Source organism: Corythoichthys intestinalis, unplaced genomic scaffold, assembly GCF_030265065.1.
Source record: "Corythoichthys intestinalis isolate RoL2023-P3 unplaced genomic scaffold, ASM3026506v1 HiC_scaffold_24, whole genome shotgun sequence".
In the NCBI taxonomy this organism is placed as follows: Eukaryota; Metazoa; Chordata; class Actinopteri; order Syngnathiformes; family Syngnathidae; genus Corythoichthys; species Corythoichthys intestinalis.
In genome coordinates, this window is record NW_026651593.1 from 7,197,221 (window position 1) to 7,341,399 (window position 144,179).

The following is a 144,179-nucleotide window of genomic DNA, read 5'->3' on the forward strand; positions in this document are numbered from 1 at the left end:
GAAGTTTGGTTGACTTCTGCGCAGCGGTTTGGGAGTTAACATCAAAATTACATTTCTCGGCCATATCGCATAGATCTCACTGTGAAAAGGCTTAAATGGCTTTTTTGACCTAAGTTTGAGGATTTCGCTCAAATCAAATGTCCTAGAACCAAATTTCCACATGTAACTACTAGATTGTGATACAATACACTAATGGGTGAAGTTTAGTTTACTTCTGCGCAGCGGTTTGGGAGTTAACATCAAAATTACATTTCTCGGCCATATCGCATAGATCTCACTGTGAAAAGGCTTAAATGGCTTTTTTGACCTAAGTTTAATAATTGCGCTCAAACCAAATGTCCTAGAACGAAATTTTCAAATGTAACTACTAGAATGTGATACAATACACTATTGGGTGAAGTTTGGTTGACTTCTGCGCAGCGGTTTGGGAGTTAACATCAAAATTACATTTCTCGGCCATATCGCATAGATCTCACTGTGAAAAGGCTTAAATGACTTTTTTAATTAAGTTTGATGATTGCGCTCAAACAAAATTTCCTAGAACAAAATTTTCAAATGTAACTACTAGATTGTGATACAATACACTATTGGGTGAAGTTTGGTTGACTTCTGCGCAGCGGTTTGGGAGTTAACATCAAAATTACATTTCTCGGCCATATCGCATAGATCTCACTGTGAAAAGGCTTAAATGGCTTTTTTGACCTAAGTTTGAGGATTGCGCTCAAACCAAATGTCCTAGAACGAAATTTTCAAATGTAACTACTAGAATGTGATACAATACACTATTGGGTGAAGTTTGGTTGACTTCTGCGCAGCGGTTTGGGAGTTAACATCAAAATTACATTTCTCGGCCATATCGCATAGATCTCACTGTGAAAAGGCTTAAATGGCTTTTTTGACCTAAGTTTGAGGATTGCGCTCAAATCAAATGTCCTAGAACCAAATTTTCAAATGTAACTACTAGATTGTGATACAATACACTATTGGGTGAAGTTTGGTTGACTTCTGCGCAGCGGTTTGGGAGTTAACATCAAAATTACATTTCTCGGCCATATCGCATAGATCTCACTGTGAAAAGGCTTAAATGGCTTTTTTGACCTAAGTTTGAGGATTGCGCTCAAACAAAATGTCCTAGAACAAAATTTTCAAATGTAACTACTAGATTGTGATACAATACACTATTGGGTGAAGTTTGGTTGACTTCTGCGCAGCGGTTTGGGAGTTAACATCAAAATTACATTTCTCGGCCATATCGCATAGATCTCACTGTGAAAAGGCTTAAATGACTTTTTTAATTAAGTTTGATGATTGCGTTCAAACAAAATGTCCTAGAACAAAATTTTCAAATGTAACTACTAGATTGTGATACAATACACTATTGGGTGAAGTTTGGTTGACTTCTGCGCAGCGGTTTGGGAGTTAACATCAAAATTACATTTCTCGGCCATATCGCATAGATCTCACTGTGAAAAGGCTTAAATGGCTTTTTTGACCTAAGTTTGAGGATTGCGCTCAAACCAAATGTCCTAGAACGAAATTTTCAAATGTAACTACTAGAATGTGATACAATACACTATTGGGTGAAGTTTGGTTGACTTCTGCGCAGCGGTTTGGGAGTTAACATCAAAATTACATTTCTCGGCCATATCGCATAGATCTCACTGTGAAAAGGCTTAAATGGCTTTTTTGACCTAAGTTTGAGGATTGCGCTCAAATCAAATGTCCTAGAACCAAATTTCCACATGTAACTACTAGATTGTGATAAAATACACTAATGGGTGAAGTTTGGTTGACTTCTGCGCAGCGGTTTGGGAGTTAACATCAAAATTACATTTCTCGGCCATATCGCATAGATCTCACTGTGAAAAGGCTTAAATGACTTTTTTAATTAAGTTTGATGATTGCGCTCAAACAAAATTTCCTAGAACAAAATTTTCAAATGTAACTACTAGATTGTGATACAATACACTATTGGGTGAAGTTTGGTTGACTTCTGCGCAGCAGTTTGGGAGTTAACATCAAAATTACATTTCTCGGCCATATCGCATAGATCTCACTGTGAAAAGGCTTAAATGGCTTTTTTGACCTAAGTTTGAGGATTGCGCTCAAATCAAATGTCCTAGAACCAAATTTCCACATGTAACTACTAGATTGTGATAAAATACACTAATGGGTGAAGTTTGGTTGACTTCTGCGCAGCGGTTTGGGAGTTAACATCAAAATTACATTTCTCGGCCATATCGCATAGATCTCACTGTGAAAAGGCTTAAATGACTTTTTTAATTAAGTTTGATGATTGCGCTCAAACAAAATTTCCTAGAACAAAATTTTCAAATGTAACTACTAGATTGTGATACAATACACTATTGGGTGAAGTTTGGTTGACTTCTGCGCAGCGGTTTGGGAGTTAACATCAAAATTACATTTCTCGGCCATATCGCATAGATCTCACTGTGAAAAGGCTTAAATGGCTTTTTTGACCTAAGTTTGAGGATTGCGCTCAAATCAAATGTCCTATAACCAAATTTCTACATGTAACTACTAGATTGTGATACAATACACTAATGGGTGAAGTTTGGTTGACTTCTGCGCAGCGGTTTGGGAGTTAACATCAAAATTACATTTCTCGGCCATATCGCATAGATCTCACTGTGAAAAGGCTTAAATGACTTTTTTAATTAAGTTTGATGATTGCGCTCAAACAAAATTTCCTAGAACAAAATTTTCAAATGTAACTACTAGATTGTGATACAATACACTATTGGGTGAAGTTTGGTTGACTTCTGCGCAGCGGTTTGGGAGTTAACATCAAAATTACATTTCTCGGCCATATCGCATAGATCTCACTGTGAAAAGGCTTAAATGGCTTTTTTGACCTAAGTTTGAGGATTGCGCTCAAACAAAATGTCCTAGAACAAAATTTTCAAATGTAACTACTAGATTGTGATACAATACACTATTGGGTGAAGTTTGGTTGACTTCTGCGCAGCGGTTTGGGAGTTAACATCAAAATTACATTTCTCGGCCATATCGCATAGATCTCACTGTGAAAAGGCTTAAATGGCTTTTTTGACCTAAGTTTGAGGATTGCGCTCAAACAAAATGTCCTAGAACAAAATTTTCAAATGTAACTACTAGATTGTGATACAATACACTATTGGGTGAAGTTTGGTTGACTTCTGCGCAGCGGTTTGGGAGTTAACATCAAAATTACATTTCTCGGCCATATCGCATAGATCTCACTGTGAAAAGGCTTAAATGACTTTTTTAATTAAGTTTGATGATTGCGTTCAAACAAAATGTCCTAGAACAAAATTTTCAAATGTAACTACTAGATTGTGATACAATACACTATTGGGTGAAGTTTGGTTGACTTCTGCGCAGCGGTTTGGGAGTTAACATCAAAATTACATTTCTCGGCCATATCGCATAGATCTCACTGTGAAAAGGCTTAAATGGCTTTTTTGACCTAAGTTTGAGGATTGCGCTCAAACCAAATGTCCTAGAACGAAATTTTCAAATGTAACTACTAGAATGTGATACAATACACTATTGGGTGAAGTTTGGTTGACTTCTGCGCAGCGGTTTGGGAGTTAACATCAAAATTACATTTCTCGGCCATATCGCATAGATCTCACTGTGAAAAGGCTTAAATGGCTTTTTTGACCTAAGTTTGAGGATTGCGCTCAAATCAAATGTCCTAGAACCAAATTTCCACATGCAACTACTAGATTGTGATAAAATACACTAATGGGTGAAGTTTGGTTGACTTCTGCGCAGCGGTTTGGGAGTTAACATCAAAATTACATTTCTCGGCCATATCGCATAGATCTCACTGTGAAAAGGCTTAAATGACTTTTTTAATTAAGTTTGATGATTGCGCTCAAACAAAATTTCCTAGAACAAAATTTTCAAATGTAACTACTAGATTGTGATACAATACACTATTGGGTGAAGTTTGGTTGACTTCTGCGCAGCGGTTTGGGAGTTAACATCAAAATTACATTTCTCGGCCATATCGCATAGATCTCACTGTGAAAAGGCTTAAATGGCTTTTTTGACCTAAGTTTGAGGATTGCGCTCAAATCAAATGTCCTATAACCAAATTTCCACATGTAACTACTAGATTGTGATACAATACACTAATGGGTGAAGTTTGGTTGACTTCTGCGCAGCGGTTTGGGAGTTAACATCAAAATTACATTTCTCGGCCATATCGCATAGATCTCACTGTGAAAAGGCTTAAATGACTTTTTTAATTAAGTTTGATGATTGCGTTCAAACAAAATGTCCTAGAACAAAATTTTTAAATGTAACTACTAGATTGTGATACAATACACTATTGGGTGAAGTTTGGTTGACTTCTGCGCAGCGGTTTGGGAGTTAACATCAAAATTACATTTCTCGGCCATATCGCATAGATCTCACTGTGAAAAGGCTTAAATGGCTTTTTTGACCTAAGTTTGATGATTGCGCTCAAACAAAATTTCCTAGAACAAAATTTTCAAATGTAACTACTAGATTGTGATACAATACACTATTGGGTGAAGTTTGGTTGACTTCTGCGCAGCGGTTTGGGAGTTAACATCAAAATTACATTTCTCGGCCATATCGCATAGATCTCACTGTGAAAAGGCTTAAATGGCTTTTTTGACCTAAGTTTGAGGATTGCGCTCAAATCAAATGTCCTATAACCAAATTTCCACATGTAACTACTAGATTGTGATACAATACACTAATGGGTGAAGTTTGGTTGACTTCTGCGCAGCGGTTTGGGAGTTAACATCAAAATTACATTTCTCGGCCATATCGCATAGATCTCACTGTGAAAAGGCTTAAATGACTTTTTTAATTAAGTTTGATGATTGCGTTCAAACAAAATGTCCTAGAACAAAATTTTTAAATGTAACTACTAGATTGTGATACAATACACTATTGGGTGAAGTTTGGTTGACTTCTGCGCAGCGGTTTGGGAGTTAACATCAAAATTACATTTCTCGGCCATATCGCATAGATCTCACTGTGAAAAGGCTTAAATGGCTTTTTTGACCTAAGTTTGATGATTGCGCTCAAACAAAATTTCCTAGAACAAAATTTTCAAATGTAACTACTAGATTGTGATACAATACACTATTGGGTGAAGTTTGGTTGACTTCTGCGCAGCGGTTTGGGAGTTAACATCAAAATTACATTTCTCGGCCATATCGCATAGATCTCACTGTGAAAAGGCTTAAATGACTTTTTTAATTAAGTTTGATGATTGCGTTCAAACAAAATGTCCTAGAACAAAATTTTCAAATGTAACTACTAGATTGTGATACAATACACTATTGGGTGAAGTTTGGTTGACTTCTGCGCAGCGGTTTGGGAGTTAACATCAAAATTACATTTCTCGGCCATATCGCATAGATCTCACTGTGAAAAGGCTTAAATGGCTTTTTTGACCTAAGTTTGAGGATTTCGCTCAAATCAAATGTCCTAGAACCAAATTTCCACATGTAACTACTAGATTGTGATACAATACACTAATGGGTGAAGTTTAGTTTACTTCTGCGCAGCGGTTTGGGAGTTAACATCAAAATTACATTTCTCGGCCATATCGCATAGATCTCACTGTGAAAAGGCTTAAATGGCTTTTTTGACCTAAATTTAATAATTGCGCTCAAACCAAATGTCCTAGAACGAAATTTTCAAATGTAACTACTAGAATGTGATACAATACACTATTGGGTGAAGTTTGACTGACTTCTGCGCAGCGGTTTGGGAGTTAACATGAAAATTACATTTCCTGGCCATATCGCATAGATCTCACTGTGAAAAGGCTTAAATGGCTTTTTTGACCTAAGTTTAATGATTGCGCTCAAACCAAATGTCCTAGAACGAAATTTTCAAATGTAACTACTAGAATGTGATACAATACACTATTGGGTGAAGTTTGGTTGACTTCTGCGCAGCGGTTTGGGAGTTAACATCAAAATTACATTTCTCGGCCATATCGCATAGATCTCACTGTGAAAAGGCTTAAATGACTTTTTTAATTAAGTTTGATGATTTCGTTCAAACAAAATGTCCTAGAACAAAGTTTTCAAATGTAACTACTTGATTGTGATACAATACACTATTGGGTGAAGTTTGGTTGACTTCTGCGCAGCGGTTTGGGAGTTAACATCAAAATTACATTTCTCGGCCATATCGCATAGATCTCACTGTGAAAAGGCTTAAATGACTTTTTTAATTAAGTTTAATGATTGCGCTCAAACCAAATGTCCTAGAACGAAATTTTCAAATGTAACTACTAGAATGTGATACAATACACTATTGGGTGAAGTTTAGTTGACTTCTGCGCAGCGGTTTGGGAGTTAACATCAAAATTACATTTCTCGGCCATATCGCATAGATCTCACTGTGAAAAGACTTAAATGGCTTTTTTGACCTAAGTTTGAGGATTGCGCTCAAACAAAATGTCCTAGAACAAAATTTTCAAATGTAACTACTAGATTGTGATACAATACACTAATGGGTGAAGTTTGGTTGACTTCTGCGCAGCGGTTTGGGAGTTAACATCAAAATTACATTTCTCGGCCATATCGCATAGATCTCACTGTGAAAAGGCTTAAATGACTTTTTTAATTAAGTTTGATGATTGCGTTCAAACAAAATGTCCTAGAACAAAATTTTCAAATGTAACTACTAGATTGTGATACAATACACTATTGGGTGAAGTTTGGTTGACTTCTGCGCAGCGGTTTGGGAGTTAACATCAAAATTACATTTCTCGGTCATATCGCATAGATCTCACTGTGAAAAGGCTTAAATGACTTTTTTAATTAAGTTTGATGATTGCGTTCAAACAAAATGTCCTAGAACAAAATTTTCAAATGTAACTACTAGATTGTGATACAATACACTATTGGGTGAAGTTTGGTTGACTTCTGCGCAGCGGTTTGGGAGTTAACATCAAAATTACATTTCTCGGCCACATCGCATATATCTCACTGTGAAAAGGCTTAAATGACTTTTTTAATTAAGTTGTATGATTGCGTTCAAACAAAATGTCCTAGAACAAAATTTTCAAATGTAACTACTAGATTGTGATACAATACACTATTGGGTGAAGTTTGGTTGACTTCTGCGCAGCGGTTTGGGAGTTAACATCAAAATTACATTTCTCGGCCATATCGCATAGATCTCACTGTGAAAAGGCTTAAATGACTTTTTTAATTAAGTTTGATGATTGCGTTCAAACAAAATGTCCTAGAACAAAATTTTCAAATGTAACTACTAGATTGTGATACAATACACTATTGGGTGAAGTTTGGTTGACTTCTGCGCAGCGGTTTGGGAGTTAACATCAAAATTACATTTCTCGGCCATATCGCATAGATCTCACTGTGAAAAGGCTTAAATGGCTTTTTTGACCTAAGTTTGAGGATTTCGCTCAAATCAAATGTCCTAGAACCAAATTTCCACATGTAACTACTAGATTGTGATACAATACACTAATGGGTGAAGTTTAGTTTACTTCTGCGCAGCGGTTTGGGAGTTAACATCAAAATTACATTTCTCGGCCATATCGCATAGATCTCACTGTGAAAAGGCTTAAATGGCTTTTTTGACCTAAATTTAATAATTGCGCTCAAACCAAATGTCCTAGAACGAAATTTTCAAATGTATTTACTAGAATGTGATACAATACACTATTGGGTGAAGTTTGACTGACTTCTGCGCAGCGGTTTGGGAGTTAACATGAAAATTACATTTCCTGGCCATATCGCATAGATCTCACTGTGAAAAGGCTTAAATGGCTTTTTTGACCTAAGTTTAATGATTGCGCTCAAACCAAATGTCCTAGAACGAAATTTTCAAATGTAACTACTAGAATGTGATACAATACACTATTGGGTGAAGTTTGGTTGACTTCTGCGCAGCGGTTTGGGAGTTAACATCAAAATTACATTTCTCGGCCATATCGCATAGATCTCACTGTGAAAAGGCTTAAATGACTTTTTTAATTAAGTTTGATGATTTCGTTCAAACAAAATGTCCTAGAACAAAGTTTTCAAATGTAACTACTTGATTGTGATACAATACACTATTGGGTGAAGTTTGGTTGACTTCTGCGCAGCGGTTTGGGAGTTAACATCAAAATTACATTTCTCGGCCATATCGCATAGATCTCACTGTGAAAAGGCTTAAATGACTTTTTTAATTAAGTTTAATGATTGCGCTCAAACCAAATGTCCTAGAACGAAATTTTCAAATGTAACTACTAGAATGTGATACAATACACTATTGGGTGAAGTTTAGTTGACTTCTGCGCAGCGGTTTGGGAGTTAACATCAAAATTACATTTCTCGGCCATATCGCATAGATCTCACTGTGAAAAGACTTAAATGGCTTTTTTGACCTAAGTTTGAGGATTGCGCTCAAACAAAATGTCCTAGAACAAAATTTTCAAATGTAACTACTAGATTGTGATAAAATACACTAATGGGTGAAGTTTGGTTGACTTCTGCGCAGCGGTTTGGGAGTTAACATCAAAATTACATTTCTCGGCCATATCGCATAGATCTCACTGTGAAAAGGCTTAAATGACTTTTTTAATTAAGTTTGATGATTGCGCTCAAACAAAATTTTCTAGAACAAAATTTTCAAATGTAACTACTAGATTGTGATACAATACACTATTGGGTGAAGTTTGGTTGACTTCTGCGCAGCGGTTTGGGAGTTAACATCAAAATTACATTTCTCGGCCATATCGCATATATCTCACTGTGAAAAGGCTTAAATGACTTTTTTAATTAAGTTTGATGATTGCGTTCAAACAAAATGTCCTAGAACAAATTTTTCAAATGTAACTACTAGATTGTGATACAATACACTATTGGGTGAAGTTTGGTTGACTTCTGCGCAGCGGTTTGGGAGTTAACATCAAAATTACATTTCTCGGCCATATCGCATAGATCTCACTGTGAAAAGGCTTAAATGACTTTTTTAATTAAGTTTGATGATTGCGTTCAAACAAAATGTCCTAGAACAAAATTTTCAAATGTAACTACTAGATTGTGATACAATACACTATTGGGTGAAGTTTGGTTGACTTCTGCGCAGCGGTTTGGGAGTTAACATCAAAATTACATTTCTCGGCCATATCGCATAGATCTCACTGTGAAAAGGCTTAAATGGCTTTTTTGACCTAAGTTTGAGGATTTCGCTCAAATCAAATGTCCTAGAACCAAATTTCCACATGTAACTACTAGATTGTGATACAATACACTAATGGGTGAAGTTTAGTTTACTTCTGCGCAGCGGTTTGGGAGTTAACATCAAAATTACATTTCTCGGCCATATCGCATAGATCTCACTGTGAAAAGGCTTAAATGGCTTTTTTGACCTAAGTTTGAGGATTGCGCTCAAACAAAATGTCCTAGAACAAAATTTTCAAATGTAACTACTAGATTGTGATAAAATACACTAATGGGTGAAGTTTGGTTGACTTCTGCGCAGCGGTTTGGGAGTTAACATCAAAATTACATTTCTCGGCCATATCGCATAGATCTCACTGTGAAAAGGCTTAAATGACTTTTTTAATTAAGTTTGATGATTGCGCTCAAACAAAATTTTCTAGAACAAAATTTTCAAATGTAACTACTAGATTGTGATACAATACACTATTGGGTGAAGTTTGGTTGACTTCTGCGCAGCGGTTTGGGAGTTAACATCAAAATTACATTTCTCGGCCATATCGCATAGATCTCACTGTGAAAAGGCTTAAATGACTTTTTTAATTAAGTTTGATGATTGCGTTCAAACAAAATGTCCTAGAACAAATTTTTCAAATGTAACTACTAGATTGTGATACAATACACTATTGGGTGAAGTTTGGTTGACTTCTGCGCAGCGGTTTGGGAGTTAACATCAAAATTACATTTCTCGGCCATATCGCATAGATCTCACTGTGAAAAGGCTTAAATGGCTTTTTTGACCTAAGTTTGAGGATTGCGCTCAAACAAAATGTCCTAGAACAAAATTTTTAAATGTAACTACTAGATTGTGATACAATACACTATTGGGTGAAGTTTGGTTGACTTCTGCGCAGCGGTTTGGGAGTTAACATCAAAATTACATTTCTCGGCCATATCGCATAGATCTCACTGTGAAAAGGCTTAAATGACTTTTTTAATTAAGTTTGATGATTGCGTTCAAACAAAATGTCCTAGAACAAAATTTTCAAATGTAACTACTAGATTGTGATACAATACACTATTGGGTGAAGTTTGGTTGACTTCTGCGCAGCGGTTTGGGAGTTAACATCAAAATTACATTTCTCGGCCATATCGCATAGATCTCACTGTGAAAAGGCTTAAATGACTTTTTTAATTAAGTTTGATGATTGCGCTCAAACAAAATTTCCTAAAACAAAATTTTCAAATGTAACTACTAGATTGTGATACAATACACTATTGGGTGAAGTTTGGTTGACTTCTGCGCAGCGGTTTGGGAGTTAACATCAAAATTACATTTCTCGGCCATATCGCATAGATCTCACTGTGAAAAGGCTTAAATGGCTTTTTTGACCTAAGTTTGAGGATTGCGCTAAAATCAAATGTCCTAGAACCAAATTTCCACATGTAACTACTAGATTGTGATACAATACACTAATGGGTGAAGTTTGGTTTACTTCTGCGCAGCGGTTTGGGAGTTAACATCAAAATTACATTTCTCGGCCATATCGCATAGATCTCACTGTGAAAAGGCTTAAATGGCTTTTTTGACCTAAGTTTAATAATTGCGCTCAAACCAAATGTCCTAGAACGAAATTTTCAAATGTAACTACTAGAATGTGATACAATACACTATTGGGTGAAATTTGGTTGACTTCTGCGCAGCGGTTTGGGAGTTAACATCAAAATTACATTTCTCGGCCATATCGCATAGATCTCACTGTGAAAAGGCTTAAATGACTTTTTTAATTAAGTTTGATGATTGCATTCAAACAAAATGTCCTAGAACAAAATTTTCAAATGTAACTACTAGATTGTGATACAATACACTATTGGGTGAAGTTTGGTTGACTTCTGCGCAGCGGTTTGGGAGTTAACATCAAAATTACATTTCTCGGCCATATCGCATAGATCTCACTGTGAAAAGGCTTAAATGGCTTTTTTGACCTAAGTTTAATAATTGCGCTCAAACCAAATGTCCTAGAACGAAATTTTAAAATGTAACTACTAGAATGTGATACAATACACTATTGGGTGAAGTTTGGTTGACTTCTGCGCAGCGGTTTGGGAGTTAACATCAAAATTACATTTCTCGGCCATATCGCATAGATCTCACTGTGAAAAGGCTTAAATGGCTTTTTTGACCTAAGTTTGAGGATTGCGCTCAAATCAAATGTCCTAGAACCAAATTTCCACATGTAACTACTAGATTGTGATACAATACACTAATGGGTGAAGTTTGGTTGACTTTTGCGCAGCGGTTTGGGAGTTAACATCAAAATTACATTTCTCGGCCATATCGCATAGATCTCACTGTGAAAAGGCTTAAATGACTTTTTTAATTAAGTTTGATGATTGCGCTCAAACAAAATTTCCTAGAACAAAATTTTCAAATGTAACTACTAGATTGTGATACAATACACTATTGGGTGAAGTTTGGTTGACTTCTGCGCAGCGGTTTGGGAGTTAACATCAAAATTACATTTCTCGGCCATATCGCATAGATCTCACTGTGAAAAGGCTTAAATGGCTTTTTTGACCTAAGTTTAATAATTGCGCTCAAACCAAATGTCCTTGAACGAAATTTTAAAATGTAACTACTAGAATGTGATACAATACACTATTGGGTGAAGTTTGGTTGACTTCTGCGCAGCGGTTTGGGAGTTAACATCAAAATTACATTTCTCGGCCATATCGCATAGATCTCACTGTGAAAAGGCTTAAATGGCTTTTTTGACCTAAGTTTGAGGATTGCGCTCAAATCAAATGTCCTAGAACCAAATTTCCACATGTAACTACTAGATTGTGATACAATACACTAATGGGTGAAGTTTGGTTGACTTCTGCGCAGCGGTTTGGGAGTTAACATCAAAATTACATTTCTCGGCCATATCGCATAGATCTCACTGTGAAAAGGCTTAAATGGCTTTTTTGACCTAAGTTTGAGGATTGCGCTCAAACAAAATGTCCTAGAACAAAATTTTCAAATGTAACTACTAGATTGTGATACAATACACTATTGGGTGAAGTTTGGTTGACTTCTGCGCAGCGGTTTGGGAGTTAACATCAAAATTACATTTCTCGGCCATATCGCATAGATCTCACTGTGAAAAGGCTTAAATGACTTTTTTAATTAAGTTTGATGATTGCGTTCAAACAAAATGTCCTAGAACAAAATTTTCAAATGTAACTACTAGATTGTGATACAATACACTATTGGGTGAAGTTTGGTTGACTTCTGCGCAGCGGTTTGGGAGTTAACATCAAAATTACATTTCTCGGCCATATCGCATAGATCTCACTGTGAAAAGGCTTAAATGGCTTTTTTGACCTAAGTTTGAGGATTGCGCTCAAACCAAATGTCCTAGAACGAAATTTTCAAATGTAACTACTAGAATGTGATACAATACACTATTGGGTGAAGTTTGGTTGACTTTTGCGCAGCGGTTTGGGAGTTAACATCAAAATTACATTTCTCGGCCATATCGCATAGATCTCACTGTGAAAAGGCTTAAATGGCTTTTTTGACCTAAGTTTGAGGATTGCGCTCAAATCAAATGTCCTAGAACCAAATTTCCACATGTAACTACTAGATTGTGATACAATACACTAATGGGTGAAGTTTGGTTGACTTTTGCGCAGCGGTTTGGGAGTTAACATCAAAATTACATTTCTCGGCCATATCGCATAGATCTCACTGTGAAAAGGCTTAAATGACTTTTTTAATTAAGTTTGATGATTGCGCTCAAACAAAATTTCCTAGAACAAAATTTTCAAATGTAACTACTAGATTGTGATACAATACACTATTGGGTGAAGTTTGGTTGACTTCTGCGCAGCGGTTTGGGAGTTAACATCAAAATTACATTTCTCGGCCATATCGCATAGATCTCACTGTGAAAAGGCTTAAATGGCTTTTTTGACCTAAGTTTGAGGATTGCGCTCAAATCAAATGTCCTAGAACCAAATTTCCACATGTAACTACTAGATTGTGATACAATACACTAATGGGTGAAGTTTGGTTTACTTCTGCGCAGCGGTTTGGGAGTTAACATCAAAATTACATTTCTCGGCCATATCGCATAGATCTCACTGTGAAAAGGCTTAAATGGCTTTTTTGACCTAAGTTTAATAATTGCGCTCAAACCAAATGTCCTTGAACGAAATTTTAAAATGTAACTACTAGAATGTGATACAATACACTATTGGGTGAAGTTTGGTTGACTTCTGCGCAGCGGTTTGGGAGTTAACATCAAAATTACATTTCTCGGCCATATCGCATAGATCTCACTGTGAAAAGGCTTAAATGGCTTTTTTGACCTAAGTTTGAGGATTGCGCTCAAATCAAATGTCCTAGAACCAAATTTCCACATGTAACTACTAGATTGTGATACAATACACTAATGGGTGAAGTTTGGTTGACTTCTGCGCAGCGGTTTGGGAGTTAACATCAAAATTACATTTCTCGGCCATATCGCATAGATCTCACTGTGAAAAGGCTTAAATGGCTTTTTTGACCTAAGTTTGAGGATTGCGCTCAAACAAAATGTCCTAGAACAAAATTTTCAAATGTAACTACTAGATTGTGATACAATACACTATTGGGTGAAGTTTGGTTGACTTCTGCGCAGCGGTTTGGGAGTTAACATCAAAATTACATTTCTCGGCCATATCGCATAGATCTCACTGTGAAAAGGCTTAAATGACTTTTTTAATTAAGTTTGATGATTGCGTTCAAACAAAATGTCCTAGAACAAAATTTTCAAATGTAACTACTAGATTGTGATACAATACACTATTGGGTGAAGTTTGGTTGACTTCTGCGCAGCGGTTTGGGAGTTAACATCAAAATTACATTTCTCGGCCATATCGCATAGATCTCACTGTGAAAAGGCTTAAATGGCTTTTTTGACCTAAGTTTGAGGATTGCGCTCAAACCAAATGTCCTAGAACGAAATTTTCAAATGTAACTACTAGAATGTGATACAATACACTATTGGGTGAAGTTTGGTTGACTTTTGCGCAGCGGTTTGGGAGTTAACATCAAAATTACATTTCTCGGCCATATCGCATAGATCTCACTGTGAAAAGGCTTAAATGGCTTTTTTGACCTAAGTTTGAGGATTGCGCTCAAACAAAATGTCCTAGAACAAAATTTTTAAATGTAACTACTAGATTGTGATACAATACACTATTGGGTGAAGTTTGGTTGACTTCTGCGCAGCGGTTTGGGAGTTAACATCAAAATTACATTTCTCGGCCATATCGCATAGATCTCACTGTGAAAAGGCTTAAATGACTTTTTTAATTAAGTTTGATGATTGCGTTCAAACAAAATGTCCTAGAACAAAATTTTCAAATGTAACTACTAGATTGTGATACAATACACTATTGGGTGAAGTTTGGTTGACTTCTGCGCAGCGGTTTGGGAGTTAACATCAAAATTACATTTCTCGGCCATATCGCATAGATCTCACTGTGAAAAGGCTTAAATGACTTTTTTAATTAAGTTTGATGATTGCGCTCAAACAAAATTTCCTAAAACAAAATTTTCAAATGTAACTACTAGATTGTGATACAATACACTATTGGGTGAAGTTTGGTTGACTTCTGCGCAGCGGTTTGGGAGTTAACATCAAAATTACATTTCTCGGCCATATCGCATAGATCTCACTGTGAAAAGGCTTAAATGGCTTTTTTGACCTAAGTTTGAGGATTGCGCTAAAATCAAATGTCCTAGAACCAAATTTCCACATGTAACTACTAGATTGTGATACAATACACTAATGGGTGAAGTTTGGTTTACTTCTGCGCAGCGGTTTGGGAGTTAACATCAAAATTACATTTCTCGGCCATATCGCATAGATCTCACTGTGAAAAGGCTTAAATGGCTTTTTTGACCTAAGTTTAATAATTGCGCTCAAACCAAATGTCCTAGAACGAAATTTTCAAATGTAACTACTAGAATGTGATACAATACACTATTGGGTGAAATTTGGTTGACTTCTGCGCAGCGGTTTGGGAGTTAACATCAAAATTACATTTCTCGGCCATATCGCATAGATCTCACTGTGAAAAGGCTTAAATGACTTTTTTAATTAAGTTTGATGATTGCATTCAAACAAAATGTCCTAGAACAAAATTTTCAAATGTAACTACTAGATTGTGATACAATACACTATTGGGTGAAGTTTGGTTGACTTCTGCGCAGCGGTTTGGGAGTTAACATCAAAATTACATTTCTCGGCCATATCGCATAGATCTCACTGTGAAAAGGCTTAAATGGCTTTTTTGACCTAAGTTTAATAATTGCGCTCAAACCAAATGTCCTAGAACGAAATTTTAAAATGTAACTACTAGAATGTGATACAATACACTATTGGGTGAAGTTTGGTTGACTTCTGCGCAGCGGTTTGGGAGTTAACATCAAAATTACATTTCTCGGCCATATCGCATAGATCTCACTGTGAAAAGGCTTAAATGGCTTTTTTGACCTAAGTTTGAGGATTGCGCTCAAATCAAATGTCCTAGAACCAAATTTCCACATGTAACTACTAGATTGTGATACAATACACTAATGGGTGAAGTTTGGTTGACTTTTGCGCAGCGGTTTGGGAGTTAACATCAAAATTACATTTCTCGGCCATATCGCATAGATCTCACTGTGAAAAGGCTTAAATGACTTTTTTAATTAAGTTTGATGATTGCGCTCAAACAAAATTTCCTAGAACAAAATTTTCAAATGTAACTACTAGATTGTGATACAATACACTATTGGGTGAAGTTTGGTTGACTTCTGCGCAGCGGTTTGGGAGTTAACATCAAAATTACATTTCTCGGCCATATCGCATAGATCTCACTGTGAAAAGGCTTAAATGGCTTTTTTGACCTAAGTTTGAGGATTGCGCTCAAATCAAATGTCCTAGAACCAAATTTCCACATGTAACTACTAGATTGTGATACAATACACTAATGGGTGAAGTTTGGTTTACTTCTGCGCAGCGGTTTGGGAGTTAACATCAAAATTACATTTCTCGGCCATATCGCATAGATCTCACTGTGAAAAGGCTTAAATGGCTTTTTTGACCTAAGTTTAATAATTGCGCTCAAACCAAATGTCCTTGAACGAAATTTTAAAATGTAACTACTAGAATGTGATACAATACACTATTGGGTGAAGTTTGGTTGACTTCTGCGCAGCGGTTTGGGAGTTAACATCAAAATTACATTTCTCGGCCATATCGCATAGATCTCACTGTGAAAAGGCTTAAATGGCTTTTTTGACCTAAGTTTGAGGATTGCGCTCAAATCAAATGTCCTAGAACCAAATTTCCACATGTAACTACTAGATTGTGATACAATACACTAATGGGTGAAGTTTGGTTGACTTCTGCGCAGCGGTTTGGGAGTTAACATCAAAATTACATTTCTCGGCCATATCGCATAGATCTCACTGTGAAAAGGCTTAAATGGCTTTTTTGACCTAAGTTTGAGGATTGCGCTCAAACAAAATGTCCTAGAACAAAATTTTCAAATGTAACTACTAGATTGTGATACAATACACTATTGGGTGAAGTTTGGTTGACTTCTGCGCAGCGGTTTGGGAGTTAACATCAAAATTACATTTCTCGGCCATATCGCATAGATCTCACTGTGAAAAGGCTTAAATGACTTTTTTAATTAAGTTTGATGATTGCGTTCAAACAAAATGTCCTAGAACAAAATTTTCAAATGTAACTACTAGATTGTGATACAATACACTATTGGGTGAAGTTTGGTTGACTTCTGCGCAGCGGTTTGGGAGTTAACATCAAAATTACATTTCTCGGCCATATCGCATAGATCTCACTGTGAAAAGGCTTAAATGGCTTTTTTGACCTAAGTTTGAGGATTGCGCTCAAACCAAATGTCCTAGAACGAAATTTTCAAATGTAACTACTAGAATGTGATACAATACACTATTGGGTGAAGTTTGGTTGACTTTTGCGCAGCGGTTTGGGAGTTAACATCAAAATTACATTTCTCGGCCATATCGCATAGATCTCACTGTGAAAAGGCTTAAATGGCTTTTTTGACCTAAGTTTGAGGATTGCGCTCAAATCAAATGTCCTAGAACCAAATTTCCACATGTAACTACTAGATTGTGATAAAATACACTAATGGGTGAAGTTTGGTTGACTTCTGCGCAGCGGTTCAGGAGTTAACATCAAAATTACATTTCTCGGCCATATCGCATAGATCTCACTGTGAAAAGGCTTAAATGACTTTTTTAATTAAGTTTGATGATTGCGCTCAAACAAAATTTCCTAGAACAAAATTTTCAAATGTAACTACTAGATTGTGATACAATACACTATTGGGTGAAGTTTGGTTGACTTCTGCGCAGCGGTTTGGGAGTGAACATCAAAATTACATTTCTCGGCCATATCGCATAGATCTCACTGTGAAAAGGCTTAAATGGCTTTTTTGACCTAAGTTTGAGGATTGCGCTCAAATCAAATGTCCTAGAACCAAATTTCCACATGTAACTACTAGATTGTGATAAAATACACTAATGGGTGAAGTTTGGTTGACTTCTGCGCAGCGGTTTGGGAGTTAACATCAAAATTACATTTCTCGGCCATATCGCATAGATCTCACTGTTAAAAGGCTTAAATGACTTTTTTAATTAAGTTTGATGATTGCGCTCAAACAAAATTTCCTAGAACAAAATTTTCAAATGTAACTACTAGATTGTGATACAATACACTATTGGGTGAAGTTTGGTTGACTTCTGCGCAGCGGTTTGGGAGTTAACATCAATATTACATTTCTCGGCCATATCGCATAGATCTCACTGTGAAAAGGCTTAAATGGCTTTTTTGACCTAAGTTTGAGAATTGCGCTCAAATCAAATGTCCTATAACCAAATTTCCACATGTAACTACTAGATTGTGATACAATACACTAATGGGTGAAGTTTGGTTGACTTCTGCGCAGCGGTTTGGGAGTTAACATCAAAATTACATTTCTCGGCCATATCGCATAGATCTCACTGTGAAAAGGCTTAAATGACTTTTTTAATTAAGTTTGATGATTGCATTCAAACAAAATGTCCTAGAACAAAATTTTTAAATGTAACTACTAGATTGTGATACAATACACTATTGGGTGAAGTTTGGTTGACTTCTGCGCAGCGGTTTGGGAGTTAACATCAAAATTACATTTCTCGGCCATATCGCATAGATCTCACTGTGAAAAGGCTTAAATGGCTTTTTTGACCTAAGTTTGAGGATTGCGCTCAAATCAAATGTCCTAGAACCAAATTTCCACATGTAACTACTAGATTGTGATAAAATACACTAATGGGTGAAGTTTGGTTGACTTCTGCGCAGCGGTTTGGGAGTTAACATCAAAATTACATTTCTCGGCCATATCGCATAGATCTCACTGTGAAAAGGCTTAAATGACTTTTTTAATTAAGTTTGATGATTGCGTTCAAACAAAATGTCCTAGAACAAAATTTTCAAATGTAACTACTAGATTGTGATACAATACACTATTGGGTGAAGTTTGGTTGACTTCTGCGCAGCGGTTTGGGAGTTAACATCAAAATTACATTTCTCGGCCATATCGCATAGATCTCACTGTGAAAAGGCTTAAATGGCTTTTTTGACCTAAGTTTGAGGATTGCGCTCAAATCAAATGTCCTAGAACCAAATTTCCACATATAACTACTAGATTGTGATAAAATACACTAATGGGTGAAGTTTGGTTGACTTCTGCGCAGCGGTTTGGGAGTTAACATCAAAATTACATTTCTCGGCCATATCGCATAGATCTCACTGTGAAAAGGCTTAAATGACTTTTTTAATTAAGTTTGATGATTGCGTTCAAACAAAATGTCCTAGAACAAAATTTTCAAATGTAACTACTAGATTGTGATACAATACACTATTGGGTGAAGTTTGGTTGACTTCTGCGCAGCGGTTTGGGAGTTAACATCAAAATTACATTTCTCGGCCATATCGCATAGATCTCACTGTGAAAAGGCTTAAATGGCTTTTTTGACCTAAGTTTGAGGATTGCGCTCAAATCAAATGTCCTAGAACCAAATTTCCACATATAACTACTAGATTGTGATAAAATACACTAATGGGTGAAGTTTGGTTGACTTCTGCGCAGCGGTTTGGGAGTTAACATCAAAATTACATTTCTCGGCCATATCGCATAGATCTCACTGTGAAAAGGCTTAAATGGCTTTTTTGACCTAAGTTTGAGGATTGCGCTCAAACCAAATGTCCTAGAACGAAATTTTCAAATGTAACTACTAGAATGTGATACAATACACTATTGGGTGAAGTTTGGTTGACTTCTGCGCAGCGGTTTGGGAGTTAACATCAAAATTACATTTCTCGGCCATATCGCATAGATCTCACTGTGAAAAGGCTTAAATGGCTTTTTTGACCTAAGTTTGAGGATTGCGCTCAAATCAAATGTCCTAGAACCAAATTTCCACATGTAACTACTAGATTGTGATAAAATACACTAATGGGTGAAGTTTGGTTGACTTCTGCGCAGCGGTTTGGGAGTTAACATCAAAATTACATTTCTCGGCCATATCGCATAGATCTCACTGTGAAAAGGCTTAAATGACTTTTTTAATTAAGTTTGATGATTGCGCTCAAACAAAATTTCCTAGAACAAAATTTTCAAATGTAACTACTAGATTGTGATACAATACACTATTGGGTGAAGTTTGGTTGACTTCTGCGCAGCGGTTTGGGAGTTAACATCAAAATTACATTTCTCGGCCATATCGCATAGATCTCACTGTGAAAAGGCTTAAATGGCTTTTTTGACCTAAGTTTGAGGATTGCGCTCAAATCAAATGTCCTAGAACCAAATTTCCACATGTAACTACTAGATTGTGATAAAATACACTAATGGGTGAAGTTTGGTTGACTTCTGCGCAGCGGTTTGGGAGTTAACATCAAAATTACATTTCTCGGCCATATCGCATAGATCTCACTGTGAAAAGGCTTAAATGACTTTTTTAATTAAGTTTGATGATTGCGCTCAAACAAAATTTCCTAGAACAAAATTTTCAAATGTAACTACTAGATTGTGATACAATACACTATTGGGTGAAGTTTGGTTGACTTCTGCGCAGCGGTTTGGGAGTTAACATCAAAATTACATTTCTCGGCCATATCGCATAGATCTCACTGTGAAAAGGCTTAAATGACTTTTTTAATTAAGTTTGATGATTGCGTTCAAACAAAATGTCCTAGAACAAAATTTTCAAATGTAACTACTAGATTGTGATACAATACACTATTGGGTGAAGTTTGGTTGACTTCTGCGCAGCGGTTTGGGAGTTAACATCAAAATTACATTTCTCGGCCATATCGCATAGATCTCACTGTGAAAAGGCTTAAATGGCTTTTTTGACCTAAGTTTGAGGATTGCGCTCAAATCAAATGTCCTATAACCAAATTTCCACATGTAACTACTAGATTGTGATACAATACACTAATGGGTGAAGTTTGGTTGACTTCTGCGCAGCGGTTTGGGAGTGAACATCAAAATTACATTTCTCGGCCATATCGCATAGATCTCACTGTGAAAAGGCTTAAATGGCTTTTTTGACCTAAGTTTGAGGATTGCGCTCAAATCAAATGTCCTAGAACCAAATTTCCACATGTAACTACTAGATTGTGATAAAATACACTAATGGGTGAAGTTTGGTTGACTTCTGCGCAGCGGTTTGGGAGTTAACATCAAAATTACATTTCTCGGCCATATCGCATAGATCTCACTGTGAAAAGGCTTAAATGACTTTTTTAATTAAGTTTGATGATTGCGCTCAAACAAAATTTCCTAGAACAAAATTTTCAAATGTAACTACTAGATTGTGATACAATACACTATTGGGTGAAGTTTGGTTGACTTCTGCGCAGCGGTTTGGGAGTTAACATCAAAATTACATTTCTCGGCCATATCGCATAGATCTCACTGTGAAAAGGCTTAAATGGCTTTTTTGACCTAAGTTTGAGGATTGCGCTCAAATCAAATGTCCTAGAACCAAATTTCCACATGTAACTACTAGATTGTGATACAATACACTAATGGGTGAAGTTTGGTTGACTTTTGCGCAGCGGTTTGGGAGTTAACATCAAAATTACATTTCTCGGCCATATCGCATAGATCTCACTGTGAAAAGGCTTAAATGACTTTTTTAATTAAGTTTGATGATTGCGCTCAAACAAAATTTCCTAGAACAAAATTTTCAAATGTAACTACTAGATTGTGATACAATACACTATTGGGTGAAGTTTGGTTGACTTCTGCGCAGCGGTTTGGGAGTTAACATCAAAATTACATTTCTCGGCCATATCGCATAGATCTCACTGTGAAAAGGCTTAAATGGCTTTTTTGACCTAAGTTTGAGGATTGCGCTAAAATCAAATGTCCTAGAACCAAATTTCCACATGTAACTACTAGATTGTGATACAATACACTAATGGGTGAAGTTTGGTTTACTTCTGCGCAGCGGTTTGGGAGTTAACATCAAAATTACATTTCTCGGCCATATCGCATAGATCTCACTGTGAAAAGGCTTAAATGGCTTTTTTGACCTAAGTTTAATAATTGCGCTCAAACCAAATGTCCTAGAACGAAATTTTCAAATGTAACTACTAGAATGTGATACAATACACTATTGGGTGAAGTTTGGTTGACTTCTGCGCAGCGGTTTGGGAGTTAACATCAAAATTACATTTCTCGGCCATATCGCATAGATCTCACTGTGAAAAGGCTTAAATGGCTTTTTTGACCTAAGTTTGAGGATTGCGCTCAAATCAAATGTCCTATAACCAAATTTCCACATGTAACTACTAGATTGTGATACAATACACTAATGGGTGAAGTTTGGTTGACTTCTGCGCAGCGGTTTGGGAGTGAACATCAAAATTACATTTCTCGGCCATATCGCATAGATCTCACTGTGAAAAGGCTTAAATGGCTTTTTTGACCTAAGTTTGAGGATTGCGCTCAAATCAAATGTCCTAGAACCAAATTTCCACATGTAACTACTAGATTGTGATACAATACACTAATGGGTGAAGTTTGGTTGACTTCTGCGCAGCGGTTTGGGAGTTAACATCAAAATTACATTTTTCGGCCATATCGCATAGATCTCACTGTGAAAAGGCTTAAATGACTTTTTTAATTAAGTTTGATGATTGCGCTCAAACAAAATTTCCTAGAACAAAATTTTCAAATGTAACTACTAGATTGTGATACAATACACTATTGGGTGAAGTTTGGTTGACTTCTGCGCAGCGGTTTGGGAGTTAACATCAAAATTACATTTCTCGGCCATATCGCATAGATCTCACTGTGAAAAGGCTTAAATGGCTTTTTTGACCTAAGTTTGAGGATTGCGCTCAAATCAAATGTCCTAGAACCAAATTTCGACATGTAACTACTAGATTGTGATACAATACACTAATGGGTGAAGTTTGGTTGACTTTTGCGCAGCGGTTTGGGAGTTAACATCAAAATTACATTTCTCGGCCATATCGCATAAATCTCACTGTGAAAAGGCTTAAATGACTTTTTTAATTAAGTTTGATGATTGCGCTCAAACAAAATTTCCTAGAACAAAATTTTCAAATGTAACTACTAGATTGTGATACAATACACTATTGGGTGAAGTTTGGTTGACTTCTGCGCAGCGGTTTGGGAGTTAACATCAAAATTACATTTCTCGGCCATATCGCATAGATCTCACTGTGAAAAGGCTTAAATGGCTTTTTTGACCTAAGTTTGAGGATTGCGCTAAAATCAAATGTCCTAGAACCAAATTTCCACATGTAACTACTAGATTGTGATACAATACACTAATGGGTGAAGTTTAGTTTACTTCTGCGCAGCGGTTTGGGAGTTAACATCAAAATTACATTTCTCGGCCATATCGCATAGATCTCACTGTGAAAAGGCTTAAATGGCTTTTTTGACCTAAGTTTAATAATTGCGCTCAAACCAAATGTCCTAGAACGAAATTTTCAAATGTAACTACTAGAATGTGATACAATACACTATTGGGTGAAGTTTGGTTGACTTCTGCGCAGCGGTTTGGGAGTTAACATCAAAATTACATTTCTCGGCCATATCGCATAGATCTCACTGTGAAAAGGCTTAAATGACTTTTTTAATTAAGTTTGATGATTGCGCTCAAACCAAATGTCCTAGAACGAAATTTTCAAATGTAACTACTAGAATGTGATACAATACACTATTGGGTGAAGTTTGGTTGACTTCTGCGCAGCGGTTTGGGAGTTAACATCAAAATTACATTTCTCGGCCATATCGCATAGATCTCACTGTGAAAAGGCTTAAATGGCTTTTTTGACCTAAGTTTGAGGATTGCGCTCAAATCAAATTTCCTAGAACAAAATTTTCAAATGTAACTACTAGATTGTGATACAATACACTATTGGGTGAAGTTTGGTTGACTTCTGCGCAGCGGTTTGGGAGTTAACATCAAAATTACATTTCTCGGCCATATCGCATAGATCTCACTGTGAAAAGGCTTAAATGGCTTTTTTGACCTAAGTTTGAGGATTGCGCTAAAATCAAATGTCCTAGAACCAAATTTCCACATGTAACTACTAGATTGTGATACAATACACTAATGGGTGAAGTTTAGTTTACTTCTGCGCAGCGGTTTGGGAGTTAACATCAAAATTACATTTCTCGGCCATATCGCATAGATCTCACTGTGAAAAGGCTTAAATGGCTTTTTTGACCTAAGTTTAATAATTGCGCTCAAACCAAATGTCCTAGAACTAAATTTTCAAATGTAACTACTAGAATGTGATACAATACACTATTGGGTGAAGTTTGGTTGACTTCTGCGCAGCGGTTTGGGAGTTAACATCAAAATTACATTTCTCTGCCATATCGCATAGATCTCACTGTGAAAAGGCTTAAATGGCTTTTTTGACCTAAGTTTGAGGATTGCGCTCAAATCAAATGTCCTAGAACCAAATTTCCACATGTAACTACTAGATTGTGATACAATACACTAATGGGTGAAGTTTAGTTTACTTCTGCGCAGCGGTTTGGGAGTTAACATCAAAATTACATTTCTCGGCCATATCGCATAGATCTCACTGTGAAAAGGCTTAAATGGCTTTTTTGACCTAAGTTTAATAATTGCGCTCAAACCAAATGTCCTAGAACTAAATTTTCAAATGTAACTACTAGAATGTGATACAATACACTATTGGGTGAAGTTTGGTTGACTTCTGCGCAGCGGTTTGGGAGTTAACATCAAAATTACATTTCTCTGCCATATCGCATAGATCTCACTGTGAAAAGGCTTAAATGGCTTTTTTGACCTAAGTTTGAGGATTGCGCTCAAATCAAATGTCCTAGAACCAAATTTCCACATGTAACTACTAGATTGTGATACAATACACTAATGGGTGAAGTTTGGTTTACTTCTGCGCAGCGGTTTGGGAGTTAACATCAAAATTACATTTCTCGGCCATATCGCATAGATCTCACTGTGAAAAGGCTTAAATGGCTTTTTTGACCTAAGTTTAATAATTGCGCTCAAACCAAATGTCCTTGAACGAAATTTTAAAATGTAACTACTAGAATGTGATACAATACACTATTGGGTGAAGTTTGGTTGACTTCTGCGCAGCGGTTTGGGAGTTATCAAAATTACATTTCTCGGCCATATCGCATAGATCTCACTGTGAAAAGGCTTAAATGGCTTTTTTGACCTAAGTTTGAGGATTGCGCTCAAATCAAATGTCCTAGAACCAAATTTCCACATGTAACTACTAGATTGTGATACAATACACTAATGGGTGAAGTTTGGTTTACTTCTGCGCAGCGGTTTGGGAGTTAACATCAAAATTACATTTCTCGGCCATATCGCATAGATCTCACTGTGAAAAGGCTTAAATGGCTTTTTTGACCTAAGTTTAATAATTGCGCTCAAACCAAATGTCCTTGAACGAAATTTTAAAATGTAACTACTAGATTGTGATACAATACACTATTGGGTGAAGTTTGGTTGACTTCTGCGCAGCGGTTTGGGAGTTAACATTAAAATTACATTTCTCGGCCATATCGCATAGATCTCACTGTGAAAAGGCTTAAATGGCTTTTTTGACCTAAGTTTGAGGATTGCGCTCAAACAAAATGTCCTAGAACAAAATTTTCAAATGTAACTACTAGATTGTGATACAATACACTATTGGGTGAAGTTTGGTTGACTTCTGCGCAGCGGTTTGGGAGTTAACATCAAAATTACATTTCTCGGCCATATCGCATAGATCTCACTGTGAAAAGGCTTAAATGGCTTTTTTGACCTAAGTTTGAGGATTGCGCTCAAATCAAATGTCCTAGAACCAAATTTCCACATGTAACTACTAGATTGTGATACAATACACTATTGGGTGAAGTTTGGTTGACTTCTGCGCAGCGAATTGGGAGTTAACATCAAAATTAAATTTCTCGGCCATATCGCGTAGATCTCACTGTGAAAAGGCTTAAATGACTTTTTTAATTAAGTTTGATGATTGCGCTCAAATCAAATGTCCTAGAACCAAATTTCCACATGTAACTACTAGATTGTGATACAATACACTATTGGGTGAAGTTTGGTTGACTTCTGCGCAGCGGTTTGGGAGTTAACATCAAAATTACATTTCTCGGCCATATCGCATAAATCTCACTGTGAAAACGCTTAAATGACTTTTTTTAATTAAGTTTGAAGATTGCGCTCAAATCAAATGTCCTAAACCAAATTTCCACATGTAACTACTAGATTGTGATACAATACACTATTGGGTGAAGTTTGGTTGACTTCTGCGCAGCGGTTTGGGAGTTAACATCAAAATTACATTTCTCGGCCATATCGCATAGATCTCACTGTGAAAAGGCTTAAATGGCTTTTTTGACCTAAGTTTGAGGATTGCGCTCAAATCAAATGTCCTAGAACCAAATTTCCACATGTAACTACTAGATTGTGATAAAATACACTAATGGGTGAAGTTTGGTTGACTTCTGCGCAGCGGTTTGGGAGTTAACATCAAAATTACATTTCTCGGCCATATCGCATAGATCTCACTGTGAAAAGGCTTAAATGACTTTTTTAATTAAGTTTGATGATTGCGCTCAAACAAAATTTCCTAGAACAAAATTTTCAAATGTAACTACTAGATTGTGATACAATACACTATTGGGTGAAGTTTGGTTGACTTCTGCGCAGCGGTTTGGGAGTTAACATCAAAATTACATTTCTCGGCCATATCGCATAGATCTCACTGTGAAAAGGCTTAAATGACTTTTTTAATTAAGTTTGATGATTGCGTTCAAACAAAATGTCCTAGAACAAAATTTTCAAATGTAACTACTAGATTGTGATACAATACACTATTGGGTGAAGTTTGGTTGACTTCTGCGCAGCGGTTTGGGAGTTAACATCAAAATTACATTTCTCGGCCATATCGCATAGATCTCACTGTGAAAAGGCTTAAATGGCTTTTTTGACCTAAGTTTGAGGATTGCGCTCAAATCAAATGTCCTATAACCAAATTTCCACATGTAACTACTAGATTGTGATACAATACACTAATGGGTGAAGTTTGGTTGACTTCTGCGCAGCGGTTTGGGAGTGAACATCAAAATTACATTTCTCGGCCATATCGCATAGATCTCACTGTGAAAAGGCTTAAATGGCTTTTTTGACCTAAGTTTGAGGATTGCGCTCAAATCAAATGTCCTAGAACCAAATTTCCACATGTAACTACTAGATTGTGATAAAATACACTAATGGGTGAAGTTTGGTTGACTTCTGCGCAGCGGTTTGGGAGTTAACATCAAAATTACATTTCTCGGCCATATCGCATAGATCTCACTGTGAAAAGGCTTAAATGACTTTTTTAATTAAGTTTGATGATTGCGCTCAAACAAAATTTCCTAGAACAAAATTTTCAAATGTAACTACTAGATTGTGATACAATACACTATTGGGTGAAGTTTGGTTGACTTCTGCGCAGCGGTTTGGGAGTTAACATCAAAATTACATTTCTCGGCCATATCGCATAGATCTCACTGTGAAAAGGCTTAAATGGCTTTTTTGACCTAAGTTTGAGGATTGCGCTCAAATCAAATGTCCTAGAACCAAATTTCCACATGTAACTACTAGATTGTGATACAATACACTAATGGGTGAAGTTTGGTTGACTTTTGCGCAGCGGTTTGGGAGTTAACATCAAAATTACATTTCTCGGCCATATCGCATAGATCTCACTGTGAAAAGGCTTAAATGACTTTTTTAATTAAGTTTGATGATTGCGCTCAAACAAAATTTCCTAGAACAAAATTTTCAAATGTAACTACTAGATTGTGATACAATACACTATTGGGTGAAGTTTGGTTGACTTCTGCGCAGCGGTTTGGGAGTTAACATCAAAATTACATTTCTCGGCCATATCGCATAGATCTCACTGTGAAAAGGCTTAAATGGCTTTTTTGACCTAAGTTTGAGGATTGCGCTAAAATCAAATGTCCTAGAACCAAATTTCCACATGTAACTACTAGATTGTGATACAATACACTAATGGGTGAAGTTTGGTTTACTTCTGCGCAGCGGTTTGGGAGTTAACATCAAAATTACATTTCTCGGCCATATCGCATAGATCTCACTGTGAAAAGGCTTAAATGGCTTTTTTGACCTAAGTTTAATAATTGCGCTCAAACCAAATGTCCTAGAACGAAATTTTCAAATGTAACTACTAGAATGTGATACAATACACTATTGGGTGAAGTTTGGTTGACTTCTGCGCAGCGGTTTGGGAGTTAACATCAAAATTACATTTCTCGGCCATATCGCATAGATCTCACTGTGAAAAGGCTTAAATGGCTTTTTTGACCTAAGTTTGAGGATTGCGCTCAAATCAAATGTCCTATAACCAAATTTCCACATGTAACTACTAGATTGTGATACAATACACTAATGGGTGAAGTTTGGTTGACTTCTGCGCAGCGGTTTGGGAGTGAACATCAAAATTACATTTCTCGGCCATATCGCATAGATCTCACTGTGAAAAGGCTTAAATGGCTTTTTTGACCTAAGTTTGAGGATTGCGCTCAAATCAAATGTCCTAGAACCAAATTTCCACATGTAACTACTAGATTGTGATACAATACACTAATGGGTGAAGTTTGGTTGACTTCTGCGCAGCGGTTTGGGAGTTAACATCAAAATTACATTTTTCGGCCATATCGCATAGATCTCACTGTGAAAAGGCTTAAATGACTTTTTTAATTAAGTTTGATGATTGCGCTCAAACAAAATTTCCTAGAACAAAATTTTCAAATGTAACTACTAGATTGTGATACAATACACTATTGGGTGAAGTTTGGTTGACTTCTGCGCAGCGGTTTGGGAGTTAACATCAAAATTACATTTCTCGGCCATATCGCATAGATCTCACTGTGAAAAGGCTTAAATGGCTTTTTTGACCTAAGTTTGAGGATTGCGCTCAAATCAAATGTCCTAGAACCAAATTTCGACATGTAACTACTAGATTGTGATACAATACACTAATGGGTGAAGTTTGGTTGACTTTTGCGCAGCGGTTTGGGAGTTAACATCAAAATTACATTTCTCGGCCATATCGCATAGATCTCACTGTGAAAAGGCTTAAATGGCTTTTTTGACCTAAGTTTGAGGATTGCGCTCAAATCAAATGTCCTAGAACCAAATTTCCACATGTAACTACTAGATTGTGATACAATACACTAATGGGTGAAGTTTGGTTGACTTCTGCGCAGCGGTTTGGGAGTTAACATCAAAATTACATTTTTCGGCCATATCGCATAGATCTCACTGTGAAAAGGCTTAAATGACTTTTTTAATTAAGTTTGAGGATTGCGCTCAAATCAAATGTCCTAGAACCAAATTTCCACATGTAACTACTAGATTGTGATACAATACACTAATGGGTGAAGTTTGGTTGACTTCTGCGCAGCGGTTTGGGAGTTAACATCAAAATTACATTTCTCGGCCATATCGCATAGATCTCACTGTGAAAAGGCTTAAATGGCTTTTTTGACCTAAGTTTAATAATTGCGCTCAAACCAAATGTCCTTGAACGAAATTTTAAAATGTAACTACTAGATTGTGATACAATACACTATTGGGTGAAGTTTGGTTGACTTCTGCGCAGCGGTTTGGGAGTTAACATTAAAATTACATTTCTCGGCCATATCGCATAGATCTCACTGTGAAAAGGCTTAAATGGCTTTTTTGACCTAAGTTTGAGGATTGCGCTCAAACAAAATGTCCTAGAACAAAATTTTCAAATGTAATTACTAGATTGTGATACAATACACTATTGGGTGAAGTTTGGTTGACTTCTGCGCAGCGGTTTGGGAGTTAACATCAAAATTACATTTCTCGGCCATATCGCATAGATCTCACTGTGAAAAGGCTTAAATGGCTTTTTTGACCTAAGTTTGAGGATTGCGCTCAAATCAAATGTCCTAGAACCAAATTTCGACATGTAACTACTAGATTGTGATACAATACACTAATGGGTGAAGTTTGGTTGACTTTTGCGCAGCGGTTTGGGAGTTAACATCAAAATTACATTTCTCGGCCATATCGCATAGATCTCACTGTGAAAAGGCGTAAATGGCTTTTTTGACCTAAGTTTGAGGATTGCGCTCAAATCAAATGTCCTAGAACCAAATTTCCACATGTAACTACTAGATTGTGATACAATACACTAATGGGTGAAGTTTGGTTGACTTCTGCGCAGCGGTTTGGGAGTTAACATCAAAATTACATTTTTCGGCCATATCGCATAGATCTCACTGTGAAAAGGCTTAAATGACTTTTTTAATTAAGTTTGAGGATTGCGCTCAAATCAAATGTCCTAGAACCAAATTTCCACATGTAACTACTAGATTGTGATACAATACACTAATGGGTGAAGTTTGGTTGACTTCTGCGCAGCGGTTTGGGAGTTAACATCAAAATTACATTTCTCGGCCATATCGCATAGATCTCACTGTGAAAAGGCTTAAATGGCTTTTTTGACCTAAGTTTAATAATTGCGCTCAAACCAAATGTCCTTGAACGAAATTTTAAAATGTAACTACTAGATTGTGATACAATACACTATTGGGTGAAGTTTGGTTGACTTCTGCGCAGCGGTTTGGGAGTTAACATTAAAATTACATTTCTCGGCCATATCGCATAGATCTCACTGTGAAAAGGCTTAAATGGCTTTTTTGACCTAAGTTTGAGGATTGCGCTCAAACAAAATGTCCTAGAACAAAATTTTCAAATGTAACTACTAGATTGTGATACAATACACTATTGGGTGAAGTTTGGTTGACTTCTGCGCAGCGGTTTGGGAGTTAACATCAAAATTACATTTCTCGGCCATATCGCATAGATCTCACTGTGAAAAGGCTTAAATGGCTTTTTTGACCTAAGTTTGAGGATTGCGCTCAAATCAAATGTCCTAGAACCAAATTTCCACATGTAACTACTAGATTGTGATACAATACACTATTGGGTGAAGTTTGGTTGACTTCTGCGCAGCGAATTGGGAGTTAACATCAAAATTAAATTTCTCGGCCATATCGCGTAGATCTCACTGTGAAAAGGCTTAAATGACTTTTTTAATTAAGTTTGATGATTGCGCTCAAATCAAATGTCCTAGAACCAAATTTCCACATGTAACTACTAGATTGTGATACAATACACTATTGGGTGAAGTTTGGTTGACTTCTGCGCAGCGGTTTGGGAGTTAACATCAAAATTACATTTCTCGGCCATATCGCATAGATCTCACTGTGAAAAGGCTTAAATGGCTTTTTTGACCTAAGTTTGAGGATTGCGCTCAAATCAAATGTCCTAGAACCAAATTTCCACATGTAACTACTAGATTGTGATACAATACACTAATGGGTGAAGTTTGGTTGACTTTTGCGCAGCGGTTTGGGAGTTAACATCAAAATTACATTTCTCGGCCATATCGCATAGATCTCACTGTGAAAAGGCTTAAATGACTTTTTTAATTAAGTTTGATGATTGCGCTCAAACAAAATTTCCTAGAACAAAATTTTCAAATGTAACTACTAGATTGTGATACAATACACTATTGGGTGAAGTTTGGTTGACTTCTGCGCAGCGGTTTGGGAGTTAACATCAAAATTACATTTCTCGGCCATATCGCATAGATCTCACTGTGAAAAGGCTTAAATGGCTTTTTTGACCTAAGTTTGAGGATTGCGCTCAAATCAAATGTCCTAGAACCAAATTTCCACATGTAACTACTAGATTGTGATACAATACACTATTGGGTGAAGTTTGGTTGACTTCTGCGCAGCGAATTGGGAGTTAACATCAAAATTAAATTTCTCGGCCATATCGCGTAGATCTCACTGTGAAAAGGCTTAAATGACTTTTTTAATTAAGTTTGATGATTGCGCTCAAACAAAATTTCCTAGAACAAAATTTTCAAATGTAACTACTAGATTGTGATACAATACACTATTGGGTGAAGTTTGGTTGACTTCTGCGCAGCGGTTTGGGAGTTAACATCAAAATTACATTTCTCGGCCATATCGCATAGATCTCACTGTGAAAAGGCTTAAATGGCTTTTTTGACCTAAGTTTGAGGATTGCGCTCAAATCAAATGTCCTATAACCAAATTTCCACATGTAACTACTAGATTGTGATACAATACACTAATGGGTGAAGTTTGGTTGACTTCTGCGCAGCGGTTTGGGAGTGAACATCAAAATTACATTTCTCGGCCATATCGCATAGATCTCACTGTGAAAAGGCTTAAATGGCTTTTTTGACCTAAGTTTGAGGATTGCGCTCAAATCAAATGTCCTAGAACCAAATTTCCACATGTAACTACTAGATTGTGATACAATACACTAATGGGTGAAGTTTGGTTGACTTCTGCGCAGCGGTTTGGGAGTTAACATCAAAATTACATTTTTTGGCCATATCGCATAGATCTCACTGTGAAAAGGCTTAAATGACTTTTTTAATTAAGTTTGATGATTGCGCTCAAACAAAATTTCCTAGAACAAAATTTTCAAATGTAACTACTAGATTGTGATACAATACACTATTGGGTGAAGTTTGGTTGACTTCTGCGCAGCGGTTTGGGAGTTAACATCAAAATTACATTTCTCGGCCATATCGCATAGATCTCACTGTGAAAAGGCTTAAATGGCTTTTTTGACCTAAGTTTGAGGATTGCGCTCAAATCAAATGTCCTAGAACCAAATTTCGACATGTAACTACTAGATTGTGATACAATACACTAATGGGTGAAGTTTGGTTGACTTTTGCGCAGCGGTTTGGGAGTTAACATCAAAATTACATTTCTCGGCCATATCGCATAGATCTCACTGTGAAAAGGCTTAAATGACTTTTTTAATTAAGTTTGATGATTGCGCTCAAACAAAATTTCCTAGAACAAAATTTTCAAATGTAACTACTAGATTGTGATACAATACACTATTGGGTGAAGTTTGGTTGACTTCTGCGCAGCGGTTTGGGAGTTAACATCAAAATTACATTTCTCGGCCATATCGCATAGATCTCACTGTGAAAAGGCTTAAATGGCTTTTTTGACCTAAGTTTGAGGATTGCGCTAAAATCAAATGTCCTAGAACCAAATTTCCACATGTAACTACTAGATTGTGATACAATACACTAATGGGTGAAGTTTAGTTTACTTCTGCGCAGCGGTTTGGGAGTTAACATCAAAATTACATTTCTCGGCCATATCGCATAGATCTCACTGTGAAAAGGCTTAAATGGCTTTTTTGACCTAAGTTTAATAATTGCGCTCAAACCAAATGTCCTAGAACGAAATTTTCAAATGTAACTACTAGAATGTGATACAATACACTATTGGGTGAAGTTTGGTTGACTTCTGCGCAGCGGTTTGGGAGTTAACATCAAAATTACATTTCTCGGCCATATCGCATAGATCTCACTGTGAAAAGGCTTAAATGGCTTTTTTGACCTAAGTTTGAGGATTGCGCTCAAATCAAATGTCCTAGAACCAAATTTCCACATGTAACTACTAGATTGTGATACAATACACTAATGGGTGAAGTTTGGTTTACTTCTGCGCAGCGGTTTGGGAGTTAACATCAAAATTACATTCTCGGCCATATCGCATAGATCTCACTGTGAAAAGGCTTAAATGGCTTTTTTGACCTAAGTTTAATAATTGCGCTCAAACCAAATGTCCTTGAACGAAATTTTAAAATGTAACTACTAGAATGTGATACAATACACTATTGGGTGAAGTTTGGTTGACTTCTGCGCAGCGGTTTGGGAGTTAACATCAAAATTACATTTCTCGGCCATATCGCATAGATCTCACTGTGAAAAGGCTTAAATGGCTTTTTTGACCTAAGTTTGAGGATTGCGCTCAAATCAAATGTCCTAGAACCAAATTTCCACATGTAACTACTAGATTGTGATACAATACACTAATGGGTGAAGTTTGGTTTACTTCTGCGCAGCGGTTTGGGAGTTAACATCAAAATTACATTTCTCGGCCATATCGCATAGATCTCACTGTGAAAAGGCTTAAATGGCTTTTTTGACCTAAGTTTAATAATTGCGCTCAAACCAAATGTCCTTGAACGAAATTTTAAAATGTAACTACTAGATTGTGATACAATACACTATTGGGTGAAGTTTGGTTGACTTCTGCGCAGCGGTTTGGGAGTTAACATTAAAATTACATTTCTCGGCCATATCGCATAGATCTCACTGTGAAAAGGCTTAAATGGCTTTTTTGACCTAAGTTTGAGGATTGCGCTCAAACAAAATGTCCTAGAACAAAATTTTCAAATGTAACTACTAGATTGTGATACAATACACTATTGGGTGAAGTTTGGTTGACTTCTGCGCAGCGGTTTGGGAGTTAACATCAAAATTACATTTCTCGGCCATATCGCATAGATCTCACTGTGAAAAGGCTTAAATGGCTTTTTTGACCTAAGTTTGAGGATTGCGCTCAAATCAAATGTCCTAGAACCAAATTTCCACATGTAACTACTAGATTGTGATACAATACACTATTGGGTGAAGTTTGGTTGACTTCTGCGCAGCGAATTGGGAGTTAACATCAAAATTAAATTTCTCGGCCATATCGCGTAGATCTCACTGTGAAAAGGCTTAAATGACTTTTTTAATTAAGTTTGATGATTGCGCTCAAATCAAATGTCCTAGAACCAAATTTCCACATGTAACTACTAGATTGTGATACAATACACTATTGGGTGAAGTTTGGTTGACTTCTGCGCAGCGGTTTGGGAGTTAACATCAAAATTACATTTCTCGGCCATATCGCATAGATCTCACTGTGAAAAGGCTTAAATGGCTTTTTTGACCTAAGTTTGAGGATTGCGCTCAAATCAAATGTCCTAGAACCAAATTTCCACATGTAACTACTAGATTGTGATACAATACACTAATGGGTGAAGTTTGGTTGACTTTTGCGCAGCGGTTTGGGAGTTAACATCAAAATTACATTTCTCGGCCATATCGCATAGATCTCACTGTGAAAAGGCTTAAATGACTTTTTTAATTAAGTTTGATGATTGCGCTCAAACAAAATTTCCTAGAACAAAATTTTCAAATGTAACTACTAGATTGTGATACAATACACTATTGGGTGAAGTTTGGTTGACTTCTGCGCAGCGGTTTGGGAGTTAACATCAAAATTACATTTCTCGGCCATATCGCATAGATCTCACTGTGAAAAGGCTTAAATGGCTTTTTTGACCTAAGTTTGAGGATTGCGCTAAAATCAAATGTCCTAGAACCAAATTTCCACATGTAACTACTAGATTGTGATACAATACACTAATGGGTGAAGTTTAGTTTACTTCTGCGCAGCGGTTTGGGAGTTAACATCAAAATTACATTTCTCGGCCATATCGCATAGATCTCACTGTGAAAAGGCTTAAATGGCTTTTTTGACCTAAGTTTAATAATTGCGCTCAAACCAAATGTCCTAGAACGAAATTTTCAAATGTAACTACTAGAATGTGATACAATACACTATTGGGTGAAGTTTGGTTGACTTCTGCGCAGCGGTTTGGGAGTTAACATCAAAATTACATTTCTCGGCCATATCGCATAGATCTCACTGTGAAAAGGCTTAAATGGCTTTTTTGACCTAAGTTTGAGGATTGCGCTCAAATCAAATGTCCTAGAACCAAATTTCCACATGTAACTACTAGATTGTGATACAATACACTAATGGGTGAAGTTTGGTTTACTTCTGCGCAGCGGTTTGGGAGTTAACATCAAAATTACATTTCTCGGCCATATCGCATAGATCTCACTGTGAAAAGGCTTAAATGGCTTTTTTGACCTAAGTTTAATAATTGCGCTCAAACCAAATGTCCTTGAACGAAATTTTAAAATGTAACTACTAGAATGTGATACAATACACTATTGGGTGAAGTTTGGTTGACTTCTGCGCAGCGGTTTGGGAGTTAACATCAAAATTACATTTCTCGGCCATATCGCATAGATCTCACTGTGAAAAGGCTTAAATGGCTTTTTTGACCTAAGTTTGAGGATTGCGCTCAAATCAAATGTCCTAGAACCAAATTTCCACATGTAACTACTAGATTGTGATACAATACACTAATGGGTGAAGTTTGGTTTACTTCTGCGCAGCGGTTTGGGAGTTAACATCAAAATTACATTTCTCGGCCATATCGCATAGATCTCACTGTGAAAAGGCTTAAATGGCTTTTTTGACCTAAGTTTAATAATTGCGCTCAAACCAAATGTCCTTGAACGAAATTTTAAAATGTAACTACTAGATTGTGATACAATACACTATTGGGTGAAGTTTGGTTGACTTCTGCGCAGCGGTTTGGGAGTTAACATTAAAATTACATTTCTCGGCCATATCGCATAGATCTCACTGTGAAAAGGCTTAAATGGCTTTTTTGACCTAAGTTTGAGGATTGCGCTCAAACAAAATGTCCGAGAACAAAATTTTCAAATGTAACTACTAGATTGTGATACAATACACTATTGGGTGAAGTTTGGTTGACTTCTGCGCAGCGGTTTGGGAGTTAACATCAAAATTACATTTCTCGGCCATATCGCATAGATCTCACTGTGAAAAGGCTTAAATGGCTTTTTTGACCTAAGTTTGAGGATTGCGCTCAAATCAAATGTCCTAGAACCAAATTTCCACATGTAACTACTAGATTGTGATACAATACACTATTGGGTGAAGTTTGGTTGACTTCTGCGCAGCGAATTGGGAGTTAACATCAAAATTAAATTTCTCGGCCATATCGCGTAGATCTCACTGTGAAAAGGCTTAAATGACTTTTTTAATTAAGTTTGATGATTGCGCTCAAATCAAATGTCCTAGAACCAAATTTCCACATGTAACTACTAGATTGTGATACAATACACTATTGGGTGAAGTTTGGTTGACTTCTGCGCAGCGGTTTGGGAGTTAACATCAAAATTACATTTCTCGGCCATATCGCATAGATCTCACTGTGAAAAGGCTTAAATGGCTTTTTTGACCTAAGTTTGAGGATTGCGCTCAAATCAAATGTCCTAGAACCAAATTTCCACATGTAACTACTAGATTGTGATACAATACACTAATGGGTGAAGTTTGGTTGACTTTTGCGCAGCGGTTTGGGAGTTAACATCAAAATTACATTTCTCGGCCATATCGCATAGATCTCACTGTGAAAAGGCTTAAATGACTTTTTTAATTAAGTTTGATGATTGCGCTCAAACAAAATTTCCTAGAACAAAATTTTCAAATGTAACTACTAGATTGTGATACAATACACTATTGGGTGAAGTTTGGTTGACTTCTGCGCAGCGGTTTGGGAGTTAACATCAAAATTACATTTCTCGGCCATATCGCATAGATCTCACTGTGAAAAGGCTTAAATGGCTTTTTTGACCTAAGTTTGAGGATTGCGCTCAAATCAAATGTCCTAGAACCAAATTTCCACATGTAACTACTAGATTGTGATACAATACACTATTGGGTGAAGTTTGGTTGACTTCTGCGCAGCGAATTGGGAGTTAACATCAAAATTAAATTTCTCGGCCATATCGCGTAGATCTCACTGTGAAAAGGCTTAAATGACTTTTTTAATTAAGTTTGATGATTGCGCTCAAACAAAATTTCCTAGAACAAAATTTTCAAATGTAACTACTAGATTGTGATACAATACACTATTGGGTGAAGTTTGGTTGACTTCTGCGCAGCGGTTTGGGAGTTAACATCAAAATTACATTTCTCGGCCATATCGCATAGATCTCACTGTGAAAAGGCTTAAATGGCTTTTTTGACCTAAGTTTGAGGATTGCGCTCAAATCAAATGTCCTAGAACCAAATTTCCACATGTAACTACTAGATTGTGATACAATACACTAATGGGTGAAGTTTGGTTGACTTTTGCGCAGCGGTTTGGGAGTTAACATCAAAATTACATTTCTCGGCCATATCGCATAGATCTCACTGTGAAAAGGCTTAAATGACTTTTTTAATTAAGTTTGATGATTGCGCTCAAACAAAATTTCCTAGAACAAAATTTTCAAATGTAACTACTAGATTGTGATACAATACACTATTGGGTGAAGTTTGGTTGACTTCTGCGCAGCGGTTTGGGAGTTAACATCAAAATTACATTTCTCGGCCATATCGCATAGATCTCACTGTGAAAAGGCTTAAATGGCTTTTTTGACCTAAGTTTGAGGATTGCGCTAAAATCAAATGTCCTAGAACCAAATTTCCACATGTAACTACTAGATTGTGATACAATACACTAATGGGTGAAGTTTGGTTTACTTCTGCGCAGCGGTTTGGGAGTTAACATCAAAATTACATTTCTCGGCCATATCGCATAGATCTCACTGTGAAAAGGCTTAAATGGCTTTTTTGACCTAAGTTTAATAATTGCGCTCAAACCAAATGTCCTAGAACGAAATTTTCAAATGTAACTACTAGAATGTGATACAATACACTATTGGGTGAAGTTTGGTTGACTTCTGCGCAGCGGTTTGGGAGTTAACATCAAAATTACATTTCTCGGCCATATCGCATAGATCTCACTGTGAAAAGGCTTAAATGGCTTTTTTGACCTAAGTTTGAGGATTGCGCTCAAATCAAATGTCCTAGAACCAAATTTCCACATGTAACTACTAGATTGTGATACAATACACTATTGGGTGAAGTTTGGTTGACTTCTGCGCAGCGGTTTGGGAGTTAACATCAAAATTACATTTCTCGGCCATATCGCATAGATCTCACTGTGAAAAGGCTTAAATGACTTTTTTAATTAAGTTTGATGATTGCGTTCAAACCAAATGTCCTAGAACAAAATTTTTAAATGTAACTACTAGATTGTGATACAATACACTATTGGGTGAAGTTTGGTTGACTTCTGCGCAGCGGTTTGGGAGTTAACATCAAAATTACATTTCTCGGCCATATCGCATAGATCTCACTGTGAAAAGGCTTAAATGGCTTTTTTGACCTAAGTTTAATAATTGCGCTCAAACCAAATTTCCTTGAACGAAATTTTAAAATGTAACTACTAGATTGTGATACAATACACTATTGGGTGAAGTTTGGTTGACTTCTGCGCAGCGGTTTGGGAGTTAACATCAAAATTACATTTCTCGGCCATATCGCATAGATCTCACTGTGAAAAGGCTTAAATGGCTTTTTTGACCTAAGTTTGAGGATTGCGCTCAAACAAAATGTCCTAGAACAAAATTTTGAAATGTAACTACTAGATTGTGATACAATACACTATTGGGTGAAGTTTGGTTGACTTCTGCGCAGCGGTTTGGGAGTTAACATCAAAATTACATTTCTCGGCCATATCGCATAGATCTCACTGTGAAAAGGCTTAAATGACTTTTTTAATTAAGTTTGATGATTGCGTTCAAACAAAATGTCCTAGAACAAAATTTTCAAATGTAACTACTAGATTGTGATACAATACACTATTGGGTGAAGTTTGGTTGACTTCTGCGCAGCGGTTTGGGAGTTAACATCAAAATTACATTTCTCGGCCATATCGCATAGATCTCACTGTGAAAAGGCTTAAATGGCTTTTTTGACCTAAGTTTGAGGATTGCGCTCAAACCAAATGTCCTAGAACGAAATTTTCAAATGTAACTACTAGAATGTGATACAATACACTATTGGGTGAAGTTTGGTTGACTTCTGCGCAGCGGTTTGGGAGTTAACATCAAAATTACATTTCTCGGCCATATCGCATAGATCTCACTGTGAAAAGGCTTAAATGGCTTTTTTGACCTAAGTTTGAGGACTGCGCTCAAATCAAATGTCCTAGAACCAAATTTCCACATGTAACTACTAGATTGTGATAAAATACACTAATGGGTGAAGTTTGGTTGACTTCTGCGCAGCGGTTTGGGAGTTAACATCAAAATTACATTTCTCGGCCATATCGCATAGATCTCACTGTGAAAAGGCTTAAATGACTTTTTTAATTAAGTTTGATGATTGCGCTCAAAAAAAATTTCCTAGAACAAAATTTTCAAATGTAACTACTAGATTGTGATACAATACACTATTGGGTGAAGTTTGGTTGACTTCTGCGCAGCGGTTTGGGAGTGAACATCAAAATTACATTTCTCGGCCATATCGCATAGATCTCACTGTGAAAAGGCTTAAATGACTTTTTTAATTATGTTTGATGATTGCGTTCAAACAAAATGTCCTAGAACAAAATTTTCAAATGTAACTACTAGATTGTGATACAATACACTATTGGGTGAAGTTTGGTTGACTTCTGCGCAGCGGTTTGGGAGTTAACATCAAAATTACATTTCTCGGCCATATCGCATAGATCTCACTGTGAAAAGGCTTAAATGGCTTTTTTGACCTAAGTTTGAGGATTGCGCTCAAACAAAATGTCCTAGAACAAAATTTTCAAATGTAACTACTAGATTGTGATACAATACACTATTGGGTGAAGTTTGGTTGACTTCTGCGCAGCGGTTTGGGAGTTAACATCAAATTTACATTTCTCGGCCATATCGCATAGATCTCACTGTGAAAAGGCTTAAATGACTTTTTTAATTAAGTTTGATGCTTGCGTTCAAACAAAATGTCCTAGAACAAAATTTTCAAATGTAACTACTAGATTGTGATACAATACACTATTGGGTGAAGTTTGGTTGACTTCTGCGCAGCGGTTTGGGAGTTAACATCAAAATTACATTTCTCGGCCATATCGCATAGATCTCACTGTGAAAAGGCTTAAATGGCTTTTTTGACCTAAGTTTGAGGATTGCGCTCAAACCAAATGTCCTAGAACGAAATTTTAAAATGTAACTACTAGAATGTGATACAATACACTATTGGGTGAAGTTTGGTTGACTTCTGCGCAGCGGTTTGGGAGTTAACATCAAAATTACATTTCTCGGCCATATCGCATAGATCTCACTGTGAAAAGGCTTAAATGGCTTTTTTGACCTAAATTTGAGGATTGCGCTCAAATCAAATGTCCTAGAACCAAATTTCCACATGTAACTACTAGATTGTGATAAAATACACTAATGGGTGAAGTTTGGTTGACTTCTGCGCAGCGGTTTGGGAGTTAACATCAAAATTACATTTCTCGGCCATATCGCATGGATCTCACTGTGAAAAGGCTTAAATGACTTTTTTAATTAAGTTTGATGATTGCGCTCAAACAAAATTTCCTAGAACAAAATTTTCAAATGTAACTACTAGATTGTGATACAATACACTATTGGGTGAAGTTTGGTTGACTTCTGCGCAGCGGTTTGGGAGTTAACATCAAAATTACATTTCTCGGCCATATCGCATAGATCTCACTGTGAAAAGGCTTAAATGACTTTTTTAATTAAGTTTGATGATTGCGTTCAAACCAAATGTCCTAGAACAAAATTTTTAAATGTAACTACTAGATTGTGATACAATACACTATTGGGTGAAGTTTGGTTGACTTCTGCGCAGCGGTTTGGGAGTTAACATCAAAATTACATTTCTCGGCCATATCGCATAGATCTCACTGTGAAAAGGCTTAAATGGCTTTTTTGACCTAAGTTTGAGGATTGCGCTCAAATCAAATGTCCTAGAACCAAATTTCCACATGTAACTACTAGATTGTGATAAAATACACTAATGGGTGAAGTTTGGTTGACTTCTGCGCAGCGGTTTGGGAGTTAACATCAAAATTACATTTCTCGGCCATATCGCATAGATCTCACTGTGAAAAGGCTTAAATGACTTTTTTAATTAAGTTTGATGATTGCGCTCAAACAAAATTTCCTAGAACAAAATTTTCAAATGTAACTACTAGATTGTGATACAATACACTATTGGGTGAAGTTTGGTTGACTTCTGCGCAGCGGTTTGGGAGTTAACATCAAAATTACATTTCTCGGCCATATCGCATAGATCTCACTGTGAAAAGGCTTAAATGACTTTTTTGATTAAGTTTGAGGATTGCGTTCAAACAAAATGTCCTAGAACAAAATTTTCAAATGTAACTACTAGATTGTGATACAATACACTATTGGGTGAAGTTTGGTTGACTTCTGCGCAGCGGTTTGGGAGTTAACATCAAAATTACATTTCTCGGCCATATCGCATAGATCTCACTGTGAAAAGGCTTAAATGGCTTTTTTGACCTAAGTTTGAGGATTGCGCTCAAACCAAATGTCCTAGAACGAAATTTTCAAATGTAACTACTAGAATGTGATACAATACACTATTGGGTGAAGTTTGGTTGACTTCTGCGCAGCGGTTTGGGAGTTAACATCAAAATTACATTTCTCGGCCATATCGCATAGATCTCACTGTGAAAAGGCTTAAATGGCTTTTTTGACCTAAGTTTGAGGACTGCGCTCAAATCAAATGTCCTAGAACCAAATTTCCACATGTAACTACTAGATTGTGATAAAATACACTAATGGGTGAAGTTTGGTTGACTTCTGCGCAGCGGTTTGGGAGTTAACATCAAAATTACATTTCTCGGCCATATCGCATAGATCTCACTGTGAAAAGGCTTAAATGACTTTTTTAATTAAGTTTGATGATTGCGCTCAAAAAAAATTTCCTAGAACAAAATTTTCAAATGTAACTACTAGATTGTGATACAATACACTATTGGGTGAAGTTTGGTTGACTTCTGCGCAGCGGTTTGGGAGTGAACATCAAAATTACATTTCTCGGCCATATCGCATAGATCTCACTGTGAAAAGGCTTAAATGGCTTTTTTGACCTAAGTTTGAGGATTGCGCTCAAATCAAATGTCCTAGAACCAAATTTCCACATGTAACTACTAGATTGTGATAAAATACACTAATGGGTGAAGTTTGGTTGACTTCTGCGCAGCGGTTTGGGAGTTAACATCAAAATTACATTTCTCGGCCATATCGCATAGATCTCACTGTGAAAAGGCTTAAATGACTTTTTTAATTAAGTTTGATGATTGCGCTCAAACAAAATTTCCTAGAACAAAATTTTCAAATGTAACTACTAGATTGTGATACAATACACTATTGGGTGAAGTTTGGTTGACTTCTGCGCAGCGGTTTGGGAGTTAACATCAAAATTACATTTCTCGGCCATATCGCATAGATCTCACTGTGAAAAGGCTTAAATGACTTTTTTAATTAAGTTTGATGATTGCGTTCAAACAAAATGTCCTAGAACAAAATTTTTAAATGTAACTACTAGATTGTGATACAATACACTATTGGGTGAAGTTTGGTTGACTTCTGCGCAGCGGTTTGGGAGTTAACATCAAAATTACATTTCTCGGCCATATCGCATAGATCTCACTGTGAAAAGGCTTAAATGGCTTTTTTGACCTAAGTTTGAGGATTGCGCTCAAATCAAATGTCCTAGAACCAAATTTCCACATGTAACTACTAGATTGTGATAAAATACACTAATGGGTGAAGTTTGGTTGACTTCTGCGCAGCGGTTTGGGAGTTAACATCAAAATTACATTTCTCGGCCATATCGCATAGATCTCACTGTGAAAAGGCTTAAATGACTTTTTTAATTAAGTTTGATGATTGCGCTCAAACAAAATTTCCTAGAACAAAATTTTCAAATGTAACTACTAGATTGTGATACAATACACTATTGGGTGAAGTTTGGTTGACTTCTGCGCAGCGGTTTGGGAGTTAACATCAAAATTACATTTCTCGGCCATATCGCATAGATCTCACTGTGAAAAGGCTTAAATGACTTTTTTGATTAAGTTTGAGGATTGCGTTCAAACAAAATGTCCTAGAACAAAATTTTCAAATGTAACTACTAGATTGTGATACAATACACTATTGGGTGAAGTTTGGTTGACTTCTGCGCAGCGGTTTGGGAGTTAACATCAAAATTACATTTCTCGGCCATATCGCATAGATCTCACTGTGAAAAGGCTTAAATGGCTTTTTTGACCTAAGTTTGAGGATTGCGCTCAAACCAAATGTCCTAGAACGAAATTTTCAAATGTAACTACTAGAATGTGATACAATACACTATTGGGTGAAGTTTGGTTGACTTCTGCGCAGCGGTTTGGGAGTTAACATCAAAATTACATTTCTCGGCCATATCGCATAGATCTCACTGTGAAAAGGCTTAAATGGCTTTTTTGACCTAAGTTTGAGGACTGCGCTCAAATCAAATGTCCTAGAACCAAATTTCCACATGTAACTACTAGATTGTGATAAAATACACTAATGGGTGAAGTTTGGTTGACTTCTGCGCAGCGGTTTGGGAGTTAACATCAAAATTACATTTCTCGGCCATATCGCATAGATCTCACTGTGAAAAGGCTTAAATGACTTTTTTAATTAAGTTTGATGATTGCGCTCAAAAAAAATTTCCTAGAACAAAATTTTCAAATGTAACTACTAGATTGTGATACAATACACTATTGGGTGAAGTTTGGTTGACTTCTGCGCAGCGGTTTGGGAGTGAACATCAAAATTACATTTCTCGGCCATATCGCATAGATCTCACTGTGAAAAGGCTTAAATGGCTTTTTTGACCTAAGTTTGAGGATTGCGCTCAAATCAAATGTCCTAGAACCAAATTTCCACATGTAACTACTAGATTGTGATAAAATACACTAATGGGTGAAGTTTGGTTGACTTCTGCGCAGCGGTTTGGGAGTTAACATCAAAATTACATTTCTCGGCCATATCGCATAGATCTCACTGTGAAAAGGCTTAAATGACTTTTTTAATTAAGTTTGATGATTGCGCTCAAACAAAATTTCCTAGAACAAAATTTTCAAATGTAACTACTAGATTGTGATACAATACACTATTGGGTGAAGTTTGGTTGACTTCTGCGCAGCGGTTTGGGAGTTAACATCAAAATTACATTTCTCGGCCATATCGCATAGATCTCACTGTGAAAAGGCTTAAATGACTTTTTTAATTAAGTTTGATGATTGCGTTCAAACAAAATGTCCTAGAACAAAATTTTTAAATGTAACTACTAGATTGTGATACAATACACTATTGGGTGAAGTTTGGTTGACTTCTGCGCAGCGGTTTGGGAGTTAACATCAAAATTACATTTCTCGGCCATATCGCATAGATCTCACTGTGAAAAGGCTTAAATGGCTTTTTTGACCTAAGTTTGAGGATTGCGCTCAAATCAAATGTCCTAGAACCAAATTTCCACATGTAACTACTAGATTGTGATAAAATACACTAATGGGTGAAGTTTGGTTGACTTCTGCGCAGCGGTTTGGGAGTTAACATCAAAATTACATTTCTCGGCCATATCGCATAGATCTCACTGTGAAAAGGCTTAAATGACTTTTTTAATTAAGTTTGATGATTGCGCTCAAACAAAATTTCCTAGAACAAAATTTTCAAATGTAACTACTAGATTGTGATACAATACACTATTGGGTGAAGTTTGGTTGACTTCTGCGCAGCGGTTTGGGAGTTAACATCAAAATTACATTTCTCGGCCATATCGCATAGATCTCACTGTGAAAAGGCTTAAATGACTTTTTTAATTATGTTTGATGATTGCGTTCAAACAAAATGTCCTAGAACAAAATTTTCAAATGTAACTACTAGATTGTGATACAATACACTATTGGGTGAAGTTTGGTTGACTTCTGCGCAGCGGTTTGGGAGTTAACATCAAAATTACATTTCTCGGCCATATCGCATAGATCTCACTGTGAAAAGGCTTAAATGGCTTTTTTGACCTAAGTTTGAGGATTGCGCTCAAACAAAATGTCCTAGAACAAAATTTTCAAATGTAACTACTAGATTGTGATACAATACACTATTGGGTGAAGTTTGGTTGACTTCTGCGCAGCGGTTTGGGAGTTAACATCAAATTTACATTTCTCGGCCATATCGCATAGATCTCACTGTGAAAAGGCTTAAATGACTTTTTTAATTAAGTTTGATGCTTGCGTTCAAACAAAATGTCCTAGAACAAAATTTTCAAATGTAACTACTAGATTGTGATACAATACACTATTGGGTGAAGTTTGGTTGACTTCTGCGCAGCGGTTTGGGAGTTAACATCAAAATTACATTTCTCGGCCATATCGCATAGATCTCACTGTGAAAAGGCTTAAATGGCTTTTTTGACCTAAGTTTGAGGATTGCGCTCAAACCAAATGTCCTAGAACGAAATTTTAAAACGTAACTACTAGAATGTGATACAATACACTATTGGGTGAAGTTTGGTTGACTTCTGCGCAGCGGTTTGGGAGTTAACATCAAAATTACATTTCTCGGCCATATCGCATAGATCTCACTGTGAAAAGGCTTAAATGGCTTTTTTGACCTAAATTTGAGGATTGCGCTCAAATCAAATGTCCTAGAACCAAATTTCCACATGTAACTACTAGATTGTGATAAAATACACTAATGGGTGAAGTTTGGTTGACTTCTGCGCAGCGGTTTGGGAGTTAACATCAAAATTACATTTCTCGGCCATATCGCATGGATCTCACTGTGAAAAGGCTTAAATGACTTTTTTAATTAAGTTTGATGATTGCGCTCAAACAAAATTTCCTAGAACAAAATTTTCAAATGTAACTACTAGATTGTGATACAATACACTATTGGGTGAAGTTTGGTTGACTTCTGCGCAGCGGTTTGGGAGTTAACATCAAAATTACATTTCTCGGCCATATCGCATAGATCTCACTGTGAAAAGGCTTAAATGGCTTTTTTGACCTAAGTTTGAGGATTGCGCTCAAACCAAATGTCCTAGAACGAAATTTTCAAATGTAACTACTAGAATGTGATACAATACACTATTGGGTGAAGTTTGGTTGACTTCTGCGCAGCGGTTTGGGAGTGAACATCAAAATTACATTTCTCGGCCATATCGCATAGATCTCACTGTGAAAAGGCTTAAATGGCTTTTTTGACCTAAGTTTGAGGATTGCGCTCAAATCAAATGTCCTAGAACCAAATTTCCACATGTAACTACTAGATTTAGATAAAATACACTAATAGGTGAAGTTTGGTTGACTTCTGCGCAGCGGTTTGGGAGTTAACATCAAAATTACATTTCTCGGCCATATCGCATAGATCTCACTGTGAAAAGGCTTAAATGACTTTTTTAATTAAGTTTGATGATTGCGCTCAAACAAAATTTCCTAGAACAAAATTTTCAAATGTAACTACTAGATTGTGATACAATACACTATTGGGTGAAGTTTGGTTGACTTCTGCGCAGCGGTTTGGGAGTTAACATCAAAATTACATTTCTCGGCCATATCGCATAGATCTCACTGTGAAAAGGCTTAAATGGCTTTTTTGACCTAAGTTTGAGGATTGCGCTCAAATCAAATGTCCTATAACCAAATTTCCACATGTAACTACTAGATTGTGATACAATACACTAATGGGTGAAGTTTGGTTGACTTCTGCGCAGCGGTTTGGGAGTTAACATCAAAATTACATTTCTCGGCCATATCGCATAGATCTCACTGTGAAAAGGCTTAAATGACTTTTTTAATTAAGTTTGATGATTGCGCTCAAACAAAATTTCCTAGAACAAAATTTTCAAATGTAACTACTAGATTGTGATACAATACACTATTGGGTGAAGTTTGGTTGACTTCTGCGCAGCGGTTTGGGAGTTAACATCAAAATTACATTTCTCGGCCATATCGCATAGATCTCACTGTGAAAAGGCTTAAATGGCTTTTTTGACCTAAGTTTGAGGATTGCGCTCAAACAAAATGTCCTAGAACAAAATTTTCAAATGTAACTACTAGATTGTGATACAATACACTATTGGGTGAAGTTTGGTTGACTTCTGCGCAGCGGTTTGGGAGTTAACATCAAAATTACATTTCTCGGCCATATCGCATAGATCTCACTGTGAAAAGGCTTAAATGACTTTTTTAATTAAGTTTGATGATTGCGTTCAAACCAAATGTCCTAGAACAAAATTTTTAAATGTAACTACTAGATTGTGATACAATACACTATTGGGTGAAGTTTGGTTGACTTCTGCGCAGCGGTTTGGGAGTTAACATCAAAATTACATTTCTCGGCCATATCGCATAGATCTCACTGTGAAAAGGCTTAAATGGCTTTTTTGACCTAAGTTTGAGGATTGCGCTCAAATCAAATGTCCTAGAACCAAATTTCCACATGTAACTACTAGATTGTGATAAAATACACTAATGGGTGAAGTTTGGTTGACTTCTGCGCAGCGGTTTGGGAGTTAACATCAAAATTACATTTCTCGGCCATATCGCATAGATCTCACTGTGGAAAGGCTTAAATGACTTTTTTAATTAAGTTTGATGATTGCGCTCAAACAAAATTTCCTAGAACAAAATTTTCAAATGTAACTACTAGATTGTGATACAATACACTATTGGGTGAAGTTTGGTTGACTTCTGCGCAGCGGTTTGGGAGTTAACATCAAAATTACATTTCTCGGCCATATCGCATAGATCTCACTGTGAAAAGGCTTAAATGACTTTTTTGATTAAGTTTGATGATTGCGTTCAAACAAAATGTCCTAGAACAAAATTTTCAAATGTAACTACTAGATTGTGATACAATACACTATTGGGTGAAGTTTGGTTGACTTCTGCGCAGCGGTTTGGGAGTTAACATCAAAATTACATTTCTCGGCCATATCGCATAGATCTCACTGTGAAAAGGCTTAAATGGCTTTTTTGACCTAAGTTTGAGGATTGCGCTCAAACAAAATGTCCTAGAACAAAATTTTCAAATGTAACTACTAGATTGTGATACAATACACTATTGGGTGAAGTTTGGTTGACTTCTGCGCAGCGGTTTGGGAGTTAACATCAAATTTACATTTCTCGGCCATATCGCATAGATCTCACTGTGAAAAGGCTTAAATGACTTTTTTAATTAAGTTTGATGATTGCGTTCAAACAAAATGTCCTAGAACAAAATTTTCAAATGTAACTACTAGAATGTGATACAATACACTATTGGGTGAAGTTTGGTTGACTTCTGCGCAGCGGTTTGGGAGTGAACATCAAAATTACATTTCTCGGCCATATCGCATAGATCTCACTGTGAAAAGGCTTAAATGGCTTTTTTGACCTAAGTTTGAGGATTGCGCTCAAATCAAATGTCCTAGAACCAAATTTCCACATGTAACTACTAGATTGTGATAAAATACACTAATGGGTGAAGTTTGGTTGACTTCTGCGCAGCGGTTTGGGAGTTAACATCAAAATTACATTTCTCGGCCATATCGCATAGATCTCACTGTGAAAAGGCTTAAATGACTTTTTTAATTAAGTTTGATGATTGCGCTCAAACAAAATTTCCTAGAACAAAATTTTCAAATGTAACTACTAGATTGTGATACAATACACTATTGGGTGAAGTTTGGTTGACTTCTGCGCAGCGGTTTGGGAGTTAACATCAAAATTACATTTCTCGGCCATATCGCATAGATCTCACTGTGAAAAGGCTTAAATGGCTTTTTTGACCTAAGTTTGAGGATTGCGCTCAAATCAAATGTCCTATAACCAAATTTCCACATGTAACTACTAGATTGTGATACAATACACTAATGGGTGAAGTTTGGTTGACTTCTGCGCAGCGGTTTGGGAGTTAACATCAAAATTACATTTCTCGGCCATATCGCATAGATCTCACTGTGAAAAGGCTTAAATGACTTTTTTAATTAAGTTTGATGATTGCGTTCAAACAAAATGTCCTAGAACAAAATTTTTAAATGTAACTACTAGATTGTGATACAATACACTATTGGGTGAAGTTTGGTTGACTTCTGCGCAGCGGTTTGGGAGTTAACATCAAAATTACATTTCTCGGCCATATCGCATAGATCTCACTGTGAAAAGGCTTAAATGGCTTTTTTGACCTAAGTTTGAGGATTGCGCTCAAATCAAATGTCCTAGAACCAAATTTCCACATGTAATTACTAGATTATGATACAATACACTAATGGGTGAAGTTTGGTTGACTTCTGCGCAGCGGTTTGGGAGTTAACATCAAAATTACATTTCTCGGCCATATCGCATAGATCTCACTGTGAAAAGGCTTAAATGACTTTTTTAATTAAGTTTGATGATTGCGCTCAAACAAAATTTCCTAGAACAAAATTTTCAAATGTAACTACTAGATTGTGATACAATACACTATTGGGTGAAGTTTGGTTGACTTCTGCGCAGCGGTTTGGGAGTTAACATCAAAATTACATTTCTCGGCCATATCGCATAGATCTCACTGTGAAAAGGCTTAAATGGCTTTTTTGACCTAAGTTTGAGGATTGCGCTCAAACAAAATGTCCTAGAACAAAATTTTCAAATGTAACTACTAGATTGTGATACAATACACTATTGGGTGAAGTTTGGTTGACTTCTGCGCAGCGGTTTGGGAGTTAACATCAAAATTACATTTCTCGGCCATATCGCATAGATCTCACTGTGAAAAGGCTTAAATGGCTTTTTTGACCTAAGTTTGAGGATTGCGCTCAAACCAAATGTCCTAGAACGAAATTTTCAAATGTAACTACTAGAATGTGATACAATACACTATTGGGTGAAGTTTGGTTGACTTCTGCGCAGCGGTTTGGGAGTGAACATCAAAATTACATTTCTCGGCCATATCGCATAGATCTCACTGTGAAAAGGCTTAAATGGCTTTTTTGACCTAAGTTTGAGGATTGCGCTCAAATCAAATGTCCTAGAACCAAATTTCCACATGTAACTACTAGATTGTGATAAAATACACTAATGGGTGAAGTTTGGTTGACTTCTGCGCAGCGGTTTGGGAGTTAACATCAAAATTACATTTCTCGGCCATATCGCATAGATCTCACTGTGAAAAGGCTTAAATGACTTTTTTAATTAAGTTTGATGATTGCGCTCAAACAAAATTTCCTAGAACAAAATTTTCAAATGTAACTACTAGATTGTGATACAATACACTATTGGGTGAAGTTTGGTTGACTTCTGCGCAGCGGTTTGGGAGTGAACATCAAAATTACATTTCTCGGCCATATCGCATAGATCTCACTGTGAAAAGGCTTAAATGGCTTTTTTGACCTAAGTTTGAGGATTGCGCTCAAATCAAATGTCCTATAACCAAATTTCCACATGTAACTACTAGATTGTGATACAATACACTAATGGGTGAAGTTTGGTTGACTTCTGCGCAGCGGTTTGGGAGTTAACATCAAAATTACATTTCTCGGCCATATCGCATAGATCTCACTGTGAAAAGGCTTAAATGACTTTTTTAATTAAGTTTGATGATTGCGTTCAAACAAAATGTCCTAGAACAAAATTTTTAAATGTAACTACTAGATTGTGATACAATACACTATTGGGTGAAGTTTGGTTGACTTCTGCGCAGCGGTTTGGGAGTTAACATCAAAATTACATTTCTCGGCCATATCGCATAGATCTCACTGTGAAAAGGCTTAAATGGCTTTTTTGACCTAAGTTTGAGGATTGCGCTCAAATCAAATGTCCTAGAACCAAATTTCCACATGTAATTACTAGATTATGATACAATACACTAATGGGTGAAGTTTGGTTGACTTCTGCGCAGCGGTTTGGGAGTTAACATCAAAATTACATTTCTCGGCCATATCGCATAGATCTCACTGTGAAAAGGCTTAAATGACTTTTTTAATTAAGTTTGATGATTGCGCTCAAACAAAATTTCCTAGAACAAAATTTTCAAATGTAACTACTAGATTGTGATACAATACACTATTGGGTGAAGTTTGGTTGACTTCTGCGCAGCGGTTTGGGAGTTAACATCAAAATTACATTTCTCGGCCATATCGCATAGATCTCACTGTGAAAAGGCTTAAATGGCTTTTTTGACCTAAGTTTGAGGATTGCGCTCAAACAAAATGTCCTAGAACAAAATTTTCAAATGTAACTACTAGATTGTGATACAATACACTATTGGGTGAAGTTTGGTTGACTTCTGCGCAGCGGTTTGGGAGTTAACATCAAAATTACATTTCTCGGCCATATCGCATAGATCTCACTGTGAAAAGGCTTAAATGACTTTTTTAATTAAGTTTGATGATTGCGTTCAAACAAAATGTCCTAGAACAAAATTTTCAAATGTAACTACTAGATTGTGATACAATACACTATTGGGTGAAGTTTGGTTGACTTCTGCGCAGCGGTTTGGGAGTTAACATCAAAATTACATTTCTCGGCCATATCGCATAGATCTCACTGTGAAAAGGCTTAAATGACTTTTTTAATTAAGTTTGATGATTGCGTTCAAACAAAATGTCCTAGAACAAAATTTTCAAATGTAACTACTAGATTGTGATACAATACACTATTGGGTGAAGTTTGGTTGACTTCTGCGCAGCGGTTTGGGAGTTAACATCAAAATTACATTTCTCGGCCATATCGCATAGATCTCACTGTGAAAAGGCTTAAATGGCTTTTTTGACCTAAGTTTGAGGATTGCGCTCAAACCAAATGTCCTAGAACGAAATTTTCAAATGTAACTACTAGAATGTGATACAATACACTATTGGGTGAAGTTTGGTTGACTTCTGCGCAGCGGTTTGGGAGTTAACATCAAAATTACATTTCTCGGCCATATCGCATAGATCTCACTGTGAAAAGGCTTAAATGGCTTTTTTGACCTAAGTTTGAGGATTGCGCTCAAATCAAATGTCCTAGAACCAAATTTCCACATGTAACTACTAGATTGTGATAAAATACACTAATGGGTGAAGTTTGGTTGACTTCTGCGCAGCGGTTTGGGAGTTAACATCAAAATTACATTTCTCGGCCATATCGCATAGATCTCACTGTGAAAAGGCTTAAATGACTTTTTTAATTAAGTTTGATGATTGCGCTCAAACAAAATTTCCTAGAACAAAATTTTCAAATGTAACTACTAGATTGTGATACAATACACTATTGGGTGAAGGTTGGTTGACTTCTGCGCAGCGGTTTGGGAGTTAACATCAAAATTACATTTCTCGGCCATATCGCATAGATCTCACTGTGAAAAGGCTTAAATGGCTTTTTTGACCTAAGTTTGAGGATTGCGCTCAAATCAAATGTCCTATAACCAAATTTCCACATGTAACTACTAGATTGTGATACAATACACTAATGGGTGAAGTTTGGTTGACTTCTGCGCAGCGGTTTGGGAGTTAACATCAAAATTACATTTCTCGGCCATATCGCATAGATCTCACTGTGAAAAGGCTTAAATGACTTTTTTAATTAAGTTTGATGATTGCGTTCAAACAAAATGTCCTAGAACAAAATTTTTAAATGTAACTACTAGATTGTGATACAATACACTATTGGGTGAAGTTTGGTTGACTTCTGCGCAGCGGTTTGGGAGTTAACATCAAAATTACATTTCTCGGCCATATCGCATAGATCTCACTGTGAAAAGGCTTAAATGGCTTTTTTGACCTAAGTTTGAGGATTGCGCTCAAATCAAATGTCCTAGAACCAAATTTCCACATGTAACTACTAGATTGTGATAAAATACACTATTGGGTGAAGTTTGGTTGACTTCTGCGCAGCGGTTTGAGAGTTAACATCAAAATTACATTTCTCGGCCATATCGCATAGATCTCACTGTGAAAAGGCTTAAATGGCTTTTTTGACCTAAGTTTGAGGATTGCGCTCAAACCAAATGTCCTAGAACGAAATTTTCAAATGTAACTACTAGAATGTGATACAATACACTATTGGGTGAAGTTTGGTTGACTTCTGCGCAGCGGTTTGGGAGTTAACATCAAAATTACATTTCTCGGCCATATCGCATAGATCTCACTGTGAAAAGGCTTAAATGACTTTTTTAATTAAGTTTGATGATTGCGCTCAAACAAAATTTCCTAGAACCAAATTTCCAAATGTAACTACTAGATTGTGATACAATACACTAATGGGTGAAGTTTGGTTGACTTCTGCGCAGCGGTTTGGGAGTTAACATCAAAATTACATTTCTCGGCCATATCGCATAGATCTCACTGTGAAAAGGCTTAAATGACTTTTTTAATTAAGTTTGATGATTGCGCTCAAACAAAATTTCCTAGAACAAAATTTTCAAATGTAACTACTAGATTGTGATACAATACACTATTGGGTGAAGTTTGGTTGACTTCTGCGCAGCGGTTTGGGAGTTAACATCAAAATTACATTTCTCGGCCATATCGCATAGATCTCACTGTGAAAAGGCTTAAATGGCTTTTTTGACCTAAGTTTGAGGATTGCGCTCAAACCAAATGTCCTAGAACGAAATTTTCTAATGTAACTACTAGAATGTGATACAATACACTATTGGGTGAAGTTTGGTTGACTTCTGCGCAGCGGTTTGGGAGTTAACATCAAAATTACATTTCTCGGCCATATCGCATAGATCTCACTGTGAAAAGGCTTAAATGGCTTTTTTGACCTAAGTTTGAGGATTGCGCTCAAATCAAATGTCCTAGAACCAAATATCCACATGTAACTACTAGATTGTGATAAAATACACTAATGGGTGAAGTTTGGTTGACTTCTGCGCAGCGGTTTGGGAGTTAACATCAAAATTACATTTCTCGGCCATATCGCATAGATCTCACTGTGAAAAGGCTTAAATGACTTTTTTAATTAAGTTTGATGATTGCGTTCAAACAAAATGTCCTAGAACAAAATTTTCAAATGTAACTACTAGATTGTGATACAATACACTATTGGGTGAAGTTTGGTTGACTTCTGCGCAGCGGTTTGGGAGTTAACATCAAAATTACATTTCTCGGCCATATCGCATAGATCTCACTGTGAAAAGGCTTAAATGACTTTTTTAATTAAGTTTGATGATTGCGTTCAAACAAAATGTCCTAGAACAAAATTTTCAAATGTAACTACTAGATTGTGATACAATACACTATTGGGTGAAGTTTGGTTGACTTCTGCGCAGCGGTTTGGGAGTTAACATCAAAATTACATTTCTCGGCCATATCGCATAGATCTCACTGTGAAAAGGCTTAAATGGCTTTTTTGACCTAAGTTTGAGGATTGCGCTCAAACCAAATGTCCTAGAACGAAATTTTCAAATGTAACTACTAGAATGTGATACAATACACTATTGGGTGAAGTTTGGTTGACTTCTGCGCAGCGGTTTGGGAGTTAACATCAAAATTACATTTCTCGGCCATATCGCATAGATCTCACTGTGAAAAGGCTTAAATGGCTTTTTTGACCTAAGTTTGAGGATTGCGCTCAAATCAAATGTCCTAGAACCAAATTTCCACATGTAACTACTAGATTGTGATAAAATACACTAATGGGTGAAGTTTGGTTGACTTCTGCGCAGCGGTTTGGGAGTTAACATCAAAATTACATTTCTCGGCCATATCGCATAGATCTCACTGTGAAAAGGCTTAAATGACTTTTTTAATTAAGTTTGATGATTGCGCTCAAACAAAATTTCCTAGAACAAAATTTTCAAATGTAACTACTAGATTGTGATACAATACACTATTGGGTGAAGGTTGGTTGACTTCTGCGCAGCGGTTTGGGAGTTAACATCAAAATTACATTTCTCGGCCATATCGCATAGATCTCACTGTGAAAAGGCTTAAATGGCTTTTTTGACCTAAGTTTGAGGATTGCGCTCAAATCAAATGTCCTATAACCAAATTTCCACATGTAACTACTAGATTGTGATACAATACACTAATGGGTGAAGTTTGGTTGACTTCTGCGCAGCGGTTTGGGAGTTAACATCAAAATTACATTTCTCGGCCATATCGCATAGATCTCACTGTGAAAAGGCTTAAATGACTTTTTTAATTAAGTTTGATGATTGCGTTCAAACAAAATGTCCTAGAACAAAATTTTTAAATGTAACTACTAGATTGTGATACAATACACTATTGGGTGAAGTTTGGTTGACTTCTGCGCAGCGGTTTGGGAGTTAACATCAAAATTACATTTCTCGGCCATATCGCATAGATCTCACTGTGAAAAGGCTTAAATGGCTTTTTTGACCTAAGTTTGAGGATTGCGCTCAAATCAAATGTCCTAGAACCAAATTTCCACATGTAACTACTAGATTGTGATAAAATACACTATTGGGTGAAGTTTGGTTGACTTCTGCGCAGCGGTTTGAGAGTTAACATCAAAATTACATTTCTCGGCCATATCGCATAGATCTCACTGTGAAAAGGCTTAAATGGCTTTTTTGACCTAAGTTTGAGGATTGCGCTCAAACCAAATGTCCTAGAACGAAATTTTCAAATGTAACTACTAGAATGTGATACAATACACTATTGGGTGAAGTTTGGTTGACTTCTGCGCAGCGGTTTGGGAGTTAACATCAAAATTACATTTCTCGGCCATATCGCATAGATCTCACTGTGAAAAGGCTTAAATGACTTTTTTAATTAAGTTTGATGATTGCGCTCAAACAAAATTTCCTAGAACCAAATTTCCAAATGTAACTACTAGATTGTGATACAATACACTAATGGGTGAAGTTTGGTTGACTTCTGCGCAGCGGTTTGGGAGTTAACATCAAAATTACATTTCTCGGCCATATCGCATAGATCTCACTGTGAAAAGGCTTAAATGACTTTTTTAATTAAGTTTGATGATTGCGCTCAAACAAAATTTCCTAGAACAAAATTTTCAAATGTAACTACTAGATTGTGATACAATACACTATTGGGTGAAGTTTGGTTGACTTCTGCGCAGCGGTTTGGGAGTTAACATCAAAATTACATTTCTCGGCCATATCGCATAGATCTCACTGTGAAAAGGCTTAAATGGCTTTTTTGACCTAAGTTTGAGGATTGCGCTCAAACCAAATGTCCTAGAACGAAATTTTCTAATGTAACTACTAGAATGTGATACAATACACTATTGGGTGAAGTTTGGTTGACTTCTGCGCAGCGGTTTGGGAGTTAACATCAAAATTACATTTCTCGGCCATATCGCATAGATCTCACTGTGAAAAGGCTTAAATGGCTTTTTTGACCTAAGTTTGAGGATTGCGCTCAAATCAAATGTCCTAGAACCAAATATCCACATGTAACTACTAGATTGTGATAAAATACACTAATGGGTGAAGTTTGGTTGACTTCTGCGCAGCGGTTTGGGAGTTAACATCAAAATTACATTTCTCGGCCATATCGCATAGATCTCACTGTGAAAAGGCTTAAATGACTTTTTTAATTAAGTTTGATGATTGCGCTCAAACAAAATTTCCTAGAACAAAATTTTCAAATGTAACTACTAGATTGTGATACAATACACTATTGGGTGAAGTTTGGTTGACTTCTGCGCAGCGGTTTGGGAGTTAACATCAAAATTACATTTCTCGGCCATATCGCATAGATCTCACTGTGAAAAGGCTTAAATGACTTTTTTAATTAAGTTTGATGATTGCGTTCAAACAAAATGTCCTAGAACAAAATTTTTAAATGTAACTACTAGATTGTGATACAATACACTATTGGGTGAAGTTTGGTTGACTTCTGCGCAGCGGTTTGGGAGTTAACATCAAAATTACATTTCTCGGCCATATCGCATAGATCTCACTGTGAAAAGGCTTAAATGGCTTTTTTGACCTAAGTTTGAGGATTGCGCTCAAATCAAATGTCCTAGAACCAAATTTCCACATGTAACTACTAGATTGTGATACAATACACTAATGGGTGAAGTTTGGTTGACTTCTGCGCAGCGGTTTGGGAGTTAACATCAAAATTACATTTCTCGGCCATATCGCATAGATCTCACTGTGAAAAGGCTTAAATGACTTTTTTAATTAAGTTTGATGATTGCGTTCAAACAAAATGTCCTAGAACAAAATTTTCAAATGTAACTACTAGATTGTGATACAATACACTATTGGGTGAAGTTTGGTTGACTTCTGCGCAGCGGTTTGGGAGTTAACATCAAAATTACATTTCTCGGCCATATCGCATAGATCTCACTGTGAAAAGGCTTAAATGGCTTTTTTGACCTAAGTTTGAGGATTGCGCTCAAACAAAATGTCCTAGAACAAAATTTTCAAATGTAACTACTAGATTGTGATACAATACACTATTGGGTGAAGTTTGGTTGACTTCTGCGCAGCGGTTTGGGAGTTAACATCAAATTTACATTTCTCGGCCATATCGCATAGATCTCACTGTGAAAAGGCTTAAATGACTTTTTTAATTAAGTTTGATGATTGCGTTCAAACAAAATGTCCTAGAACAAAATTTTCAAATGTAACTACTAGATTGTGATACAATACACTATTGGGTGAAGTTTGGTTGACTTCTGCGCAGCGGTTTGGGAGTTAACATCAAAATTACATTTCTCGGCCATATCGCATAGATCTCACTGTGAAAAGGCTTAAATGGCTTTTTTGACCTAAGTTTGAGGATTGCGCTCAAATCAAATGTCCTATAACCAAATTTCCACATGTAACTACTAGATTGTGATACAATACACTAATGGGTGAAGTTTGGTTGACTTCTGCGCAGCGGTTTGGGAGTTAACATCAAAATTACATTTCTCGGCCATATCGCATAGATCTCACTGTGAAAAGGCTTAAATGACTTTTTTAATTAAGTTTGATGATTGCGTTCAAACAAAATGTCCTAGAACAAAATTTTTAAATGTAACTACTAGATTGTGATACAATACACTATTGGGTGAAGTTTGGTTGACTTCTGCGCAGCGGTTTGGGAGTTAACATCAAAATTACATTTCTCGGCCATATCGCATAGATCTCACTGTGAAAAGGCTTAAATGGCTTTTTTGACCTAAGTTTGAGGATTGCGCTCAAATCAAATGTCCTAGAACCAAATTTCCACATGTAACTACTAGATTGTGATAAAATACACTATTGGGTGAAGTTTGGTTGACTTCTGCGCAGCGGTTTGAGAGTTAACATCAAAATTACATTTCTCGGCCATATCGCATAGATCTCACTGTGAAAAGGCTTAAATGGCTTTTTTGACCTAAGTTTGAGGATTGCGCTCAAACCAAATGTCCTAGAACGAAATTTTCAAATGTAACTACTAGAATGTGATACAATACACTATTGGGTGAAGTTTGGTTGACTTCTGCGCAGCGGTTTGGGAGTTAACATCAAAATTACATTTCTCGGCCATATCGCATAGATCTCACTGTGAAAAGGCTTAAATGACTTTTTTAATTAAGTTTGATGATTGCGCTCAAACAAAATTTCCTAGAACCAAATTTCCAAATGTAACTACTAGATTGTGATACAATACACTAATGGGTGAAGTTTGGTTGACTTCTGCGCAGCGGTTTGGGAGTTAACATCAAAATTACATTTCTCGGCCATATCGCATAGATCTCACTGTGAAAAGGCTTAAATGACTTTTTTAATTAAGTTTGATGATTGCGCTCAAACAAAATTTCCTAGAACAAAATTTTCAAATGTAACTACTAGATTGTGATACAATACACTATTGGGTGAAGTTTGGTTGACTTCTGCGCAGCGGTTTGGGAGTTAACATCAAAATTACATTTCTCGGCCATATCGCATAGATCTCACTGTGAAAAGGCTTAAATGGCTTTTTTGACCTAAGTTTGAGGATTGCGCTCAAACCAAATGTCCTAGAACGAAATTTTCTAATGTAACTACTAGAATGTGATACAATACACTATTGGGTGAAGTTTGGTTGACTTCTGCGCAGCGGTTTGGGAGTTAACATCAAAATTACATTTCTCGGCCATATCGCATAGATCTCACTGTGAAAAGGCTTAAATGGCTTTTTTGACCTAAGTTTGAGGATTGCGCTCAAATCAAATGTCCTAGAACCAAATATCCACATGTAACTACTAGATTGTGATAAAATACACTAATGGGTGAAGTTTGGTTGACTTCTGCGCAGCGGTTTGGGAGTTAACATCAAAATTACATTTCTCGGCCATATCGCATAGATCTCACTGTGAAAAGGCTTAAATGACTTTTTTAATTAAGTTTGATGATTGCGCTCAAACAAAATTTCCTAGAACAAAATTTTCAAATGTAACTACTAGATTGTGATACAATACACTATTGGGTGAAGTTTGGTTGACTTCTGCGCAGCGGTTTGGGAGTTAACATCAAAATTACATTTCTCGGCCATATCGCATAGATCTCACTGTGAAAAGGCTTAAATGACTTTTTTAATTAAGTTTGATGATTGCGTTCAAACAAAATGTCCTAGAACAAAATTTTTAAATGTAACTACTAGATTGTGATACAATACACTATTGGGTGAAGTTTGGTTGACTTCTGCGCAGCGGTTTGGGAGTTAACATCAAAATTACATTTCTCGGCCATATCGCATAGATCTCACTGTGAAAAGGCTTAAATGGCTTTTTTGACCTAAGTTTGAGGATTGCGCTCAAATCAAATGTCCTAGAACCAAATTTCCACATGTAACTACTAGATTGTGATACAATACACTAATGGGTGAAGTTTGGTTGACTTCTGCGCAGCGGTTTGGGAGTTAACATCAAAATTACATTTCTCGGCCATATCGCATAGATCTCACTGTGAAAAGGCTTAAATGACTTTTTTAATTAAGTTTGATGATTGCGTTCAAACAAAATGTCCTAGAACAAAATTTTCAAATGTAACTACTAGATTGTGATACAATACACTATTGGGTGAAGTTTGGTTGACTTCTGCGCAGCGGTTTGGGAGTTAACATCAAAATTACATTTCTCGGCCATATCGCATAGATCTCACTGTGAAAAGGCTTAAATGGCTTTTTTGACCTAAGTTTGAGGATTGCGCTCAAACAAAATGTCCTAGAACAAAATTTTCAAATGTAACTACTAGATTGTGATACAATACACTATTGGGTGAAGTTTGGTTGACTTCTGCGCAGCGGTTTGGGAGTTAACATCAAATTTACATTTCTCGGCCATATCGCATAGATCTCACTGTGAAAAGGCTTAAATGACTTTTTTAATTAAGTTTGATGATTGCGTTCAAACAAAATGTCCTAGAACAAAATTTTCAAATGTAACTACTAGATTGTGATACAATACACTATTGGGTGAAGTTTGGTTGACTTCTGCGCAGCGGTTTGGGAGTTAACATCAAAATTACATTTCTCGGCCATATCGCATAGATCTCACTGTGAAAAGGCTTAAATGGCTTTTTTGACCTAAGTTTGAGGATTGCGCTCAAATCAAATGTCCTAGAACCAAATTTCCACATGTAACTACTAGATTGTGATAAAATACACTAATGGGTGAAGTTTGGTTGACTTCTGCGCAGCGGTTTGGGAGTTAACATCAAAATTACATTTCTCGGCCATATCGCATGGATCTCACTGTGAAAAGGCTTAAATGACTTTTTTAATTAAGTTTGATGATTGCGCTCAAACAAAATTTCCTAGAACAAAATTTTCAAATGTAACTACTAGATTGTGATACAATACACTATTGGGTGAAGTTTGGTTGACTTCTGCGCAGCGGTTTGGGAGTTAACATCAAAATTACATTTCTCGGCCATATCGCATAGATCTCACTGTGAAAAGGCTTAAATGGCTTTTTTGACCTAAGTTTGAGGATTGCGCTCAAACCAAATGTCCTAGAACGAAATTTTCAAATGTAACTACTAGAATGTGATACAATACACTATTGGGTGAAGTTTGGTTGACTTCTGCGCAGCGGTTTGGGAGTGAACATCAAAATTACATTTCTCGGCCATATCGCATAGATCTCACTGTGAAAAGGCTTAAATGGCTTTTTTGACCTAAGTTTGAGGATTGCGCTCAAACAAAATGTCCTAGAACAAAATTTTCAAATGTAACTACTAGATTGTGATACAATACACTATTGGGTGAAGTTTGGTTGACTTCTGCGCAGCGGTTTGGGAGTTAACATCAAATTTACATTTCTCGGCCATATCGCATAGATCTCACTGTGAAAAGGCTTAAATGACTTTTTTAATTAAGTTTGATGATTGCGTTCAAACAAAATGTCCTAGAACAAAATTTTCAAATCTAACTACTAGATTGTGATACAATACACTATTGGGTGAAGTTTGGTTGACTTCTGCGCAGCGGTTTGGGAGTTAACATCAAAATTACATTTCTCGGCCATATCGCATAGATCTCACTGTGAAAAGGCTTAAATGGCTTTTTTGACCTAAGTTTGAGGATTGCGCTCAAATCAAATGTCCTAGAACCAAATTTCCACATGTAACTACTAGATTGTGATAAAATACACTAATGGGTGAAGTTTGGTTGACTACTGCGCAGCGGTTTGGGAGTTAACATCAAAATTACATTTCTCGGCCATATCGCATGGATCTCACTGTGAAAAGGCTTAAATGACTTTTTTAATTAAGTTTGATGATTGCGCTCAAACAAAATTTCCTAGAACAAAATTTTCAAATGTAACTACTAGATTGTGATACAATACACTATTGGGTGAAGTTTGGTTGACTTCTGCGCAGCGGTTTGGGAGTTAACATCAAAATTACATTTCTCGGCCATATCGCATAGATCTCACTGTGAAAAGGCTTAAATGGCTTTTTTGACCTAAGTTTGAGGATTGCGCTCAAACCAAATGTCCTAGAACGAAATTTTCAAATGTAACTACTAGAATGTGATACAATACACTATTGGGTGAAGTTTGGTTGACTTCTGCGCAGCGGTTTGGGAGTGAACATCAAAATTACATTTCTCGGCCATATCGCATAGATCTCACTGTGAAAAGGCTTAAATGGCTTTTTTGACCTAAGTTTGAGGATTGCGCTCAAATCAAATGTCCTAGAACCAAATTTCCACATGTAACTACTAGATTGTGATAAAATACACTAATGGGTGAAGTTTGGTTGACTTCTGCGCAGCGGTTTGGGAGTTAACATCAAAATTACATTTCTCGGCCATATCGCATAGATCTCACTGTGAAAAGGCTTAAATGACTTTTTTAATTAAGTTTGATGATTGCGCTCAAACAAAATTTCCTAGAACAAAATTTTCAAATGTAACTACTAGATTGTGATACAATACACTATTGGGTGAAGTTTGGTTGACTTCTGCGCAGCGGTTTGGGAGTTAACATCAAAATTACATTTCTCGGCCATATCGCATAGATCTCACTGTGAAAAGGCTTAAATGGCTTTTTTGACCTAAGTTTGAGGATTGCGCTCAAATCAAATGTCCTATAACCAAATTTCCACATGTAACTACTAGATTGTGATACAATACACTAATGGGTGAAGTTTGGTTGACTTCTGCGCAGCGGTTTGGGAGTTAACATCAAAATTACATTTCTCGGCCATATCGCATAGATCTCACTGTGAAAAGGCTTAAATGACTTTTTTAATTAAGTTTGATGATTGCGTTCAAACAAAATGTCCTAGAACAAAATTTTTAAATGTAACTACTAGATTGTGATACAATACACTATTGGGTGAAGTTTGGTTGACTTCTGCGCAGCGGTTTGGGAGTTAACATCAAAATTACATTTCTCGGCCATATCGCATAGATCTCACTGTGAAAAGGCTTAAATGGCTTTTTTGACCTAAGTTTGAGGATTGCGCTCAAATCAAATGTCCTAGAACCAAATTTCCACATGTAATTACTAGATTATGATACAATACACTAATGGGTGAAGTTTGGTTGACTTCTGCGCAGCGGTTTGGGAGTTAACATCAAAATTACATTTCTCGGCCATATCGCATAGATCTCACTGTGAAAAGGCTTAAATGACTTTTTTAATTAAGTTTGATGATTGCGCTCAAACAAAATTTCCTAGAACAAAATTTTCAAATGTAACTACTAGATTGTGATACAATACACTATTGGGTGAAGTTTGGTTGACTTCTGCGCAGCGGTTTGGGAGTTAACATCAAAATTACATTTCTCGGCCATATCGCATAGATCTCACTGTGAAAAGGCTTAAATGGCTTTTTTGACCTAAGTTTGAGGATTGCGCTCAAACAAAATGTCCTAGAACAAAATTTTCAAATGTAACTACTAGATTGTGATACAATACACTATTGGGTGAAGTTTGGTTGACTTCTGCGCAGCGGTTTGGGAGTTAACATCAAAATTACATTTCTCGGCCATATCGCATAGATCTCACTGTGAAAAGGCTTAAATGGCTTTTTTGACCTAAGTTTGAGGATTGCGCTCAAACCAAATGTCCTAGAACGAAATTTTCAAATGTAACTACTAGAATGTGATACAATACACTATTGGGTGAAGTTTGGTTGACTTCTGCGCAGCGGTTTGGGAGTGAACATCAAAATTACATTTCTCGGCCATATCGCATAGATCTCACTGTGAAAAGGCTTAAATGGCTTTTTTGACCTAAGTTTGAGGATTGCGCTCAAATCAAATGTCCTAGAACCAAATTTCCACATGTAACTACTAGATTGTGATAAAATACACTAATGGGTGAAGTTTGGTTGACTTCTGCGCAGCGGTTTGGGAGTTAACATCAAAATTACATTTCTCGGCCATATCGCATAGATCTCACTGTGAAAAGGCTTAAATGACTTTTTTAATTAAGTTTGATGATTGCGCTCAAACAAAATTTCCTAGAACAAAATTTTCAAATGTAACTACTAGATTGTGATACAATACACTATTGGGTGAAGTTTGGTTGACTTCTGCGCAGCGGTTTGGGAGTTAACATCAAAATTACATTTCTCGGCCATATCGCATAGATCTCACTGTGAAAAGGCTTAAATGGCTTTTTTGACCTAAGTTTGAGGATTGCGCTCAAATCAAATGTCCTATAACCAAATTTCCACATGTAACTACTAGATTTTGATACAATACACTAATGGGTGAAGTTTGGTTGACTTCTGCGCAGCGGTTTGGGAGTTAACATCAAAATTACATTTCTCGGCCATATCGCATAGATCTCACTGTGAAAAGGCTTAAATGACTTTTTTAATTAAGTTTGATGATTGCGTTCAAACAAAATGTCCTAGAACAAAATTTTTAAATGTAACTACTAGATTGTGATACAATACACTATTGGGTGAAGTTTGGTTGACTTCTGCGCAGCGGTTTGGGAGTTAACATCAAAATTACATTTCTCGGCCATATCGCATAGATCTCACTGTGAAAAGGCTTAAATGGCTTTTTTGACCTAAGTTTGAGGATTGCGCTCAAATCAAATGTCCTAGAACCAAATTTCCACATGTAATTACTAGATTATGATACAATACACTAATGGGTGAAGTTTGGTTGAGTTCTGCGCAGCGGTTTGGGAGTTAACATCAAAATTACATTTCTCGGCCATATCGCATAGATCTCACTGTGAAAAGGCTTAAATGACTTTTTTAATTAAGTTTGATGATTGCGCTCAAACAAAATTTCCTAGAACAAAATTTTCAAATGTAACTACTAGATTGTGATACAATACACTATTGGGTGAAGTTTGGTTGACTTCTGCGCAGCGGTTTGGGAGTTAACATCAAAATTACATTTCTCGGCCATATCGCATAGATCTCACTGTGAAAAGGCTTAAATGGCTTTTTTGACCTAAGTTTGAGGATTGCGCTCAAACAAAATTTCCTAGAACAAAATTTTCAAATGTAACTACTAGATTGTGATACAATACACTATTGGGTGAAGTTTGGTTGACTTCTGCGCAGCGGTTTGGGAGTTAACATCAAAATTACATTTCTCGGCCATATCGCATAGATCTCACTGTGAAAAGGCTTAAATGACTTTTTTAATTAAGTTTGATGATTGCGTTCAAACAAAATGTCCTAGAACAAAATTTTTAAATGTAACTACTAGATTGTGATACAATACACTATTGGGTGAAGTTTGGTTGACTTCTGCGCAGCGGTTTGGGAGTTAACATCAAAATTACATTTCTCGGCCATATCGCATAGATCTCACTGTGAAAAGGCTTAAATGGCTTTTTTGACCTAAGTTTGAGGATTGCGCTCAAATCAAATGTCCTAGAACCAAATTTCCACATGTAACTACTAGATTGTGATACAATACACTATTGGGTGAAGTTTGGTTGACTTCTGCGCAGCGGTTTGGGAGTTAACATCAAAATTACATTTCTCGGCCATATCGCATAGATCTCACTGTGAAAAGGCTTAAATGACTTTTTTAATTAAGTTTGATGATTGCGTTCAAACAAAATGTCCTAGAACAAAATTTTCAAATGTAACTACTAGATTGTGATACAATACACTATTGGGTGAAGTTTGGTTGACTTCTGCGCAGCGGTTTGGGAGTTAACATCAAAATTACATTTCTCGGCCATATCGCATAGATCTCACTGTGAAAAGGCTTAAATGGCTTTTTTGACCTAAGTTTGAGGATTGCGCTCAAACAAAATGTCCTAGAACAAAATTTTCAAATGTAACTACTAGATTGTGATACAATACACTATTGGGTGAAGTTTGGTTGACTTCTGCGCAGCGGTTTGGGAGTTAACATCAAATTTACATTTCTCGGCCATATCGCATAGATCTCACTGTGAAAAGGCTTAAATGACTTTTTTAATTAAGTTTGATGATTGCGTTCAAACAAAATGTCCTAGAACAAAATTTTCAAATGTAACTACTAGATTGTGATACAATACACTATTGGGTGAAGTTTGGTTGACTTCTGCGCAGCGGTTTGGGAGTTAACATCAAAATTACATTTCTCGGCCATATCGCATAGATCTCACTGTGAAAAGGCTTAAATGGCTTTTTTGACCTAAGTTTGAGGATTGCGCTCAAATCAAATGTCCTAGAACCAAATTTCCACATGTAACTACTAGATTGTGATAAAATACACTAATGGGTGAAGTTTGGTTGACTTCTGCGCAGCGGTTTGGGAGTTAACATCAAAATTACATTTCTCGGCCATATCGCATGGATCTCACTGTGAAAAGGCTTAAATGACTTTTTTAATTAAGTTTGATGATTGCGCTCAAACCAAATTTCCTAGAACAAAATTTTCAAATGTAACTACTAGATTGTGATACAATACACTATTGGGTGAAGTTTGGTTGACTTCTGCGCAGCGGTTTGGGAGTTAACATCAAAATTACATTTCTCGGCCATATCGCATAGATCTCACTGTGAAAAGGCTTAAATGGCTTTTTTGACCTAAGTTTGAGGATTGCGCTCAAATCAAATGTCCTAGAACCAAATTTCCACATGTAACTACTAGATTGTGATAAAATACACTAATGGGTGAAGTTTGGTTGACTTCTGCGCAGCGGTTTGGGAGTTAACATCAAAATTACATTTCTCGGCCATATCGCATAGATCTCACTGTGAAAAGGCTTAAATGACTTTTTTAATTAAGTTTGATGATTGCGCTCAAACAAAATTTCCTAGAACAAAATTTTCAAATGTAACTACTAGATTGTGATACAATACACTATTGGGTGAAGTTTGGTTGACTTCTGCGCAGCGGTTTGGGAGTTAACATCAAAATTACATTTCTCGGCCATATCGCATAGATCTCACTGTGAAAAGGCTTAAATGGCTTTTTTGACCTAAGTTTGAGGATTGCGCTCAAATCAAATGTCCTATAACCAAATTTCCACATGTAACTACTAGATTGTGATACAATACACTAATGGGTGAAGTTTGGTTGACTTCTGCGCAGCGGTTTGGGAGTTAACATCAAAATTACATTTCTCGGCCATATCGCATAGATCTCACTGTGAAAAGGCTTAAATGACTTTTTTAATTAAGTTTGATGATTGCGTTCAAACAAAATGTCCTAGAACAAAATTTTTAAATGTAACTACTAGATTGTGATACAATACACTATTGGGTGAAGTTTGGTTGACTTCTGCGCAGCGGTTTGGGAGTTAACATCAAAATTACATTTCTCGGCCATATCGCATAGATCTCACTGTGAAAAGGCTTAAATGGCTTTTTTGACCTAAGTTTGAGGATTGCGCTCAAATCAAATGTCCTAGAACCAAATTTCCACATGTAATTACTAGATTATGATACAATACACTAATGGGTGAAGTTTGGTTGACTTCTGCGCAGCGGTTTGGGAGTTAACATCAAAATTACATTTCTCGGCCATATCGCATAGATCTCACTGTGAAAAGGCTTAAATGACTTTTTTAATTAAGTTTGATGATTGCGCTCAAACAAAATTTCCTAGAACAAAATTTTCAAATGTAACTACTAGATTGTGATACAATACACTATTGGGTGAAGTTTGGTTGACTTCTGCGCAGCGGTTTGGGAGTTAACATCAAAATTACATTTCTCGGCCATATCGCATAGATCTCACTGTGAAAAGGCTTAAATGGCTTTTTGACCTAAGTTTGAGGATTGCGCTCAAACAAAATGTCCTAGAACAAAATTTTCAAATGTAACTACTAGATTGTGATACAATACACTATTGGGTGAAGTTTGGTTGACTTCTGCGCAGCGGTTTGGGAGTTAACATCAAAATTACATTTCTCGGCCATATCGCATAGATCTCACTGTGAAAAGGCTTAAATGGCTTTTTTGACCTAAGTTTGAGGATTGCGCTCAAACCAAACGTCCTAGAACGAAATTTTCAAATGTAACTACTAGAATGTGATACAATACACTATTGGGTGAAGTTTGGTTGACTTCTGCGCAGCGGTTTGGGAGTGAACATCAAAATTACATTTCTCGGCCATATCGCATAGATCTCACTGTGAAAAGGCTTAAATGGCTTTTTTGACCTAAGTTTGAGGATTGCGCTCAAATCAAATGTCCTAGAACCAAATTTCCACATGTAACTACTAGATTGTGATAAAATACACTAATGGGTGAAGTTTGGTTGACTTCTGCGCAGCGGTTTCGGAGTTAACATCAAAATTACATTTCTCGGCCATATCGCATAGATCTCACTGTGAAAAGGCTTAAATGACTTTTTTAATTAAGTTTGATGATTGCGCTCAAACAAAATTTCCTAGAACAAAATTTTCAAATGTAACTACTAGATTGTGATACAATACACTATTGGGTGAAGTTTGGTTGACTTCTGCGCAGCGGTTTGGGAGTTAACATCAAAATTACATTTCTCGGCCATATCGCATAGATCTCACTGTGAAAAGGCTTAAATGGCTTTTTTGACCTAAGTTTGAGGATTGCGCTCAAATCAAATGTCCTATAACCAAATTTCCACATGTAACTACTAGATTGTGATACAATACACTAATGGGTGAAGTTTGGTTGACTTCTGCGCAGCGGTTTGGGAGTTAACATCAAAATTACATTTCTCGGCCATATCGCATAGATCTCACTGTGAAAAGGCTTAAATGACTTTTTTAATTAAGTTTGATGATTGCGTTCAAACAAAATGTCCTAGAACAAAATTTTTAAATGTAACTACTAGATTGTGATACAATACACTATTGGGTGAAGTTTGGTTGACTTCTGCGCAGCGGTGTGGGAGTTAACATCAAAATTACATTTCTCGGCCATATCGCATAGATCTCACTGTGAAAAGGCTTAAATGGCTTTTTTGACCTAAGTTTGAGGATTGCGCTCAAATCAAATGTCCTAGAACCAAATTTCCACATGTAATTACTAGATTATGATACAATACACTAATGGGTGAAGTTTGGTTGACTTCTGCGCAGCGGTTTGGGAGTTAACATCAAAATTACATTTCTCGGCCATATCGCATAGATCTCACTGTGAAAAGGCTTAAATGACTTTTTTAATTAAGTTTGATGATTGCGCTCAAACAAAATTTCCTAGAACAAAATTTTCAAATGTAACTACTAGATTGTGATACAATACACTATTGGGTGAAGTTTGGTTGACTTCTGCGCAGCGGTTTGGGAGTTAACATCAAAATTACATTTCTCGGCCATATCGCATAGATCTCACTGTGAAAAGGCTTAAATGGCTTTTTTGACCTAAGTTTGAGGATTGCGCTCAAACAAAATGTCCTAGAACAAAATTTTCAAATGTAACTACTAGATTGTGATACAATACACTATTGGGTGAAGTTTGGTTGACTTCTGCGCAGCGGTTTGGGAGTTAACATCAAAATTACATTTCTCGGCCATATCGCATAGATCTCACTGTGAAAAGGCTTAAATGACTTTTTTAATTAAGTTTGATGATTGCGTTCAAACAAAATGTCCTAGAACAAAATTTTCAAATGTAACTACTAGATTGTGATACAATACACTATTGGGTGAAGTTTGGTTGACTTCTGCGCAGCGGTTTGGGAGTTAACATCAAAATTACATTTCTCGGCCATATCGCATAGATCTCACTGTGAAAAGGCTTAAATGACTTTTTTAATTAAGTTTGATGATTGCGTTCAAACAAAATGTCCTAGAACAAAATTTTCAAATGTAACTACTAGATTGTGATACAATACACTATTGGGTGAAGTTTGGTTGACTTCTGCGCAGCGGTTTGGGAGTTAACATCAAAATTACATTTCTCGGCCATATCGCATAGATCTCACTGTGAAAAGGCTTAAATGGCTTTTTTGACCTAAGTTTGAGGATTGCGCTCAAACCAAATGTCCTAGAACGAAATTTTCAAATGTAACTACTAGAATGTGATACAATACACTATTGGGTGAAGTTTGGTTGACTTCTGCGCAGCGGTTTGGGAGTTAACATCAAAATTACATTTCTCGGCCATATCGCATAGATCTCACTGTGAAAAGGCTTAAATGGCTTTTTTGACCTAAGTTTGAGGATTGCGCTCAAATCAAATGTCCTAGAACCAAATTTCCACATCTAACTACTAGATTGTGATAAAATACACTAATGGGTGAAGTTTGGTTGACTTCTGCGCAGCGGTTTGGGAGTTAACATCAAAATTACATTTCTCGGCCATATCGCATAGATCTCACTGTGAAAAGGCTTAAATGACTTTTTTAATTAAGTTTGATGATTGCGCTCAAACAAAATTTCCTAGAACAAAATTTTCAAATGTAACTACTAGATTGTGATACAATACACTATTGGGTGAAGTTTGGTTGACTTCTGCGCAGCGGTTTGGGAGTTAACATCAAAATTACATTTCTCGGCCATATCGCATAGATCTCACTGTGAAAAGGCTTAAATGGCTTTTTTGACCTAAGTTTGAGGATTGCGCTCAAATCAAATGTCCTATAACCAAATTTCCACATGTAACTACTAGATTGTGATACAATACACTAATGGGTGAAGTTTGGTTGACTTCTGCGCAGCGGTTTGGGAGTTAACATCAAAATTACATTTCTCGGCCATATCGCATAGATCTCACTGTGAAAAGGCTTAAATGACTTTTTTAATTAAGTTTGATGATTGCGTTCAAACAAAATGTCCTAGAACAAAATTTTTAAATGTAACTACTAGATTGTGATACAATACACTATTGGGTGAAGTTTGGTTGACTTCTGCGCAGCGGTTTGGGAGTTAACATCAAAATTACATTTCTCGGCCATATCGCATAGATCTCACTGTGAAAAGGCTTAAATGGCTTTTTTGACCTAAGTTTGAGGATTGCGCTCAAATCAAATGTCCTAGAACCAAATTTCCACATGTAACTACTAGATTGTGATAAAATACACTAATGGGTGAAGTTTGGTTGACTTCTGCGCAGCGGTTTGGGAGTTAACATCAAAATTACATTTCTCGGCCATATCGCATAGATCTCACTGTGAAAAGGCTTAAATGACTTTTTTAATTAAGTTTGATGATTGCGCTCAAACAAAATTTTCTAGAACAAAATTTTCAAATGTAACTACTAGATTGTGATACAATACACTATTGGGTGAAGTTTGGTTGACTTCTGCGCAGCGGTTTGGGAGTTAACATCAAAATTACATTTCTCGGCCATATCGCATAGATCTCACTGTGAAAAGGCTTAAATGACTTTTTAATTAAGTTTGATGATTGCGTTCAAACAAAATGTCCTAGAACAAAATTTTCAAATGTAACTACTAGATTGTGATACAATACACTATTGGGTGAAGTTTGGTTGACTTCTGCGCAGCGGTTTGAGAGTTAACATCAAAATTACATTTCTCGGCCATATCGCATAGATCTCACTGTGAAAAGGCTTAAATGGCTTTTTTGACCTAAGTTTGAGGATTGCGCTCAAACCAAATGTCCTAGAACGAAATTTTCAAATGTAACTACTAGAATGTGATACAATACACTATTGGGTGAAGTTTGGTTGACTTCTGCGCAGCGGTTTGGGAGTTAACATCAAAATTACATTTCTCGGCCATATCGCATAGATCTCACTGTGAAAAGGCTTAAATGACTTTTTTAATTAAGTTTGATGATTGCGCTCAAACAAAATTTCCTAGAACCAAATTTCCAAATGTAACTACTAGATTGTGATACAATACACTAATGGGTGAAGTTTGGTTGACTTCTGCGCAGCGGTTTGGGAGTTAACATCAAAATTACATTTCTCGGCCATATCGCATAGATCTCACTGTGAAAAGGCTTAAATGACTTTTTTAATTAAGTTTGATGATTGCGCTCAAACAAAATTTCCTAGAACAAAATGTTCAAATGTAACTACTAGATTGTGATACAATACACTATTGGGTGAAGTTTGGTTGACTTCTGCGCAGCGGTTTGGGAGTTAACATCAAAATTACATTTCTCGGCCATATCGCATAGATCTCACTGTGAAAAGGCTTAAATGGCTTTTTTGACCTAAGTTTGAGGATTGCGCTCAAACCAAATGTCCTAGAACGAAATTTTCAAATGTAACTACTAGAATGTGATACAATACACTATTGGGTGAAGTTTGGTTGACTTCTGCGCAGCGGTTTGGGAGTTAACATCAAAATTACATTTCTCGGCCATATCGCATAGATCTCACTGTGAAAAGGCTTAAATGGCTTTTTTGACCTAAGTTTGAGGATTGCGCTCAAATCAAATGTCCTAGAACCAAATATCCACATGTAACTACTAGATTGTGATAAAATACACTAATGGGTGAAGTTTGGTTGACTTCTGCGCAGCGGTTTGGGAGTTAACATCAAAATTACATTTCTCGGCCATATCGCATAGATCTCACTGTGAAAAGGCTTAAATGACTTTTTTAATTAAGTTTGATGATTGCGCTCAAACAAAATTTCCTGGAACAAAATTTTCAAATGTAACTACTAGATTGTGATACAATACACTATTGGGTGAAGTTTGGTTGACTTCTGCGCAGCGGTTTGGGAGTGAACATCAAAATTACATTTCTCGGCCATATCGCATAGATCTCACTGTGAAAAGGCTTAAATGGCTTTTTTGACCTAAGTTTGAGGATTGCGCTCAAATCAAATGTCCTAGAACCAAATTTCCACATGTAACTACTAGACTGTGATAAAATACACTAATGGGTGAAGTTTGGTTGACTTCTGCGCAGCGGTTTGGGAGTTAACATCAAAATTACATTTCTCGGCCATATCGCATAGATCTCACTGTGAAAAGGCTTAAATGACTTTTTTAATTAAGTTTGATGATTGCGCTCAAACAAAATTTCCTAGAACAAAATTTTCAAATGTAACTACTAGATTGTGATACAATACACTATTGGGTGAAGTTTGGTTGACTTCTGCGCAGCGGTTTGGGAGTTAACATCAAAATTACATTTCTCGGCCATATCGCATAGATCTCACTGTGAAAAGGCTTAAATGACTTTTTTAATTAAGTTTGATGATTGCGTTCAAACAAAATGTCCTAGAACAAAATTTTTAAATGTAACTACTAGATTGTGATACAATACACTATTGGGTGAAGTTTGGTTGACTTCTGCGCAGCGGTTTGGGAGTTAACATCAAAATTACATTTCTCGGCCATATCGCATAGATCTCACTGTGAAAAGGCTTAAATGGCTTTTTTGACCTAAGTTTGAGGATTGCGCTCAAATCAAATGTCCTAGAACCAAATTTCCACATGTAACTACTAGATTGTGATACAATACACTAATGGGTGAAGTTTGGTTGACTTCTGCGCAGCGGTTTGGGAGTTAACATCAAAATTACATTTCTCGGCCATATCGCATAGATCTCACTGTGAAAAGGCTTAAATGACTTTTTTAATTAAGTTTGATGATTGCGTTCAAACAAAATGTCCTAGAACAAAATTTTTAAATGTAACTACTAGATTGTGATACAATACACTATTGGGTGAAGTTTGGTTGACTTCTGCGCAGCGGTTTGGGAGTTAACATCAAAATTACATTTCTCGGCCATATCGCATAGATCTCACTGTGAAAAGGCTTAAATGGCTTTTTTGACCTAAGTTTGAGGATTGCGCTCAAATCAAATGTCCTAGAACCAAATTTCCACATGTAACTACTAGATTGTGATACAATACACTATTGGGTGAAGTTTGGTTGACTTCTGCGCAGCGGTTTGGGAGTTAACATCAAAATTACATTTCTCGGCCATATCGCATAGATCTCACTGTGAAAAGGCTTAAATGACTTTTTTAATTAAGTTTGATGATTGCGTTCAAACAAAATGTCCTAGAACAAAATTTTCAAATGTAACTACTAGATTGTGATACAATACACTATTGGGTGAAGTTTGGTTGACTTCTGCGCAGCGGTTTGAGAGTTAACATCAAAATTACATTTCTCGGCCATATCGCATAGATCTCACTGTGAAAAGGCTTAAATGGCTTTTTTGACCTAAGTTTGAGGATTGCGCTCAAACCAAATGTCCTAGAACGAAATTTTCAAATGTAACTACTAGAATGTGATACAATACACTATTGGGTGAAGTTTGGTTGACTTCTGCGCAGCGGTTTGGGAGTTAACATCAAAATTACATTTCTCGGCCATATCGCATAGATCTCACTGTGAAAAGGCTTAAATGACTTTTTTAATTAAGTTTGATGATTGCGCTCAAACAAAATTTCCTAGAACCAAATTTCCAAATGTAACTACTAGATTGTGATACAATACACTAATGGGTGAAGTTTGGTTGACTTCTGCGCAGCGGTTTGGGAGTTAACATCAAAATTACATTTCTCGGCCATATCGCATAGATCTCACTGTGAAAAGGCTTAAATGACTTTTTTAATTAAGTTTGATGATTGCGCTCAAACAAAATTTCCTAGAACAAAATTTTCAAATGTAACTACTAGATTGTGATACAATACACTATTGGGTGAAGTTTGGTTGACTTCTGCGCAGCGGTTTGGGAGTTAACATCAAAATTACATTTCTCGGCCATATCGCATAGATCTCACTGTGAAAAGGCTTAAATGGCTTTTTTGACCTAAGTTTGAGGATTGCGCTAAAACCAAATGTCCTAGAACGAAATTTTCAAATGTAACTACTAGAATGTGATACAATACACTATTGGGTGAAGTTTGGTTGACTTCTGCGCAGCGGTTTGGGAGTTAACATCAAAATTACATTTCTCGGCCATATCGCATAGATCTCACTGTGAAAAGGCTTAAATGGCTTTTTTGACCTAAGTTTGAGGATTGCGCTCAAATCAAATGTCCTAGAACCAAATTTCCACATGTAACTACTAGATTGTGATAAAATACACTAATGGGTGAAGTTTGGTTGACTTCTGCGCAGCGGTTTGGGAGTTAACATCAAAATTACATTTCTCGGCCATATCGCATAGATCTCACTGTGAAAAGGCTTAAATGACTTTTTTAATTAAGTTTGATGATTGCGCTCAAACAAAATTTCCTGGAACAAAATTTTCAAATGTAACTACTAGATTGTGATACAATACACTATTGGGTGAAGTTTGGTTGACTTCTGCGCAGCGGTTTGGGAGTGAACATCAAAATTACATTTCTCGGCCATATCGCATAGATCTCACTGTGAAAAGGCTTAAATGGCTTTTTTGACCTAAGTTTGAGGATTGCGCTCAAATCAAATGTCCTAGAACCAAATTTCCACATGTAACTACTAGACTGTGATAAAATACACTAATGGGTGAAGTTTGGTTGACTTCTGCGCAGCGGTTTGGGAGTTAACATCAAAATTACATTTCTCGGCCATATCGCATAGATCTCACTGTGAAAAGGCTTAAATGACTTTTTTAATTAAGTTTGATGATTGCGCTCAAACAAAATTTCCTAGAACAAAATTTTCAAATGTAACTACTAGATTGTGATACAATACACTATTGGGTGAAGTTTGGTTGACTTCTGCGCAGCGGTTTGGGAGTTAACATCAAAATTACATTTCTCGGCCATATCGCATAGATCTCACTGTGAAAAGGCTTAAATGACTTTTTTAATTAAGTTTGATGATTGCGTTCAAACAAAATGTCCTAGAACAAAATTTTTAAATGTAACTACTAGATTGTGATACAATACACTATTGGGTGAAGTTTGGTTGACTTCTGCGCAGCGGTTTGGGAGTTAACATCAAAATTACATTTCTCGGCCATATCGCATAGATCTCACTGTGAAAAGGCTTAAATGGCTTTTTTGACCTAAGTTTGAGGATTGCGCTCAAATCAAATGTCCTAGAACCAAATTTCCACATGTAACTACTAGATTGTGATAAAATACACTAATGGGTGAAGTTTGGTTGACTTCTGCGCAGCGGTTTGGGAGTTAACATCAAAATTACATTTCTCGGCCATATCGCATAGATCTCACTGTGAAAAGGCTTAAATGACTTTTTTAATTAAGTTTGATGATTGCGCTCAAACAAAATTTTCTAGAACAAAATTTTCAAATGTAACTACTAGATTGTGATACAATACACTATTGGGTGAAGTTTGGTTGACTTCTGCGCAGCGGTTTGGGAGTTAACATCAAAATTACATTTCTCGGCCATATCGCATAGATCTCACTGTGAAAAGGCTTAAATGACTTTTTTAATTAAGTTTGATGATTGCGTTCAAACAAAATGTCCTAGAACAAAATTTTCAAATGTAACTACTAGATTGTGATACAATACACTATTGGGTGAAGTTTGGTTGACTTCTGCGCAGCGGTTTGAGAGTTAACATCAAAATTACATTTCTCGGCCATATCGCATAGATCTCACTGTGAAAAGGCTTAAATGGCTTTTTTGACCTAAGTTTGAGGATTGCGCTCAAACCAAATGTCCTAGAACGAAATTTTCAAATGTAACTACTAGAATGTGATACAATACACTATTGGGTGAAGTTTGGTTGACTTCTGCGCAGCGGTTTGGGAGTTAACATCAAAATTACATTTCTCGGCCATATCGCATAGATCTCACTGTGAAAAGGCTTAAATGACCTTTTTAATTAAGTTTGATGATTGCGCTCAAACAAAATTTCCTAGAACCAAATTTCCAAATGTAACTACTAGATTGTGATACAATACACTAATGGGTGAAGTTTGGTTGACTTCTGCGCAGCGGTTTGGGAGTTAACATCAAAATTACATTTCTCGGCCATATCGCATAGATCTCACTGTGAAAAGGCTTAAATGACTTTTTTAATTAAGTTTGATGATTGCGCTCAAACAAAATTTCCTAGAACAAAATTTTCAAATGTAACTACTAGATTGTGATACAATACACTATTGGGTGAAGTTTGGTTGACTTCTGCGCAGCGGTTTGGGAGTTAACATCAAAATTACATTTCTCGGCCATATCGCATAGATCTCACTGTGAAAAGGCTTAAATGGCTTTTTTGACCTAAGTTTGAGGATTGCGCTCAAACCAAATGTCCTAGAACGAAATTTTCAAATGTAACTACTAGAATGTGATACAATACACTATTGGGTGAAGTTTGGTTGACTTCTGCGCAGCGGTTTGGGAGTTAACATCAAAATTACATTTCTCGGCCATATCGCATAGATCTCACTGTGAAAAGGCTTAAATGGCTTTTTTGACCTAAGTTTGAGGATTGCGCTCAAATCAAATGTCCTAGAACCAAATTTCCACATGTAACTACTAGATTGTGATAAAATACACTAATGGGTGAAGTTTGGTTGACTTCTGCGCAGCGGTTTGGGAGTTAACATCAAAATTACATTTCTCGGCCATATCGCATAGATCTCACTGTGAAAAGGCTTAAATGACTTTTTTAATTAAGTTTGATGATTGCGCTCAAACAAAATTTCCTAGAACAAAATTTTCAAATGTAACTACTAGATTGTGATACAATACACTATTGGGTGAAGTTTGGTTGACTTCTGCGCAGCGGTTTGGGAGTGAACATCAAAATTACATTTCTCGGCCATATCGCATAGATCTCACTGTGAAAAGGCTTAAATGGCTTTTTTGACCTAAGTTTGAGGATTGCGCTCAAATCAAATGTCCTAGAACCAAATTTCCACATGTAACTACTAGATTGTGATAAAATACACTAATGGGTGAAGTTTGGTTGACTTCTGCGCAGCGGTTTGGGAGTTAACATCAAAATTACATTTCTCGGCCATATCGCATAGATCTCACTGTGAAAAGGCTTAAATGACTTTTTTAATTAAGTTTGATGATTGCGCTCAAACAAAATTTCCTAGAACAAAATTTTCAAATGTAACTACTAGATTGTGATACACTACACTATTGGGTGAAGTTTGGTTGACTTCTGCGCAGCGGTTTGGGAGTTAACATCAAAATTACATTTCTCGGCCATATCGCATAGATCTCACTGTGAAAAGGCTTAAATGGCTTTTTTGACCTAAGTTTGAGGATTGCGCTCAAATCAAATGTCCTATAACCAAATTTCCACATGTAACTACTAGATTGTGATACAATACACTAATGGGTGAAGTTTGGTTGACTTCTGCGCAGCGGTTTGGGAGTTAACATCAAAATTACATTTCTCGGCCATATCGCATAGATCTCACTGTGAAAAGGCTTAAATGACTTTTTTAATTAAGTTTGATGATTGCGTTCAAACAAAATGTCCTAGAACAAAATTTTTAAATGTAACTACTAGATTGTGATACAATACACTATTGGGTGAAGTTTGGTTGACTTCTGCGCAGCGGTTTGGGAGTTAACATCAAAATTACATTTCTCGGCCATATCGCATAGATCTCACTGTGAAAAGGCTTAAATGGCTTTTTTGACCTAAGTTTGAGGATTGCGCTCAAATCAAATGTCCTAGAACCAAATTTCCACATGTAATTACTAGATTATGATACAATACACTAATGGGTGAAGTTTGGTTGACTTCTGCGCAGCGGTTTGGGAGTTAACATCAAAATTACATTTCTCGGCCATATCGCATAGATCTCACTGTGAAAAGGCTTAAATGACTTTTTTAATTAAGTTTGATGATTGCGCTCAAACAAAATTTCCTAGAACAAAATTTTCAAATGTAACTACTAGATTGTGATACAATACACTATTGGGTGAAGTTTGGTTGACTTCTGCGCAGCGGTTTGGGAGTTAACATCAAAATTACATTTCTCGGCCATATCGCATAGATCTCACTGTGAAAAGGCTTAAATGACTTTTTTAATTAAGTTTGATGATTGCGTTCAAACAAAATGTCCTAGAACAAAATTTTCAAATGTAACTACTAGATTGTGATACAATACACTATTGGGTGAAGTTTGGTTGACTTCTGCGCAGCGGTTTGGGAGTTAACATCAAAATTACATTTCTCGGCCATATCGCATAGATCTCACTGTGAAAAGGCTTAAATGGCTTTTTTGACCTAAGTTTGAGGATTGCGCTCAAACAAAATGTCCTAGAACAAAATTTTCAAATGTAACTACTAGATTGTGATACAATACACTATTGGGTGAAGTTTGGTTGACTTCTGCGCAGCGGTTTGGGAGTTAACAACAAAATTACATTTCTCGGCCATATCGCATAGATCTCACTGTGAAAAGGCTTAAATGACTTTTTTAATTAAGTTTGATGATTGCGTTCAAACAAAATGTCCTAGAACAAAATTTTCAAATGTAACTACTAGATTGTGATACAATACACTATTGGGTGAAGTTTGGTTGACTTCTGCGCAGCGGTTTGGGAGTTAACATCAAAATTACATTTCTCGGCCATATCGCATAGATCTCACTGTGAAAAGGCTTAAATGGCTTTTTTGACCTAAGTTTGAGGATTGCGCTCAAACCAAATGTCCTAGAACGAAATTTTCAAATGTAACTACTAAAATGTGATACAATACACTATTGGGTGAAGTTTGGTTGACTTCTGCGCAGCGGTTTGGGAGTTAACATTTAAATTACATTTCTCGGCCATATCGCATAGATCTCACTGTGAAAAGGCTTAAATGGCTTTTTTGACCTAAGTTTGAGGATTGCGCTCAAATCAAATGTCCTAGAACCAAATTTCCACATGTAACTACTAGATTGTGATAAAATACACTATTGGGTGAAGTTTGGTTGACTTCTGCGCAGCGGTTTGAGAGTTAACATCAAAATTACATTTCTCGGCCATATCGCATAGATCTCACTGTGAAAAGGCTTAAATGGCTTTTTTTACCTAAGTTTGAGGATTGCGCTCAAACCAAATGTCCTAGAACGAAATTTTCAAATGTAACTACTAGAATGTGATACAATACACTATTGGGTGAAGTTTGGTTGACTTCTGCGCAGCGGTTTGGGAGTTAACATCAAAATTACATTTCTCGGCCATATCGCATAGATCTCACTGTGAAAAGGCTTAAATGGCTTTTTTGACCTAAGTTTGAGGATTGCGCTCAAACCAAATGTCCTAGAACGAAATTTTCAAATGTAACTACTAGAATGTGATACAATACACTATTGGGTGAAGTTTGGTTGACTTCTGCGCAGCGGTTTGGGAGTTAACATCAAAATTACATTTCTCGGCCATATCGCATAGATCTCACTGTGAAAAGGCTTAAATGGCTTTTTTGACCTAAGTTTGAGGATTGCGCTCAAACCAAATGTCCTAGAACGAAATTTTCAAATGTAACTACTAGAATGTGATACAATACACTATTGGGTGAAGTTTGGTTGACTTCTGCGCAGCGGTTTGGGAGTTAACATCAAAATTACATTTCTCGGCCATATCGCATAGATCTCACTGTGAAAAGGCTTAAATGGCTTTTTTGACCTAAGTTTGAGGATTGCGCTCAAATCAAATGTCCTAGAACCAAATTTCCACATGTAACTACTAGATTGTGATAAAATACACTAATGGGTGAAGTTTGGTTGACTTCTGCGCAGCGGTTTGGGAGTTAACATCAAAATTACATTTCTCGGCCATATCGCATAGATCTCACTGTGAAAAGGCTTAAATGACTTTTTTAATTAAGTTTGATGATTGCGCTCAAAAAAAATTTCCTAGAACAAAATTTTCAAATGTAACTACTAGATTGTGATACAATACACTATTGGGTGAAGTTTGGTTGACTTCTGCGCAGCGGTTTGGGAGTGAACATCAAAATTACATTTCTCGGCCATATCGCATAGATCTCACTGTGAAAAGGCTTAAATGGCTTTTTTGACCTAAGTTTGAGGATTGCGCTCAAATCAAATGTCCTAGAACCAAATTTCCACATGTAACTACTAGATTGTGATAAAATACACTAATGGGTGAAGTTTGGTTGACTTCTGCGCAGCGGTTTGGTAGTTAACATCAAAATTACATTTCTCGGCCATATCGCATAGATCTCACTGTGAAAAGGCTTAAATGACTTTTTTAATTAAGTTTGATGATTGCGCTCAAACAAAATTTCCTAGAACAAAATTTTCAAATGTAACTACTAGATTGTGATACAATACACTATTGGGTGAAGTTTGGTTGACTTCTGCGCAGCGGTTTGGGAGTTAACATCAAAATTACATTTCTCGGCCATATCGCATAGATCTCACTGTGAAAAGGCTTAAATGACTTTTTTAATTAAGTTTGATGATTGCGTTCAAACAAAATGTCCTAGAACAAAATTTTTAAATGTAACTACTAGATTGTGATACAATACACTATTCGGTGAAGTTTGGTTGACTTCTGCGCAGCGGTTTGGGAGTTAACATCAAAATTACATTTCTCGGCCATATCGCATAGATCTCACTGTGAAAAGGCTTAAATGGCTTTTTTGACCTAAGTTTGAGGATTGCGCTCAAATCAAATGTCCTAGAACCAAATTTCCACATGTAACTACTAGATTGTGATAAAATACACTAATGGGTGAAGTTTGGTTGACTTCTGCGCAACGGTTTGGGAGTTAACATCAAAATTACATTTCTCGGCCATATCGCATAGATCTCACTGTGAAAAGGCTTAAATGACTTTTTTAATTAAGTTTGATGATTGCGCTCAAACAAAATTTCCTAGAACAAAATTTTCAAATGTAACTACTAGATTGTGATACAATACACTATTGGGTGAAGTTTGGTTGACTTCTGCGCAGCGGTTTGGGAGTTAACATCAAAATTACATTTCTCGGCCATATCGCATAGATCTCACTGTGAAAAGGCTTAAATGACTTTTTTAATTAAGTTTGATGATTGCGTTCAAACAAAATGTCCTAGAACAAAATTTTCAAATGTAACTACTAGATTGTGATACAATACACTATTGGGTGAAGTTTGGTTGACTTCTGCGCAGCGGTTTGGGAGTTAACATCAAAATTACATTTCTCGGCCATATCGCATAGATCTCACTGTGAAAAGGCTTAAATGGCTTTTTTGACCTAAGTTTGAGGATTGCGCTCAAACCAAATGTCCTAGAACGAAATTTTCAAATGTAACTACTAGAATGTGATACAATACACTATTGGGTGAAGTTTGGTTGACTTCTGCGCAGCGGTTTGGGAGTTAACATCAAAATTTACATTTCTCGGCCATATCGCATAGATCTCACTGTGAAAAGGCTTAAATGGCTTTTTTGACCTAAGTTTGAGGATTGCGCTCAAATCAAATGTCCTAGAACCAAATTTCCACATGTAACTACTAGATTGTGATAAAATACACTAATGGGTGAAGTTTGGTTGACTTCTGCGCAGCGGTTTGGGAGTTAACATCAAAATTACATTTCTCGGCCATATCGCATAGATCTCACTGTGAAAAGGCTTAAATGACTTTTTTAATTAAGTTTGATGATTGCGCTCAAACAAAATTTCCTAGAACAAAATTTTCAAATGTAACTACTAGATTGTGATACAATACACTATTGGGTGAAGTTTGGTTGACTTCTGCGCAGCGGTTTGGGAGTTAACATCAAAATTACATTTCTCGGCCATATCGCATAGATCTCACTGTGAAAAGGCTTAAATGGCTTTTTTGACCTAAGTTTGAGGATTGCGCTCAAACCAAATGTCCTAGAACGAAATTTTCAAATGTAACTACTAGAATCTGATACAATACACTATTGGGTGAAGTTTGGTTGACTTCTGCGCAGCGGTTTGGGAGTTAACATCAAAATTACATTTCTCGGCCATATCGCATAGATCTCACTGTGAAAAGGCTTAAATGACTTTTTTAATTAAGTTTGATGATTGCGCTCAAACAAAATTTCCTAGAACCAAATTTCCAAATGTAACTACTAGATTGTGATACAATACACTAATGGGTGAAGTTTGGTTGACTTCTGCGCAGCGGTTTGGGAGTTAACATCAAAATTACATTTCTCGGCCATATCGCATAGATCTCACTGTGAAAAGGCTTAAATGGCTTTTTTTACCTAAGTTTGAGGATTGCGCTCAAACCAAATGTCCTAGAACGAAATTTTCAAATGTAACTACTAGAATGTGATACAATACACTATTGGGTGAAGTTTGGTTGACTTCTGCGCAGCGGTTTGGGAGTTAACATCAAAATTACATTTCTCGGCCATATCGCATAGATCTCACTGTGAAAAGGCTTAAATGGCTTTTTTGACCTAAGTTTGAGGATTGCGCTCAAACCAAATGTCCTAGAACGAAATTTTCAAATGTAACTACTAGAATGTGATACAATACACTATTGGGTGAAGTTTGGTTGACTTCTGCGCAGCGGTTTGGGAGTTAACATCAAAATTACATTTCTCGGCCATATCGCATAGATCTCACTGTGAAAAGGCTTAAATGGCTTTTTTGACCTAAGTTTGAGGATTGCGCTCAAATCAAATGTCCTAGAACCAAATTTCCACATGTAACTACTAGATTGTGATAAAATACACTAATGGGTGAAGTTTGGTTGACTTCTGCGCAGCGGTTTGGGAGTTAACATCAAAATTACATTTCTCGGCCATATCGCATAGATCTCACTGTGAAAAGGCTTAAATGACTTTTTTAATTAAGTTTGATGATTGCGCTCAAAAAAAATTTCCTAGAACAAAATTTTCAAATGTAACTACTAGATTGTGATACAATACACTATTGGGTGAAGTTTGGTTGACTTCTGCGCAGCGGTTTGGGAGTGAACATCAAAATTACATTTCTCGGCCATATCGCATAGATCTCACTGTGAAAAGGCTTAAATGGCTTTTTTGACCTAAGTTTGAGGATTGCGCTCAAATCAAATGTCCTAGAACCAAATTTCCACATGTAACTACTAGATTGTGATAAAATACACTAATGGGTGAAGTTTGGTTGACTTCTGCGCAGCGGTTTGGTAGTTAACATCAAAATTACATTTCTCGGCCATATCGCATAGATCTCACTGTGAAAAGGCTTAAATGACTTTTTTAATTAAGTTTGATGATTGCGCTCAAACAAAATTTCCTAGAACAAAATTTTCAAATGTAACTACTAGATTGTGATACAATACACTATTGGGTGAAGTTTGGTTGACTTCTGCGCAGCGGTTTGGGAGTTAACATCAAAATTACATTTCTCGGCCATATCGCATAGATCTCACTGTGAAAAGGCTTAAATGACTTTTTTAATTAAGTTTGATGATTGCGTTCAAACAAAATGTCCTAGAACAAAATTTTTAAATGTAACTACTAGATTGTGATACAATACACTATTCGGTGAAGTTTGGTTGACTTCTGCGCAGCGGTTTGGGAGTTAACATCAAAATTACATTTCTCGGCCATATCGCATAGATCTCACTGTGAAAAGGCTTAAATGACTTTTTTAATTAAGTTTGATGATTGCGTTCAAACAAAATGTCCTAGAACAAAATTTTCAAATGTAACTACTAGATTGTGATACAATACACTATTGGGTGAAGTTTGGTTGACTTCTGCGCAGCGGTTTGGGAGTTAACATCAAAATTACATTTCTCGGCCATATCGCATAGATCTCACTGTGAAAAGGCTTAAATGGCTTTTTTGACCTAAGTTTGAGGATTGCGCTCAAACCAAATGTCCTAGAACGAAATTTTCAAATGTAACTACTAGAATGTGATACAATACACTATTGGGTGAAGTTTGGTTGACTTCTGCGCAGCGGTTTGGGAGTTAACATCAAAATTTACATTTCTCGGCCATATCGCATAGATCTCACTGTGAAAAGGCTTAAATGGCTTTTTTGACCTAAGTTTGAGGATTGCGCTCAAATCAAATGTCCTAGAACCAAATTTCCACATGTAACTACTAGATTGTGATAAAATACACTAATGGGTGAAGTTTGGTTGACTTCTGCGCAGCGGTTTGGGAGTTAACATCAAAATTACATTTCTCGGCCATATCGCATAGATCTCACTGTGAAAAGGCTTAAATGACTTTTTTAATTAAGTTTGATGATTGCGCTCAAACAAAATTTCCTAGAACAAAATTTTCAAATGTAACTACTAGATTGTGATACAATACACTATTGGGTGAAGTTTGGTTGACTTCTGCGCAGCGGTTTGGGAGTTAACATCAAAATTACATTTCTCGGCCATATCGCATAGATCTCACTGTGAAAAGGCTTAAATGGCTTTTTTGACCTAAGTTTGAGGATTGCGCTCAAACCAAATGTCCTAGAACGAAATTTTCAAATGTAACTACTAGAATCTGATACAATACACTATTGGGTGAAGTTTGGTTGACTTCTGCGCAGCGGTTTGGGAGTTAACATCAAAATTACATTTCTCGGCCATATCGCATAGATCTCACTGTGAAAAGGCTTAAATGACTTTTTTAATTAAGTTTGATGATTGCGCTCAAACAAAATTTCCTAGAACCAAATTTCCAAATGTAACTACTAGATTGTGATACAATACACTAATGGGTGAAGTTTGGTTGACTTCTGCGCAGCGGTTTGGGAGTTAACATCAAAATTACATTTCTCGGCCATATCGCATAGATCTCACTGTGAAAAGGCTTAAATGGCTTTTTTTACCTAAGTTTGAGGATTGCGCTCAAACCAAATGTCCTAGAACGAAATTTTCAAATGTAACTACTAGAATGTGATACAATACACTATTGGGTGAAGTTTGGTTGACTTCTGCGCAGCGGTTTGGGAGTTAACATCAAAATTACATTTCTCGGCCATATCGCATAGAACTCACTGTGAAAAGGCTTAAATGGCTTTTTTGACCTAAGTTTGAGGATTGCGCTCAAACCAAATGTCCTAGAACGAAATTTTCAAATGTAACTACTAGAATGTGATACAATACACTATTGGGTGAAGTTTGGTTGACTTCTGCGCAGCGGTTTGGGAGTTAACATCAAAATTACATTTCTCGGCCATATCGCATAGATCTCACTGTGAAAAGGCTTAAATGGCTTTTTTGACCTAAGTTTGAGGATTGCGCTCAAATCAAATGTCCTAGAACCAAATTTCCACATGTAACTACTAGATTGTGATAAAATACACTAATGGGTGAAGTTTGGTTGACTTCTGCGCAGCGGTTTGGGAGTTAACATCAAAATTACATTTCTCGGCCATATCGCATAGATCTCACTGTGAAAAGGCTTAAATGACTTTTTTAATTAAGTTTGATGATTGCGCTCAAAAAAAATTTCCTAGAACAAAATTTTCAAATGTAACTACTAGATTGTGATACAATACACTATTGGGTGAAGTTTGGTTGACTTCTGCGCAGCGGTTTGGGAGTGAACATCAAAATTACATTTCTCGGCCATATCGCATAGATCTCACTGTGAAAAGGCTTAAATGGCTTTTTTGACCTAAGTTTGAGGATTGCGCTCAAATCAAATGTCCTAGAACCAAATTTCCACATGTAACTACTAGATTGTGATAAAATACACTAATGGGTGAAGTTTGGTTGACTTCTGCGCAGCGGTTTGGTAGTTAACATCAAAATTACATTTCTCGGCCATATCGCATAGATCTCACTGTGAAAAGGCTTAAATGACTTTTTTAATTAAGTTTGATGATTGCGCTCAAACAAAATTTCCTAGAACAAAATTTTCAAATGTAACTACTAGATTGTGATACAATACACTATTGGGTGAAGTTTGGTTGACTTCTGCGCAGCGGTTTGGGAGTTAACATCAAAATTACATTTCTCGGCCATATCGCATAGATCTCACTGTGAAAAGGCTTAAATGACTTTTTTAATTAAGTTTGATGATTGCGTTCAAACAAAATGTCCTAGAACAAAATTTTTAAATGTAACTACTAGATTGTGATACAATACACTATTCGGTGAAGTTTGGTTGACTTCTGCGCAGCGGTTTGGGAGTTAACATCAAAATTACATTTCTCGGCCATATCGCATAGATCTCACTGTGAAAAGGCTTAAATGGCTTTTTTGACCTAAGTTTGAGGATTGCGCTCAAATCAAATGTCCTAGAACCAAATTTCCACATGTAACTACTAGATTGTGATAAAATACACTAATGGGTGAAGTTTGGTTGACTTCTGCGCAGCGGTTTGGGAGTTAACATCAAAATTACATTTCTCGGCCATATCGCATAGATCTCACTGTGAAAAGGCTTAAATGACTTTTTTAATTAAGTTTGATGATTGCGCTCAAACAAAATTTCCTAGAACAAAATTTTCAAATGTAACTACTAGATTGTGATACAATACACTATTGGGTGAAGTTTGGTTGACTTCTGCGCAGCGGTTTGGGAGTTAACATCAAAATTACATTTCTCGGCCATATCGCATAGATCTCACTGTGAAAAGGCTTAAATGACTTTTTTAATTAAGTTTGATGACTGCGTTCAAACAAAATGTCCTAGAACAAAATTTTCAAATGTAACTACTAGATTGTGATACAATACACTATTGGGTGAAGTTTGGTTGACTTCTGCGCAGCGGTTTGGGAGTTAACATCAAAATTACATTTCTCGGCCATATCGCATAGATCTCACTGTGAAAAGGCTTAAATGGCTTTTTTGACCTAAGTTTGAGGACTGCGCTCAAACCAAATGTCCTAGAACGAAATTTTCAAATGTAACTACTAGAATGTGATACAATACACTATTGGGTGAAGTTTGGTTGACTTCTGCGCAGCGGTTTGGGAGTTAACATCAAAATTTACATTTCTCGGCCATATCGCATAGATCTCACTGTGAAAAGGCTTAAATGGCTTTTTTGACCTAAGTTTGAGGATTGCGCTCAAATCAAATGTCCTAGAACCAAATTTCCACATGTAACTACTAGATTGTGATAAAATACACTAATGGGTGAAGTTTGGTTGACTTCTGCGCAGCGGTTTGGGAGTTAACATCAAAATTACATTTCTCGGCCATATCGCATAGATCTCACTGTGAAAAGGCTTAAATGACTTTTTTAATTAAGTTTGATGATTGCGCTCAAACAAAATTTCCTAGAACAAAATTTTCAAATGTAACTACTAGATTGTGATACAATACACTATTGGGTGAAGTTTGGTTGACTTCTGCGCAGCGGTTTGGGAGTTAACATCAAAATTACATTTCTCGGCCATATCGCATAGATCTCACTGTGAAAAGGCTTAAATGGCTTTTTTGACCTAAGTTTGAGGATTGCGCTCAAACCAAATGTCCTAGAACGAAATTTTCAAATGTAACTACTAGAATCTGATACAATACACTATTGGGTGAAGTTTGGTTGACTTCTGCGCAGCGGTTTGGGAGTTAACATCAAAATTACATTTCTCGGCCATATCGCATAGATCTCACTGTGAAAAGGCTTAAATGACTTTTTTAATTAAGTTTGATGATTGCGCTCAAACAAAATTTCCTAGAACCAAATTTCCAAATGTAACTACTAGATTGTGATACAATACACTAATGGGTGAAGTTTGGTTGACTTCTGCGCAGCGGTTTGGGAGTTAACATCAAAATTACATTTCTCGGCCATATCGCATAGATCTCACTGTGAAAAGGCTTAAATGACTTTTTTAATTAAGTTTGATGATTGCGCTCAAACAAAATTTCCTAGAACAAAATTTTCAAATGTAACTACTAGATTGTGATACAATACACTATTGGGTGAAGTTTGGTTGACTTCTGCGCAGCGGTTTGGGAGTTAACATCAAAATTACATTTCTCGGCCATATCGCATAGATCTCACTGTGAAAAGGCTTAAATGGCTTTTTTGACCTAAGTTTGAGGATTGCGCTCAAACCAAATGTCCTAGAACGAAATTTTCAAATGTAACTACTAGAATGTGATACAATACACTATTGGGTGAAGTTTGGTTGACTTCTGCGCAGCGGTTTGGGAGTTAACATCAAAATTACATTTCTCGGCCATATCGCATAGATCTCACTGTGAAAAGGCTTAAATGACTTTTTTAATTAAGTTTGATGATTGCGCTCAAACAAAATTTCCTGGAACAAAATTTTCAAATGTAACTACTAGATTGTGATACAATACACTATTGGGTGAAGTTTGGTTGACTTCTGCGCAGCGGTTTGGGAGTGAACATCAAAATTACATTTCTCGGCCATATCGCATAGATCTCACTGTGAAAAGGCTTAAATGGCTTTTTTGACCTAAGTTTGAGGATTGCGCTCAAATCAAATGTCCTAGAACCAAATTTCCACATGTAACTACTAGACTGTGATAAAATACACTAATGGGTGAAGTTTGGTTGACTTCTGCGCAGCGGTTTGGGAGTTAACATCAAAATTACATTTCTCGGCCATATCGCATAGATCTCACTGTGAAAAGGCTTAAATGACTTTTTTAATTAAGTTTGATGATTGCGCTCAAACAAAATTTCCTAGAACAAAATTTTCAAATGTAACTACTAGATTGTGATACAATACACTATTGGGTGAAGTTTGGTTGACTTCTGCGCAGCGGTTTGGGAGTTAACATCAAAATTACATTTCTCGGCCATATCGCATAGATCTCACTGTGAAAAGGCTTAAATGACTTTTTTAATTAAGTTTGATGATTGCGTTCAAACAAAATGTCCTAGAACAAAATTTTCAAATGTAACTACTAGATTGTGATACAATACACTATTGGGTGAAGTTTGGTTGACTTCTGCGCAGCGGTTTGGGAGTTAACATCAAAATTACATTTCTCGGCCATATCGCATAGATCTCACTGTGAAAAGGCTTAAATGGCTTTTTTGACCTAAGTTTGAGGATTGCGCTCAAACAAAATGTCCTAGAACAAAATTTTCAAATGTAACTACTAGATTGTGATACAATACACTATTGGGTGAAGTTTGGTTGACTTCTGCGCAGCGGTTTGGGAGTTAACATCAAAATTACATTTCTCGGCCATATCGCATAGATCTCACTGTGAAAAGGCTTAAATGGCTTTTTTGACCTAAGTTTGAGGATTGCGCTCAAATCAAATGTCCTAGAACCAAATTTCCACATGTAACTACTAGATTGTGATAAAATACACTAATGGGTGAAGTTTGGTTGACTTCTGCGCAGCGGTTTGGGAGTTAACATTAAATTACATTTCTCGGCCATATCGCATAGATCTCACTGTGAAAAGGCTTAAATGACTTTTTTAATTAAGTTTGATGATTGCGCTCAAACAAAATTTCCTAGAACAAAATTTTCAAATGTAACTACTAGATTGTGATACAATACACTATTGGGTGAAGTTTGGTTGACTTCTGCGCAGCGGTTTGGGAGTTAACATCAAAATTACATTTCTCGGCCATATCGCATAGATCTCACTGTGAAAAGGCTTAAATGGCTTTTTTGACCTAAGTTTGAGGATTGCGCTCAAATCAAATGTCCTATAACCAAATTTCTACATGTAACTACTAGATTGTGATACAATTCACTAATGGGTGAAGTTTGGTTGACTTCTGCGCAGCGGTTTGGGAGTTAACATCAAAATTACATTTCTCGGCCATATCGCATAGATCTCACTGTGAAAAGGCTTAAATGACTTTTTTAATTAAGTTTGATGATTGCGTTCAAACAAAATGTCCTAGAACAAAATTTTTAAATGTAACTACTAGATTGTGATACAATACACTATTGGGTGAAGTTTGGTTGACTTCTGCGCAGCGGTTTGGGAGTTAACATCAAAATTACATTTCTCGGCCATATCGCATAGATCTCACTGTGAAAAGGCTTAAATGACTTTTTTAATTAAGTTTGATGATTGCGCTCAAACAAAATTTCCTAGAACAAAATTTTCAAATGTAACTACTAGATTGTGATACAATACACTATTGGGTGAAGTTTGGTTGACTTCTGCGCAGCGGTTTGGGAGTTAACATCAAAATTACATTTCTCGGCCATATCGCATAGATCTCACTGTGAAAAGGCTTAAATGACTTTTTTAATTAAGTTTGATGATTGCGTTCAAACAAAATGTCCTAGAACAAAATTTTCAAATGTAACTACTAGATTGTGATACAATACACTATTGGGTGAAGTTTGGTTGACTTCTGCGCAGCGGTTTGGGAGTTAACATCAAAATTACATTTCTCGGCCATATCGCATAGATCTCACTGTGAAAAGGCTTAAATGGCTTTTTTGACCTAAGTTTGAGGATTGCGCTCAAACAAAATGTCCTAGAACAAAATTTTCAAATGAAACTACTAGATTGTGATACAATACACTATTGGGTGAAGTTTGGTTGACTTCTGCGCAGCGGTTTGGGAGTTAACATCAAAATTACATTTCTCGGCCATATCGCATAGATCTCACTGTGAAAAGGCTTAAATGACTTTTTTAATTAAGTTTGATGATTGCGTTCAAACAAAATGTCCTAGAACAAAGTTTTCAAATGTAACTACTAGATTGTGATACAATACACTATTGGGTGAAGTTTGGTTGACTTCTGCGCAGCGGTTTGGGAGTTAACATCAAAATTACATTTCTCGGCCGTATCGCATAGATCTCACTGTGAAAAGGCTTAAATGGCTTTTTTGACCTAAGTTTGAGGATTGCGCTCAAACCAAATGTCCTAGAACGAAATTTTCAAATGTAACTACTAGAATGTGATACAATACACTATTGGGTGAAGTTTGGTTGACTTCTACGCAGCGGTTTGGGAGTTAACATCAAAATTACATTTCTCGGCCATATCGCATAGATCTCACTGTGAAAAGGCTTAAATGGCTTTTTTGACCTAAGTTTGAGGATTGCGCTCAAATCAAATGTCCTAGAACCAAATTTCCACATGTAACTACTAGATTGTGATAAAATACACTAATGGGTGAAGTTTGGTTGACTTCTGCGCAGCGGTTTGGGAGTTAACATCAAAATTACATTTCTCGGCCATATCGCATAGATCTCACTGTGAAAAGGCTTAAATGACTTTTTTAATTAAGTTTGATGATTGCGTTCAAACAAAATGTCCTAGAACAAAATTTTCAAATGTAACTACTAGATTGTGATACAATACACTATTGGGTGAAGTTTGGTTGACTTCTGCGCAGCGGTTTGGGAGTTAACATCAAAATTACATTTCTCGGCCATATCGCATAGATCTCACTGTGAAAAGGCTTAAATGGCTTTTTTGACCTAAGTTTGAGGATTGCGCTCAAACCAAATGTCCTAGAACGAAATTTTCAAATGTAACTACTAGAATGTGATACAATACACTATTGGGTGAAGTTTGGTTGACTTCTACGCAGCGGTTTGGGAGTTAACATCAAAATTACATTTCTCGGCCATATCGCATAGATCTCACTGTGAAAAGGCTTAAATGGCTTTTTTGACCTAAGTTTGAGGATTGCGCTCAAATCAAATGTCCTAGAACCAAATTTCCACATGTAACTACTAGATTGTGATAAAATACACTAATGGGTGAAGTTTGGTTGACTTCTGCGCAGCGGTTTGGGAGTTAACATCAAAATTACATTTCTCGGCCATATCGCATAGATCTCACTGTGAAAAGGCTTAAATGACTTTTTTAATTAAGTTTGATGATTGCGCTCAAACAAAATTTCCTAGAACAAAATTTTCAAATGTAACTACTAGATTGTGATACAATACACTATTGGGTGAAGTTTGGTTGACTTCTGCGCAGCGGTTTGGGAGTTAACATCAAAATTACATTTCTCGGCCATATCGCATAGATCTCACTGTGAAAAGGCTTAAATGGCTTTTTTGACCTAAGTTTGAGGATTGCGCTCAAATCAAATGTCCTAGAACCAAATTTCCACATGTAACTACTAGATTGTGATAAAATACACTAATGGGTGAAGTTTGGTTGACTTCTGCGCAGCGGTTTGGGAGTTAACATCAAAATTACATTTCTCGGCCATATCGCATAGATCTCACTGTGAAAAGGCTTAAATGACTTTTTTAATTAAGTTTGATGATTGCGCTCAAACAAAATTTTCTAGAACAAAATTTTCAAATGTAACTACTAGATTGTGATACAATACACTATTGGGTGAAGTTTGGTTGACTTCTGCGCAGCGGTTTGGGAGTTAACATCAAAATTACATTTCTCGGCCATATCGCATAGATCTCACTGTGAAAAGGCTTAAATGACTTTTTTAATTAAGTTTGATGATTGCGTTCAAACAAAATGTCCTAGAACAAAATTTTCAAATGTAACTACTAGATTGTGATACAATACACTATTGGGTGAAGTTTGGTTGACTTCTGCGCAGCGGTTTGAGAGTTAACATCAAAATTACATTTCTCGGCCATATCGCATAGATCTCACTGTGAAAAGGCTTAAATGGCTTTTTTGACCTAAGTTTGAGGATTGCGCTCAAACCAAATGTCCTAGAACGAAATTTTCAAATGTAACTACTAGAATGTGATACAATACACTATTGGGTGAAGTTTGGTTGACTTCTGCGCAGCGGTTTGGGAGTTAACATCAAAATTACATTTCTCGGCCATATCGCATAGATCTCACTGTGAAAAGGCTTAAATGACTTTTTTAATTAAGTTTGATGATTGCGCTCAAACAAAATTTCCTAGAACCAAATTTCCAAATGTAACTACTAGATTGTGATACAATACACTAATGGGTGAAGTTTGGTTGACTTCTGCGCAGCGGTTTGGGAGTTAACATCAAAATTACATTTCTCGGCCATATCGCATAGATCTCACTGTGAAAAGGCTTAAATGACTTTTTTAATTAAGTTTGATGATTGCGCTCAAACAAAATTTCCTAGAACAAAATTTTCAAATGTAACTACTAGATTGTGATACAATACACTATTGGGTGAAGTTTGGTTGACTTCTGCGCAGCGGTTTGGGAGTTAACATCAAAATTACATTTCTCGGCCATATCGCATAGATCTCACTGTGAAAAGGCTTAAATGGCTTTTTTGACCTAAGTTTGAGGATTGCGCTCAAATCAAATGTCCTAGAACCAAATTTCCACATGTAACTACTAGATTGTGATAAAATACACTAATGGGTGAAGTTTGGTTGACTTCTGCGCAGCGGTTTGGGAGTTAACATCAAAATTACATTTCTCGGCCATATCGCATAGATCTCACTGTGAAAAGGCTTAAATGACTTTTTTAATTAAGTTTGATGATTGCGCTCAAACAAAATTTTCTAGAACAAAATTTTCAAATGTAACTACTAGATTGTGATACAATACACTATTGGGTGAAGTTTGGTTGACTTCTGCGCAGCGGTTTGGGAGTTAACATCAAAATTACATTTCTCGGCCATATCGCATAGATCTCACTGTGAAAAGGCTTAAATGACTTTTTTAATTAAGTTTGATGATTGCGTTCAAACAAAATGTCCTAGAACAAAATTTTCAAATGTAACTACTAGATTGTGATACAATACACTATTGGGTGAAGTTTGGTTGACTTCTGCGCAGCGGTTTGAGAGTTAACATCAAAATTACATTTCTCGGCCATATCGCATAGATCTCACTGTGAAAAGGCTTAAATGGCTTTTTTGACCTAAGTTTGAGGATTGCGCTCAAACCAAATGTCCTAGAACGAAATTTTCAAATGTAACTACTAGAATGTGATACAATACACTATTGGGTGAAGTTTGGTTGACTTCTGCGCAGCGGTTTGGGAGTTAACATCAAAATTACATTTCTCGGCCATATCGCATAGATCTCACTGTGAAAAGGCTTAAATGACTTTTTTAATTAAGTTTGATGATTGCGCTCAAACAAAATTTCCTAGAACCAAATTTCCAAATGTAACTACTAGATTGTGATACAATACACTAATGGGTGAAGTTTGGTTGACTTCTGCGCAGCGGTTTGGGAGTTAACATCAAAATTACATTTCTCGGCCATATCGCATAGATCTCACTGTGAAAAGGCTTAAATGACTTTTTTAATTAAGTTTGATGATTGCGCTCAAACAAAATTTCCTAGAACAAAATTTTCAAATGTAACTACTAGATTGTGATACAATACACTATTGGGTGAAGTTTGGTTGACTTCTGCGCAGCGGTTTGGGAGTTAACATCAAAATTACATTTCTCGGCCATATCGCATAGATCTCACTGTGAAAAGGCTTAAATGGCTTTTTTGACCTAAGTTTGAGGATTGCGCTAAAACCAAATGTCCTAGAACGAAATTTTCAAATGTAACTACTAGAATGTGATACAATACACTATTGGGTGAAGTTTGGTTGACTTCTGCGCAGCGGTTTGGGAGTTAACATCAAAATTACATTTCTCGGCCATATCGCATAGATCTCACTGTGAAAAGGCTTAAATGGCTTTTTTGACCTAAGTTTGAGGATTGCGCTCAAATCAAATGTCCTAGAACCAAATTTCCACATGTAACTACTAGATTGTGATAAAATACACTAATGGGTGAAGTTTGGTTGACTTCTGCGCAGCGGTTTGGGAGTTAACATCAAAATTACATTTCTCGGCCATATCGCATAGATCTCACTGTGAAAAGGCTTAAATGACTTTTTTAATTAAGTTTGATGATTGCGCTCAAACAAAATTTCCTGGAACAAAATTTTCAAATGTAACTACTAGATTGTGATACAATACACTATTGGGTGAAGTTTGGTTGACTTCTGCGCAGCGGTTTGGGAGTGAACATCAAAATTACATTTCTCGGCCATATCGCATAGATCTCACTGTGAAAAGGCTTAAATGGCTTTTTTGACCTAAGTTTGAGGATTGCGCTCAAATCAAATGTCCTAGAACCAAATTTCCACATGTAACTACTAGACTGTGATAAAATACACTAATGGGTGAAGTTTGGTTGACTTCTGCGCAGCGGTTTGGGAGTTAACATCAAAATTACATTTCTCGGCCATATCGCATAGATCTCACTGTGAAAAGGCTTAAATGACTTTTTTAATTAAGTTTGATGATTGCGCTCAAACAAAATTTCCTAGAACAAAATTTTCAAATGTAACTACTAGATTGTGATACAATACACTATTGGGTGAAGTTTGGTTGACTTCTGCGCAGCGGTTTGGGAGTTAACATCAAAATTACATTTCTCGGCCATATCGCATAGATCTCACTGTGAAAAGGCTTAAATGACTTTTTTAATTAAGTTTGATGATTGCGTTCAAACAAAATGTCCTAGAACAAAATTTTTAAATGTAACTACTAGATTGTGATACAATACACTATTGGGTGAAGTTTGGTTGACTTCTGCGCAGCGGTTTGGGAGTTAACATCAAAATTACATTTCTCGGCCATATCGCATAGATCTCACTGTGAAAAGGCTTAAATGGCTTTTTTGACCTAAGTTTGAGGATTGCGCTCAAATCAAATGTCCTAGAACCAAATTTCCACATGTAACTACTAGATTGTGATAAAATACACTAATGGGTGAAGTTTGGTTGACTTCTGCGCAGCGGTTTGGGAGTTAACATCAAAATTACATTTCTCGGCCATATCGCATAGATCTCACTGTGAAAAGGCTTAAATGACTTTTTTAATTAAGTTTGATGATTGCGCTCAAACAAAATTTTCTAGAACAAAATTTTCAAATGTAACTACTAGATTGTGATACAATACACTATTGGGTGAAGTTTGGTTGACTTCTGCGCAGCGGTTTGGGAGTTAACATCAAAATTACATTTCTCGGCCATATCGCATAGATCTCACTGTGAAAAGGCTTAAATGACTTTTTTAATTAAGTTTGATGATTGCGTTCAAACAAAATGTCCTAGAACAAAATTTTCAAATGTAACTACTAGATTGTGATACAATACACTATTGGGTGAAGTTTGGTTGACTTCTGCGCAGCGGTTTGAGAGTTAACATCAAAATTACATTTCTCGGCCATATCGCATAGATCTCACTGTGAAAAGGCTTAAATGGCTTTTTTGACCTAAGTTTGAGGATTGCGCTCAAACCAAATGTCCTAGAACGAAATTTTCAAATGTAACTACTAGAATGTGATACAATACACTATTGGGTGAAGTTTGGTTGACTTCTGCGCAGCGGTTTGGGAGTTAACATCAAAATTACATTTCTCGGCCATATCGCATAGATCTCACTGTGAAAAGGCTTAAATGACTTTTTTAATTAAGTTTGATGATTGCGCTCAAACAAAATTTCCTAGAACCAAATTTCCAAATGTAACTACTAGATTGTGATACAATACACTAATGGGTGAAGTTTGGTTGACTTCTGCGCAGCGGTTTGGGAGTTAACATCAAAATTACATTTCTCGGCCATATCGCATAGATCTCACTGTGAAAAGGCTTAAATGACTTTTTTAATTAAGTTTGATGATTGCGCTCAAACAAAATTTCCTAGAACAAAATTTTCAAATGTAACTACTAGATTGTGATACAATACACTATTGGGTGAAGTTTGGTTGACTTCTGCGCAGCGGTTTGGGAGTTAACATCAAAATTACATTTCTCGGCCATATCGCATAGATCTCACTGTGAAAAGGCTTAAATGGCTTTTTTGACCTAAGTTTGAGGATTGCGCTCAAACCAAATGTCCTAGAACGAAATTTTCAAATGTAACTACTAGATTGTGATACAATACACTATTGGGTGAAGTTTGGTTGACTTCTGCGCAGCGGTTTGGGAGTTAACATCAAAATTACATTTCTCGGCCATATCGCATAGATCTCACTGTGAAAAGGCTTAAATGGCTTTTTTGACCTAAGTTTGAGGATTGCGCTCAAACCAAATGTCCTAGAACGAAATTTTCAAATGTAACTACTAGAATGTGATACAATACACTATTGGGTGAAGTTTGGTTGACTTCTGCGCAGCGGTTTGGGAGTTAACATCAAAATTACATTTCTCGGCCATATCGCATAGATCTCACTGTGAAAAGGCTTAAATGGCTTTTTTGACCTAAGTTTGAGGATTGCGCTCAAATCAAATGTCCTAGAACCAAATTTCCACATGTAACTACTAGATTGTGATAAAATACACTAATGGGTGAAGTTTGGTTGACTTCTGCGCAGCGGTTTGGGAGTTAACATCAAAATTACATTTCTCGGCCATATCGCATAGATCTCACTGTGAAAAGGCTTAAATGACTTTTTTAATTAAGTTTGATGATTGCGCTCAAACAAAATTTCCTGGAACAAAATTTTCAAATGTAACTACTAGATTGTGATACAATACACTATTGGGTGAAGTTTGGTTGACTTCTGCGCAGCGGTTTGGGAGTGAACATCAAAATTACATTTCTCGGCCATATCGCATAGATCTCACTGTGAAAAGGCTTAAATGGCTTTTTTGACCTAAGTTTGAGGATTGCGCTCAAATCAAATGTCCTAGAACCAAATTTCCACATGTAACTACTAGACTGTGATAAAATACACTAATGGGTGAAGTTTGGTTGACTTCTGCGCAGCGGTTTGGGAGTTAACATCAAAATTACATTTCTCGGCCATATCGCATAGATCTCACTGTGAAAAGGCTTAAATGACTTTTTTAATTAAGTTTGATGATTGCGCTCAAACAAAATTTCCTAGAACAAAATTTTCAAATGTAACTACTAGATTGTGATACAATACACTATTGGGTGAAGTTTGGTTGACTTCTGCGCAGCGGTTTGGGAGTTAACATCAAAATTACATTTCTCGGCCATATCGCATAGATCTCACTGTGAAAAGGCTTAAATGACTTTTTTAATTAAGTTTGATGATTGCGTTCAAACAAAATGTCCTAGAACAAAATTTTCAAATGTAACTACTAGATTGTGATACAATACACTATTGGGTGAAGTTTGGTTGACTTCTGCGCAGCGGTTTGGGAGTTAACATCAAAATTACATTTCTCGGCCATATCGCATAGATCTCACTGTGAAAAGGCTTAAATGGCTTTTTTGACCTAAGTTTGAGGATTGCGCTCAAACAAAATGTCCTAGAACAAAATTTTAAAATGTAACTACTAGATTGTGATACAATACACTATTGGGTGAAGTTTGGTTGACTTCTGCGCAGCGGTTTGGGAGTTAACATCAAATTTACATTTCTCGGCCATATCGCATAGATCTCACTGTGAAAAGGCTTAAATGACTTTTTTAATTAAGTTTGATGATTGCGTTCAAACAAAATGTCCTAGAACAAAATTTTCAAATGTAACTACTAGATTGTGATACAATACACTATTGGGTGAAGTTTGGTTGACTTCTGCGCAGCGGTTTGGGAGTTAACATCAAAATTACATTTCTCGGCCATATCGCATAGATCTCACTGTGAAAAGGCTTAAATGGCTTTTTTGACCTAAGTTTGAGGATTGCGCTCAAACCAAATGTCCTAGAACGAAATTTTAAAACGTAACTACTAGAATGTGATACAATACACTATTGGGTGAAGTTTGGTTGACTTCTGCGCAGCGGTTTGGGAGTTAACATCAAAATTACATTTCTCGGCCATATCGCATAGATCTCACTGTGAAAAGGCTTAAATGGCTTTTTTGACCTAAGTTTGAGGATTGCGCTCAAATCAAATGTCCTAGAACCAAATTTCCACATGTAACTACTAGATTGTGATAAAATACACTAATGGGTGAAGTTTGGTTGACTTCTGCGCAGCGGTTTGGGAGTTAACATCAAAATTACATTTCTCGGCCATATCGCATAGATCTCACTGTGAAAAGGCTTAAATGACTTTTTTAATTAAGTTTGATGATTGCGCTCAAACAAAATTTCCTAGAACAAAATTTTCAAATGTAACTACTAGATTGTGATACAATACACTATTGGGTGAAGTTTGGTTGACTTCTGCGCAGCGGTTTGGGAGTTAACATCAAAATTACATTTCTCGGCCATATCGCATAGATCTCACTGTGAAAAGGCTTAAATGGCTTTTTTGACCTAAGTTTGAGGATTGCGCTCAAACCAAATGTCCTAGAACGAAATTTTCAAATGTAACTACTAGAATGTGATACAATACACTATTGGGTGAAGTTTGGTTGACTTCTGCGCAGCGGTTTGGGAGTGAACATCAAAATTACATTTCTCGGCCATATCGCATAGATCTCACTGTGAAAAGGCTTAAATGGCTTTTTTGACCTAAGTTTGAGGATTGCGCTCAAATCAAATGTCCTAGAACCAAATTTCCACATGTAACTACTAGATTGTGATAAAATACACTAATGGGTGAAGTTTGGTTGACTTCTGCGCAGCGGTTTGGGAGTTAACATTAAATTACATTTCTCGGCCATATCGCATAGATCTCACTGTGAAAAGGCTTAAATGACTTTTTTAATTAAGTTTGATGATTGCGCTCAAACAAAATTTCCTAGAACAAAATTTTCAAATGTAACTACTAGATTGTGATACAATACACTATTGGGTGAAGTTTGGTTGACTTCTGCGCAGCGGTTTGGGAGTTAACATCAAAATTACATTTCTCGGCCATATCGCATAGATCTCACTGTGAAAAGGCTTAAATGGCTTTTTTGACCTAAGTTTGAGGATTGCGCTCAAATCAAATGTCCTATAACCAAATTTCTACATGTAACTACTAGATTGTGATACAATACACTAATGGGTGAAGTTTGGTTGACTTCTGCGCAGCGGTTTGGGAGTTAACATCAAAATTACATTTCTCGGCCATATCGCATAGATCTCACTGTGAAAAGGCTTAAATGACTTTTTTAATTAAGTTTGATGATTGCGTTCAAACAAAATGTCCTAGAACAAAATTTTTAAATGTAACTACTAGATTGTGATACAATACACTATTGGGTGAAGTTTGGTTGACTTCTGCGCAGCGGTTTGGGAGTTAACATCAAAATTACATTTCTCGGCCATATCGCATAGATCTCACTGTGAAAAGGCTTAAATGACTTTTTTAATTAAGTTTGATGATTGCGCTCAAACAAAATTTCCTAGAACAAAATTTTCAAATGTAACTACTAGATTGTGATACAATACACTATTGGGTGAAGTTTGGTTGACTTCTGCGCAGCGGTTTGGGAGTTAACATCAAAATTACATTTCTCGGCCATATCGCATAGATCTCACTGTGAAAAGGCTTAAATGACTTTTTTAATTAAGTTTGATGATTGCGTTCAAACAAAATGTCCTAGAACAAAATTTTCAAATGTAACTACTAGATTGTGATACAATACACTATTGGGTGAAGTTTGGTTGACTTCTGCGCAGCGGTTTGGGAGTTAACATCAAAATTACATTTCTCGGCCATATCGCATAGATCTCACTGTGAAAAGGCTTAAATGGCTTTTTTGACCTAAGTTTGAGGATTGCGCTCAAACAAAATGTCCTAGAACAAAATTTTCAAATGTAACTACTAGATTGTGATACAATACACTATTGGGTGAAGTTTGGTTGACTTCTGCGCAGCGGTTTGGGAGTTAACATCAAAATTACATTTCTCGGCCATATCGCATAGATCTCACTGTGAAAAGGCTTAAATGACTTTTTTAATTAAGTTTGATGATTGCGTTCAAACAAAATGTCCTAGAACAAAATTTTCAAATGTAACTACTAGATTGTGATACAATACACTATTGGGTGAAGTTTGGTTGACTTCTGCGCAGCGGTTTGGGAGTTAACATCAAAATTACATTTCTCGGCCATATCGCATAGATCTCACTGTGAAAAGGCTTAAATGGCTTTTTTGACCTAAGTTTGAGGATTGCGCTCAAACCAAATGTCCTAGAACGAAATTTTCAAATGTAACTACTAGAATGTGATACAATACACTATTGGGTGAAGTTTGGTTGACTTCTACGCAGCGGTTTGGGAGTTAACATCAAAATTACATTTCTCGGCCATATCGCATAGATCTCACTGTGAAAAGGCTTAAATGGCTTTTTTGACCTAAGTTTGAGGATTGCGCTCAAATCAAATGTCCTAGAACCAAATTTCCACATGTAACTACTAGATTGTGATAAAATACACTAATGGGTGAAGTTTGGTTGACTTCTGCGCAGCGGTTTGGGAGTTAACATCAAAATTACATTTCTCGGCCATATCGCATAGATCTCACTGTGAAAAGGCTTAAATGACTTTTTTAATTAAGTTTGATGATTGCGCTCAAACAAAATTTCCTAGAACAAAATTTTCAAATGTAACTACTAGATTGTGATACAATACACTATTGGGTGAAGTTTGGTTGACTTCTGCGCAGCGGTTTGGGAGTTAACATCAAAATTACATTTCTCGGCCATATCGCATAGATCTCACTGTGAAAAGGCTTAAATGGCTTTTTTGACCTAAGTTTGAGGATTGCGCTCAAATCAAATGTCCTAGAACCAAATTTCCACATGTAACTACTAGATTGTGATAAAATACACTAATGGGTGAAGTTTGGTTGACTTCTGCGCAGCGGTTTGGGAGTTAACATCAAAATTACATTTCTCGGCCATATCGCATAGATCTCACTGTGAAAAGGCTTAAATGACTTTTTTAATTAAGTTTGATGATTGCGCTCAAACAAAATTTTCTAGAACAAAATTTTCAAATGTAACTACTAGATTGTGATACAATACACTATTGGGTGAAGTTTGGTTGACTTCTGCGCAGCGGTTTGGGAGTTAACATCAAAATTACATTTCTCGGCCATATCGCATAGATCTCACTGTGAAAAGGCTTAAATGACTTTTTTAATTAAGTTTGATGATTGCGTTCAAACAAAATGTCCTAGAACAAAATTTTCAAATGTAACTACTAGATTGTGATACAATACACTATTGGGTGAAGTTTGGTTGACTTCTGCGCAGCGGTTTGAGAGTTAACATCAAAATTACATTTCTCGGCCATATCGCATAGATCTCACTGTGAAAAGGCTTAAATGGCTTTTTTGACCTAAGTTTGAGGATTGCGCTCAAACCAAATGTCCTAGAACGAAATTTTCAAATGTAATTACTAGAATGTGATACAATACACTATTGGGTGAAGTTTGGTTGACTTCTGCGCAGCGGTTTGGGAGTTAACATCAAAATTACATTTCTCGGCCATATCGCATAGATCTCACTGTGAAAAGGCTTAAATGACTTTTTTAATTAAGTTTGATGATTGCGCTCAAACAAAATTTCCTAGAACCAAATTTCCAAATGTAACTACTAGATTGTGATACAATACACTAATGGGTGAAGTTTGGTTGACTTCTGCGCAGCGGTTTGGGAGTTAACATCAAAATTACATTTCTCGGCCATATCGCATAGATCTCACTGTGAAAAGGCTTAAATGACTTTTTTAATTAAGTTTGATGATTGCGCTCAAACAAAATTTCCTAGAACAAAATTTTCAAATGTAACTACTAGATTGTGATACAATACACTATTGGGTGAAGTTTGGTTGACTTCTGCGCAGCGGTTTGGGAGTTAACATCAAAATTACATTTCTCGGCCATATCGCATAGATCTCACTGTGAAAAGGCTTAAATGGCTTTTTTGACCTAAGTTTGAGGATTGCGCTAAAACCAAATGTCCTAGAACGAAATTTTCAAATGTAACTACTAGAATGTGATACAATACACTATTGGGTGAAGTTTGTTTGACTTCTGCGCAGCGGTTTGGGAGTTAACATCAAAATTACATTTCTCGGCCATATCGCATAGATCTCACTGTGAAAAGGCTTAAATGGCTTTTTTGACCTAAGTTTGAGGATTGCACTCAAATCAAATGTCCTAGAACCAAATTTCCACATGTAACTACTAGATTGTGATAAAATACACTAATGGGTGAAGTTTGGTTGACTTCTGCGCAGCGGTTTGGGAGTTAACATCAAAATTACATTTCTCGGCCATATCGCATAGATCTCACTGTGAAAAGGCTTAAATGACTTTTTTAATTAAGTTTGATGATTGCGCTCAAACAAAATTTCCTGGAACAAAATTTTCAAATGTAACTACTAGATTGTGATACAATACACTATTGGGTGAAGTTTGGTTGACTTCTGCGCAGCGGTTTGGGAGTGAACATCAAAATTACATTTCTCGGCCATATCGCATAGATCTCACTGTGAAAAGGCTTAAATGGCTTTTTTGACCTAAGTTTGAGGATTGCGCTCAAATCAAATGTCGTAGAACCAAATTTCCACATGTAACTACTAGACTGTGATAAAATACACTAATGGGTGAAGTTTGGTTGACTTCTGCGCAGCGGTTTGGGAGTTAACATCAAAATTACATTTCTCGGCCATATCGCATAGATCTCACTGTGAAAAGGCTTAAATGACTTTTTTAATTAAGTTTGATGATTGCGCTCAAACAAAATTTCCTAGAACAAAATTTTCAAATGTAACTACTAGATTGTGATACAATACACTATTGGGTGAAGTTTGGTTGACTTCTGCGCAGCGGTTTGGGAGTTAACATCAAAATTACATTTCTCGGCCATATCGCATAGATCTCACTGTGAAAAGGCTTAAATGACTTTTTTAATTAAGTTTGATGATTGCGTTCAAACAAAATGTCCTAGAACAAAATTTTTAAATGTAACTACTAGATTGTGATACAATACACTATTGGGTGAAGTTTGGTTGACTTCTGCGCAGCGGTTTGGGAGTTAACATCAAAATTACATTTCTCGGCCATATCGCATAGATCTCACTGTGAAAAGGCTTAAATGGCTTTTTTGACCTAAGTTTGAGGATTGCGCTCAAATCAAATGTCCTAGAACCAAATTTCCACATGTAACTACTAGATTGTGATAAAATACACTAATGGGTGAAGTTTGGTTGACTTCTGCGCAGCGGTTTGGGAGTTAACATCAAAATTACATTTCTCGGCCATATCGCATAGATCTCACTGTGAAAAGGCTTAAATGACTTTTTTAATTAAGTTTGATGATTGCGCTCAAACAAAATTTTCTAGAACAAAATTTTCAAATGTAACTACTAGATTGTGATACAATACACTATTGGGTGAAGTTTGGTTGACTTCTGCGCAGCGGTTTGGGAGTTAACATCAAAATTACATTTCTCGGCCATATCGCATAGATCTCACTGTGAAAAGGCTTAAATGACTTTTTTAATTAAGTTTGATGATTGCGTTCAAACAAAATGTCCTAGAACAAAATTTTCAAATTTAACTACTAGATTGTGATACAATACACTATTGGGTGAAGTTTGGTTGACTTCTGCGCAGCGGTTTGAGAGTTAACATCAAAATTACATTTCTCGGCCATATCGCATAGATCTCACTGTGAAAAGGCTTAAATGGCTTTTTTGACCTAAGTTTGAGGATTGCGCTCAAACCAAATGTCCTAGAACGAAATTTTCAAATGTAACTACTAGAATGTGATACAATACACTATTGGGTGAAGTTTGGTTGACTTCTGCGCAGCGGTTTGGGAGTTAACATCAAAATTACATTTCTCGGCCATATCGCATAGATCTCACTGTGAAAAGGCTTAAATGACTTTTTTAATTAAGTTTGATGATTGCGCTCAAACAAAATTTCCTAGAACCAAATTTCCAAATGTAACTACTAGATTGTGATACAATACACTAATGGGTGAAGTTTGGTTGACTTCTGCGCAGCGGTTTGGGAGTTAACATCAAAATTACATTTCTCGGCCATATCGCATAGATCTCACTGTGAAAAGGCTTAAATGACTTTTTTAATTAAGTTTGATGATTGCGCTCAAACAAAATTTCCTAGAACAAAATTTTCAAATGTAACTACTAGATTGTGATACAATACACTATTGGGTGAAGTTTGGTTGACTTCTGCGCAGCGGTTTGGGAGTTAACATCAAAATTACATTTCTCGGCCATATCGCATAGATCTCACTGTGAAAAGGCTTAAATGGCTTTTTTGACCTAAGTTTGAGGATTGCGCTCAAACCAAATGTCCTAGAACGAAATTTTCAAATGTAACTACTAGAATGTGATACAATACACTATTGGGTGAAGTTTGGTTGACTTCTGCGCAGCGGTTTGGGAGTTAACATCAAAATTACATTTCTCGGCCATATCGCATAGATCTCACTGTGAAAAGGCTTAAATGGCTTTTTGACCTAAGTTTGAGGATTGCGCTCAAATCAAATGTCCTAGAACCAAATTTCCACATGTAACTACTAGATTGTGATAAAATACACTAATGGGTGAAGTTTGGTTGACTTCTGCGCAGCGGTTTGGGAGTTAACATCAAAATTACATTTCTCGGCCATATCGCATAGATCTCACTGTGAAAAGGCTTAAATGACTTTTTTAATTAAGTTTGATGATTGCGCTCAAACAAAATTTCCTAGAACAAAATTTTCAAATGTAACTACTAGATTGTGATACAATACACTATTGGGTGAAGTTTGGTTGACTTCTGCGCAGCGGTTTGGGAGTGAACATCAAAATTACATTTCTCGGCCATATCGCATAGATCTCACTGTGAAAAGGCTTAAATGGCTTTTTTGACCTAAGTTTGAGGATTGCGCTCAAATCAAATGTCCTAGAACCAAATTTCCACATGTAACTACTAGATTGTGATAAAATACACTAATGGGTGAAGTTTGGTTGACTTCTGCGCAGCGGTTTGGGAGTTAACATCAAAATTACATTTCTCGGCCATATCGCATAGATCTCACTGTGAAAAGGCTTAAATGACTTTTTTAATTAAGTTTGATGATTGCGCTCAAACAAAATTTCCTAGAACAAAATTTTCAAATGTAACTACTAGATTGTGATACACTACACTATTGGGTGAAGTTTGGTTGACTTCTGCGCAGCGGTTTGGGAGTTAACATCAAAATTACATTTCTCGGCCATATCGCATAGATCTCACTGTGAAAAGGCTTAAATGGCTTTTTTGACCTAAGTTTGAGGATTGCGCTCAAATCAAATGTCCTATAACCAAATTTCCACATGTAACTACTAGATTGTGATACAATACACTAATGGGTGAAGTTTGGTTGACTTCTGCGCAGCGGTTTGGGAGTTAACATCAAAATTACATTTCTCGGCCATATCGCATAGATCTCACTGTGAAAAGGCTTAAATGACTTTTTTAATTAAGTTTGATGATTGCGTTCAAACAAAATGTCCTAGAACAAAATTTTTAAATGTAACTACTAGATTGTGATACAATACACTATTGGGTGAAGTTTGGTTGACTTCTGCGCAGCGGTTTGGGAGTTAACATCAAAATTACATTTCTCGGCCATATCGCATAGATCTCACTGTGAAAAGGCTTAAATGGCTTTTTTGACCTAAGTTTGAGGATTGCGCTCAAATCAAATGTCCTAGAACCAAATTTCCACATGTAATTACTAGATTATGATACAATACACTAATGGGTGAAGTTTGGTTGACTTCTGCGCAGCGGTTTGGGAGTTAACATCAAAATTACATTTCTCGGCCATATCGCATAGATCTCACTGTGAAAAGGCTTAAATGACTTTTTTAATTAAGTTTGATGATTGCGCTCAAACAAAATTTCCTAGAACAAAATTTTCAAATGTAACTACTAGATTGTGATACAATACACTATTGGGTGAAGTTTGGTTGACTTCTGCGCAGCGGTTTGGGAGTTAACATCAAAATTACATTTCTCGGCCATATCGCATAGATCTCACTGTGAAAAGGCTTAAATGACTTTTTTAATTAAGTTTGATGATTGCGTTCAAACAAAATGTCCTAGAACAAAATTTTCAAATGTAACTACTAGATTGTGATACAATACACTATTGGGTGAAGTTTGGTTGACTTCTGCGCAGCGGTTTGGGAGTTAACATCAAAATTACATTTCTCGGCCATATCGCATAGATCTCACTGTGAAAAGGCTTAAATGGCTTTTTTGACCTAAGTTTGAGGATTGCGCTCAAACAAAATGTCCTAGAACAAAATTTTCAAATGTAACTACTAGATTGTGATACAATACACTATTGGGTGAAGTTTGGTTGACTTCTGCGCAGCGGTTTGGGAGTTAACAACAAAATTACATTTCTCGGCCATATCGCATAGATCTCACTGTGAAAAGACTTAAATGACTTTTTTAATTAAGTTTGATGATTGCGTTCAAACAAAATGTCCTAGAACAAAATTTTCAAATGTAACTACTAGATTGTGATACAATACACTATTGGGTGAAGTTTGGTTGACTTCTGCGCAGCGGTTTGGGAGTTAACATCAAAATTACATTTCTCGGCCATATCGCATAGATCTCACTGTGAAAAGGCTTAAATGGCTTTTTTGACCTAAGTTTGAGGATTGCGCTCAAACCAAATGTCCTAGAACGAAATTTTCAAATGTAACTACTAAAATGTGATACAATACACTATTGGGTGAAGTTTGGTTGACTTCTGCGCAGCGGTTTGGGAGTTAACATCAAAATTACATTTCTCGGCCATATCGCATAGATCTCACTGTGAAAAGGCTTAAATGGCTTTTTTGACCTAAGTTTGAGGATTGCGCTCAAATCAAATGTCCTAGAACCAAATTTCCACATGTAACTACTAGATTGTGATAAAATACACTATTGGGTGAAGTTTGGTTGACTTCTGCGCAGCGGTTTGAGAGTTAACATCAAAATTACATTTCTCGGCCATATCGCATAGATCTCACTGTGAAAAGGCTTAAATGGCTTTTTTTACCTAAGTTTGAGGATTGCGCTCAAACCAAATGTCCTAGAACGAAATTTTCAAATGTAACTACTAGAATGTGATACAATACACTATTGGGTGAAGTTTGGTTGACTTCTGCGCAGCGGTTTGGGAGTTAACATCAAAATTACATTTCTCGGCCATATCGCATAGATCTCACTGTGAAAAGGCTTAAATGGCTTTTTTGACCTAAGTTTGAGGATTGCGCTCAAACCAAATGTCCTAGAACGAAATTTTCAAATGTAACTACTAGAATGTGATACAATACACTATTGGGTGAAGTTTGGTTGACTTCTGCGCAGCGGTTTGGGAGTTAACATCAAAATTACATTTCTCGGCCATATCGCATAGATCTCACTGTGAAAAGGCTTAAATGGCTTTTTTGACCTAAGTTTGAGGATTGCGCTCAAATCAAATGTCCTAGAACCAAATTTCCACATGTTACTACTAGATTGTGATAAAATACACTAATGGGTGAAGTTTGGTTGACTTCTGCGCAGCGGTTTGGGAGTTAACATCAAAATTACATTTCTCGGCCATATCGCATAGATCTCACTGTGAAAAGGCTTAAATGACTTTTTTAATTAAGTTTGATGATTGCGCTCAAAAAAAATTTCCTAGAACAAAATTTTCAAATGTAACTACTAGATTGTGATACAATACACTATTGGGTGAAGTTTGGTTGACTTCTGCGCAGCGGTTTGGGAGTGAACATCAAAATTACATTTCTCGGCCATATCGCATAGATCTCACTGTGAAAAGGCTTAAATGGCTTTTTTGACCTAAGTTTGAGGATTGCGCTCAAATCAAATGTCCTAGAACCAAATTTCCACATGTAACTACTAGATTGTGATAAAATACACTAATGGGTGAAGTTTGGTTGACTTCTGCGCAGCGGTTTGGTAGTTAACATCAAAATTACATTTCTCGGCCATATCGCATAGATCTCACTGTGAAAAGGCTTAAATGACTTTTTTAATTAAGTTTGATGATTGCGCTCAAACAAAATTTCCTAGAACAAAATTTTCAAATGTAACTACTAGATTGTGATACAATACACTATTGGGTGAAGTTTGGTTGACTTCTGCGCAGCGGTTTGGGAGTTAACATCAAAATTACATTTCTCGGCCATATCGCATAGATCTCACTGTGAAAAGGCTTAAATGACTTTTTTAATTAAGTTTGATGATTGCGTTCAAACAAAATGTCCTAGAACAAAATTTTTAAATGTAACTACTAGATTGTGATACAATACACTATTCGGTGAAGTTTGGTTGACTTCTGCGCAGCGGTTTGGGAGTTAACATCAAAATTACATTTCTCGGCCATATCGCATAGATCTCACTGTGAAAAGGCTTAAATGGCTTTTTTGACCTAAGTTTGAGGATTGCGCTCAAATCAAATGTCCTAGAACCAAATTTCCACATGTAACTACTAGATTGTGATAAAATACACTAATGGGTGAAGTTTGGTTGACTTCTGCGCAGCGGTTTGGGAGTTAACATCAAAATTACATTTCTCGGCCATATCGCATAGATCTCACTGTGAAAAGGCTTAAATGACTTTTTTAATTAAGTTTGATGATTGCGCTCAAACAAAATTTCCTAGAACAAAATTTTCAAATGTAACTACTAGATTGTGATACAATACACTATTGGGTGAAGTTTGGTTGACTTCTGCGCAGCGGTTTGGGAGTTAACATCAAAATTACATTTCTCGGCCATATCGCATAGATCTCACTGTGAAAAGGCTTAAATGACTTTTTTAATTAAGTTTGATGATTGCGTTCAAACAAAATGTCCTAGAACAAAATTTTCAAATGTAACTACTAGATTGTGATACAATACACTATTGGGTGAAGTTTGGTTGACTTCTGCGCAGCGGTTTGGGAGTTAACATCAAAATTACATTTCTCGGCCATATCGCATAGATCTCACTGTGAAAAGGCTTAAATGGCTTTTTTGACCTAAGTTTGAGGATTGCGCTCAAACCAAATGTCCTAGAACGAAATTTTCAAATGTAACTACTAGAATGTGATACAATACACTATTGGGTGAAGTTTGGTTGACTTCTGCGCAGCGGTTTGGGAGTTAACATCAAAATTACATTTCTCGGCCATATCGCATAGATCTCACTGTGAAAAGGCTTAAATGGCTTTTTTGACCTAAGTTTGAGGATTGCGCTCAAATCAAATGTCCTAGAACCAAATTTCCACATGTAACTACTAGATTGTGATAAAATACACTAATGGGTGAAGTTTGGTTGACTTCTGCGCAGCGGTTTGGGAGTTAACATCAAAATTACATTTCTCGGCCATATCGCATAGATCTCACTGTGAAAAGGCTTAAATGACTTTTTTAATTAAGTTTGATGATTGCGCTCAAACAAAATTTCCTAGAACAAAATTTTCAAATGTAACTACTAGATTGTGATACAATACACTATTGGGTGAAGTTTGGTTGACTTCTGCGCAGCGGTTTGGGAGTTAACATCAAAATTACATTTCTCGGCCATATCGCATAGATCTCACTGTGAAAAGGCTTAAATGGCTTTTTTGACCTAAGTTTGAGGATTGCGCTCAAACCAAATGTCCTAGAACGAAATTTTCAAATGTAACTACTAGAATCTGATACAATACACTATTGGGTGAAGTTTGGTTGACTTCTGCGCAGCGGTTTGGGAGTTAACATCAAAATTACATTTCTCGGCCATATCGCATAGATCTCACTGTGAAAAGGCTTAAATGGCTTTTTTGACCTAAGTTTGAGGATTGCGCTCAAATCAAATGTCCTAGAACCAAATTTCCACATGTAACTACTAGATTGTGATAAAATACACTAATGGGTGAAGTTTGGTTGACTTCTGCGCAGCGGTTTGGGAGTTAACATCAAAATTACATTTCTCGGCCATATCGCATAGATCTCACTGTGAAAAGGCTTAAATGACTTTTTTAATTAAGTTTGATGATTGCGCTCAAACAAAATTTCCTAGAACAAAATTTTCAAATGTAACTACTAGATTGTGATACAATACACTATTGGGTGAAGTTTGGTTGACTTCTGCGCAGCGGTTTGGGAGTTAACATCAAAATTACATTTCTCGGCCATATCGCATAGATCTCACTGTGAAAAGGCTTAAATGGCTTTTTTGACCTAAGTTTGAGGATTGCGCTCAAATCAAATGTCCTATAACCAAATTTCCACATGTAACTACTAGATTGTGATACAATACACTAATGGGTGAAGTTTGGTTGACTTCTGCGCAGCGGTTTGGGAGTTAACATCAAAATTACATTTCTCGGCCATATCGCATAGATCTCACTGTGAAAAGGCTTAAATGACTTTTTTAATTAAGTTTGATGATTGCGTTCAAACAAAATGTCCTAGAACAAAATTTTTAAATGTAACTACTAGATTGTGATACAATACACTATTGGGTGAAGTTTGGTTGACTTCTGCTCAGCGGTTTGGGAGTTAACATCAAAATTACATTTCTCGGCCATATCGCATAGATCTCACTGTGAAAAGGCTTAAATGGCTTTTTTGACCTAAGTTTGAGGATTGCGCTCAAATCAAATGTCCTAGAACCAAATTTCCACATGTAATTACTAGATTATGATACAATACACTAATGGGTGAAGTTTGGTTGACTTCTGCGCAGCGGTTTGGGAGTTAACATCAAAATTACATTTCTCGGCCATATCGCATAGATCTCACTGTGAAAAGGCTTAAATGACTTTTTTAATTAAGTTTGATGATTGCGCTCAAACAAAATTTCCTAGAACAAAATTTTCAAATGTAACTACTAGATTGTGATACAATACACTATTGGGTGAAGTTTGGTTGACTTCTGCGCAGCGGTTTGGGAGTTAACATCAAAATTACATTTCTCGGCCATATCGCATAGATCTCACTGTGAAAAGGCTTAAATGACTTTTTTAATTAAGTTTGATGATTGCGTTCAAACAAAATGTCCTAGAACAAAATTTTCAAATGTAACTACTAGATTGTGATACAATACACTATTGGGTGAAGTTTGGTTGACTTCTGCGCAGCGGTTTGGGAGTTAACATCAAAATTACATTTCTCGGCCATATCGCATAGATCTCACTGTGAAAAGGCTTAAATGGCTTTTTTGACCTAAGTTTGAGGATTGCGCTCAAACAAAATGTCCTAGAACAAAATTTTCAAATGTAACTACTAGATTGTGATACAATACACTATTGGGTGAAGTTTGGTTGACTTCTGCGCAGCGGTTTGGGAGTTAACATCAAAATTACATTTCTCGGCCATATCGCATAGATCTCACTGTGAAAAGGCTTAAATGGCTTTTTTGACCTAAGTTTGAGGATTGCGCTCAAATCAAATGTCCTAGAACCAAATTTCCACATGTAACTACTAGATTGTGATAAAATACACTAATGGGTGAAGTTTGGTTGACTTCTGCGCAGCGGTTTGGGAGTTAACATCAAAATTACATTTCTCGGCCATATCGCATAGATCTCACTGTGAAAAGGCTTAAATGACTTTTTTAATTAAGTTTGATGATTGCGCTCAAACAAAATTTCCTAGAACAAAATTTTCAAATGTAACTACTAGATTGTGATACAATACACTATTGGGTGAAGTTTGGTTGACTTCTGCGCAGCGGTTTGGGAGTTAACATCAAAATTACATTTCTCGGCCATATCGCATAGATCTCACTGTGAAAAGGCTTAAATGGCTTTTTTGACCTAAGTTTGAGGATTGCGCTCAAATCAAATGTCCTATAACCAAATTTCCACATGTAACTACTAGATTGTGATACAATACACTAATGGGTGAAGTTTGGTTGACTACTGCGCAGCGGTTTGGGAGTTAACATCAAAATTACATTTCTCGGCCATATCGCATAGATCTCACTGTGAAAAGGCTTAAATGACTTTTTTAATTAGGTTTGATGATTGCGTTCAAACAAAATGTCCTAGAACAAAATTTTTAAATGTAACTACTAGATTGTGATACAATACACTATTGGGTGAAGTTTGGTTGACTTCTGCGCAGCGGTTTGGGAGTTAACATCAAAATTACATTTCTCGGCCATATCGCATAGATCTCACTGTGAAAAGGCTTAAATGGCTTTTTTGACCTAAGTTTGAGGATTGCGCTCAAATCAAATGTCCTAGAACCAAATTTCCACATGTAACTACTAGATTGTGATAAAATACACTAATGGGTGAAGTTTGGTTGACTTCTGCGCAGCGGTTTGGGAGTTAACATCAAAATTACATTTCTCGGCCATATCGCATAGATCTCACTGTGAAAAGGCTTAAATGACTTTTTTAATTAAGTTTGATGATTGCGCTCAAACAAAATTTTCTAGAACAAAATTTTCAAATGTAACTACTAGAATGTGATACAATACACTATTGGGTGAAGTTTGGTTGACTTCTGCGCAGCGGTTTGGGAGTTAACATCAAAATTACATTTCTCGGCCATATCGCATAGATCTCACTGTGAAAAGGCTTAAATGACTTTTTTAATTAAGTTTGATGATTGCGTTCAAACAAAATGTCCTAGAACAAAATTTTCAAATGTAACTACTAGATTGTGATACAATACACTAATGGGTGAAGTTTGGTTGACTTCTGCGCAGCGGTTTGAGAGTTAACATCAAAATTACATTTCTCGGCCATATCGCATAGATCTCACTGTGAAAAGGCTTAAATGGCTTTTTTGACCTAAGTTTGAGGATTGCGCTCAAACAAAATGTCCTAGAACAAAATTTTCAAATGTAACTACTAGATTGTGATACAATACACTTATTGGGTGAAGTTTGGTTGACTTCTGCGCAGCGGTTTGGGAGTTAACATCAAAATTACATTTCTCGGCCATATCGCATAGATCTCACTGTGAAAAGGCTTAAATGACTTTTTTGACCTAAGTTTGAGGATTGCGCTCAAACCAAATGTCCTAGAACGATATTTTCAAATGTAACTACTAGAATGTGATACAATACACTATTGGGTGAAGTTTGGTTGACTTCTGCGCAGCGGTTTGGGAGTTAACATCAAAATTACATTTCTCGGCCATATCGCATAGATCTCACTGTGAAAAGGCTTAAATGGCTTTTTTGACCTAAGTTTGAGGATTGCGCTCAAATCAAATGTCCTAGAACCAAATTTCCACATGTAACTACTAGATTGTGATAAAATACACTAATGGGTGAAGTTTGGTTGACTTCTGCGCAGCGGTTTGGGAGTTAACATCAAAATTACATTTCTCGGCCATATCGCATAGATCTCACTGTGAAAAGGCTTAAATGACTTTTTTAATTAAGTTTGATGATTGCGCTCAAACAAAATTTCCTAGAACAAAATTTTCAAATGTAACTACTAGATTGTGATACAATACACTATTGGGTGAAGTTTGGTTGACTTCTGCGCAGCGGTTTGGGAGTTAACATCAAAATTACATTTCTCGGCCATATCGCATAGATCTCACTGTGAAAAGGCTTAAATGGCTTTTTTGACCTAAGTTTGAGGATTGCGCTCAAACCAAATGTCCTAGAACGAAATTTTCAAATGTAACTACTAGAATGTGATACAATACACTATTGGGTGAAGTTTGGTTGACTTCTGCGCAGCGGTTTGGGAGTTAACATCAAAATTACATTTCTCGGCCATATCGCATAGATCTCACTGTGAAAAGGCTTAAATGGCTTTTTTGACCTAAGTTTGAGGATTGCGCTCAAATCAAATGTCCTAGAACCAAATTTCCACATGTAACTACTAGATTGTGATAAAATACACTAATGGGTGAAGTTTGGTTGACTTCTGCGCAGCGGTTTGGGAGTTAACATCAAAATTACATTTCTCGGCCATATCGCATAGATCTCACTGTGAAAAGGCTTAAATGACTTTTTTAATTAAGTTTGATGATTGCGCTCAAACAAAATTTCCTAGAACAAAATTTTCAAATGTAACTACTAGATTGTGATACAATACACTATTGGGTGAAGTTTGGTTGACTTCTGCGCAGCGGTTTGGGAGTGAACATCAAAATTACATTTCTCGGCCATATCGCATAGATCTCACTGTGAAAAGGCTTAAATGGCTTTTTTGACCTAAGTTTGAGGATTGCGCTCAAATCAAATGTCCTAGAACCAAATTTCCACATGTAACTACTAGATTGTGATAAAATACACTAATGGGTGAAGTTTGGTTGACTTCTGCGCAGCGGTTTGGGAGTTAACATCAAAATTACATTTCTCGGCCATATCGCATAGATCTCACTGTGAAAAGGCTTAAATGACTTTTTTAATTAAGTTTGATGATTGCGCTCAAACAAAATTTCCTAGAACAAAATTTTCAAATGTAACTACTAGATTGTGATACACTACACTATTGGGTGAAGTTTGGTTGACTTCTGCGCAGCGGTTTGGGAGTTAACATCAAAATTACATTTCTCGGCCATATCGCATAGATCTCACTGTGAAAAGGCTTAAATGGCTTTTTTGACCTAAGTTTGAGGATTGCGCTCATCATCAAATGTCCTATAACCAAATTTCCACATGTAACTACTAGATTGTGATACAATACACTAATGGGTGAAGTTTGGTTGACTTCTGCGCAGCGGTTTGGGAGTTAACATCAAAATTACATTTCTCGGCCATATCGCATAGATCTCACTGTGAAAAGGCTTAAATGACTTTTTTAATTAAGTTTGATGATTGCGTTCAAACAAAATGTCCTAGAACAAAATTTTTAAATGTAACTACTAGATTGTGATACAATACACTATTGGGTGAAGTTTGGTTGACTTCTGCGCAGCGGTTTGGGAGTTAACATCAAAATTACATTTCTCGGCCATATCGCATAGATCTCACTGTGAAAAGGCTTAAATGGCTTTTTTGACCTAAGTTTGAGGATTGCGCTCAAACCAAATGTCCTAGAACGAAATTTTCAAATGTAACTACTAGAATGTGATACAATACACTATTGGGTGAAGTTTGGTTGACTTCTGCGCAGCGGTTTGGGAGTTAACATCAAAATTACATTTCTCGGCCATATCGCATAGATCTCACTGTGAAAAGGCTTAAATGGCTTTTTTGACCTAAGTTTGAGGATTGCGCTCAAATCAAATGTCCTAGAACCAAATTTCCACATGTAACTACTAGATTGTGATAAAATACACTAATGGGTGAAGTTTGGTTGACTTCTGCGCAGCGGTTTGGGAGTTAACATCAAAATTACATTTCTCGGCCATATCGCATAGATCTCACTGTGAAAAGGCTTAAATGACTTTTTTAATTAAGTTTGATGATTGCGCTCAAACAAAATTTCCTAGAACAAAATTTTCAAATGTAACTACTAGATTGTGATACAATACACTATTGGGTGAAGTTTGGTTGACTTCTGCGCAGCGGTTTGGGAGTTAACATCAAAATTACATTTCTCGGCCATATCGCATAGATCTCACTGTGAAAAGGCTTAAATGGCTTTTTTGACCTAAGTTTGAGGATTGCGCTCAAACAAAATGTCCTAGAACGAAATTTTTAAATGTAACTACTAGAATCTGATACAATACACTATTGGGTGAAGTTTGGTTGACTTCTGCGCAGCGGTTTGGGAGTTAACATCAAAATTACATTTCTCGGCCATATCGCATAGATCTCACTGTGAAAAGGCTTAAATGGCTTTTTTGACCTAAGTTTGAGGATTGCGCTCAAATCAAATGTCCTAGAACCAAATTTCCACATGTAACTACTAGATTGTGATAAAATACACTAATGGGTGAAGTTTGGTTGACTTCTGCGCAGCGGTTTGGGAGTTAACATCAAAATTACATTTCTCGGCCATATCGCATAGATCTCACTGTGAAAAGGCTTAAATGACTTTTTTAATTAAGTTTGATGATTGCGCTCAAACAAAATTTCCTAGAACAAAATTTTCAAATGTAACTACTAGATTGTGATACAATACACTATTGGGTGAAGTTTGGTTGACTTCTGCGCAGCGGTTTGGGAGTTAACATCAAAATTACATTTCTCGGCCATATCGCATAGATCTCACTGTGAAAAGGCTTAAATGACTTTTTTAATTAAGTTTGATGATTGCGTTCAAACAAAATGTCCTAGAACAAAATTTTCAAATGTAACTACTAGATTGTGATACAATACACTATTGGGTGAAGTTTGGTTGACTTCTGCGCAGCGGTTTGGGAGTTAACATCAAAATTACATTTCTCGGCCATATCGCATAGATCTCACTGTGAAAAGGCTTAAATGGCTTTTTTGACCTAAGTTTGAGGATTGCGCTCAAACAAAATGTCCTAGAACAAAATTTTCAAATGTAACTACTAGATTGTGATACAATACACTATTGGGTGAAGTTTGGTTGACTTCTGCGCAGCGGTTTGGGAGTTAACATCAAAATTACATTTCTCGGCCATATCGCATAGATCTCACTGTGAAAAGGCTTAAATGACTTTTTTAATTAAGTTTGATGATTGCGTTCAAACAAAATGTCCTAGAACAAAATTTTGAATTGTAACTACTAGATTGTGATACAATACACTATTGGGTGAAGTTTGGTTGACTTCTGCGCAGCGGTTTGGGAGTTAACATCAAAATTACATTTCTCGGCCATATCGCATAGATCTCACTGTGAAAAGGCTTAAATGGCTTTTTTGACCTAAGTTTGAGGATTGCGCTCAAACCAAATGTCCTAGAACGAAATTTTCAAATGTAACTACTAGAATGTGATACAATACACTATTGGGTGAAGTTTGGTTGACTTCTGCGCAGCGGTTTGGGAGTTAACATCAAAATTACATTTCTCGGCCATATCGCATAGATCTCACTGTGAAAAGGCTTAAATGGCTTTTTTGACCTAAGTTTGAGGATTGCGCTCAAATCAAATGTCCTAGAACCAAATTTCCACATGTAACCACTAGATTGTGATAAAATACACTAATGGGTGAAGTTTGGTTGACTTCTGCGCAGCGGTTTGGGAGTTAACATCAAAATTACATTTCTCGGCCATATCGCATAGATCTCACTGTGAAAAGGCTTAAATGACTTTTTTAATTAAGTTTGATGATTGCGCTCAAACAAAATTTCCTAGAACAAAATTTTCAAATGTAACTACTAGATTGTGATACAATACACTATTGGGTGAAGTTTGGTTGACTTCTGCGCAGCGGTTTGGGAGTTAACATCAAAATTACATTTCTCGGCCATATCGCATAGATCTCACTGTGAAAAGGCTTAAATGGCTTTTTTGACCTAAGTTTGAGGATTGCGCTCAAATCAAATGTCCTATAACCAAATTTCCACATGTAACTACTAGATTGTGATACAATACACTAATGGGTGAAGTTTGGTTGACTTCTGCGCAGCGGTTTGAGAGTTAACATCAAAATTACATTTCTCGGCCATATCGCATAGATCTCACTGTGAAAAGGCTTAAATGGCTTTTTTGACCTAAGTTTGAGGATTGCGCTCAAACAAAATGTCCTAGAACAAAATTTTCAAATGTAACTACTAGATTGTGATACAATACACTATTGGGTGAAGTTTGGTTGACTTCTGCGCAGCGGTTTGGGAGTTAACATCAAAATTACATTTCTCGGCCATATCGCATAGATCTCACTGTGAAAAGGCTTAAATGACTTTTTTGACCTAAGTTTGAGGATTGCGCTCAAACCAAATGTCCTAGAACGATATTTTCAAATGTAACTACTAGAATGTGATACAATACACTATTGGGTGAAGTTTGGTTGACTTCTGCGCAGCGGTTTGGGAGTTAACATCAAAATTACATTTCTCGGCCATATCGCATAGATCTCACTGTGAAAAGGCTTAAATGGCTTTTTTGACCTAAGTTTGAGGATTGCGCTCAAATCAAATGTCCTAGAACCAAATTTCCACATGTAACTACTAGATTGTGATAAAATACACTAATGGGTGAAGTTTGGTTGACTTCTGCGCAGCGGTTTGGGAGTTAACATCAAAATTACATTTCTCGGCCATATCGCATAGATCTCACTGTGAAAAGGCTTAAATGACTTTTTTAATTAAGTTTGATGATTGCGCTCAAACAAAATTTCCTAGAACAAAATTTTCAAATGTAACTACTAGATTGTGATACAATACACTATTGGGTGAAGTTTGGTTGACTTCTGCGCAGCGGTTTGGGAGTTAACATCAAAATTACATTTCTCGGCCATATCGCATAGATCTCACTGTGAAAAGGCTTAAATGGCTTTTTTGACCTAAGTTTGAGGATTGCGCTCAAACCAAATGTCCTAGAACGAAATTTTCAAATGTAACTACTAGAATGTGATACAATACACTATTGGGTGAAGTTTGGTTGACTTCTGCGCAGCGGTTTGGGAGTTAACATCAAAATTACATTTCTCGGCCATATCGCATAGATCTCACTGTGAAAAGGCTTAAATGGCTTTTTTGACCTAAGTTTGAGGATTGCGCTCAAATCAAATGTCCTAGAACCAAATTTCCACATGTAACTACTAGATTGTGATAAAATACACTAATGGGTGAAGTTTGGTTGACTTCTGCGCAGCGGTTTGGGAGTTAACATCAAAATTACATTTCTCGGCCATATCGCATAGATCTCACTGTGAAAAGGCTTAAATGACTTTTTTAATTAAGTTTGATGATTGCGCTCAAACAAAATTTCCTAGAACAAAATTTTCAAATGTAACTACTAGATTGTGATACAATACACTATTGGGTGAAGTTTGGTTGACTTCTGCGCAGCGGTTTGGGAGTGAACATCAAAATTACATTTCTCGGCCATATCGCATAGATCTCACTGTGAAAAGGCTTAAATGGCTTTTTTGACCTAAGTTTGAGGATTGCGCTCAAATCAAATGTCCTAGAACCAAATTTCCACATGTAACTACTAGATTGTGATAAAATACACTAATGGGTGAAGTTTGGTTGACTTTTGCGCAGCGGTTTGGGAGTTAACATCAAAATTACATTTCTCGGCCATATCGCATAGATCTCACTGTGAAAAGGCTTAAATGACTTTTTTAATTAAGTTTGATGATTGCGCTCAAACAAAATTTCCTAGAACAAAATTTTCAAATGTAACTACTAGATTGTGATACACTACACTATTGGGTGAAGTTTGGTTGACTTCTGCGCAGCGGTTTGGGAGTTAACATCAAAATTACATTTCTCGGCCATATCGCATAGATCTCACTGTGAAAAGGCTTAAATGGCTTTTTTGACCTAAGTTTGAGGATTGCGCTCATCATCAAATGTCCTATAACCAAATTTCCACATGTAACTACTAGATTGTGATACAATACACTAATGGGTGAAGTTTGGTTGACTTCTGCGCAGCGGTTTGGGAGTTAACATCAAAATTACATTTCTCGGCCATATCGCATAGATCTCACTGTGAAAAGGCTTAAATGACTTTTTTAATTAAGTTTGATGATTGCGTTCAAACAAAATGTCCTAGAACAAAATTTTTAAATGTAACTACTAGATTGTGATACAATACACTATTGGGTGAAGTTTGGTTGACTTCTGCGCAGCGGTTTGGGAGTTAACATCAAAATTACATTTCTCGGCCATATCGCATAGATCTCACTGTGAAAAGGCTTAAATGGCTTTTTTGACCTAAGTTTGAGGATTGCGCTCAAATCAAATGTCCTAGAACCAAATTTCCACATGTAATTACTAGATTATGATACAATACACTAATGGGTGAAGTTTGGTTGACTTCTGCGCAGCGGTTTGGGAGTTAACATCAAAATTACATTTCTCGGCCATATCGCATAGATCTCACTGTGAAAAGGCTTAAATGACTTTTTTAATTAAGTTTGATGATTGCGCTCAAACAAAATTTCCTAGAACAAAATTTTCAAATGTAACTACTAGATTGTGATACAATACACTATTGGGTGAAGTTTGGTTGACTTCTGCGCAGCGGTTTGGGAGTTAACATCAAAATTACATTTCTCGGCCATATCGCATAGATCTCACTGTGAAAAGGCTTAAATGACTTTTTTAATTAAGTTTGATGATTGCGTTCAAACAAAATGTCCTAGAACAAAATTTTCAAATGTGACTACTAGATTGTGATACAATACACTATTGGGTGAAGTTTGGTTGACTTCTGCGCAGCGGTTTGGGAGTTAACATCAAAATTACATTTCTCGGCCATATCGCATTGATCTCACTGTGAAAAGGCTTAAATGGCTTTTTTGACCTAAGTTTGAGGATTGCGCTCAAACAAAATGTCCTAGAACAAAATTTTCAAATGTAACTACTAGATTGTGATACAATACACTATTGGGTGAAGTTTGGTTGACTTCTGCGCAGCGGTTTGGGAGTTAACAACAAAATTACATTTCTCGGCCATATCGCATAGATCTCACTGTGAAAAGGCTTAAATGACTTTTTTAATTAAGTTTGATGATTGCGTTCAAACAAAATGTCCTAGAACAAAATTTTCAAATGTAACTACTAGATTGTGATACAATACACTATTGGGTGAAGTTTGGTTGACTTCTGCGCAGCGGTTTGGGAGTTAACATCAAAATTACATTTCTCGGCCATATCGCATAGATCTCACTGTGAAAAGGCTTAAATGGCTTTTTTGACCTAAGTTTGAGGATTGCGCTCAAACCAAATGTCCTAGAACGAAATTTTCAAATGTAACTACTAGAATGTGATACAATACACTATTGGGTGAAGTTTGGTTGACTTCTGCGCAGCGGTTTGGGAGTTAACATCAAAATTACATTTCTCGGCCATATCGCATAGATCTCACTGTGAAAAGGCTTAAATGGCTTTTTTGACCTAAGTTTGAGGATTGCGCTCAAATCAAATGTCCTAGAACCAAATTTCCACATGTAACTACTAGATTGTGATAAAATACACTATTGGGTGAAGTTTGGTTGACTTCTGCGCAGCGGTTTGAGAGTTAACATCAAAATTACATTTCTCGGCCATATCGCATAGATCTCACTGTGAAAAGGCTTAAATGGCTTTTTTTACCTAAGTTTGAGGATTGCGCTCAAACCAAATGTCCTAGAACGAAATTTTCAAATGTAACTACTAGAATGTGATACAATACACTATTGGGTGAAGTTTGGTTGACTTCTGCGCAGCGGTTTGGGAGTTAACATCAAAATTACATTTCTCGGCCATATCGCATAGATCTCACTGTGAAAAGGCTTAAATGGCTTTTTTGACCTAAGTTTGAGGATTGCGCTCAAACCAAATGTCCTAGAACGAAATTTTCAAATGTAACTACTAGAATGTGATACAATACACTATTGGGTGAAGTTTGGTTGACTTCTGCGCAGCGGTTCGGGAGTTAACATCAAAATTACATTTCTCGGCCATATCGCATAGATCTCACTGTGAAAAGGCTTAAATGGCTTTTTTGACCTAAGTTTGAGGATTGCGCTCAAATCAAATGTCCTAGAACCAAATTTCCACATGTAACTACTAGATTGTGATAAAATACACTAATGGGTGAAGTTTGGTTGACTTCTGCGCAGCGGTTTGGGAGTTAACATCAAAATTACATTTCTCGGCCATATCGCATAGATCTCACTGTGAAAAGGCTTAAATGACTTTTTTAATTAAGTTTGATGATTGCGCTCAAACAATATTTCCTAGAACAAAATTTTCAAATGTAACTACTAGATTGTGATACAATACACTATTGGGTGAAGTTTGGTTGACTTCTGCGCAGCGGTTTGGGAGTGAACATCAAAATTACATTTCTCGGCCATATCGCATAGATCTCACTGTGAAAAGGCTTAAATGGCTTTTTTGACCTAAGTTTGAGGATTGCGCTCAAATCAAATGTCCTAGAACCAAATTTCCACATGTAACTACTAGATTGTGATAAAATACACTAATGGGTGAAGTTTGGTTGACTTCTGCGCAGCGGTTTGGGAGTTAACATCAAAATTACATTTCTCGGCCATATCGCATAGATCTCACTGTGAAAAGGCTTAAATGACTTTTTTAATTAAGTTTGATGATTGCGCTCAAACAAAATTTCCTAGAACAAAATTTTCAAATGTAACTACTAGATTGTGATACAATACACTATTGGGTGAAGTTTGGTTGACTTCTGCGCAGCGGTTTGGGAGTTAACATCAAAATTACATTTCTCGGCCATATCGCATAGATCTCACTGTGAAAAGGCTTAAATGACTTTTTTAATTAAGTTTGATGATTGCGTTCAAACAAAATGTCCTAGAACAAAATTTTTAAATGTAACTACTAGATTGTGATACAATACACTATTCGGTGAAGTTTGGTTGACTTCTGCGCAGCGGTTTGGGAGTTAACATCAAAATTACATTTCTCGGCCATATCGCATAGATCTCACTGTGAAAAGGCTTAAATGGCTTTTTTGACCTAAGTTTGAGGATTGCGCTCAAATCAAATGTCCTAGAACCAAATTTCCACATGTAACTACTAGATTGTGATAAAATACACTAATGGGTGAAGTTTGGTTGACTTCTGCGCAGCGGTTTGGGAGTTAACATCAAAATTACATTTCTCGGCCATATCGCATAGATCTCACTGTGAAAAGGCTTAAATGACTTTTTTAATTAAGTTTGATGATTGCGCTCAAACAAAATTTCCTAGAACAAAATTTTCAAATGTAACTACTAGATTGTGATACAATACACTATTGGGTGAAGTTTGGTTGACTTCTGCGCAGCGGTTTGGGAGTTAACATCAAAATTACATTTCTCGGCCATATCGCATAGATCTCACTGTGAAAAGGCTTAAATGACTTTTTTAATTAAGTTTGATGATTGCGTTCAAACAAAATGTCCTAGAACAAAATTTTCAAATGTAACTACTAGATTGTGATACAATACACTATTGGGTGAAGTTTGGTTGACTTCTGCGCAGCGGTTTGGGAGTTAACATCAAAATTACATTTCTCGGCCATATCGCATAGATCTCACTGTGAAAAGGCTTAAATGGCTTTTTTGACCTAAGTTTGAGGATTGCGCTCAAACAAAATGTCCTAGAACAAAATTTTCAAATGTAACTACTAGATTGTGATACAATACACTATTGGGTGAAGTTTGGTTGACTTCTGCGCAGCGGTTTGGGAGTTAACATCAAATTTACATTTCTCGGCCATATCGCATAGATCTCACTGTGAAAAGGCTTAAATGACTTTTTTAATTAAGTTTGATGATTGCGTTCAAACAAAATGTCCTAGAACAAAATTTTCAAATGTAACTACTAGATTGTGATACAATACACTATTGGGTGAAGTTTGGTTGACTTCTGCGCAGCGGTTTGGGAGTTAACATCAAAATTACATTTCTCGGCCATATCGCATAGATCTCACTGTGAAAAGGCTTAAATGGCTTTTTTGACCTAAGTTTGAGGATTGCGCTCAAACCAAATGTCCTAGAACGAAATTTTCAAATGTAACTACTAGAATGTGATACAATACACTATTGGGTGAAGTTTGGTTGACTTCTGCGCAGCGGTTTGGGAGTTAACATCAAAATTACATTTCTCGGCCATATCGCATAGATCTCACTGTGAAAAGGCTTAAATGGCTTTTTTGACCTAAGTTTGAGGATTGCGCTCAAATCAAATGTCCTAGAACCAAATTTCCACATGTAACTACTAGATTGTGATAAAATACACTAATGGGTGAAGTTTGGTTGACTTCTGCGCAGCGGTTTGGGAGTTAACATCAAAATTACATTTCTCGGCCATATCGCATAGATCTCACTGTGAAAAGGCTTAAATGACTTTTTTAATTAAGTTTGATGATTGCGCTCAAACAAAATTTCCTAGAACAAAATTTTCAAATGTAACTACTAGATTGTGATACAATACACTATTGGGTGAAGTTTGGTTGACTTCTGCGCAGCGGTTTGGGAGTTAACATCAAAATTACATTTCTCGGCCATATCGCATAGATCTCACTGTGAAAAGGCTTAAATGACTTTTTTAATTAAATTTGATGATTGCGTTCAAACAAAATGTCCTAGAACAAAATTTTTAAATGTAACTACTAGATTGTGATACAATACACTATTCGGTGAAGTTTGGTTGACTTCTGCGCAGCGGTTTGGGAGTTAACATCAAAATTACATTTCTCGGCCATATCGCATAGATCTCACTGTGAAAAGGCTTAAATGGCTTTTTTGACCTAAGTTTGAGGATTGCGCTCAAATCAAATGTCCTAGAACCAAATTTCCACATGTAACTACTAGATTGTGATAAAATACACTAATGGGTGAAGTTTGGTTGACTTCTGCGCAGCGGTTTGGGAGTTAACATCAAAATTACATTTCTCGGCCATATCGCATAGATCTCACTGTGAAAAGGCTTAAATGACTTTTTTAATTAAGTTTGATGATTGCGCTCAAACAAAATTTCCTAGAACAAAATTTTCAAATGTAACTACTAGATTGTGATACAATACACTATTGGGTGAAGTTTGGTTGACTTCTGCGCAGCGGTTTGGGAGTTAACATCAAAATTACATTTCTCGGCCATATCGCATAGATCTCACTGTGAAAAGGCTTAAATGACTTTTTTAATTAAGTTTGATGATTGCGTTCAAACAAAATGTCCTAGAACAAAATTTTCAAATGTAACTACTAGATTGTGATACAATACACTATTGGGTGAAGTTTGGTTGACTTCTGCGCAGCGGTTTGGGAGTTAACATCAAAATTACATTTCTCGGCCATATCGCATAGATCTCACTGTGAAAAGGCTTAAATGGCTTTTTTGACCTAAGTTTGAGGATTGCGCTCAAACAAAATGTCCTAGAACAAAATTTTCAAATGTAACTACTAGATTGTGATACAATACACTATTGGGTGAAGTTTGGTTGACTTCTGCGCAGCGGTTTGGGAGTTAACATCAAATTTACATTTCTCGGCCATATCGCATAGATCTCACTGTGAAAAGGCTTAAATGACTTTTTTAATTAAGTTTGATGATTGCGTTCAAACAAAATGTCCTAGAACAAAATTTTTAAATGTAACTACTAGATTGTGATACAATACACTATTGGGTGAAGTTTGGTTGACTTCTGCTCAGCGGTTTGGGAGTTAACATCAAAATTACATTTCTCGGCCATATCGCATAGATCTCACTGTGAAAAGGCTTAAATGGCTTTTTTGACCTAAGTTTGAGGATTGCGCTCAAATCAAATGTCCTAGAACCAAATTTCCACATGTAATTACTAGATTATGATACAATACACTAATGGGTGAAGTTTGGTTGACTTCTGCGCAGCGGTTTGGGAGTTAACATCAAAATTACATTTCTCGGCCATATCGCATAGATCTCACTGTGAAAAGGCTTAAATGACTTTTTTAATTAAGTTTGATGATTGCGCTCAAACAAAATTTCCTAGAACAAAATTTTCAAATGTAACTACTAGATTGTGATACAATACACTATTGGGTGAAGTTTGGTTGACTTCTGCGCAGCGGTTTGGGAGTTAACATCAAAATTACATTTCTCGGCCATATCGCATAGATCTCACTGTGAAAAGGCTTAAATGACTTTTTTAATTAAGTTTGATGATTGCGTTCAAACAAAATGTCCTAGAACAAAATTTTCAAATGTAACTACTAGATTGTGATACAATACACTATTGGGTGAAGTTTGGTTGACTTCTGCGCAGCGGTTTGGGAGTTAACATCAAAATTACATTTCTCGGCCATATCGCATAGATCTCACTGTGAAAAGGCTTAAATGGCTTTTTTGACCTAAGTTTGAGGATTGCGCTCAAACAAAATGTCCTAGAACAAAATTTTCAAATGTAACTACTAGATTGTGATACAATACACTATTGGGTGAAGTTTGGTTGACTTCTGCGCAGCGGTTTGGGAGTTAACATCAAAATTACATTTCTCGGCCATATCGCATAGATCTCACTGTGAAAAGGCTTAAATGACTTTTTTAATTAAGTTTGATGATTGCGTTCAAACAAAATGTCCTAGAACAAAATTTTCAAATGTAACTACTAGATTGTGATACAATACACTATTGGGTGAAGTTTGGTTGACTTCTGCGCAGCGGTTTGGGAGTTAACATCAAAATTACATTTCTCGGCCATATCGCATAGATCTCACTGTGAAAAGGCTTAAATGGCTTTTTTGACCTAAGTTTGAGGATTGCGCTCAAACCAAATGTCCTAGAACGAAATTTTCAAATGTAACTACTAGAATGTGATACAATACACTATTGGGTGAAGTTTGGTTGACTTCTGCGCAGCGGTTTGGGAGTTAACATCAAAATTACATTTCTCGGCCATATCGCATAGATCTCACTGTGAAAAGGCTTAAATGGCTTTTTTGACCTAAGTTTGAGGATTGCGCTCAAATCAAATGTCCTAGAACCAAATTTCCACATGTAACTACTAGATTGTGATAAAATACACTAATGGGTGAAGTTTGGTTGACTTCTGCGCAGCGGTTTGGGAGTTAACATCAAAATTACATTTCTCGGCCATATCGCATAGATCTCACTGTGAAAAGGCTTAAATGACTTTTTTAATTAAGTTTGATGATTGCGCTCAAACAAAATTTCCTAGAACAAAATTTTCAAATGTAACTACTAGATTGTGATACAATACACTATTGGGTGAAGTTTGGTTGACTTCTGCGCAGCGGTTTGGGAGTTAACATCAAAATTACATTTCTCGGCCATATCGCATAGATCTCACTGTGAAAAGGCTTAAATGGCTTTTTTGACCTAAGTTTGAGGATTGCGCTCAAATCAAATGTCCTATAACCAAATTTCCACATGTAACTACTAGATTGTGATACAATACACTAATGGGTGAAGTTTGGTTGACTTCTGCGCAGCGGTTTGGGAGTTAACATCAAAATTACATTTCTCGGCCATATCGCATAGATCTCACTGTGAAAAGGCTTAAATGACTTTTTTAATTAGGTTTGATGATTGCGTTCAAACAAAATGTCCTAGAACAAAATTTTTAAATGTAACTATTAGATTGTGATACAATACACTATTGGGTGAAGTTTGGTTGACTTCTGCGCAGCGGTTTTTGGAGTTAACATCAAAATTACATTTCTCGGCCATATCGCATAGATCTCACTGTGAAAAGGCTTAAATGGCTTTTTTGACCTAAGTTTGAGGATTGCGCTCAAATCAAATGTCCTAGAACCAAATTTCCACATGTAACTACTAGATTGTGATAAAATACACTAATGGGTGAAGTTTGGTTGACTTCTGCGCAGCGGTTTGGGAGTTAACATCAAAATTACATTTCTCGGCCATATCGCATAGATCTCACTGTGAAAAGGCTTAAATGACTTTTTTAATTAGGTTTGATGATTGCGGTCAAACAAAATTTTCTAGAACAAAATTTTCAAATGTAACTACTAGATTGTGATACAATACACTATTGGGTGAAGTTTGGTTGACTTCTGCGCAGCGGTTTGGGAGTTAACATCAAAATTACATTTCTCGGCCATATCGCATAGATCTCACTGTGAAAAGGCTTAAATGACTTTTTTAATTAAGTTTGATGATTGCGTTCAAACAAAATGTCCTAGAACAAAGTTTCCAAATGTAACTACTAGATTGTGATACAATACACTATTGGGTGAAGTTTGGTTGACTTCTGCGCAGCGGTTTGAGAGTTAACATCAAAATTACATTTCTCGGCCATATCGCATAGATCTCACTGTGAAAAGGCTTAAATGGCTTTTTTGACCTAAGTTTGAGGATTGCGCTCAAACAAAATGTCCTAGAACAAAATTTTCAAATGTAACTACTAGATTGTGATACAATACACTATTGGGTGAAGTTTGGTTGACTTCTGCGCAGCGGTTTGGGAGTTAACATCAAAATTACATTTCTCGGCCATATCGCATAGATCTCACTGTGAAAAGGCTTAAATGACTTTTTTGACCTAAGTTTGAGGATTGCGCTCAAACCAAATGTCCTAGAACGAAATTTTCAAATGTAACTACTAGAATGTGATACAATACACTATTGGGTGAAGTTTGGTTGACTTCTGCGCAGCGGTTTGGGAGTTAACATCAAAATTACATTTCTCGGCCATATCGCATAGATCTCACTGTGAAAAGGCTTAAATGGCTTTTTTGACCTAAGTTTGAGGATTGCGCTCAAATCAAATGTCCTATAACCAAATTTCCACATGTAACTACTAGATTGTGATACAATACACTAATGGGTGAAGTTTGGTTGACTTCTGCGCAGCGGTTTGGGAGTTAACATCAAAATTACATTTCTCGGCCATATCGCATAGATCTCACTGTGAAAAGGCTTAAATGACTTTTTTAATTAAGTTTGATGATTGCGTCCAAACAAAATGTCCTAGAACAAAATTTTTAAATGTAACTACTAGATTGTGATACAATACACTATTGGGTGAAGTTTGGTTGACTTCTGCGCAGCGGTTTGGGAGTTAACATCAAAATTACATTTCTCGGCCATATCGCATAGATCTCACTGTGAAAAGGCTTAAATGGCTTTTTTGACCTAAGTTTGAGGATTGCGCTCAAATCAAATTTCCTAGAACCAAATTTCCACATGTAACTACTAGATTGTGATAAAATACACTAATGGGTGAAGTTTGGTTGACTTCTGCGCAGCGGTTTGGGAGTTAACATCAAAATTACATTTCTCGGCCATATCGCATAGATCTCACTGTGAAAAGGCTTAAATGACTTTTTTAATTAAGTTTGATGATTGCGCTCAAACAAAATTTCCTAGAACAAAATTTTCAAATGTAACTACTAGATTGTGATACAATACACTATTGGTTGAAGTTTGGTTGACTTCTGCGCAGCGGTTTGGGAGTTAACATCAAAATTACATTTCTCGGCCATATCGCATAGATCTCACTGTGAAAAGGCTTAAATGACTTTTTTAGTTAAGTTTGATGATTGCGTTCAAACAAAATGTCCTAGAACAAAATTTTCAAATGTAACTACTAGATTGTGATACAATACACTAATGGGTGAAGTTTGGTTGACTTCTGCGCAGCGGTTTGGGAGTTAACATCAAAATTACATTTCTCGGCCATATCGCATAGATCTCACTGTGAAAAGGCTTAAATGGCTTTTTTGACCTAAGTTTGAGGATTGCGCTCAAATCAAATGTCCTAGAACCAAATTTCCACATGTAACTACTAGATTGTGATAAAATACACTAATGGGTGAAGTTTGGTTGACTTCTGCGCAGCGGTTTGGGAGTTAACATCAAAATTACATTTCTCGGCCATATCGCATAGATCTCACTGTGAAAAGGCTTAAATGACTTTTTTAATTAAGTTTGATGATTGCGCTCAAACAAAATTTTCTAGAACAAAATTTTCAAATGTAACTACTAGATTGTGATACAATACACTATTGGGTGAAGTTTGGTTGACTTCTGCGCAGCGGTTTGGGAGTTAACATCAAAATTACATTTCTCGGCCATATCGCATAGATCTCACTGTGAAAAGGCTTAAATGACTTTTTTAATTAAGTTTGATGATTGCGTTCAAACAAAATGTCCTAGAACAAAGTTTTCAAATGTAACTACTAGATTGTGATACAATACACTATTGGGTGAAGTTTGGTTGACTTCTGCGCAGCGGTTTGAGAGTTAACATCAAAATTACATTTCTCGGCCATATCGCATAGATCTCACTGTGAAAAGGCTTAAATGGCTTTTTTGACCTAAGTTTGAGGATTGCGCTCAAACAAAATGTCCTAGAACAAAATTTTCAAATGTAACTACTAGATTGTGATACAATACACTATTGGGTGAAGTTTGGTTGACTTCTGCGCAGCGGTTTGGGAGTTAACATCAAAATTACATTTCTCGGCCATATCGCATAGATCTCACTGTGAAAAGGCTTAAATGACTTTTTTGACCTAAGTTTGAGGATTGCGCTCAAACCAAATGTCCTAGAACGAAATTTTCAAATGTAACTACTAGAATGTGATACAATACACTATTGGGTGAAGTTTGGTTGACTTCTGCGCAGCGGTTTGGGAGTTAACATCAAAATTACATTTCTCGGCCATATCGCATAGATCTCACTGTGAAAAGGCTTAAATGGCTTTTTTGACCTAAGTTTGAGGATTGCGCTCAAATCAAATGTCCTAGAACCAAATTTCCACATGTAACTACTAGATTGTGATAAAATACACTAATGGGTGAAGTTTGGTTGACTTCTGCGCAGCGGTTTGGGAGTTAACATCAAAATTACATTTCTCGGCCATATCGCATAGATCTCACTGTGAAAAGGCTTAAATGACTTTTTTAATTAAGTTTGATGATTGCGCTCAAACAAAATTTCCTAGAACAAAATTTTCAAATGTAACTACTAGATTGTGATACAATACACTATTGGGTGAAGTTTGGTTGACTTCTGCGCAGCGGTTTGGGAGTTAACATCAAAATTACATTTCTCGGCCATATCGCATAGATCTCACTGTGAAAAGGCTTAAATGGCTTTTTTGACCTAAGTTTGAGGATTGCGCTCAAATCAAATGTCCTATAACCAAATTTCCACATGTAACTACTAGATTGTGATACAATACACTAATGGGTGAAGTTTGGTTGACTTCTGCGCAGCGGTTTGGGAGTTAACATCAAAATTACATTTCTCGGCCATATCGCATAGATCTCACTGTGAAAAGGCTTAAATGACTTTTTTAATTAAGTTTGATGATTGCGTCCAAACAAAATGTCCTAGAACAAAATTTTTAAATGTAACTACTAGATTGTGATACAATACACTATTGGGTGAAGTTTGGTTGACTTCTGCGCAGCGGTTTGGGAGTTAACATCAAAATTACATTTCTCGGCCATATCGCATAGATCTCACTGTGAAAAGGCTTAAATGGTTTTTTTGACCTAAGTTTGAGGATTGCGCTCAAATCAAATTTCCTAGAACCAAATTTCCACATGTAACTACTAGATTGTGATAAAATACACTAATGGGTGAAGTTTGGTTGACTTCTGCGCAGCGGTTTGGGAGTTAACATCAAAATTACATTTCTCGGCCATATCGCATAGATCTCACTGTGAAAAGGCTTAAATGACTTTTTTAATTAAGTTTGATGATTGCGCTCAAACAAAATTTCCTAGAACAAAATTTTCAAATGTAACTACTAGATTGTGATACAATACACTATTGGTTGAAGTTTGGTTGACTTCTGCGCAGCGGTTTGGGAGTTGACATCAAAATTACATTTCTCGGCCATATCGCATAGATCTCACTGTGAAAAGGCTTAAATGACTTTTTTAATTAAGTTTGATGATTGCGTTCAAACAAAATGTCCTAGAACAAAATTTTCAAATGTAACTACTAGATTGTGATACAATACACTAATGGGTGAAGTTTGGTTGACTTCTGCGCAGCGGTTTGGGAGTTAACATCAAAATTACATTTCTCGGCCATATCGCATAGATCTCACTGTGAAAAGGCTTAAATGGCTTTTTTGACCTAAGTTTGAGGATTGCGCTCAAATCAAATGTCCTAGAACAAAATTTTCAAATGTAACTACTAGATTGTGATACAATACACTATTGGGTGAAGTTTGGTTGACTTCTGCGCAGCGGTTTGGGAGTTAACATCAAAATTACATTTCTCGGCCATATCGCATAGATCTCACTGTGAAAAGGCTTAAATGGCTTTTTTGACCTAAGTTTGAGGATTGCGCTCAAATCAAATGTCCTATAACCAAATTTCCACATGTAACTACTAGATTGTGATACAATACACTAATGGGTGAAGTTTGGTTGACTTCTGCGCAGCGGTTTGGGAGTTAACATCAAAATTACATTTCTCGGCCATATCGCATAGATCTCACTGTGAAAAGGCTTAAATGACTTTTTTAATTAGGTTTGATGATTGCGTTCAAACAAAATGTCCTAGAACAAAATTTTTAAATGTAACTACTAGATTGTGATACAATACACTATTGGGTGAAGTTTGGTTGACTTCTGCGCAGCGGTTTGGGAGTTAACATCAAAATTACATTTCTCGGCCATATCGCATAGATCTCACTGTGAAAAGGCTTAAATGGCTTTTTTGACCTAAGTTTGAGGATTGCGCTCAAATCAAATGTCCTAGAACCAAATTTCCACATGTAACTACTAGATTGTGATAAAATACACTAATGGGTGAAGTTTGGTTGACTTCTGCGCAGCGGTTTGGGAGTTAACATCAAAATTACATTTCTCGGCCATATCGCATAGATCTCACTGTGAAAAGGCTTAAATGACTTTTTTAATTAAGTTTGATGATTGCGCTCAAACAAAATTTTCTAGAACAAAATTTTCAAATGTAACTACTAGATTGTGATACAATACACTATTGGGTGAAGTTTGGTTGACTTCTGCGCAGCGGTTTGGGAGTTAACATCAAAATTACATTTCTCGGCCATATCGCATAGATCTCACTGTGAAAAGGCTTAAATGACTTTTTTAATTAAGTTTGATGATTGCGTTCAAACAAAATGTCCTAGAACAAAGTTTTCAAATGTAACTACTAGATTGTGATAAAATACACTATTGGGTGAAGTTTGGTTGACTTCTGCGCAGCGGTTTGAGAGTTAACATCAAAATTACATTTCTCGGCCATATCGCATAGATCTCACTGTGAAAAGGCTTAAATGGCTTTTTTGACCTAAGTTTGAGGATTGCGCTCAAACAAAATGTCCTAGAACAAAATTTTCAAATGTAACTACTAGATTGTGATACAATACACTATTGGGTGAAGTTTGGTTGACTTCTGCGCAGCGGTTTGGGAGTTAACATCAAAATTACATTTCTCGGCCATATCGCATAGATCTCACTGTGAAAAGGCTTAAATGGCTTTTTTGACCTAAGTTTGAGGATTGCGCTCAAATCAAATTTCCTAGAACCAAATTTCCACATGTAACTACTAGATTGTGATAAAATACACTAATGGGTGAAGTTTGGTTGACTTCTGCGCAGCGGTTTGGGAGTTAACATCAAAATTACATTTCTCGGCCATATCGCATAGATCTCACTGTGAAAAGGCTTAAATGACTTTTTTAATTAAGTTTGATGATTGCGCTCAAACAAAATTTCCTAGAACAAAATTTTCAAATGTAACTACTAGATTGTGATACAATACACTATTGGTTGAAGTTTGGTTGACTTCTGCGCAGCGGTTTGGGAGTTAACATCAAAATTACATTTCTCGGCCATATCGCATAGATCTCACTGTGAAAAGGCTTAAATGACTTTTTTAGTTAAGTTTGATGATTGCGTTCAAACAAAATGTCCTAGAACAAAATTTTCAAATGTAACTACTAGATTGTGATACAATACACTAATGGGTGAAGTTTGGTTGACTTCTGCGCAGCGGTTTGGGAGTTAACATCAAAATTACATTTCTCGGCCATATCGCATAGATCTCACTGTGAAAAGGCTTAAATGGCTTTTTTGACCTAAGTTTGAGGATTGCGCTCAAATCAAATGTCCTAGAACCAAATTTCCACATGTAACTACTAGATTGTGATAAAATACACTAATGGGTGAAGTTTGGTTGACTTCTGCGCAGCGGTTTGGCAGTTAACATCAAAATTACATTTCTCGGCCATATCGCATAGATCTCACTGTGAAAAGGCTTAAATGACTTTTTTAATTAAGTTTGATGATTGCGCTCAAACAAAATTTTCTAGAACAAAATTTTCAAATGTAACTACTAGATTGTGATACAATACACTATTGGGTGAAGTTTGGTTGACTTCTGCGCAGCGGTTTGGGAGTTAACATCAAAATTACATTTCTCGGCCATATCGCATAGATCTCACTGTGAAAAGGCTTAAATGACTTTTTTAATTAAGTTTGATGATTGCGTTCAAACAAAATGTCCTAGAACAAAGTTTTCAAATGTAACTACTAGATTGTGATACAATACACTATTGGGTGAAGTTTGGTTGACTTCTGCGCAGCGGTTTGAGAGTTAACATCAAAATTACATTTCTCGGCCATATCGCATAGATCTCACTGTGAAAAGGCTTAAATGGCTTTTTTGACCTAAGTTTGAGGATTGCGCTCAAACAAAATGTCCTAGAACAAAATTTTCAAATGTAACTACTAGATTGTGATACAATACACTATTGGGTGAAGTTTGGTTGACTTCTGCGCAGCGGTTTGGGAGTTAACATCAAAATTACATTTCTCGGCCATATCGCATAGATCTCACTGTGAAAAGGCTTAAATGACTTTTTTGACCTAAGTTTGAGGATTGCGCTCAAACCAAATGTCCTAGAACGAAATTTTCAAATGTAACTACTAGAATGTGATACAATACACTATTGGGTGAAGTTTGGTTGACTTCTGCGCAGCGGTTTGGGAGTTAACATCAAAATTACATTTCTCGGCCATATCGCATAGATCTCACTGTGAAAAGGCTTAAATGGCTTTTTTGACCTAAGTTTGAGGATTGCGCTCAAATCAAATGTCCTAGAACCAAATTTCCACATGTAACTACTAGATTGTGATAAAATACACTAATGGGTGAAGTTTGGTTGACTTCTGCGCAGCGGTTTGGGAGTTAACATCAAAATTACATTTCTCGGCCATATCGCATAGATCTCACTGTGAAAAGGCTTAAATGACTTTTTTAATTAAGTTTGATGATTGCGCTCAAACAAAATTTCCTAGAACAAAATTTTCAAATGTAACTACTAGATTGTGATACAATACACTATTGGGTGAAGTTTGGTTGACTTCTGCGCAGCGGTTTGGGAGTTAACATCAAAATTACATTTCTCGGCCATATCGCATAGATCTCACTGTGAAAAGGCTTAAATGGCTTTTTTGACCTAAGTTTGAGGATTGCGCTCAAATCAAATGTCCTATAACCAAATTTCCACATGTAACTACTAGATTGTGATACAATACACTAATGGGTGAAGTTTGGTTGACTTCTGCGCAGCGGTTTGGGAGTTAACATCAAAATTACATTTCTCGGCCATATCGCATAGATCTCACTGTGAAAAGGCTTAAATGACTTTTTTAATTAAGTTTGATGATTGCGTCCAAACAAAATGTCCTAGAACAAAATTTTTAAATGTAACTACTAGATTGTGATACAATACACTATTGGGTGAAGTTTGGTTGACTTCTGCGCAGCGGTTTGGGAGTTAACATCAAAATTACATTTCTCGGCCATATCGCATAGATCTCACTGTGAAAAGGCTTAAATGGTTTTTTTGACCTAAGTTTGAGGATTGCGCTCAAATCAAATTTCCTAGAACCAAATTTCCACATGTAACTACTAGATTGTGATAAAATACACTAATGGGTGAAGTTTGGTTGACTTCTGCGCAGCGGTTTGGGAGTTAACATCAAAATTACATTTCTCGGCCATATCGCATAGATCTCACTGTGAAAAGGCTTAAATGACTTTTTTAATTAAGTTTGATGATTGCGCTCAAACAAAATTTCCTAGAACAAAATTTTCAAATGTAACTACTAGATTGTGATACAATACACTATTGGTTGAAGTTTGGTTGACTTCTGCGCAGCGGTTTGGGAGTTAACATCAAAATTACATTTCTCGGCCATATCGCATAGATCTCACTGTGAAAAGGCTTAAATGACTTTTTTAATTAAGTTTGATGATTGCGTTCAAACAAAATGTCCTAGAACAAAATTTTCAAATGTAACTACTAGATTGTGATACAATACACTAATGGGTGAAGTTTGGTTGACTTCTGCGCAGCGGTTTGGGAGTTAACATCAAAATTACATTTCTCGGCCATATCGCATAGATCTCACTGTGAAAAGGCTTAAATGGCTTTTTTGACCTAAGTTTGAGGATTGCGCTCAAATCAAATGTCCTAGAACAAAATTTTCAAATGTAACTACTAGATTGTGATACAATACACTATTGGGTGAAGTTTGGTTGACTTCTGCGCAGCGGTTTGGGAGTTAACATCAAAATTACATTTCTCGGCCATATCGCATAGATCTCACTGTGAAAAGGCTTAAATGGCTTTTTTGACCTAAGTTTGAGGATTGCGCTCAAATCAAATGTCCTATAACCAAATTTCCACATGTAACTACTAGATTGTGATACAATACACTAATGGGTGAAGTTTGGTTGACTTCTGCGCAGCGGTTTGGGAGTTAACATCAAAATTACATTTCTCGGCCATATCGCATAGATCTCACTGTGAAAAGGCTTAAATGACTTTTTTAATTAGGTTTGATGATTGCGTTCAAACAAAATGTCCTAGAACAAAATTTTTAAATGTAACTACTAGATTGTGATACAATACACTATTGGGTGAAGTTTGGTTGACTTCTGCGCAGCGGTTTGGGAGTTAACATCAAAATTACATTTCTCGGCCATATCGCATAGATCTCACTGTGAAAAGGCTTAAATGGCTTTTTTGACCTAAGTTTGAGGATTGCGCTCAAATCAAATGTCCTAGAACCAAATTTCCACATGTAACTACTAGATTGTGATAAAATACACTAATGGGTGAAGTTTGGTTGACTTCTGCGCAGCGGTTTGGGAGTTAACATCAAAATTACATTTCTCGGCCATATCGCATAGATCTCACTGTGAAAAGGCTTAAATGACTTTTTTAATTAAGTTTGATGATTGCGCTCAAACAAAATTTTCTAGAACAAAATTTTCAAATGTAACTACTAGATTGTGATACAATACACTATTGGGTGAAGTTTGGTTGACTTCTGCGCAGCGGTTTGGGAGTTAACATCAAAATTACATTTCTCGGCCATATCGCATAGATCTCACTGTGAAAAGGCTTAAATGACTTTTTTAATTAAGTTTGATGATTGCGTTCAAACAAAATGTCCTAGAACAAAGTTTTCAAATGTAACTACTAGATTGTGATACAATACACTATTGGGTGAAGTTTGGTTGACTTCTGCGCAGCGGTTTGAGAGTTAACATCAAAATTACATTTCTCGGCCATATCGCATAGATCTCACTGTGAAAAGGCTTAAATGGCTTTTTTGACCTAAGTTTGAGGATTGCGCTCAAACAAAATGTCCTAGAACAAAATTTTCAAATGTAACTACTAGATTGTGATACAATACACTATTGGGTGAAGTTTGGTTGACTTCTGCGCAGCGGTTTGGGAGTTAACATCAAAATTACATTTCTCGGCCATATCGCATAGATCTCACTGTGAAAAGGCTTAAATGACTTTTTTGACCTAAGTTTGAGGATTGCGCTCAAACCAAATGTCCTAGAACGAAATTTTCAAATGTAACTACTAGAATGTGATACAATACACTATTGGGTGAAGTTTGGTTGACTTCTGCGCAGCGGTTTGGGAGTTAACATCAAAATTACATTTCTCGGCCATATCGCATAGATCTCACTGTGAAAAGGCTTAAATGGCTTTTTTGACCTAAGTTTGAGGATTGCGCTCAAATCAAATGTCCTAGAACCAAATTTCCACATGTAACTACTAGATTGTGATAAAATACACTAATGGGTGAAGTTTGGTTGACTTCTGCGCAGCGGTTTGGGAGTTAACATCAAAATTACATTTCTCGGCCATATCGCATAGATCTCACTGTGAAAAGGCTTAAATGACTTTTTTAATTAAGTTTGATGATTGCGCTCAAACAAAATTTCCTAGAACAAAATTTTCAAATGTAACTACTAGATTGTGATACAATACACTATTGGTTGAAGTTTGGTTGACTTCTGCGCAGCGGTTTGGGAGTTAACATCAAAATTACATTTCTCGGCCATATCGCATAGATCTCACTGTGAAAAGGCTTAAATGACTTTTTTAATTAAGTTTGATGATTGCGTTCAAACAAAATGTCCTAGAACAAAATTTTCAAATGTAACTACTAGATTGTGATACAATACACTAATGGGTGAAGTTTGGTTGACTTCTGCGCAGCGGTTTGGGAGTTAACATCAAAATTACATTTCTCGGCCATATCGCATAGATCTCACTGTGAAAAGGCTTAAATGGCTTTTTTGACCTAAGTTTGAGGATTGCGCTCAAATCAAATGTCCTAGAACAAAATTTTCAAATGTAACTACTAGATTGTGATACAATACACTATTGGGTGAAGTTTGGTTGACTTCTGCGCAGCGGTTTGGGAGTTAACATCAAAATTACATTTCTCGGCCATATCGCATAGATCTCACTGTGAAAAGGCTTAAATGGCTTTTTTGACCTAAGTTTGAGGATTGCGCTCAAATCAAATGTCCTATAACCAAATTTCCACATGTAACTACTAGATTGTGATACAATACACTAATGGGTGAAGTTTGGTTGACTTCTGCGCAGCGGTTTGGGAGTTAACATCAAAATTACATTTCTCGGCCATATCGCATAGATCTCACTGTGAAAAGGCTTAAATGACTTTTTTAATTAAGTTTGATGATTGCGTTCAAACAAAATGTCCTAGAACAAAATTTTCAAATGTAACTACTAGATTGTGATACAATACACTATTGGGTGAAGTTTGGTTGACTTCTGCGCAGCGGTTTGGGAGTTAACATCAAAATTACATTTCTCGGCCATATCGCATAGATCACACTGTGAAAAGGCTTAAATGGCTTTTTTGACCTAAGTTTGAGGATTGCGCTCAAATCAAATGTCCTAAAACCAAATTTCCACATGTAACTACTAGATTGTGATAAAATACACTAATGGGTGAAGTTTGGTTGACTTCTGCGCAGCGGTTTGGGAGTTAACATCAAAATTACATTTCTCGGCCATATCGCATAGATCTCACTGTGAAAAGGCTTAAATGACTTTTTTAATTAAGTTTGATGATTGCGCTCAAACAAAATTTCCTAGAACAAAATTTTCAAATGTAACTACTAGATTGTGATACAATACACTATTGGGTGAAGTTTGGTTGACTTCTGCGCAGCGGTTTGGGAGTTAACATCAAAATTACATTTCTCGGCCATATCGCATAGATCTCACTGTGAAAAGGCTTAAATGACTTTTTTAATTAAGTTTGATGATTGCGTTCAAACAAAATGTCCTAGAACAAAATTTTCAAATGTAACTACTAGATTGTGATACAATACACTATTGGGTGAAGTTTGGTTGACTTCTGCGCAGCGGTTTGGGAGTTAACATCAAAATTACATTTCTCGGCCATATCGCATAGATCTCACTGTGAAAAGGCTTAAATGGCTTTTTTGACCTAAGTTTAAAGATTGCGCTCAAACCAAATGTCCTAGAACGAAATTTTCAAATGTAACTACTAGATTGTGATACAATACACTAATGGGTGAAGTTTGGTTGACTTCTGCGCAGCGGTTTGGGAGTTAACATCAAAATTACATTTCTCGGCCATATCGCATAGATCTCACTGTGAAAAGGCTTAAATGGCTTTTTTGACCTAAGTTTGAGGATTGCGCTCAAATCAAATGTCCTATAACCAAATTTCCACATGTAACTACTAGATTGTGATACAATACACTAATGGGTGAAGTTTGGTTGTCTTCTGCGCAGCGGTTTGGGAGTGAACATCAAAATTACATTTCTCGGCCATATCGCATATATCTCACTGTGAAAAGGCTTAAATGACTTTTTTAATTAAGTTTGATGATTGCGCTCAAACAAAATTTCCTAAAACAAATATTTCAAATGTAACTACTAGATTGTGATACAATACACTATTGGGTGAAGTTTGGTTGACTTCTGCACAGCGGTTTGGGAGTTAACATCAAAATTACATTTCTCGGCCATATCGCATAGATCTCACTGTGAAAAGGCTTAAATTACTTTTTTAATTAAGTTTGATGATTGCGTTCAAACAAAATGTCCTAGAACAACATTTTCAAATGTAACTACTAGATTGTGATACAATACACTATTGGGTGAAGTTTGGTTGACTTCTGCGCAGCGGTTTGGTAGTTAACATCAAAATTACATTTCTCGGCCATATCGCATAGATCTCACTGTGAAAAGGCTTAAATGACTTTTTTAATTAAGTTTAATGATTGCGCTCAAACCAAATGTCCTAGAACGAAATTTTCAAATGTAACTACTAGAATGTGATACAATACACTATTGGGTGAAGTTTAGTTGACTTCTGCGCAGCGGTTTGGGAGTTAACATCAAAATTACATTTCTCGGCCATATCGCATAGATCTCACTGTGAAAAGGCTTAAATGGCTTTTTTGACCTAAGTTTGAGGATTGCGCTCAAATCAAATGTCCTATAACCAAATTTCCACATGTAACTACTAGATTGTGATACAATACACTAATGGGTGAAGTTTGGTTGACTTCTGCGCAGCGGTTTGGGAGTTAACATCAAAATTACATTTCTCGGCCATATCGCATAGATCTCACTGTGAAAAGGCTTAAATGACTTTTTTGACCTAAGTTTGAGGATTGCGCTCAAATCAAATGTCCTAGAACCAAATTTCCACATGTAACTACTAGATTGTGATACAATACACTAATGGGTGAAGTTTGGTTTACTTCTGCGCAGCGGTTTGGGAGTTAACATCAAAATTACATTTCTCGGCCATATCGCATAGATCTCACTGTGAAAAGGCTTAAATGGCTTTTTTGACCTAAGTTTAATAATTGCGCTCAAACCAAATGTCCTAGAACGAAATTTTAAAATGTAACTACTAGAATGTGATACAATACACTATTGGGTGAAGTTTGGTTGACTTCTGCGCAGCGGTTTGGGAGTTAACATCAAAATTACATTTCTCGGCCATATCGCATAGATCTCACTGTGAAAAGGCTTAAATGGCTTTTTTGACCTAAGTTTGAGGACTGCGCTCAAATCAAATGTCCTAGAACCAAATTTCCACATGTAACTACTAGATTGTGATACAATACACTAATGGGTGAAGTTTCGTTGACTTCTGCGCAGCGGTTTGGGAGTTAACATCAAAATTACATTTCTCGGCCATATCGCATAGATCTCACTGTGAAAAGGCTTAAATGACTTTTTTAATTAAGTTTGATGATTGCGCTCAAACAAAATTTCCTAGAACAAAATTTTCAAATGTAACTACTAGATTGTGATACAATACACTATTGGGTGAAGTTTGGTTGACTTCTGCGCAGCGGTTTGGGAGTTAACATCAAAATTACATTTCTCGGCCATATCGCATAGATCTCACTGTGAAAAGGCTTAAATGACTTTTTTAATTAAGTTTGATGATTGCGTTCAAACAAAATGTCCTAGAACAAAATTTTCAAATGTAACTACTAGATTGTGATACAATACACTATTGGGTGAAGTTTGGTTGACTTCTGCGCAGCGGTTTGGGAGTTAACATCAAAATTACATTTCTCGGCCATATCGCATAGATCTCACTGTGAAAAGGCTTAAATGACTTTTTTAATTAAGTTTGATGATTGCGTTCAAACAAAATGTCCTAGAACAAAATTTTCAAATGTAACTACTAGATTGTGATACAATACACTATTGGGTGAAGTTTGGTTGACTTCTGCGCAGCGGTTTGGGAGTTAACATCAAAATTACATTTCTCGGCCATATCGCATAGATCTCACTGTGAAAAGGCTTAAATGGCTTTTTTGACCTAAGTTTGAGGATTGCGCTCAAACAAAATGTCCTAGAACCAAATTTCCACATGTAACTACTAGATTGTGATACAATACACTAATGGGTGAAGTTTCGTTGACTTCTGCGCAGCGGTTTGGGAGTTAACATCAAAATTACATTTCTCGGCCATATCGCATAGATCTCACTGTGAAAAGGCTTAAATGGCTTTTTTGACCTAAGTTTGAGGATTGCGCTCAAACCAAATGTCCTAGAACGAAATTTTCAAATGTAACTACTAGAATGTGATACAATACACTATTGGGTGAAGTTTGGTTGACTTCTGCGCAGCGGTTTGGGAGTTAACATCAAAATTACATTTCTCGGCCATATCGCATAGATCTCACTGTGAAAAGGCTTAAATGGCTTTTTTGACCTAAGTTTGAGGATTGCGCTCAAATCAAATGTCCTAGAACCAAATTTCCACATGTAACTACTAGATTGTGATAAAATACACTAATGGGTGAAGTTTGGTTGACTTCTGCGCAGCGGTTTGGGAGTTAACATCAAAATTACATTTCTCGGCCATATCGCATAGATCTCACTGTGAAAAGGCTTAAATGACTTTTTTAATTAAGTTTGATGATTGCGCTCAAACAAAATTTCCTAGAACAAAATTTTCAAATGTAACTACTAGATTGTGATACAATACACTATTGGGTGAAGTTTGGTTGACTTCTGCGCAGCGGTTTGGGAGTTAACATCAAAATTACATTTCTCGGCCATATCGCATAGATCTCACTGTGAAAAGGCTTAAATGGCTTTTTTGACCTAAGTTTGAGGATTGCGCTCAAATCAAATGTCCTATAACCAAATTTCCACATGTAAC